General features: G+C 37.9%; 1 protein-coding gene across 1 annotated transcript; it reads left to right on the top strand.

Moving 5' to 3' along the window:
* The first annotated feature begins 46,088 nt into the window (after positions 1 to 46,088).
* DKK2 (dickkopf Wnt signaling pathway inhibitor 2) lies at positions 46,089 to 100,338 on the top strand. Its single transcript, XM_087724184.1, has 4 exons — positions 46,089 to 46,926; positions 95,641 to 95,791; positions 97,475 to 97,624; positions 99,727 to 100,338. The coding sequence occupies exons 1-4, from the start codon at positions 46,678 to 46,680 to the stop codon at positions 99,975 to 99,977; spliced, it is 801 nt and encodes a 266-aa protein (XP_087580310.1). The 5' UTR covers positions 46,089 to 46,677; the 3' UTR covers positions 99,978 to 100,338.
* Positions 100,339 to 144,179: the final 43,841 nt, after the last annotated feature.

The raw sequence follows: 144,179 nt of genomic DNA, 5'->3' as shown, positions 1-144,179 counted from the left end.
TGTGGGATGCTTAGATCTGGCCCGCTGGGCCTCCCTGGAAACAGCAAAGGGCCGGCCCATGGTGCCTCTGCCTGAGAAAATGGAGCTCATGACAGCCTTCTGCAGCCCTTTGCCAGTGAAAACAGAGCTTGGGTAGGGTGCGCACAACGCGCCCGGGCTCCATTATCGCTGCTACAGGGCTGCAGGAGGCTGTCATGGCTGAAAACAGAGCCTTGATGAGTGAAATTGAGCTGGCCATGCCCACCCCAGCCATGCCCATCCCAGCCATGTATCCCCTTGGTCCCCTGAGCTCAAACACAACTCTGAAGTGGCTCTCAATGAAATTGATTTTGACACCCATGTGCTTTGGAGGATATCAATATTGTTGTTCAATCTATATTTTACCTTCTGCAGCCACAGTCCACAGCCACAGTCCACAGTCCACAGCCACAGTTTTATTGTCAGCCAGTGTAAGTTGATCTTAATTAAGACCTGAGTTAAAAAATAAAAAATGAATTAAAAATAGAAAATAAATGTCTGCACATGTATCACAAGTTCTGCATATTTAGGTATGCCTTCAATATCATGATGTGTTTAGAAAAAAGCCAAAACTTTTTGTATCAGTCTGATCTTAGAGCCGAGGTGGCGCAGTGGTTAGAGGGGAGTACTGCAGGCCACTTCAGCTGACTGTTATCTGCAGTTCAGCGGTTCTAATCTCACCGGCTCAAGGTTGACTCAGTCTTCCATCCTTCCGAGGTGGGTGAAATGAGGACCCAGACTGTGGGGGCGATATGCGGACTCTGTAAACTGCTTAGAGAGGGCTGAAAGCCCTATGAAGCGGTATATAAGTCTAACTGCTATTGCTATTGCTATCTTCTTTGTTCCCCCACTGCAGTCCCAGATACCACTGAGTAACAACTTTAAATGTCGAATGATTCACCCCAGTTTATTATTTTTGGCTGAATAAAGCATTTTTGAGAAATATTTCTAAAAATAATAAATAATAACTTTTTAGGGAAATGATGAGAATCAGCATGCAAGTGATCATAAATTCATGGGTATGAAGAATAAAGTTAGGGCTGAATAGAGACAAAGATTCTGTGTTTTCATAATACTTTTAGTTTACCTGGAAGCTTTACAGATTTACCAATGTGTACTTTTTACAATTAGAGATTTGGTTGAGTGTTGAGTGCAGTACCGTACTATTCTGACATTTTTATAAAACGTTTTCTATCTTTTACTCATGCTGTTATTGAGTCTGCTTTGTGAAAGGCAGTCAATATAACCCAGTAGTGGGTTTCAAATTTTTTAAGAATCTCTTCTGTAGGTGTGGCCTGCTTTGTGGGAGTGGCTTGCCAGCCATGTGACTGGGTGGGCGTGGCCAACTTGTAAAATGGGGTGAAACTCACTTAACAACTCTATTGCTTAGCAACCAGAAACTCAGAAACTCTGAAGCACGCAAGTCTTAAAGCTGTCAAGTTACAAGACCCTTGCACCCCTAACCCTTTAGAAAAAAAAAACCCAGGGGTGTTCAAACTTGACAGCTTTAAGACTTGTGGACTTCAACTCCCAGAATTCCTCCTCAAGTCATGTTGGCTTAGGAACTCTGGCATTGAAGTGTGCAAGTCTTAAAGCTGTCAAGTTACAAGACCCTTGCACCCCTAACCCTTTAGAAAAAAACCTCCAGGGTGTTCAAACTTGACAACTTTAAGACTTGTGGATTTCAACTCCCAGAATTCCTCCTCTTGCTCTTCATCCTGATGACGTGTGGACGGACGGGGGAGGGAGCTAGAACTGGTTCTAAACAGCACTATAGATTTATGGAACCTCTTATATAGAACAGGTTAGAACTGGCAGGAACCCACCCCTGGTATAATCTTTCCCCATACCTATTATCCTTTCTCAACATGTCATTGTATTAGTATCATTAATATATATCTGTGGAATGTGGATTCTGAGAGGCTGTTCAAAATCTGGTTTTTGCAAAAAGACTCCAGGAAGATGGAATTCTGATCTCTACAGGAGGTAGGAGTGGAATTTTATTTGTACCACTTTTCATTCTGTCAATCGTATCCCATCTGCTATCATTTTGTCACCCAATATTAAATCATTTGTTTCCTAACCACAGGCCAGCGGGAATATTTTTCTTGAATGACCTTGGAGGTGAAATAGTATCGGAAAAATGAAATCAGCCATAGAGTTTGTTTTGTTCCTGGGGAGTTAGAAAAGACAGTCAGAGAGGGTATCATTCAAAGGAACTGCTTGAAATTCTTTGAAAATGTTGAGCTTCTGCTGCTAGCTGCTAACATTTAAAACAATTGAAATTGTTGAAATGTAGGTAGAACAAACTTTTTCTGTCTTTTAATTGGTATTAAATACATATGTAGGTTTGTTTGCTGTGTTCATGCAAGCCAAGTAAAGAGTATGCAAATTATTTACAGATAATTTTTTTTTTTACTAAATCTTAAATTAAATTAAATAAACAGTGGGTGAATTATAGAAATACAATATTTGTATTCAGGTTATTTTGAAACTGTAAATATTTAAACTACAATTTTGAAGCACATACTTCTGGTTGGAAGGTTCCTACAACAGCCTCAAAAGCATCCATCGATCCATAATCTCAACAACAGTATTTCTGTTTATAACAAGGAAATAGTTTTTTAAAAAACAAGAAGAGCAAAATAAAGTTCTGGTAGCTCTTTTAAAAAGCAAAACGCACAAAAAACTCTGATATTCAAGGCATAAGCAGGTGTGGGAGGTGGTGGCTCAGCAGCTAAGATACTGAACTTGTTGATCAGAAGGGTCAGCAGTTCGGCAATTAGAATCCCTAGCATCGCGTACCAGAGTGCGCTCCCATTACTTGTCCCAGCTTCTGCCAACCTAGCAGTTCAAAAGCACGTAAAAAATGCAAGTAGAAAAATAGGGGCCACCTTTGGTCAGAAGGTAACAGCGTTCTGTGCGCCTTCAGAGTTTAGTCATGCCAGCCACATGACGGAGACGTCTTTATACAGCACTGGCTCTTTGGCTTTGAAACAGAGATGAGCATCACCCCCTAGAGTTGGGAACGACTAGCACAGATGTGCGAGGGGAATCTTTACCTTTACGCAGGTGTAGCAAGAGAATGAAAAGTTCCTTCCTCCTTCCAATCTTGCTTCACCCAGTCCATTGTGCAGAAGACACTTTGGCTTCTGCCGCTCGGATATGGTTCTTGCTTCCTCATTGAAATGTTTGATTAAGAACAAGCAGTCTGAATTTACCTGTGACAAATGAACTGGGCAAGTAAACAGTTATAAGAAGAGGAAACGAGCATTGGAAGGGAGAGTGACTCAGAAACTGAGCATGTAGCATTCTTTCCTTATTTTATTTGTTTAGGTTAGAAAATTTAGATGGCTGCCCATCTTACATATTGAACTCTGAGAGGCTAACACCAATCAACAGCAACAACAATACATTAAAATCAAGCACCCACACAAATTAAAATAAGCATAATACAAATTAAAACACTGTGTATCAAGGCCAACTATACAAACCATGGGGCTAATCCAGAGGAGGGTTCCTACCTATTCGGTCTGCTTTGGCTGAATAGGTAGTAACTCCTGTGAACACTTGACCATACCGGTTCTATGATTGGTGGCACCATCTTGATTTTCTGTTCTGCATATGCACAGAACAATCTTCATTTTAAAAATGTAATTTTTATTCATTTTTGTGCGCATGAGCAGATCTTTTAAAATGAAAATGTGCACATGCACAGAGTGCATGTCTGGCTCGCATGCAAATAAAAATTAACTACTGAATTGATAGTAATGGTGGCTGGAACCCAGTGGTGGGTTTCAAATTTTTTTAGAACCTCTTCTGTAGGTCTGGCCTGCTTTGTGGGAGTGGCTTGCTGTCCATGTGACCGGATGGGTGTGGCTTGCCAGCCATGTGATTGAGTGGGAGTGACTTGACAGTCATGTGGCTGGGTGGGCGTGGCCAACTTGTAAAATGTGGTGAAACTCACTTAACAGTGCTCTTGCTTAGCAACCAAAATGTTGGCTCAGAAACTCTGGCATTTGCAGCACGCAAGTCTTAAAGCTGTCAAGTTACAAGACCCATGCACTCCTAACCCTTTAGAAAAAAACCCCAGGGGTGTTCAAACTTGACAGCTTTAAGACTTGTGGACTTCAACTCCCAGAATTCCTCTTCTCACTCTTCATCTTGATGATGTGCGGATGGGCGGGGGGAGGGAGCTGGAACCAGTTCTAAACAGCACTGTAGATTTGTGGAACCTCTTCTATAGAAGAGGTTAGAACTGGCAGGTACCCACCCCTGCTACAACCCACCCCTGGGCTAATCTAACATTTTGAACCAGTACTTGGAAAAAAGCTAGCTCTTCCCAGCCTTCTGGAGACCTGAGAGGATCTAGAAAACCAGGACAATCTTTGTCAACTTTTATCTTAATCTACTCTGACTAAAATTACAGAAGCATATTGAAGAGAAAGGCATTTACAACATCAACTCCAAAATTGTTCAGTATAAGAATCCAAAAATAGAAAATGTCTATTCAGCTTCTGGTGTAAAACAATCAGCAAAAATGAAACCATTATTAGAAAGGTAATTTGTTCCAGTCTCGAATTGCTCTTATTCTTCAAGGTCATGCTTCCAAACATTCAACAGGAACCTGCCTTCCTGAAACTAAAACCCTAATTCCCTGCCCTGCACTTCTGGATGATATAAAACAGGTCTTGATCTTCTTTTGACAACTCTTCAAAATGTTTCAACCATTATCATATCCCCTCCCAGTCATAGTCGTTTCTTCAGCTAAGCATATACACCTTCTTCTTGAAGGACTTAATTCCCAGTCCTGCACTTATCTTTTTTTGCTCTTCCTTGGAGTTCTTCCAGTTTGTCTGAGAAGGAATTTAAATTTATCATTTATCTAAAATGTGCATTAAGGTTTACTTGATTTTCAATTACAATTATAGAGGGGACCATTATGCAATTTTTTTTATCTGAGGGCTGCACTTGGCACTTGAGTGACCTGCCAGTCTATGCTAAAAAAAACCAAACTAACTTTCATGCAGCTTAACTCAATTCACTATTAAATCACTAAGCTTAAGAGATTGATATAGTTAGTCACAAATTAAGACTTTACCTTTCTATCACAGTAAAAAAATAGGGCGGCTAGCATGAATGTGGGCAAGAAGAAGAATGCTAACTGGTTGAGTACCAGAAAAGCTAGAATAAAAAAAAATCAAATTGAGAAAAGACAAAAAAGAAGCACCATGTTTTCCTGAAAATAAGACAGGGTCTTATCTTCTTTTGACCCCCGAAATAAGCACTTGGTCTTATTTTTTGGGAGGTCTTATTATTTTTGAGGCGCAGGAGGTGATGAACATGGTCACCTCATGGCTGTTGTGTTGCAATATTTTCAGGGAGGGCTTATTTTCAGGAGAGGGCTTATTTTAGCACATGTGTTCAAAAACCAGATTGGCCTTATTATCTGGGGAGGTCTTATTTTCAGGGAAACAAGGTATTTTACCAAGAACTGTCTGATAACAAGATCTAGAAAAGATGTAATGGTTTGTTGATAACTTTGGGAGACCAAGAGAGAGGTGCTGCCTAGGAAATGGCCAAATAAGGTGGTGCATAGCCACAGCTACCTAGTGGGCAGAGCAAGAATCTCGGGAAGGGCCATGCCTCATATAAGTGATTGTAAAAATGATGGTGGGAGAATTGTATTTTCAGATTTGTAAAATTCTGTTAATGTAGTTTTACAGTAAAGTAGAACCATATTATCTGGTCATCTTTCCTGTCTGTTTACATAATAAGGCTGGCAGAAGCTCAAGGGAATTTCTATTGGGAATCTCCTAGTTTCTTATTCTGATATTCAACAATTCTTTCAAATATACTAGGCACAAAGTATCAGTTTTCCTATGTTGGTGCTAGTGCTAACATAGCAAAAATGAATATAATTTACGGGCACCACTGACGTGATCAGAATTGAAATCTGGTGAAATAGAGAGAAGCAGTGCAAGACAGATTTATCTGAAATTAAACACAAAAACAAGACTAAGGGAGGGCATATTAGAAGAGCACAAATATACTAACTTGAAACAAATCTTTTCTTTAGGGTGTTATGGCGATAGCACTATTTAAAAGTGTTATGCACTAGAATTTCTTTGTTCCTCTGGACAATTGACCATTGTGGTGTAACAACTTTTGACTCTTTTGAATATACAAGATGACTTTACGTTGCTGGTTACGGAAAAGTGTATGCAGCAAAATAAGTGAATATGTGACTTAGCAGAAGTATGCACAGTTACAGCTTTATCTAATAAAGACATTGTCTGGATATAATTTGAACGATACAATTTGTGCATTTGTGATTTTAGCCTCCCAATATTCTGACCCACAAAGGCACATTTGAACCCAAACTTTATGAAGTGTCAGCCACCTTGACTTAGTATATTGTGCAAACACAACAATCTAATTATCATATGAGGATGATAATTATGTGCTGAGAGTCAGTTTGGTCTAGTGGTTAAGACACCCGGATAGAAACCAGGAAACTGTGAGTTCTAGCTCTGCCTTAGACATGAAAGCCAGCTGGGTAACTTTAGAAAGGTTGCAGTTCGGCGGTTTGAATCCCTAGTGCAGCATAATGGAGTGAGTTCCTGTTACTTGTCCCAGCTTCTGCCAACCTAGCAGTTTGAAAGCATGTAAAAATCCAAGTAGAAAAATAGGAACCACCTTTGGTGGGAAGGTAACAGGCATTTAGTCATGCTGGCCACATGACAACAGAGACGTCTTTGGACAGCTGGCTCTTCAGCTTTGAAACGAAGATGAGCACCGCCTTCTAGAGTCGGGAACGATTAGCACACATGTGTGAGGGGAACCTTTACCTTAATAGAGGCAGGATAAAAAATTAATAAGTAATAATGATCATGATAATAATTTGGGTTGTATAGATACATACTGTATTGCCCTAGTGGTATTTTTTGGGGGGGGAGTGAACAAAACCCTGTTTCTATCAAGGCAAAGTGGGCACATTTCTGTGACAGGGGAATAGCAGTACTGAAGCATGAATAAAATAAAACAGATTCAGCTTTATTTTCTGGAGCTTGTCCTCATTGTAAATGTCAATGGCTTTTTGCCCAGTTTAACTTCTGAACTACTTCTCAGAGTTCTTCCTGAGACAGTTACTGACGTCAATAATATATTTAATTAGAAGTAGAAAAGAGGAAAGAATTAAAAATGACTGTTAATACTTTTTCTGTCAACCAGTAGTAAAAGTCTTGCCTGAATGCTATAGTTAGGTAAGTGAATGCATTATCATTAACAATTGCCATTTATTTGTCGCTGGCTATGTGCTTTAATTGTGACCTAACAGTTAGTGTTATTTATAAACACATCTAGTCTTACCATTTTATTACTGATCAGTTCCAGTTGCATCTAAATCCCAGGTTAGTCATTTTGGTGCCTGAGGAAACCAAAATGGACAAATCTAAATGTTTGGACCAACTGGAATTCCACTCACCCCCCCCCCCCAAAAAAAAAAGCTTAGAGAGTTGTTTAGCAACAAAGCATACATACCTGCCTAGAAAAAAAAACCAATCTGGGTGATAAACATTTTAGATCAGTGTTTCTCAACCTTGGCAACTTGAAGATGTCCGGACTTCCACTCCCAGAATTCCCCAGCCAGCATTCACTGGCTGGGGAATTCTGGGAGTTGAAGTCCAGTCATCTTCAAGTTGCTAAGGTTGAGAAACACTGTTTTAGATGATTAAACAGGTATCAGGAAATAATTTCTTCAGGTTTTTCCTGACTAAATGAGTAGCTATATCCATCATGGCAGGAATGTAACAATATGATCTCAAAATTATAAAAATGCTAACTGGTCCATAATAATGTTGCTCACTATTGTGTATTTGCTGTATGATACTTTGATTAATACAAACGATCAATCATGAAAGCTAAGTAGGCTTTAGTTCAGCGCCTTGGTAATGTCAGCAAGTGAAACTTAACATTTGACAACATTTGACAATCAATGTCAGCAGGAAATTAAAATGTTTGTGTGTGTGTGTGTGTGTGTGTGTGTGTTTGTGCGCTGTAGCTTCTATAATGTTCAGTTACTAAGGACTTGCAGCAATCTACCTATGCATAGGATTAAAAACATCTTGTCCATTAGAAACTGATTATAATTAACATCCACTAAATGTACTACAAAATGGTGGCAGATCAATCTTTAGTGCCCAATTCCTGTCTATCAGAACCACGATTGCATGTCTCTTTGTAAAATGATAGGAATGGAGTGGGCCATATATCTTTCATGATAAGATTTTTTTTCTCACAAAAAAATACTTAATTGTGTCCTGTGAGTATATAGCATAATAATCCATTTCAGTTATGCAGTTAATAGAAGCCTACCAATTCTATACATACTGGACTAGATTGGATTCCTATTGGATGTGGCTATTATATTCATGTCTGAGCACATGGATGGACAATTTATAAGAGAATGAAGAGTTACTACAAGACAGCCAGAACACAAGTGAACAGCCAACTAGTTACTCTGAAATCTTTTGTTTTAATGTACATTGAAACACATTAACACACATACACTTTGCTACAGATAACTTCCTTAATAAAATCAAAATTGAAAGAAGATAATCTTTGCTGGATAGATTACCCACATCTGGTTTAATGTTTAAAGATAATAATTTCATAAGGGACTTTGAGGCTCTTGAAACAGCCCGAAAAGAATTAGTACTTGGATTTGCAGATACACACATCCTCATTTACCTCCAAATAATCATGAACTATATAGGACACCCATTAAAATAGCAACAGCAATAGCATTTAGGATTGTATATCTTCTCATAGAGCTTTATAGCATTCTCTGGGCAGCTTACAATGTATAGCATTACTTACATATTGCCCCTAATAATAATCTTGGTCCTCATTTTACTGACCTTGGAAAGTTGGAAACTTGGCTGAGTCAACTTTGAGCCCCCATCAAGATTAAACTCCAGGCTGTAGGCAATGTTCACCACTGCCCTGTCAGGGCTCCTGAACATAACTTTTATTTTCAGTCCTGCATCAGTTGTTGGCCGTCTGAATTTGGTTTCTTTCTGAAGCTACAGAAGTTCTTTCAAAGTTCTACAAGTTATGGATGTTTCTTTAGTTTTATTTCAGTGTTTAGCTATCTGTCATCCAGAAGTGCAATGTTTACTTAAACACTACAAGTTCAGTGTAGCAAATTAGCAAGCCCTGTTGTAAATTAGAAGCTTTGGCCTTAACTGGTTGTGTTGAATGTTATAATTGAAAACAGTTCCACAAATGTTTTGCTCTTTGGGACCAGATTTGCAGAAATATATGTTTTAAAAACATCACCGTCCCCAAAGAAATAGTCAATGTGAACTACATGAAACCATAAGATGTATTTCCAAAAAGAATATTATTATTAGACAAAGGCAAGAAATGAGGTAAAGCTTGATATGCTTAAAACAAAATTCTGAGATTTGTTATTTTGAATTCTCCTTGGATTTTTAAGAAATAGGGAAACTTGATTGTGTGATTAAGCAATTATTGGAAATGCTAAGCATGTGCTATAGTATTGAATTGTAGTGTTCAGTACTGCATAGTACCGTTGTAAGTAGCTGAACTCCATACTTGAACATATTTTCTGGTCTAGCTAGTTGGCATCTGTAGAGTAGCATAGAATACACTTTACTAGATTGTTTAAATGGGAATCCTTGTGAAGTATCAGATTTCCTAAAAACATAAGTCAAAATTCTCCTATCTTCTGGTTCAAGAGAATTTCTCAAATAGTTACAGAAAGTTCTTATGACATTTTTAAAGAGAAACAGATGGCTTACATTTGTAGAGGTAAAGGTAAAGGTTTCCTTCGCACATATATGCTAATCGTTCCTGATTCTAGGGGGCTAAGCTCAGTTTCAAAGCTGAAGAGCCAGCACTGTCCAAACACTTCTCCGTGGTCATGTGGCCAGCATGACTAAATGCCAAAGGCACATGGAAATCTATTACCTTCCCACCAAAGATGGTTCTTATTTTTCTACTTGCATTTTTACATGCTTTCGAACTGCTAAGTTGGCAGAAGCTGGGACAAGTAATAGAAACTCACTCTGTTACGTGGTACTAGGGATTTGAACCTTTCTGATCGACAAGCTCAGTGTTTTAGCCACAGAGCCACCACGTTCCTTTTACATTTGTAGTTACCCCTAATCATTCTGATGAAAAATGAAAGATTACTGTTCTTTGTCACTTCATCAGCTAACTATAATCAGTGGTGGGATTCAGCCAGTTCGGACCTGTTTTGGTGAACCGTTAGTGGTGACCACCTGCCCTGGCGCTATACTGTCCTATTTAGCCATGTTTTCTAAGCCACATGCATGAGCAAAGTCCATGTGCTCACATTTTTGGTGCATGGCAAGATTACGTAAAACCCACCTCTGACCATAATCTTCAATTGCTAAATTTCCAGTGCTGCTTCTCATCCCTGGTGATGGAGTCCCAATCTTTTGGGACATTCCACAAAATAGTTTCTCTCTGTATTGGATTACTATTAATAAAATAACTATTCCCATGAAGTGTGTTTGTTTGTTTGATTGATTAAGTGATTCTGGGTGCCTTACAATAAAATAGAAAAAACCAATAGCAACTATGCTTCATCAATAACCATTTACAAACTTGAGAGTCCAAGCCTGGATGCCATGAGATAAGACTGATGAGTATCTAGATGTTTTTTTTCTTTTGCTATCCCATAATACATTTCTAATAAATAATTTAATTTCAAGTTGATGTTTTGACCTTCAGTTTCTGAAATTGTTTGGCATAAAGAGTCTTCTTTTCTCTCCTGATGGCTGCATGGGTTCAACTTACACACACATACTCCAGAGAAATAAACAGAAAGTTTTTCTTCAAGTCATGAGGATCCTGCCTGATCTCTGTGTCTCCCATGTAGATTCCTTGGAGATCCATACAAGCTCCCTTTCTCAAGGCCAGAGTAGGAGAAATTGTTGGCAAAAACCTTCTAAACAGATGGAAAGATACGAAATACCAAGTAATCTGCCTTTTGAAAAAAAGTTGTGCCACGGTTACTGAAATGTTTACTTGTGATCAATGCACCACATCGATGAGGTCTACTGAGAACACTCCATAATAGCCCAGATAGTCTTCTTTAAGACTGTCATTTGAATTCTTTATTGGTCAAGTGTCATTGGATACACAAGGAATTTGTCTTTGGTGCATATGCTCTCAGTGTACATAAGGAGAATAAAATACATTAATCAAGAAAAAAAGATACAACACTTAGTGATAGTCAAGGTTACTAATAAGCTATCAAATCATACTAGGAAACAAAAACAATATAAATTGAAAGATACAAGCAACATGGTTATAGTCATAAGTGGGGAGAGATAGATACTAGGAAGGAAGAGAAGAATAATAGTAATTATTACTATTTATTAATAGTCTTAATAAATTATTGACAGTATTGTGGAAATTATTTGTTTAGCAGAGTGATGGCATTTGGGGAAAAACTGTCCTTATTGTCTAGTTGGTCTGGTATGCAATGCCCTATAGCGTCGTTTTGAGGGTAGAAGGTGAAACAATTTATGTCCAGGATGTGAAGGGTCTGTAGATATTTTCACAGCCCTCTTTTTGACTCATGCAGTATACAGATTCTCAATGGAAGGCAGATTGGCAGCAATTGTTTTTTCTGCAGTTCTGATTATCTTCTGAAGTCTGTGTCTGTCTTGTTTGGTTGCAGAGCCAAACCAGACAGTTATGGAGGTGCAGATGACAGACTCAATAATTCCTCTGTAGAACAGAATCAGCAGCTCCTTGGGCGGTTTGAGCTTTTGGCCACAACGGAATGGTACACAAGATGGCTCATCTTCATACACAATGAATATTAGCTTTGATGGGTTATATAGCCATTCCAGTGAAACATCTGTATTTGCAATGCAATGGCTTTGAGGGCTGCTCTAGGTTTGGAAGAGAAAAATGTAGCTATAGAGCTATATTTTCTCAAAATATAATGAAAATCTCTGCAGTTTGTGCACACGGTTGCCTTTTGATCATGTCCATTCTTATCATGTACATAAAGTACTATTAGGGTTAATAATCTATGCCGAAACTGAAATCCTGCAAATACAGTAATTAAGAGAGCAAACTGGGAACTTATAGCAAACTGTAATGACTTTCAATGACTACACTGGATTGGCACATGCCTGACTGTACGCAGACCTTCTATCCATTTATGAGTTCTGCTTCTACATAATGATTAAGACAGCTTTCTTCAACTTGGATGCCCTCCAAATGAACTCTGAGAATTCTCCAGCCAGTATGATCATTGTTGAGAGTTCTGGAAATTGAGGTCCACACATCTGGAAGATGCCCAGGTTCGGGAAGACTGGATTAAAATTTCATAACTATTTAATTCAGGGGCAGTAAGCCTGGTGCCCTCCAGATGTTTTGGATTTCAACTAATCAACCCTAGCAGCGTGGCCAATGGCAAGACTTTATTGATGTTGTAGTTTGAAACATCTGGAGGGCACTAGATTGCCTGCCCTTCATCCAATTAACATGATTAAATCATCAAATGTGGCTCACTGTAGGACAATGTGGAGTGATTTACAGTTGCTTCCACACATGGCAAATATCAGCTGTAGGCAGATCAGTATCACTACAAGCTAATATATAATGTCAGCTTTAAATATTGTGCATATTTCATTTAAAATTCCCTTCCATAGGGTGAGATCAGGCATTTGCCACGATAGATCAAAGCCATGTTTTCAGTATTTTAGTCTAGTGCTTTAGGTGTCAGCTCTTACATTTAAATGAAAGAGGTATGACATAACTTTACCTTTAAGGCATAATTCTGACTAATATCTCAATTGGGAGGAAAGGAGGATTAGCAGTGACGTTTAGCAAACATTTACAGTACAACCAAGAGCCAATTGCATATGATAGCCTTTTGCCAATGGTATTTTGTCTAACTAGTTGAAAAGTTCACACTAATGCACAAGAAGTAACTGGCATTAACATAGAAGAATAGATATTGAACAATAATGTTATAAAAATTACCTGTAAAATCTGATGAATGTCTTCAATACAAATTTACAGATTATGGGAATAATTGTGAATAAAGTGCACTTATGAAGCTTATATAAAATCACACAACTGTCCTTTATGATTATTTTCTAATTAAATTTCCCTGAGAGTATATCTGCTCATACTATTTGATCAGAGAGATGAGCATGCTCCAGGCCCTCCCACTTAAATGCTGCCATCTAGTGGGATCAAGGCAGCATATTTCTTGATAGTGATTCCTTTCTTTTGGAATATTACTTGCTCTGAGATTTGGTAGGGTCCTACATCCTAGCCCAGTGATGGCAAACTGTTTTCGCCTCAGGTGTCAAAAGCACGTGCATCCCCATAATTTAATGCCACCAACACCATGTCCCCTGCGCATGCATGCATGACCTCCCTGCTCCCCACACATATGCGCAGTTTTCTTGGAGCCTGGGGAGGGTGAAAACATCTCCACCGCCCTGCCAGGGCCCTCTGGGAGCTGGAAACGGCCCATTTTATGACTTCCAGTGGGCCCGGTAGGTCCATTTCCCCCCCTCCCTAGGCTCCAAAGGCTTTCCAGGATCCTGGGGAGGGCAAAAATGGCATCCCCACCCTCCAAAGGCCCTCCAGAGGCCAGAAATGGCCCATTTTCTGACTTACGGTGGGCCTGGTTGGTCTGTTTTTCACCCTTTCCAGGCTCCAGAGGCAGTTTGGCGGTTCGAATCCCTAGTGCCACATAACGGAGTGAGCTCCCGTTACTTGTCCCAGCTTCTGCCAACCTGGCAGTTTGAAAGCATGTAAAAATGCAAGTAGAAAAATAGGCAGCACCTTTGATGGGAAGGTAACAGCGTCCCTTGTGCCTTCGGTGTTTAGTCACGCTGGCCACATGACCATGGAGACGTCTTCAGACAATGCTGGCTCTTCAGCTTTGAAATGGAGATGAGCATCACGCCCTAGAGTCGGGAATGACTAGCACATATGTGCGAGGGGAACCTTTACATTTATTACCATATTAATATCCGCATATTAATAGTAGTTATGCTTGGTGGTGAGGGAAAACTTAATTGTACAATATGAACTTATTACATGATATTTTTTAAAAAATAATATCAATAAATGTATTAATATGTTGTTGCAAAGTTCAACAGTGTTTAATGATATGAAGGTAGTTTTAAATTATATACTAAAATTTGAAATGTATTTCTCTATATAAACAATTTTAGATTTATCTAGTATGGGAGACAACAATAAAAAAAATAATCCTTTTATGTTGGATAGATACTAAAATCCCAATTTTACAGCTTGGATGATGATATATGTCCAATTTCTGTTTAAGAACTGACTTTCTATTGTTCTAATGGAAAGATTAATTGATATTATTCTGTTTAATGAAATCTTTAAAATTAATGTGAATTATATTATTATATTTAATCTATTAACCTTGTATTGTTTCCTTTTCTGTATTGTTTCTTTCCTACTTTTTTCTATTTCTCCCTCTCTTTTGTACATTACAATAATGTACAATTAAGTCTGAAGTCCACTAGACAATGTTTTTCTCTGAGCTAGGGCCGCTGTAAGTACCTCTGGATTCAAAAGTTAAACTTGGTTGAAAAAAATAGTGGACTAATTATTTTGCTTATGTTTCTTTTCTATCTTGGCATGAGCCTGCACAGAATATTTTATGTATTGATTGATTTAATTTATATCTCCCTGATAAGGTAACTCTCGGCACTTCAAGTATTGATATTTAATATCAATAGCAAATGAAATATTAGCCATTGTTTAATAGTCAAGATAACTACTTTATTTTTTTAGTTGTTTTTAATGTATTATTTTTATTTACTGTTCCAATGTCTTTTAAAAATACATTTTCCAACAGTTTATTCATTTGTTATTTTTTTTAGTTTGTTTCCTTCCTTTCTTCCTTCTTTCCTCCCTCCCTCTCTACTTACTTGCAGTACTTATTTCAGATCAGTGGTGGGATTCAAATTTTTTTACTACCGGTTCTGTGAGCTGGCTTGGGGAGCGTGGGAGGGGAAGGATATTGCAAAATTCCCATTTCCTCCCAATCAGCTGGGACTCGGGAGGTAGAGAATAGATCGAGGTGGGGCCCGTCCAGTGACGTGCGGTCAGCTTTAGGCCTGGTGAGGCACTTTTAAGACTTGTGGACTTCAACTCCCAGAATTCCACAACCAGGCATGCTCAGTTCGGATTTAAAGCGACAGCATTTTTCCCCCTTGCAAAATAAGTTTTCCCATTCTTTTTCTTCTCCCTCCCCCTCCTTCCTCCCTCTCTCCCTCCCTCCCCCCTCTCTCAAACAGACACACGCACACAGAGAACTTTGATCCCTCTCTAATTCACTCACTCTCAAACACAAACACAGAAGTTGGATTGGATATATTTTCCAAAGGCTTGAAAGCAGCTCCTCTGCCATACCCCCCCTTCCCCTGCTGCCTTCTGATCAAGCTTTTTGAATTCCTCCCCCCTCCCCCCACACGCACCTTTTCCAGCTGTTTCAGAGACGATTTCAACTCTGCTTCTCCCTGCCCTGCCCTGCCCTCATGAAAGGCCAGAACTCTGTCAGACTGAGCTAGTTGCTCCCAGAGAACTCTAAAAAGCCTCTAAAAATGCCCTCTACAGGAGGTGAGAGAATATGTGCCTCATTTGCATAAGGAATTTTTTGCTTGTTAACCCTTGCTTAACTCTTCAAAGGTGAAAAATTCCTTATGCAAAAGAGGCCCCTAGTTCTCTGGCCTCCTCCTATGGTTAACACAAAGCACTGTTCCAAGTCACTGTGAATCTGGCAGCAACTACCTTGGCTTTAATTATTTTTAAAAAATTCTTTAAAATTCTTTCCTTTTCCTCATGACTGGTGAGGCCACACCTCCCTTGCCTCTAGTGACTGCACGTCCCTGGGCCAGTCAGAGGTGGTATTTACTGGTTCTCCAAACTACTCAAAATTTCCACTATCGGTTCTCCAGAACTGGTCAGAACCTGCTGAATACAACCTCTGTTTCAGATACTGATCATATCTTTGGTCAACTGGGGTTTGCATATAATTTTTTAAAATAAAATAAAGTCTAACTTTGGTAACACATATCACAATCTCTGCTAATGATGTTAGTCAGTTTAGGCACATTTTGGACAACATACTCCAAGTGCAATGAAATTTTAGTTTTAGTCCAACAGGAACATGAGGGAAGAGGAGTAAAAACGAGAACAGGCCAATGACATCATCAATAATGGTTGAGGAAGGCAAGGAACGGAACAGAAGGCTTTGGGAAGATTATAGAGGCAGTTGATTTTATATGCCTTGCTGGGAGATGCTGAGGAAGGAAAGAATGAAGAAGGGAAGGCTACTATACATTCCAGGATTATCCTATTTGTCTTATTAAAATCATTCCAGGATCCATCCAAATCCCAGAGTAATCAGTGTTCTGGGTTTTGTTTCTGTTGATCTGTAACTGATCTGAAAATGTTTAGCAAAATTTCTGGAATACAATGGGTTGATCTGGATTTGAAATAAAACATATTTTCTGTTTTGTGAACATCCCTAGTCAGTACTTTAGAATTACAATTGTAATTGTATTACATCGTATTACAACCGTAAGCCACACAGAAACGCGATATAGGTTTCTGTTGATTCCATTTTCCTTACCTCTGGGAACAGTTCCTGTCAAAGCACATTATTCTCCTTAATGGCTGGAAGGGAATCTTCTGTTGTCCCAGTCTGGTGTTTGATACGCCTTATCATTTTTTCTAAACTTTCCCATTGTCTGCCACTCAGTGATTTCTGCATCAAAGAGAATGCTTCAAAATTTGCTATAGGTGAATTAATGCAGAGGAAAAAATAACAACAACCCATATAGATGCTCTGAATTTTTGAGAAGCACATTTATCCTACAAATTCTGTTGTATCATCTTTGTCAGTACATTCCAGAAAATGTTATCTAACAATCAGCTTTGCAGATTTTTTTTCTCCTAAGTTATTTTGTTCTTACAAAATGTATCAATGTAATAATTTGTTCCATAAGGATGATGCCAAATCTGCAGCTTCGAATATCTGACTTTATTTTCCCACAATTTTTCTGCCAACAACTTCATCTTCTCATTTGAACTATTTTCCAAGATGGCACTTAAGTATAATTCTCTTGGGTGGTAACTATTGTTAGATGCTTCTGGATAGTGCATTAAGCTATTAGTGCTAACTTTTAAAGGAAATTTTTAATGTTGGCACATAAAGCTGGTCTGAAGTGCCATGTACTAGTTTTGGGGGTAGCAAACATTTTCAAAATAGCAAAAAACTCTTTTTCAAAATCTTTTCCCACCATCTTTTCTATGGTTTTCTTTTCACTCAGTTGTATCTCAAGCTCTTTCACCTGCGATATCTGATTTTTTCTCTTATGGAATTCCAGATTCTAGCTTGAATTTTCCAGGTCTTTGTTGTTCTATAGCGAATGTAATTAGTTCATTAGATTGGAAGAATATAAGCTATTGCAGCAAAAACAATATACAGCAGTCTTGGGTTTGGGGCGTACAAACCACACACCTTCTTCCCTTCATAAACCTTTTGGATTTTATATTCATAATCTTTTTGGGTTTTATATCAAACTAGATGTTACCCCGGCATTGCCCAGGTATTTGTTTATCACAGTACTGTATTAGATATTCACAAATGTCTGGACCAAACGTAATTTCTAATGTTGGATTTTCCCCCTTACTAGAGGGAGCTCCCTTGTGGACTATTGTGAAGCCGTTACCATGGCAACTCCACTATGCTGTACAGTGAAAACCATTTTAAGGCAATACAGTAAAAGCCATTTTAAGGCAGTACAGTAGAAGCCATTTTAAGGCACAACAGGCTGTATCTTAACAGAACACCCCCCCCCCCAAGGGGTGTTAGGGGTGTCTTACCCCCCACAGTATTTGTTTCCAGAGAGTAAGTCATCTGTGTACCAAGTTTGGTTGAAATTGTTTGAGGCATTGCAGAGTTATGCTGGAACACACACACACACACACACACACACACACACACACACACACACAAAGCGATAAATAGATAAATTAGATAGATAGATTCGATAGAAAGAAAGAAAGAAAGAAAGAAAGAAAGAAGGAAGGAAGGAAGGAAGGAAGGAAGGAAAAAAGAGATAGATAGATAGATAGATAGATAGATAGATAGATAGATAGATAGATAGATAGATAGATAGATAGATAGATAGATAGATAGATGATAGAAAATTTATTTTCACTTTCTTTTGGGAACATGGAAAATCCTTCTGCTTACCATTCAAGTTAATGGTATTGAGAGACTTGTTTGAGATTATGTACCTGATGGATAGGACTATGCACATAAGGATTCCTGCTTGGTCAGGGGTTTGGACTAGAAGACCTCTAAGTTGAATAAAATCAAACCAAGGTCCCTTCCACCCCTATGATTCTACAATTCCGTGATGATTTTATGATGCCTAGACAGAAAAACTTTATTTCCCACCCCAAATGCCTTAGAGGAGCATTTTCTTCTTTCATTGAAGATGGCTGCTTTGCACATTTACAGTGACTCTTAAGACTCAGTTGAATGGGACAATGTATGCTGCCTGATAAGGCGGAACTGAAAAAAAATATAAGCATATTAAAAGTCTAACTGTGTACTATTAGCATCAAGTCCCCTCTCTCTGATAATTTGATTTCCTATTTTCCTTCAGGGATGGGGGATTAAGGGAAGCTGCAGAAAACAGAAACTTTCCAAGTTGGCATTAATATGTCCAGGCTCTAGAGCAGAAATGGGGGAATATGGCCCCTTTATGACTTGTGGACTTCACTCCCAGAATGGGTGGCTCAGGAATTCTGGGAGTTGAAGTCCACAAGTGATTTAAAAAAAGGTCATAGTTCCCCATCCCTGCTTTAGAAGATTCCAAATATGTGTGTGCGACGATCAAGTGGCATTTGTGTGTGTGGCAGTGCTGGAAACTGGAAGAGCTGGTCTTCCATTTTCCAGTGTGAGCATGCGCGCCGGCCAGCTGATCGTCATGGGTGCATACATGCCAGTAACCAGAAGACTAGCTGGCCAGCTCACATGCGTGCGCCAGAAACTGGAATTCATCAGCATGCTCCCTCTTCTGGGTTGCAGCCCAGACACATATGCATGCACTCACTTTTCAGCACTCGATGCTGAAAAGGTTCGCTATCACTGGTCTACACCCATAGTCTCGCACTAGAGCAGTGGTAGTCAACCTGGTTCCTACTGCCCACTAGTGGGCGTTCCATCTTTCATGGTGTGTGGTAGGGATTTGCTGTAACTCTGCTTTATAAATTTTATAAAGTAAAGTTACTTCCCTACTTTATAAATCACCATTACTGTGGAACCGATGGGCGGTTAGAAAATTTTACTACTAACAGAAATACAAAAGTGGGCGGTAGGTATAAAAAGGTTGAGTACCTCTGCACTAGAGGTACCTCCTTCAGTTTAATTCATAGTAAAACTAGTTCAGATGTAGCTCCTGAATGCAGATCATGCAATTGCAATCTGGAAAAAATCACAGCTACACAGGAGGCTGTTTTATTCACAGACACAACTTTATATCTTTGAAACTAAAGCTCTTTACTATTATTTATGCTATTCCTACTCTGAAGAAACTGTAGCAAGGCAGTGAATGACCCAGCTATAGAACTTCAAAAAATGTGCCAGACAACTTAACAAGGGCCAAGCAGATAAACTATTCATGTAAAAATGACCAGCAATGCATCACTGATTTTGCTTGTGCAAACCTATTTTTCGCCTCACGTTTTCAGTCATTTTCATGAAAGAGGCTGGGTTTCCACATATTTATTTTAAATTCAGTAAAATTTGCAGGGCATGGCATGCTATCCTTCCACATTTAATGACAAGATGGTCAAATGGCATTTTTGTTCACAGTACATTTATGGAGAGCAGCTGTACAAACCTGGCAGAAAATGTAGCTGCTATAAAGAACTAAAGACCAATTAAATATCCTTTTGCCTTTGAATCCAAAGCACTGTTCAGGCCTACTCATCCTTTTGATATAACTCATCATGAAGTCCCCCTCGCTAGAGAAAAACTGATGAAAGAAGACAGAGAAAAATTAATTGTGTCTATTATAGAGCATGTCCCTTATGCTTATCAATACCAGGCTGATTGAAGACACTCAACAAACGAGAAACATGCTTGCTATGTTGTGATGCAAATTAAAATGTCACCCTTTGTGACTTCAAAGATAACAATCTATTTCCACCCCACAAAAGACTTCTTAGAAAGCAGAAGTGATATATTAGGCAGCCATTTTCTTGCTTCACAGGCCAAAACCATGGCATATAACATGGCTGCTATAAAAAAAAGGCTTCTCTGCTTCTGATCTTTTGTTCACAAGTCAGTTTCAAATGACTTGTGATCCTTTTGCCATTCAGGGTGGGGATTCAAAAACCTGAATGAAATTTTCACCCTAATAACCACACACAGATTTCTTGAGCCTCCCTTGGTGCTATGAATAAATTGGAAGTCTTCAATTAAACATAATTTTTGAATCAATAAACTATCAAAGCTGATTTTTGAAGCAGTTGAAGATATAAAAACCTAATTTGAAATGTTTGTTATATATCTGGTAACTATTAAAACTGAAAAAAGCTTGAAATATTGATTCAGTTTAAAGGAGATTTGATTGAATCACTCCTTTATTGAACTAAATCTTTGAATATAATCTCCAGGGTGATCTTGATTCACATTAGTTGCTTTCAGTTTGCTTTAGATTAATATGCCATTTTATTTATGGAAGGAGGAGGGAGGATGAGAGAGTCTTGAGAAACATTATGGGCTCTTTGATTACCAGTGTGATCATCATTTCCCAAATTCCACCTCCTGAAGGAGAGTTGCTCGGTCCTTGATTTCCCATTCTTCTGCTAGAATTGTTTAGGCAGATTATTTTGTAAATTGAGAGAGAAAGAACAACATTAAGATTGATTCTGATGCCCTTTTAAAATCCAGTTTGCCATTTCGTGTATGAACTTATACTTTTGCAATCAACCCATACTTCTTCTCTCTATTTCTATAATCTCTTGTGCAATTCTTAAGCTATCTCAACCTCCTTTTAATTTCTCTTTTTATCATCATTCCTCTAAAATTATTTATTTTATTTCTGTTACCTGTTTGTCTTTGTTTTATTTTCCTTGATTCTGCCTGTTTCTTTGTAAATATGCAAGGTGAAGTATAAATATAATTGAACAGTAAATATAACAATATGTACAATTTGTTATAGTCTGTTAAATGCAAAATAAGAATAACATATACACTTCATAGGCATTACATATATAGGTCTCTTGAGTTCTTTAAACTGGAGACCACTATACTTCACTGAACACAAATTGGTTTATTAATAGGTATTCAAGACGAACATAACCCTCCAGAAAAGAGGGTAATGGTATCTTTTTATACATTGATATAAATGTGTGTGTGTGTGTGTGTGTGTGTGTGTGTGTGTATAATTTTTAAGTTTATTCAGTGGAGAAAAGGATATAAATGTTAATGTTCAATAATAAAGTGAGGTAAATGGTCCGAATATAATGGCACCATTGACCTATATAAACCACACCTGAGACTATTATAGTCCTCTGGCCACTCTTGAAAAGTTTGGACTTAGTGCTTTGTATTATTCACCAAATGCCCTATTGCTTTTTACATGCTTGCAAGTTCTTTGTATGTGAGTATTTCTTTATCTAACTGATTAGAGTGGATCTTAATTTTGTTTCTCCAGATATATCTGCAGACTAGGTGCTTTTTAGCACTGTATTCCAAGGATGTTTATTGTATTCTAAGGCCATTTGTTTGGAGACTTTTTTAGAGCTAGGCTTCCACTGTATCTTGTTTATCTCTGAAGAACATGTAGATCAGGGGTGTCAAACTCAAGCCCTGGGGACCAGATCCAGCCTGCGGGGTGCTTAAATCTGCCATGCAGTTCTGGAAATATCAAAGGAGTGGCCTGCAGTGCCTCTGTCAGCTGAAAATAGCCCATTTTTGGCCAGTGCTACAGGAGGCCATGGAGGGTGAAAACAAAGTGCTGGGGAGCCCTGTGCACCCCCTGTGTGCCACTTCGGCCATGAGGGTGTTGCAGGAGGCGTCTGTCCCATCTCTCCCCCCTGCCAGCCAGTGGTGGGTTACGACCAGTACACCCCGGTATGGGCATACCAGTGCCTGCCAAGAGCACCAGGTACTGTTCCGGCAAGGTGCTCCAGAGGCCACACCCACCTGCACTCCTTACCAGTATTTGAAGTTTTCAGGGCTTCCGCGCATGCACATGTGGTGTACAGCGCCTGTGTGATGCACTGATGAGCAGCTGGAGCATCGCGGAGGCATCATGGAGCATTGCGGGTGGTAAGTACACATGTGCACGTTCATGTGGTGGATGCCTGGCCTCGTTGCACCATACCGGTTGCAACAGGATCTGGAACCCACCACTGCCGCCAGCCCACGGAGAACTGGGATGCTGATCCGGCCCTTGAAGAAATCCAGTTTGACCCGCCTGATGTAGATTATTTAAAATCTTTTGTGTCCAAATATCAAAAAAAATATTTAAAACTGGAAAATGAATAATCTATGTACAAAAAGAACAATGGATTTCTAGCAATTGCCAGACTATATTTAAGAGTGCAAATGTGCACATGTGTCTGTCTACCAACCTACCTATGAATAACTATTTGCCTCTGGAACTGAAATTAAAATTGAATAAATGGAGTATAGGATAACTGCTTTGAAAACAACTCTGGAAAAATTAGATCACAGAACTATCAGAGTTAAATAGCACTAGCAGAAGCACGTAATAAAGAGAGAACTTGTGTTCTCTTTTCAGAACTTGAACATGTGTGGCAGAGTACGGTTAGAGCTTTTAAGAAAAACAGAGAAGTGTTTCCAAGTAATCTTTCTTTCATGAAAGACAGTCACATGACATTGATTCTGAAGAAACCCAGACATGTTGGGGTCAAACTACATGTGATATTCAGCTGCATGTAGTTCCCAGCTTCAACTCATGTTAATGCACTTTCTCCCTCCCTCTCTCCCCCTTTTTCTCCAAAATGCATTTGCAAAGGCTTCAATCTGAAAAAAGAAGTAAATACTCTGTCTGTCTGTCTGTCTGTCTGTCTGCCTGCCTGCCTGCCTGCCTGCCTGCCTGCCTGCCTGCCTGCCTGCCTGCCTGCCTGCCTACCTACCTACCTACCTACCTACCTACCTACCTACCTACCTACCTACCTACCTACCTACCTATCTATCTATCTATCTATCTATCTATCTATCTATCTATCTATCTATCTATCTATTGATTTGAATATATACTGTATATATATGGAACTGATGTTGAAGGTCTTCTAGTCTAGCCAACTACTCAGGCAGAAAACCCTATACCATTTCAGACAAAGGTATGTCCAGCCTCTTCTTAAAGACTTCCTGTGTTGGAGTCCACAACTTCTGGAGGCAAGTCATTCCACTGATTAAGTGTTGTTATTGTTGTTGTTGTTGTTGTTGTTGTTTTGCTTTGATTTATTCTGACCATTTTTCTTGGATCTACTCTTTCTTAAAAAATATTTTTTTCCAAATAACATTGGAGCTATCAAATGGGTCAATTTCCTTTTTTTACTGAAAGCAATCAAACTTGTCATTCTGGAAAGCCATGAAACACTTCTTGTCTTTGAAGAATTATTGCTAGAAAACTGCCAGTACCATTGGATATGTTTTGTTCAGAAGAATAAAGAAATGTTTCAGAATTCCCCAGAACATTTTATTTCCAGAATGAATTTTTGCACATACTTGTTTTCCCACCATTCCCATCTTTTTCTGAACCATTGACTATAGTGGAAAGAAATGAAAAGACACAAAACTATTGTCCACACTGGATATAGTGAGAAGTAGTAATGGGAGTCTGACAGCAGTGGGTTTCACATTTTGTTACCATCGGTTCGCCCATCCGTACCCGGCCTTCCGCGTATGCAACTGGCCTCAAAAACGTGCCTAAATAGAATGGCATAGAGCGGGCCTGGGCCCACCCAAACCAACTGAATACCACCTCTCAGATCTGATGTGAAAAAGGAAAAATAACAGCAGGAGTACTTTTATTTTCCTCTGTCAGGATGAAAAAATAAAATAAAAACTGTTTCCTCAATTTGTACTTCTGGACATCTTCCATGTAAGACAAACCAGCGAAAAGTCAATTAGGAATATCTCATACCCTGAACAGATAACTTTATAAGGAAACTCTAATTCAACAATGCCAATAATATCTAGATCAGATATTTCACATATTAAAAGACATATTTGTTTGTTGATTCTATTCATTTTTTACAGCCGCCCATCGCAATCAATGATTCTGGGAAGCTTACAATTTTACTGTGACCTATATATCGTAAACGTAATGTTCATTATGTCGGGTAACTCATGATTTCAACATTAGCTTAGTGCTTCATAGCATTTTTTTTTTGGCTATAATTCCTGTGAACCCAGGAAAACATCCAGTTTCTAATCCAATATTAGGGCCAAAAGAGGGAAGAGGAGAATTTTTAGATGGTGCCAGTGACACTTAATGCAAATCTTCAAACAGCCATAAATAAGAAGATTGCAAAAAGATGTTCTTAGAGATAGTGCCAGCATCAGGCAGCCAACAGAGCAAATGAATGCAATAAGTTTGACACAAGAGCTACTCGATCGTGATTCACCAATCAAGGAAAAGGAAGGCTAGGAAACTTCTGCAAGTTTTTGGAGATGTTCAGCGTAGAGTCTGGGAACCTCACACTACTGACACGTCCATGACTCTTTGTTCACACATATGGTGATGCTGAGCCTTAAAGGAAGTCTGTGCATTGCCATTAATCTGGCTTCTGGTAAATAAACTAACAGTGATTCTTATAGTTTAATCCCTTTGCTGTGGTCCATGGAGGCAGGGTCAATCTAACCAACTTTTATTGGTTCAGTAATAAATGTGTGGTTTCCCCCAAACATGCTGAGCTATAAACAAGAAAACCACATTGAGGCTTACCACTTCACTTTTAACATGGTGCTGGGGACTTCCACCTCTTCAATTCCTGACCTAAGGGGATTTAGTAAAATTGGCCCCCATATATTAAGAAATATATATTTCCAATTGGCCCCCATATATTTTAGAATTGAGGTCTTTGAACTATGGTGCTGGAGAAGACTCTTGCAAGTCCCTTGGACTGCATGGCAATCAAAGCAGTCAGTCCTAGAGGAGATCTAAAGAGCCTTCTAAAGAGCAACTCGAAGTGCTCTTTAGAAGGCCAGGTCCTAAAGATGAAACTCAAATATTTTGGCCACCTAATTAGAAGGAAGGACTCACTGGAGAAGAATCTAATGCTGGGAAAGATTGAGGGCAAAAGAAGAAGGGGATGACAGAGAATGAGGGGGCTGGATGGAGTCACCAAAGCAATAGACGTGAGCTTAAATGGAATCCAGGGGATGGTAGAGGACAGGAAGGCCTGGAGGAACATTGTCCATGGGATTGCGATGGGTTGGACACGACTTCATAACTAACAACAACATATTTGAAAAGCAGTAGATTGGGGAAGAGCAGCAAAATGTCTTACGTTAGTCTTCCTCTCTCACACACCGGGAAAATTTTATTCTTCAGATTAAACCTTTTCCCAAGAATTATGCCTACTTGGAGAGCAGCATAAAAAGATAAACTGACTTATTTTTTAAATTATTAAGGGATGTTGGCTAAAATTGCCAGCTCTCTGGCTTGCCGGGTCAGGAAAAAGATGTCATTGTGGCTATTGGAATTGTACTTTATTGCTGTGGAGAAATATGACAAAATATTGAACGAGTGTCAAAACTTCTCTTTCCCCTGTCTTGTCTGAGAGAGCAATGCAATCTTGAGTTCAGTTGCTCTCCTTCCCTTTCAAAGGCTAAGCTGCAATTTACATAACGGCTATTGAATATCTTCTTCAAGGCCATCTGTGTACAGAATGAGCAAGGAACATTTCCAAAGGTGAAATAACAATGTTAATTTAGTTCATTCATAAATTGTTTCAAAAATACAGCTATGTAGGGGGTTCTATTGTATAGTGCAATATTAATGCAATATCGGTTTTCAATTCAATTGTATAGAATGTGAAAGATGTGTGTTTGTGTTTTATTTTTATAATTATAATGTACAACGAAGATGGCATTTAATTTCATTGTACAAGGTGCAATTACAATAAAGTAAAGTAAACCAAACTTTTTCTTTAAATTCTACCTTTGAAAGTACTTTTTTTAAACAATGGGAATATTTGATACCTGGCTTATAACTGCAGCATTTTTTTTTCAAATGTGTGGTGAAAAGGAGGTTTAAATAAGTGAACATAAGAAATGCCTTATAAGTACCATGATTTGTGGATAATTGTAGATAATTATAATCGTAGGTTGTTGGAAAAGTTGGAAAAGTCAAGGTTGCCAGGTTTTCATATAATACTAAACTGCAATAAGGACTTACAAACTACAACATAGTAACTACAACTTCATAAGTTATGTTAAATTACTTACTTAAATTAGTAACAATACAGTGGCTTGGACTGAATTCTGTTGCCATTTTTAAAAAATCATTCTTTAAAACATCATTACAAAACATTCCATATCAGCATATTGGACAGAAATGAATGAATAGAAGAGACATTATAAAACTTCATAAAACAATTGTGAACCATGGTTTTAAAAATGTTGCTAGACATTAATTGTTTCATTCTAGAAAAGCCTTCCTACATGTAATTTATCCCTAAGGCAGTTAAATCCTCTAGAAATGACATAAAGTACAAGATAAAACTGTACCACTGCAGACATGCACTCTCTTGGGATACCAAGATGAACAAACTGTTTCCACAGTGCATTCTTTATTTCTTTTAGTGGTTCCCTAAGGACCAAAATCCACCCAAAAAGATTGCTTCTTCTAACAAGTCCTTGCTTCTTGAAACCTACCGCATTCTGCTGTAAATTTGGCCAGAAAGACTTCAGAAGAAGCAACTTCAGATTTTTTTTCCCCCCTGGCTAGATCTCACATATTTTGCATTCAGTGGTTTTGTCTTCCTCTTATTCCCCTAATACTTCTATTGACCAGCATACCATCCAGTGTGGTATCAGCCGGTTTGGACCAGTTTGGAAAAACCGGTAGTGGCAACCTAAAGGTGGGTTGGCCCACCCACCCCGGCTCTATGTCATCCTATTTAGCCACATTTTCTAAGCCATGCACATGTGTGCAAGCCGTGCATGTGAGCAAAGGCACATATGTGGAAGGCCGCATGTGCAAGCAAAGATGCATGCACGGAAAGCCACACACGTGTGTACAAGCTGCATGCACGAGCAAAGCACATGTGCAGAAGGCTCATGTGCTCAGGAAGCAAGCATGCATGCACGTGTGCTCACAGTTTCAGTGCATGGCGAACCGATGGTAAAATTATGTGAAACCCACTTCTGATACCATCGTATTCAAACTTCCTACTAATCTGAAACTGTGAACAATGTCTTGTAAATTCAGTATCTGCAAGCTCATTTGCCTATAAAGGAGAAAGGAAAAAAGTTATACTAGACATACCAAAATTTGTTTTTTTTAAAAAAAAAACCACTTTAAAATACGAATCTGTAAAAGAAAAGATACTTTTGTTAATGATAATAGTAGTTTTACTAATGACTGATAGACTACTACAAAATACTTTCATCAGAGTAACTTCAGTTAGAATATGACCTATTCACTTAGTACTTTATTAATCTTAGAACTGCATTTTCAAAAACTTCTAACATGAAATCCAGTTAGATACTCTTCAAGCCCCTGAATAGTCCAAATGTATTAAAGGATCTTTGTTATTTTTATACATTTATATAAATGTACATGTATCAATTTGGACTTCTAGTGGAATATCAAGCTCTCAAGAAAAAAATATTTCCTGATCCTATAATTTCAAGTCCTTTTATCAAATTAACTTTAGATCTTCAGGGTACAAATGCAGTCCTCTATAGTTGAAATATGGAACAAGATGATAATTGAACCACTATCTAGATTTTTACTATTCTACTGACAATTTGTGAGTCAAGATATACACCAGAGGCCAAGATCTTGACTGAACTTAGAAAGCTAAATAGAGTTAATGCTTGCTTGATTGGTAGAAATTAATCTGATGAGTGCTTATATGGGGGAAAAATTAGGGTGGTAGATTAGTCTGGGAATTTGAAAAACTTTCTGGAAGAAGGTGAGAACATATTACGAAAACCATCAGGAGCTGGCTGCATGTGAGCCAGAAGCTATCTTTATATACAACAAAGCCATAGATGCAAACAATAGATGAAATCTCAAATGTAGCTCAGAGCTCTTTGAGGAGCATTAAAATATATAGATTTAAATTTTGTTTACTAAAAAAATTACTTTTAGGTACCTTCCTTATTGAGAAATTAGTTTACAGTAGCATGGGAAATTTGAGTCTAGGAAACTTGTATTTTCTGCTGGAAATGTGATGTTTGACATGTAAAAGAAATGCACATGGAAAGCAAATGTTCAAAGCCCAGACATATGCAATACTGATTATTATCATATTGGAATAGTCATCTACAGTTTGTTTGTTTTAGGGGGAAGGTACAGGGATTCAGTCACATGTTATTGTTGCATAGGGAAGCCAGAGCAGAATAAATTCAATGTGTCTAAAATTGAGTGAAAACCACATTAGCCAACAATAACAGCAGAAAAGAATTAAAAATGAGCTGGGGAAGCAGGCGAATGGAACAAATGGCTTTGCAAATATACCTTAATTGTGACTTCATAATTAGGGCACAGAGATTCTAAAGGGAAAACATTAATCCATATAAATACAGAGGTTGGAGTGCAGTGTATAAAGTTTCTATTTTAATATTAATAAAATTTGTATTCTGCCTGACTCCCAACAACTCTTAGCGGCTTGCAGTAACAAAAAGAAGAACAGTACAATAATAACCAAATAGTAATAATATTTCTTTGCAGAGATGGCTTGCTACCTGTTGCCATCTTCTCAATTCTGATTTTATTTAGGTAGTGCGCCATTGATCATTTAGCAATCATTCAAAGTTATGATGGATTCATAACTTGTACAGCACTTCCAGCAATCATAAAGCCATCTGGCCTACAGTCATGTATTCACAATATGGATGTATCGCAGCCTGCTTGCACTTACAACCTGCGATTGAGTGATTACCATTTGCAATCTTTCCTGCTGACTTCCCCAGATAATCAATGGGGAAACCAACAGGAAAAGATGTAATTTGCTGTCGCCTGCTGAGAGGACTCCCTCTCATCTCTGGGGCTTGCTGAAAGGGCTGCCTGCCACTTCTGTATGGAGGAGATATTCCCGTCTGGTGGAGAAATTGTTTGAGAACAACAGGATTGTCTGCCAGGAGGGAATTTCAGGTCCATGTGGAGCTGAGTTCATCTCCCCAGAGGGGAAATTTCCAGCCTGATAAAGAATTTCCAGTCCCCTCCATCTACTGGGGAGGAAAAGCCTTTATTGTGCTGAAAAAACAGAGTTAAATTACTGAAGATTTAGCTGCATTCCTGCAGTTGAATGAAGGATTTTCCCCAAGTGAGAGGCTTCCTCTTTTCTCCAGCTGATCGTTCATTAGGCACACATGGGCACTAGAACCCAGATGCTCAGCTTTTCCAGAGCGTGGCCCTGACAAGTGTGTGTGCGCATGATGTTTCTGCCCAACCTTTTTTGCACTTGGTGCCGAAAAGGTTCGCCATCACTGTGATAGACAGATAAAAATACCAAATGCAAACTCATCATCTGGACTACTGGCAACTTGTCATAATAATAATTTTGCAAAGATGGTGCAAAGAAGCAGAAGAGACAATAAAAGATATTCAGTTCATGTAGAAAAATTGCACAATCTGATGATTTAAAAAAAACACAATGTAACAATCACCGAAATGATTCACTGGAATATCCATAAAAATAATCATGTGTCAGTAATGAAAAATTGCTGGGAACATATGGTTGAAAAAGTAGTAAAAAATGAGCAGTAAAAATATTGTGGGATTTCCAAATTTTGGGATCATTTCAAATCTTGGATCATAAGCACTAGATATAACTGGTTGAAAAGAAGAAAGTGTAGATAACTGATGTTTCACCCGGGGGCCGGGAGAGGCCATTTTTGCCCTTCCCAGGCTCCAGAAAAGTCTCTGGAGCCTGGGGAGTTGGAAAAACAGGGCCAACAAACCTACTGGAAGTTTGGAAATGGCCTTCACCCACCCGCCGGAAGACCAAAAATCAGCTGGCCAGCGCACACATGTGTGCTGGAGTTGACAGCTCACATGCCAGCAGATATGGCTCTGGGTGCCACCTGTGGCATGCATGCCATAGGTTTGCCATCACAGCACTAGGGGGAAAATCATGAGTAGTTTGCCATTGCTGACAGCAATGGTTGCAGGAACTGGGTATGTCTACTTTAATGAAAAGAAGGACTAGTAGTGCTCATTGGAACACTAAGGGGTTGCCACAAAGAAGAGGGATTCAAACTATTCTCTAAAGCACCTGAGGGCAGGAGAAGAAGCAATGGGTGGAAACTAATCAAGGGGAGAAGCAACTTAGAACTGAGGAGAAATTTCCTGACAGTTAGAACAATTAATCAGTGGAACAGCTTGCCTCCAGAAGTTGTGAGTGCCCCAACACTGGAAGTCTTTAAGAAGATGTTGGATAGGCATTTGTCTGAAATGGTATAGGGTTTCCTGCCTAGGCAGGGGGTTGGACTAGAAGACCTCCAAGGTCCCTTCTAACTCTGCTATTGTATCGTACTGTATTAATACCAGGAAATATCAAAATAGACAAAGAATTGGAGAAGATCACAGAGAATCAAGATCTAAAAACTGAAATTGAAATATTGTGGCATAAACCATAGCTGTTCCCAGTGGCTATTGGCACACTGTGTGCCATACCCAAAAATCTTGGATGGAACTTAAAAAAGGTACGCATTGATAAAATTCCCATCTGTCATTTTCTAAAGGCCGCAATGCTTGGTCCACACAGATATTATGATGATGCATTATTATTTCCTGGGTTTTTGAGAAGAAATTGATGCATATGAAGGCCAACAATAGTTTAAAAAGTGGCAGCTGTGGTTTCACATTGTTGTGAGATAGGAATGAAAAAATAAAATATGGCGAATACAACAGACTTCATAAGGACAAAACGAAGGGTCTTCTGCTCTTCCTCACCAAAGTTCTAGGTGAAGATCCAGATCTTCAAAGGCCCTTCTACACAACAGCAGGGTCGGAGCATCCAGATCATGAAGCAAACCTCATTCCAAAGGTTATGCACTGCTAAATAGCCTGGGCTGTGTTGTGGTTGCAAATCTCCATAAAGATATCCTTTCCTAGAAAAATGCAATATTTTTCTCTAATCATCCTGACTTTAGAAGAACAATAAATGAATGGCCTGCCATCTTCTCATGTTCCTGAAGAATATCCAAACATTTTGAATGTCAGGAAACAGCTGGATTAGCTTTACCTGGAATTTTTTCAATTTTTTGTGTGTGCTAAAAATGAAATAAAAATGATTCAGAAAAAAAATATTCCCTTGTGAAGAGGGCTGTGAGCAGTTAACATGCTGGGCTTGTTGACTGTGAGGTTGGCAGTTTGAGACCCAAGTACTGCATGACGAAGTGAGCTTCTGTTACTTGCCCCTGCGGCTCCTATACCAACCAAGCAGTTCGAAAGCATGTCAGTGGAAGTAGATAAATAGGTACCACCTTGGTGGGAAAGTAAGAATGTTTCATGGACCTTTAGTGTATAGTCATGCTGGCCAGACGATTGCCAGAGTGTCTTCAGATAAAGTTGGCTCTTCAGCTGTGAATTGGAGATGAGCACTGCTGTCTAGACTCAGACAAAACTAGCAGGAGAAACCTGTACCTTTTTTGCCTTTATTTCTTTGTTAAGACATTGAATTGCTTGATCAATTAGAGAAAGGGCTTTGAGGAAGAAAACTATAGAATGTTTCCCATTACTATGGATAAACTTTCCATAGCTCCTTATGGTTTATTGACACTGTCTCTATGTTTTATATGGAAACTCAACTCTCCTGCTCCCCAAGATGAGGACAAACTTATATTTATTCACAAGGTACTACTGATATTCATTTACTCTAATATAAACCTATGTCACAGAAATGTCACCAGTGTTCAATAATATCTTAGGAAACTGATAGTTGGATAAGCATCAACACCATAGAAATTTGTACTGCTTAAGAAGTAGTATCAGAGGTGGGTTGCTCCCGGTTTGGCCCGGATTGGAAGAACCAGTAGTAGTGGTGGCGAGGGGCTCCACCCACCTGTCCTGAAGCTACTGCGCGTGCGTAGAAGCGTTGTGCATGTAGAGGAGCGCGCTCAAACCAGTAGTAGAAAAATTGGCAACCCACCTCTGTATACTGTATACTGTATGTATATAGTAGCAATATTCTAATAAGCATATAAATGCTATTGTTTGCTTGCTTGATTAATTGATTAGTACAATGGCAGTTATTTCTATTTCATTATATGTTTAATTCCTTTCTATGATGTGCACTTCTCAGGGTTAAATTTAGTTGGAATAAATTTGGCAAAGATAGCTAGTTTGGTGTAGTGGTTATTTCACCAGGCTAAAAATTGGAAAACTGTGAGTTATAATCCTTGCTTAGACACAAAGCCAGCTGTGTGACCTTGGGCCAATCAGTCCAAGGAAGAAGGGAAGGAGAACCACTTTCCAAATTTTGCCACAAATCTGTGAGACTTGTCCAGGCAGAACTGACTCAAAGACACCCCCAAAATATACTGATAATACCTTTATGATTAATATCTCATAGCACAAAATTATTGCTATTGTATCAATGAAAGGATATGGCTTTTTTTTGTAGAATGTTTTTGTAATCTTCTTAACAGCAAGAAAGCACTTAGTTTTCAGGATGATATAGAGATAAGCCAATTCTTCAGGCCAAATGAAAAAGTCTCCTAAATGTGGTAGGGCTAACTTGAAGTAAAGCTATTTGTATTGCTTAATAGGGATTAAAACAATTAATGCCAATTAAAAGGATTAGTCCAAAGTTTAAAGCTATCTAAGTGAATCACTTCTTTTCCAAACCACAATTCTCCATCCCCTCTCCCGCACTTTCATTGTGTTTCACACTGGCCCACACATCATCATTCATGACATCATTTCACAAAAAGCAAACGAAGCTAAAATTCCAGGATATCAGCGTGGAAACATATATAATTATTGGGTTTATTATTGTGGTTTTATTATTTTTATTTTTGGGCCATCTTACTCTTCCTCCTTCCTGATCTTCTTCATGATACACCTTTAAAAATAATATAAACACCTAATGCATCAGAATATCAAGGAGAACAAGCAGGTAAAATTTATAATTTAAGCAACAAGAAAATTACAAAAGCATAACAACCTAATAAGAACAGCAACACCATGTAACAGAAAAACCAATTAAACATGTAATCTTATACACTATTATTTATTTGTTTATCAAATTTTAAAACCATCCATCTCCCTCAATAAAATTACGAATAAGAGATTGCAATTAAAAAAATAATCCACAAAAAAACCACAATGTAATTGCTGCCAAGTTACCGTCCTACAAATGAGAATTTGCAGTATTGACTAGTCTGTAGTCAATTTTTGGATTATATTGCTGATTGTTTACGTGCCATCAAGTCATTGTCAACTCATACTAACAGATTATCTCCATGAAGATCTGTCCATAGCCTGATCTTTCATGTCCTCTAACATTCATCATAATTGTAATGGAGTCCATCTACCTTGCTATATATCAGGGATGTCAAACTCAATTTCACTGAGGGCCTCATCAGGGTTGTGTTTGACCTCAGGGGGCTGAGGGTGAGCCTGGTCAGGGTGGGTGTGGCTGGGATGCATAGATGGGGGGGTGTAACCAGCTTGACGTCACTCATTGAGGCTTCATTTTCAGCTGAGACGGTCTCCTGTAGCCCTCTGCCAGCCAATGGGCTCCATTTTCAGCCACTACAGCCTCCTGTAGACCTCTGCAATGGAAAATGGAGCCCAGGGGAGCAACATGCAGCCCACCCTGGCTCTGCTTTTGGCTGAGACAGCCTCCTGCAGCCCTCTGCCAGCAAAAACGGAGTTCCGGGGGCCATGTGCAGCCTACCCAGGTCTATTTTCACTGGCACAGGGCTGTAACAAAAAATGTCCTGTTTCCAGGACAGCCCTGTGGCTGTTATCCAGATCTAAGCACCCCATGAGCCACATCCGGCCCACGGGCCTTGAGTTTGACACCCCTGTTATAGATCCTCTTCTCTTTTCTTCCCTCTTTTCTAGCATTTTAACTTTCTCGAGGCAGCTAGGTCTTTGCATAAGGTGTTCAAAGCAGGATAAATTGACCCAAGTCATTTGTACCTCTAGTGAGAATTCTAGATTGATTTTTCAATGATCCAATTGTCTCTTTTTTTAGCTGTCCATGATGTTTTCAGAACCCTCCTCCAAAATATTAATACTCTTTCTGTCCTCTATTCTGTTTCATGCTTCTCCAACACCCCAGCTGAATTAAATCCTTCTTAAATAAGTTTTAAAAGAGAGGTTAATCCATAGCCTAAGGATCATAATGCTAAAAAAAAGCTTTAAACACAAAGACATTGAGGGAGAAGGTGCTACTAGAAGTGAACATGATGCTGCATGGGTCATCTGAAAGAGTATGCCAAAAACGAAGAGAGGAAAGATAGGGTAGAGATTGAACTCCAAATCCCCACAGATTAAAATCAAGCATTTCTGTTAAAGTATAGGGAGCCAGTAAAGGATCCTGCACGAAGAGCCTCTTCTGGACTAGATTAAAGAGAAAATTATCATCAAATGAAGACATGCCAGATGAAGAAACTTTTCAAGATGTTGAAAGAAAGGGAAGAAGTGCTGCTTTTTATTTTATCACTTTATTGTTCCATTTTAAATTTAATATTCTATTTATTATTCTTATTTCTGGTTCTTCTGGAGAATTGTGTTTATTAAATGCCTAAAACACAAGCACATGTAAACCTTTATTAGTTTTACATTTTCATTAAACTTTATTCATTTATTGCATTTATATACCACCATGTTTCCAAGAGCTGAAAGCACTTTATAAAAGGATCTCACATTTTATCCCCAGAGAAAAACCCTCTGAGATAGGTTGAGCTGAAAGGGAGCAATTGAACCAAAGATAATTTGCAGAGCTGAGATTCACCATTAAGACTCCATAGTCTTAATTCAAGGTCTTACTACTTCACCACACTGACTCAGAAAATAGGTGCTAACTTTTCTTCACCATGGTTTTTGATGTGATGATTTGTTTGTTTCCATAGTTGTATACTGTTACAGAAATAGAATGAGCAAATCATAATATTAGACACCGATAAATCCTTCTATCCTTATGAGCAGCTGAACTAGTGTTACAGGTTTATTGCAGAATGTAAAGAGGCTGGATGATTTTCAGTTACATGATTTCAGGTACTTTTAATTATTTATTAATGAAAGATTCTAATACTTTCTGTCTGGCATGTTCTGTTTTCCGGTAAATGACTTCAAACTTTTAAGCTTAACTTCAATCTATAAATGAATACATTTGACAAGTATATTATCCAATCCAAATCAAGTATGGCCATCTAGTGGTCAATGGGTCATATATGTCTCCTTAAAATGATTTTCACGTGGACCGTGAAGAGCCTGAGGTGTTCCTCTGAGCACGGTTATAATGTTGTGGTATGAAAATCATTTCTATTTTCTATTCTATAAGAGCTTTTTACAATCTGGTAACATCCAAGGTTATGGACTTCAGTTTCTATAATTCACATCTAATATAGCTAAGTGCTTTGGGTAACTATTTCCTAATTGGATTATCAACATTAAAAAGGAACTATCTATGCTGTAGTTGTCACTTATTTGAGCTTTAAAGCTGAAGGCACTTGAAATAGAGTGTTAGGGAGCAGGCAGTCATAACTGTAAAGAGTTTCTAACTGCCAATCATAAACAGCATATTACATTATGATATTATCACCAAGAGAAAAAAGGAAGCAATAAAGATTCTTCAATATTGAGAAGTGATTGCCCATCAGCGCAAGGATACTTCCAGACTACCACTGCTCCTAATTGTCTTTATTTCTTCCATCTTGAAATGCTTAAAAGAAATTGTGAGGAAACTCTAGCTGTCTGTGGTATTGCTGGAGCAAAAATCTCTTAAATCCTACCCAACATAAAAGGAAAGAAAGAAAGGTTGGGATGGAAGGAACCAAGCATCTCCTTTCAGGTTTAAGAGAACCAGGACACATATCAAACTCTGAGAATGGAAATGCCAGCCTGGAAAAGCTTTGCAGACCTATTGAGAAGTCCAGGTAGGAGAAGCAAATTGACAACAACATTGCTTCTCCTACTGGGACTTCTCAACAGATTGCAACGCTGTCAAAGCTAGTATTTCCATTACTGGTCATGAAGATCAAAGCCTGAAGGAGTGAGATTCACTATAATATTGTCAATGTTGTCAGCACAGAGGCCAAGAACAGCTTTTAGACTATTGCAGTCATGCTGTGAAGTGTCAGAGACTGATATGGATGTTCCATGTTGTGCAATATTGACGTGGAAGCTGCAGTGTTGTGTGAAGAACACTGAAAACTTGCCTAGAGATTATCCAGGCCAATTCAAGGATATGAAATATCAAATGTTCCCATTGTAGTATTTGTGGACATTTTCTTTTTGGTCTTGTCTTGTAATCCAGTTTTATGTTTTGGTTTATCTTCCAGTGCTGATTGCTTTTTAGGCTTACCTTTATGATTTCTGTTTGACTGGAACTGTGGCTTAGTACACCTGGAGAATATAGATTGGGGAAACTGTTTCTTCTCACAACCTCACTGCACCTCAATCCTCGTTTATGTAATGCTGTATGAGAAAACCTTTGGGAAATTGGATGAAGAGATGCCACTTTGAGAATGGTCAAATAAATATATAAATACATAAACCTAGAGTTTTTAGATTTAAATCACCACAATGTTGGATGAGATCAGATAGTTGATATACCTCTACCATACAGCACATTGGTATATATGCTTTGATGTAGGTGGAGGGCAGCAGTACAGACCTCTGTTGTATTTTGGGTGAAAAACTTAACATATCTCTTTATAGGCTTAAAAATATTTAATGGATGTGACTGTGGCCCATTAATAATCCCCCACTTAAATATTCTTTGACCAGTTGTTCTATCAACAGCAATCCTTAAAAAAAATCAAACGAATACACAAACAATGTGTTATTTGATGGATGCACATTTTGCCTATAAAGATGAATTAAATGAAGGTGAAAAAGTATTCTGATAGTTTTCCCCTTTTCTGTCTCCACTCCTCAACAGATTATCTTACTAAATGGTTTTGCTTAAAAGCTGAAGAATCATGAAATTTGTTTAGAAGATTTCCAGAAGCATATCTATGTTAGTCTGTAGTAGCAAAAGCTACTGTCTCCCTTTAAAAACTACAAATTCCTTGAGGCATCTGGTTTTGTGGACTAAAACTTTGCTGGTCAGATACTATAGAATTCTTGGTTTAAAACATTTGATGGTAACCATTAAACATTTGTGTTTATGGTGCATCTTTCTTAAAGTTGGAAATAAATGCTTTAAAAATATTGATGAATATTGTTGTTTCAAGGAAATTGTTAGCTTCTTTTCAGTTTCTGAAATATTTATCTAAGAAGCTAATGTATCAACAAAAACACACAGCAAGGGTAATACACATTTAGAGATAAAATCTGTCCTGATTAACTTTATTATAGATTTCTTTTTTCCTCATTCAACTTGCTATGGTTTCTGTTTCATTCAGTTTTATTTAACTTCCAGCTTTGGGGAGAAAATGCTATAAAACTAGTGACATTTCAATTTGCTTCTAAACTCTAGACTAATGTAAATTGGTCCCTCTTTCTCTTTTCATTTCTCCAATTAGGCAATTGAGCCAGCCTTCCCTGGTGCTCCATTCATTTTTATTTTGAGAAAACTAGGAATATTAGGAAGAAAGAAAACATGAAGAAGATATATTACAAAAGCCCCAGACAAATGAAGAAAAGGCAAGTCAGCTTTTAACGGAAAGGCAAGTGAGATATTTCAATAATATTGATCTTCTTGGTTCCAAATTATTTCTACTTTTCAATCTTTATTTTATTGATGAAATGTTAGAACATCAACATGTTGGTTTTACATATGGTGGATGCTGAAGTAGATCATGGGTCCATATTTCATCTACCATTTTCTCTTAACCTGAAATATGAATTTGTTCCTCTGTGCATAAATTTTGTATAATTGTAACTTAATAGAACTTACCCATATCTGTCTTGAAATTTTTCAGAGATCTTCTGAAAAAGAGGCTTTTATTCTGGTATGTTATTCATCTTCTATACTTATTGGTGGTGTATAGTTAATCCCTAGTGCCGCGTAACGGAGTGAGCTCCCGTAACTTGTCCCAGCTTCTGCCAACCTAGCAGTTCGAAAGCACGTAAAAATGCAAGTAGAAAAATAGGAACCACCTTTGGTGGGAAGATAAACAGTGTTCTGTGCGCCTTTGGTGTTAGTCATGCCGGCCACATGACCACAGAGACATCTTTGGACAGCGCTGGCTCCTCAGCTTAGAAATGGAGATGAGCACTGCCCCTAGAGCTGGAAATGACTAGCATGCATGTGCGGGGGAACCTTTACCTTTATCTTATAGTTAATGTCAGGGTGCATCTTTCCATCACTTCACTTGTCCTCTCTTCCTTTTGAAAAGGATGCCTCCCATTGGGATTTAATGGAAGTGTGGAAAACCAGGGAGGTTGCAGAAACTGGAGAAAAGGTTATGCAGTGAGACCTGGAACAAAATACATCCTTTGGCCATCTATCAGATGCTAAGCAAAAGCCAGTATGTTGAATCAGTGCCTGTTGGTTGTATTGAAACAGGAGAGTAAAGAATAACACCATATGTCAGTACATTCAACAGAATTTAAAACTGACTCTATATTGGAAGATGATTTAATCAAAATAGTTGAATAACAACTATAGGATAGACCACTCACTTCAATGATACTAGCATATTCGTCTTGGATGAGTTACAAATACTTTCACATTAAAATTTAGAAGTTAGATATAATCATGATTAGCTAGCTTGTCAACAAAACTATTCACATCTTAAACTCTTTAACAATGGCATTGTACTAAGTTGTGATGCATTAGTCAGTAGATTACTCCTTTCAGCAGAACAACATCTTGAAGTCTGTTTTTAAATCTTTGAATTGAGGTAGCCACTATATTATCTTCAGTGTATTTGATGCATGGAATTCCTTCTTTCAATTGTATTCCTTTGCACACAAGCCAGAAATTCTTGGATTCTGTGCATGAATGCCTTATTTTTATATGTCTTTCATTCTGTCACTGTCTACAAAAGTTTGTGTAGAATTAGGAACACATTTTATTTTAAGTACAGATAATATTGAAGAGGGAGGATGTCGAGCAACTCAAAATGACTTTTTGCAGCTTTTGAAGTATAAACAGTTGGCTTAAAACCTTTGGAAATAGAGAGGTCAACTAAAGATGGAAGACAATTAAAATGCAACTAATCGACACATGTGGAATAGTAGAATCCCGAGAGTGTCTATTTGTGTATTCTACATTAGATCACATAGGAAATGTGTTTCTCATGGAAAATGGGAAAACGAGTCCTTGAAAGCAGAAATCTAGCATATTAAAGTGAACAGCTTGCTGGTAATATCATGCATAAATATGATTTGCACATTATGGCTGGTCGTTCTTTGCATAGAATTGAGAAAAAATAATAAAAACCTTATTGCATAATTGGAGGCCACAGTTGTTTGGCCACATATAGTGTATACAGTGCTTACCAGCACATTTATGTGTTTTAAGTCTACGATTTGATGAAAAAAATTGTCTCTTAGTATTCGTATCTGTTCCTCTATGTGAATCCTATTGCCATCTTCACCTTTACCTTCTAGTTTTGAAATCATTGGCTAATTGTCTTGAAATACAAGTAGCCTCACAGACTTTTCAGGAGCAAAACATGATAAAACAATTCAATTTGCATCAGATTTCAAAAACATTATCCAGATTATACCTGTGGATTATTCTTGAAACCCTCACTCATATTTTGGTATGATTTAAGCTTTACAGATATCTAAAATCATTGAATTTATTTATTATAAATCCTTTTTTCACATTTTCAACCTTGTTACTCGAAGACGAGGCTTTTGAATTGATTTGCAAATCTCTGAACAAAATAATTACAAAACATACTTTTAAATCACTCTGCTCTGTTCTAAGATGGTTGTCTAATATAAACAACAGCAGAAGGGAGGCCAATGAATACCATATGTGAAATATTATTTTGGATAAGATAGAAATATATTTTGTTCTTTCTGACTTCTCTTATCCTGTTTTTCGACCATCTACTATTTATGTTTGAAGTTACATTTCCTCAATTTAAGGAAAGGGAAGATTTTATTGAGTGACTTGTGAACATCCCAGATATGCATTTTATAACACAGGAGCCGCCCATGTAAGAGGGACAAGAAACGTGACTCATGATTCATTTAACTTCTGGACTTCAACCATATTTTAAAAAATATTAAAATCCTACATCTGTGTTAGCTAATACTTCTATTACTTCAACTCAAGTTCACCAAAAAGTGTGCAAGCTTTTTACCCTACATCAGAGAAGATGATAAATAATTAAAAGGGAAGAAAAGGAAAAACACTTACATAATTTTCAAATTAGGGCTTATCCATAATTATCAAGTTAGGGATATAATCTTTTTTTAAATAAAGTTTTATTAATTTTCTACTATTACATTTATTTAGTGCTTAATAAACATCATCTTGTCTGTGTTATTTTGTTTGCTTAACAATACAAATTATATTCCTAATCTTTACCTCTTTTTTCCAGACATTAATAAAATAAATTCCATGCTTGATAGTATTCTGTATCTTCTTTCTGTTTGATCTTCGGTGTAAGTCTGTCCATTTCTGCACAGTCCAATATCTTCTTAATTATCTCTTCATCTAGTAGTATTTCTTCATTTTTCCAATGCTGAGCAAATACAATCTTAACTGATGTTAATACATGCAATATTAAATATACATTTTGTTTATCATTTTTTTCTGATACTATACCTAATAAAAATAGTTCAGGTTTAAAAATCTATATATTTTCCTAGAAACTTTTTTAACCACATGCATTTCCCCCCTAAAACCTTTTCGCTTTAACAAAATTCTACCACATGCCAGATTTTTGGTTACATTTCCAATATTTACCAGACATATTTTTGAACATTTGTTTGAACTATATAATCTTTTATGATTAGTAGACATGCACATTAATTTTCTTCTGTAAAGAATGGTAGATTCTTGTAGAGAATCCTAAACTTGAAAAAACACTAGATTATATTCTTTGTTAATTGTGTGTGATCAGTACTTTTATGTAATGAGATACAGTAAAAGATCAGTTCTTCACATCAATTGGTAGGATTGAAAAGCTTTTTCCAGATGCTCTGAATTGCTGCTAAAATTAATATTCACAATAAGGGATGAAAAGGACTAGTGTTTTATCTCAATTTAAAGTTATTTTCCCAATGAATTACTATACCTAGCTTTCAAGTTAAAGTTATATTGCTAGATTCTAAGAGATGACTCCAACTCCTTTGAGTGGAGGAATCAAAATTGAAGGATGAAATATGAAGGACATATGAGAAACGCGGTATTTGTCAGTGGTGGGATCTGGATCCCGTTGCAACTGGTACGCTGCAACGGGGCCCAGCGTCCACCATATGAACGTGCGCAGTGCACGCATGCATACTTACCAGTCACGACACTCCAGCTGTTTGGCAGAGCATCGTGCAGGTGCTGTATACTCCATGCGCGTATGTGAAAGCCCAGTTCGGCTCAAATAGTGGTAAGGAGAGCGAACGGGCAGGTGGGCCCTCCAGAGCACCATACCAGAACGGTACCTGGCGCTCCCAGCAGGCACCGGTACACCTGTACCTGGACATACGGGTCATATCCCACCACTGGTATGTGTAGTCTAATAAAGAAAACGATTAGGGATGATATGATCGCTGTCTTTGAGGACAGTCACAAACAAAAGAGGGTTGACTTATTCTCCAAAGCACATGAGGACAGGACATGAAGCAATGGTTCACTAAAGACAGATCGAGTCAGGAACTAAGGAGAACAGTAACAACAATGAATCAATGGAATAACTTAACTCCCAGCGTTATAGGTGCACTACCGCAGGAGGTATTCCAGAAAAGATTGAACACTTATTTGTCTGGGATGCAATAAGATCTCCTGCCCTGGCAGGAGGATGGGCTAGAAGACTCCCAAAGTACCTTTCAGCCCTAGGACTCTATGAAATATTCCAAACATAACATTATTTCATGTATATACCATACAAGTGCATGTGGCCAGACACAATTCTGGATTAATATTCTAGCCTCCTATTATGAAATCTATGCCTTAAAAGCTTGCAGCATGTTTGGCTACCATCATACCCATGACTTTGCTAGATAGAGAGGATCAGAGTTGTGGGCCCTTATATCTAAGTGTGAAAAAGAAACATCTGTCTAGAGGCACCAGTGCTTGCTGTGCTCATTTTGATTAGCCCAGTATAAGATGGCAAGAACTTGTATTTATTAATTATTTACTTCATCTAAGGCAGTGTTTATCAACCTTGGCAACTTGAAGATGTCTGGACTTCAACTTCCAGAATTCCCCAGCCAGCATTCGCATTCGCTGGCTGGGGAATTCTGGGAGTTGAAGTCCGGACATCTTCAAGTTGCCAAGGTTGAGAAACACTGATCTAAGGTGTATGCATGTGCTATGCTACATACATATATCCAAAGCTTTCCTTCATTTTCTCTTAAATTCCATACATATAAAATTGTTGTAAAGACATGACTTATGGCCAGCTTAGTTATCACTGAATATTCAGGGTTTTTTCCCCCACTCTTCTTTTATTTTAAAAAAAAACACCCCAAACCCTTCAAAACACAGGAAAAAAATGGAGAACACAATGAAGGAAAAATATTTAATGACAGGCTTTCATTATTTGCTCAATGAAGTTAATTTAGCATCCTAACCTGGTTTAAACAATCCAAAGTAAAGGAACATTTTAAGTACAAGCATACTGTCAAAAAGAACATGACAAGGACAAAGAAGTAGCATTACTTTTTTAGCAATATAACTAAAGTTGAAAGCTAGGTATAGAAGTAGTATTAAGCTCCTGCTTCTTCTTGAGAACTAATAAAAATCATTTAGAGGAGAATTGTGATCCTCTAATAGAAGATTTTAAAGGAAAGCATGGCCTCTGATCAAGTATTTGTAGTTACATTTGACAGAATCCTTGGAACGGACAGAGTTTAGATATACATAATTTCTTACTTTGTTTTCAATTATTCAGTTCCTGAATATTCAGGTTCCAGATACCAAAACCTAATGTGAATGAAATCAAATATCACTACAAATGTGTTAGGAACCCAGAAATCTATTCTGAGCTGCAAACTGAATACAAGGAAGTCACAATTCTTTCTTTTAAAAAAAACCTGCATTCAAAGATATTTCCAGCAATACAGTTCTTTTTTCCCCTCCTAGTTCTATTCTTGTTCAGTTTTGAGAGTTTACAGTTGATCTACTGCAAATCATCATATAGTCAGCCAGTCCATTTTTCGTGACCCGTCAAAAGCACGTTCCACAAAAGCGCGGTCGACGAAATCGCGTATGTGACGTCATCACAACACGACGAAAAAGATTGAAAAATTGAAATAAAAATTAAATTACAGCAAGCCAATTCACATAAAGGTAAGGGTTAGGTTAAGGGTTAGGGTTAGGGTTAGGGTTAGGTTAAGGGTTAGGGTTAGGGTTAGAGCGTTAGCGTTACGTTTAGCGTTAGGTTAAGGGTTAGCGTTAGGTTTTTCGTTACGTTAAGGGTTAGGGTTAGGGTTAGGGTTAGGGTTAGGTTAAGGGTTAGGTTTAGGGTTAGGTTTGGGGGGTTAGGGGAAGGTTTTAGCTTTATTTTTACATTTTTCGATCTTTTTCGATCTTTTTTGTCGCGCTGTGATGACGTCACATACGCGCTTTCGTCAACCGCGATTTTGTCGTCCGCGGTTTTGTGGTAGAACCCCAATTTTTGTCTCCTCCAGCTTCACAATATATTCCAATACAGAACAAGAGGTAAGTGGCAACTGAAAAGTTTTCTAACCAATAGTACACTTGGCTAATAGCAAATAGGTCTTCTTAATCATAATGAGCAAACAACTGAATTGTACTAGCTGCCTTATATAATTAGCTGTGATGGTAGCCAACATACTTTATGGTCACCACTGGATGCACTGCTGCAAATGATCTTCTCCCTTTGTCCTTTTTATATATATTTAAAAGAGCCAGTTTGGTGCAGTGGTTAAAGTGTCAGGTTAAAAACTGGGAAACAATTGCAGTCCATCTTAGGGATGAAGCCAGCTGAGTGATCTTGGGCAAGATACTCTTTCTCAATATTGGGAAGGAATAGAATAGAATAGAATAACAGAGTTGGAAGGCACCTTGGAGATCTTCTAGTCCAACCCCCTACTCAGGCAGGAAACCCTACACTACTTCAGACAGATGGCTATCCAACATCTTCTTAAAGACTTCCAGTGTTGGGGCATTCACAACTTCTGGAGGCAAGCTGTTCCATTGATTAATTGTTCTAACTGTCAGGAAATTTCTCCTTAGTTCTAAGTTGCTTGTCTCTTTGATTAGTTTCCACCCATTGCTTCTTGTTCTATCCTCAGGTGCTTTGAAGAATAGTTTGACTCCCTCTTCTTTGTGGCAGCCCCAGAGATATTGGAATACTGCTATCATGTCTCCCCTAGTCCTTCTTTTCATTAAAGACATACCCAGTTCCTGCAACCGTTCTTCATATATTTTAGCCTCCAGTAACCTAATCATCTTTGTTGCTCTTCTCTGCACTCTTTCTAGAATCTCCACATCTTTTTTACATCGTGGCGACCAAAACTGAATGCAGTATTCCAAGTATTCTTGGCCTTACCAAGGCATTATAAAGTGGTATTAACCCTTCACGTGATCTTGATTCTATCTCTCTGTTTATGCAGCCTAGAACTGTGTTGGATTTTTTGGCAGCTGCTGCACACTGCTGGCTCATATTTAAATGGTTGTCTACTAGGACTCCAAGATCCCTCTCACAATTACTACTATGGAAGGCAGTGGCAAACTCCTTCTGAAAAACTTTGCCAAGAAAACTTCAGGGATTACTAGTATTCCAGGCAGGACACCCAAATTTGATCAGATTAAGTATAGCACCCTGTCTGTTTGGTTGCAGACAATGGACAAACACAGGAATGGATCCCACCAGTCCGTTGACATTTTCCAGAATTAATTTAAATGGAAACAAATGCTTTTTATTAACTTCAATGGGATTTCATCTGATAGCAAATATTTGAAGTTCCAGTGAAACCTGAGCAACACATGTGTGTTTACATGTGTGAGTGACAGAGGGAGGGGGGGAGAGAGGCTGCTTCCTCCTAATTTCTCTTCTTCCTCTTCCTGATCTATAGGGTCAAAACTTTCCAGACTTTTTGTTGGGCAGAGCCCTGGACCAGGTTGAGACAATGTGCTGGGATAACCAAGTCTAACCATCCTGGATTAATTAAACCAATAGTGGGATCACAGTTATTCACCCTCCGTCGTCATCCTTCAGGGTTTACCAGAAGTCCTTAACTTAACGGAAGGCACTCCTTGCGCAAAGGCGCAAGAAAACTTTTCCCAAGAAACCTTCAAGAGTTCGGAGAGCGAGGAGGAGGAAGGAGGGAAGGAAGGAAGAAAGGAAGGAAGGTGACGAGTGGGACGGGAGGATGGTGAGGAGTGGGCTCCAGGAATGAGTCAGCTCCCCTCCCTGTCACTCTGCGGCTCCGGGGGGCGGAGGAAACGAGAACTCCGCCGGTGAAGCTATAAAAGCGAAGGGGGCAGAAGGCGAACAGAGGAGGCGGCTGCTGGGGACGGGCGGACGGACGAAAGCGGGACGGGAGGGCGGACTCAACGCCTGAACAAGTTGAGCGCCCGATCTTACGTCCAAGCCTGGTGTCGGGATGCCCCGGACCAGCCAGCGGAAGGTGGAAGGCTGCCTGGATTCTTAGCCAGCGAGCTGTCAGCCGTCGCTCTCCAAGCCAGTCCTCGCTCAGAGCAGATCTGGGTTTGGTTTAATCCTACGGTAAAAGGCGGCGTGGACGCGGGAACGGATCCAGAGCTCTTTCCTGAGCCCTTAGACGTCCCAGCCGAGCTTCGCTGGTGGGAGGCTGCTCCCTCCTCGGGTTCAGCCACCGCCTCCCGCCCGGGACCAGGTCTCCGTCTCCTTCTCTTCCTCCGCGACTGGCTCTCCTGCTGAGAAGGAGGGGGGCGCCCCACCATGCCGCCCCGGAGACCTTGATCGGGAGCTCCCCCCACCCACCTTTGCTCGCGCTGCTCCGACGGCCGGGGTTGTTGTTGTTTTTGCAGCAACTGCGCTCCCCCAGCCCAACCCCGGGAAGGAAGACGTCTAGGAAGAGGGTAGAGACGATCATGCAGAGCTGGACTAAGTTCTCCTCCCGCCCTCTCCTCTTCCTAGCCGCGCTCTTGGTGGTGGAGGGTTCCCAGCTCGACGGCACCAAGGCCAACGCGATCAAGGCCACCCTGATGGGCGAGACGCCGACCCAGGCGGCCAACAGGTCGGCCCCCTTCCACCCGGGACTCTCTCTGGGGAGCGGCAAGAAAGGCAAACTCTTCGGCCAGGGAGGGAAGGCACTCAAGCATTATCACCGGCAAGGCGAGGTAAGGTGCATCCGCGTCGCCCCTTTGGCTCCCCCCCCCCCCCCCACGCTCCTCTCGCTTCTTTCTAGACGGTCTTTCTCGCGAGGACCGGATCGCAGGGGCGCGGATCCAGGGCTCCACGCTTTGGGGACGGGCAGGAATCGCATCTGGATGGTTAACTGTGGAGAGGGGGCAAGCAAGAAGGGAAGATAGGGGTACCTCACCCAGGGTCCCCTCAAAGTAATTATGCCCCCCCCTCTTCTTCTTGTAGTTGAACTATCAATAACCTTGGATATGTATAAATTCCCCAAGAAAGTAACCGTAGCCTGTTTGGTGATTTAAGATTTGTCTCTCCCTACCATTTGGAGATAGGCTAAAGAGGGTTTAGTTCTGAAATACTTCTTGGACACTAATAATAAAGGCAGCACGAATGGAAGAGTGAAGACCCAAGTTCTCAAGTTTTTAGTACCCTTTGGGCGCATAGTTTCAGCAGTAATTGACAATGATGATTGTATTGCTGTGATGACCACCAAAAGGTTGTTTTTGGTGTTTGTTTTGTTTGTTTGTATCGTAAATGCGCCAAGATTTAAAAGAAAGTGCAAAAATTGCAATATTTTCAAATGAAACCATAACCTGGAAACAGCAGGTTAGTTCTGAGAAAATCACAGCCAGGACTTTTCAATATAGTTTTTAAAGGGGGGGGGGGATGAGGTTGGTGTTAGAATTCCTGATGCTATTCCCATTATGGATGTGTGTGGAAGTAGTAAATTTAAAATTAAGAGACCAGTAAGCCTTGTTCCCCAAGGAGTAGGACATTCCTCCGTTCCCATGAGGAATTATTAAACGGAGTGAGATGGAACTTTTTCAATCTCTTCTAGTAATGCTAGTTCCTAACCAGAATTTTAGCAATAGAACAGATGTAACTCCAGAGACCCTGTGGCCAGATCTCCCCACAAAAACTTAGAAGCAGCTGTAAAAATGAGAAAGAGGAAAAAAGCGTTTTCTATTTTTTTCCCCTGTTGCTAGCCTGATTATAGAAATAAAAATACGACCAATGTCATTTTCATAGGATAGCCAAATTTATCTCCTCCAACAAAGAGACTTGTGGCACTTTAAAAGGCAAGACCTTTAAAATAGCATTAAAATATCAGCTGTGACTTTATGGAATAAGGAAGTTATTAATCCTCAGCATGTCTCAATAATTTCTGCTGTTTCTTTAATGCAGAAGATGTCCTGAACTTTGGTGATAACTGCTAATAGGTCTTGCAACCTGAAACATCTGGAGAGCCATAAAAGTTCTTTTCCTGATGGCCCAACACTGCTAAATAGCTTTAATGGATTTTTAAAGGTTTTTTTTCCCAAGCAGGTTAAATTACATCACCTTCAGCTTGGTGCAGTCTGAGTTCAAAATCCCTCATTCCCCTACATCTACTTTAAAAAAAAATGCATTATTTTACATTGTTCTTTTCTTTACTTATAATTTAGTGCCTCTGAGATAAGAAAGCAGAAAATAGAAAATGGTAACTTGATAACTTATTAAGTATGGTGGTCAGAAAACTGATAGGGGCAAAGACTGCTTTAAGAATAATTCCATATTTTATATAGGTGAGTAACTGTAGAAGGTTGCTTCAAGGTCACAAAATAGGTATCACAAATTGTCATAGGGTCTTTCACCTTCTCCCCCTCCCTTCTTTTCTTCTTCATTTGGATTTCTCAGAAGTTGGTTAGAACCATTGTATCCTTCATTATCTTGACTTGAATGACTGAAGGATACTGATTTCATAGGCGGTAAAAAGTTCTCATGCCTCTTTTTCTTTATTTTGAAACAGAGTGGAAAGCCCACATGATTGACGTGTATGCCAATAGCCTTACAGTATTCTGTCACAAGTTCTTAGAACAAACAACCAAAAACACAGTGACAATCAAATAGCCTAGAATCAGTCAGTGCTCCAAAGGTATCAATTCTGTTCTTAACAGACATCTTTCAGAAGTTGATATGGGAAATGTGACTGATAAGATCCTCATTTTTTAAAATTTTTTTTTTAAAAAGTCTAAATAATAGATTCTTAGATGTATTTTAAAGACTGTTGTGTAGTAAACATTTCCCAGTGTATTTTTCTGGAAGAGGTATTGCATCCATCAACCGCTTCATTTTTGGACTGTTTCCCAGTCAGTTGATCTCAAATCCATTCACTAAATGAAAAGACATTCCTTGACTTCCTGCAAAGATAGAGTAACTGATGTCTGTTTTAATAGGAAGCTATCCAATATATATATACACATTCAAAATACGTTTCCCATTAACAAGGTAAACAGCATAGAGTCCTCAAACAAGGAAATGCAGAATTCTTCATTTTGAATATTCAGTTTGAATATAGGTAGCATTAACCTGAAGATTTACTGTATAGTGGTGATAAAATATCAAGAGTCAGTGGGTTTTTTCCCACTGTGCAACTAAAGGATTACTAGAAATTGGAGTAGAAGAATTTACAATTGAAAACAGCAATCAGTGGAATGACTGTCGGGTCTGAGATTTGCTGTCCTTTATTTGTTCCATAATCTTAAATTGGTAGGCTGTTAAAAAAGATAACAGAAAATATTAATCTAGTTTCCTCACAACTTGTTTTATTATGAAATACTATAACCCATTTATATTGTACAGGCATGTTTTTTTTAATGAAAACCTAGGTTTAATTTCTCTGCAATGAAAAAGGAATTTCTTTATTTTCTTGTTTCTCACCCAAGAAGCTTCTTCGGCTGAACATAAGTTGAACTCAACTGGATCAAAGAAGCTTCTTGGATGGCAAGTAAAACACTTTCAAGCAAAACAAAGAAAGTCCAGTGCTCTTTTGAAAAAGCACCTTTGGGACAACCATGACTGGGATGACTGAGAATCTCCATAGACATGATGATGGCTTTATTTATTTTTTCTCTCTCACAAATCCATGCCTTATGCCAAGCTGCCCAACAACGTTGAAGCAAGCACTGCTATAGTCATCAAAATAAGTTGACTTAGTCAGCAAATCTTAGACCATGGTCCATCTAGACTAATAGCATCTAGTAAGATCTGGTGCACAACCATGTTCTAAGTGGAAATTTTATTCATTAGTAAATCTGTCTCTTCTGTTTTGTCTTCTAAGTGTTGCTTATATCAAGCAACACTTAGATGTTCTTAGAAAGTTAACGAGAACCCTACATCTCCCTGCAATCTTCTCTAATAGTTTAGTCTTTGCTTCCTAATAAACAGTGGACTTTTTCTAACTTCTGATGTCTATGTGGTAAAGATTATAAACCTTCTGGGCATGTTGAACATCAATTTTTGTACCGTATGTTCTGTACACAATGTACTCCATGCTAATTATCTTGTCATTATTAGAAAACTGTCCCCTGTTTCCACTCAGATACAGTGGACTTTCTCTGTGCACTAAGAGAAAAGAAATAATAATTGCTCTGTACTTTCTCCTGCCCAGAAAAAGGCAAATGATTATTCCCCTTTCTCTTCTTCGACGAAGCATATTTTTCTGTACAGGAGAATGCTTCATCCTACTTTCTTCTGAAGGGAATAGAATGGTCCATGTGGGATGTGACAAGGAATTATTGCTCATTAATTCCTCTTATTTGGAGTGATTTCTGGTTGAGAGACTGTAGAATGGAGAGGAAAGACTTCTGCCAAAATGCTATGGGCCAGTTGGGGAGTACTCACAGGATGCCTCTCAACCAAAACTTTCCAAATTCTGTTTTAGAGTTTGCAGTGCAGAGAGAAAACAACATAGCAAATGAGTTCTTTTTATGCCTGTTTACTCCCACTGTCCATATTGGTGTGTATGTGCTTGTGTTTTTCTTTGTGTGCACACCCCAAGTGTCAAAGGTTCCATGAAAAATATTCAGCATGAAGTTATGCTTTGCAAAACTTGACCAAATTCTGTAATAGTACTTGAAAACTTGGTCCTCCAGAGAGATGACAAGAGTTCTTCATCTGAATAATAATTATTTCTTTAAAAATGGAATTTTATGTTGGAGTGAAGACAAACAAATAGGCATTAAAAAGATGGGGAAATGAAACATTTGACCTACCATTATCAAGAGATATTTCAAGTATTTCTATGGCTGGATTTAACTTTTAGAAATTATATTTCTTTAGATAAAGGTAAGACAGAACAAAACCATCTAGTCCATCAGGAGGGTTGTAGAGAAATGTGATTTTTGAGAGAATTTGATTGTTTAAATTATGTAGCTGAGTTATTGTTCATAAATAGTTATTAACAGTTTATGAATAGTTATCTATGAACAGTTATTGTTCATAAAAATATCTCATCTATAGGTAAATGGAATGCAACTAAACAAAGAAATGATCATAATTTTTCCGTTACTTGCTGCTGCTGCAGCTTGCTTACTATACCTAGCAATGGAAGGATGTGTAGCAAAAAATAAGAATATAGGGAGTAGCACTCCTCTCCAAGTAATAAAGTCAACTGAAAAATGCCTAGGGAAATTTGAGAGAAATTTTCAAGCGCCCCGTGAATGAAGTAGAAAAACAGAAGCCTCAATAGAAGAGAACTTTTGAAGAATTGCAGAACAGATTTTATCACCAGATAAAGCATGTGGGGAAACAAAAGAAATGTGCACTAGTGAATCAGAACTCATTTCTTTTGTGCCGTTATTGACTTCTGGATATTGTGATTGAAAAGTAGACAGATGACCCTATAACTTTTTAGATTCAGTACTAAAAGGAAAACATTAGTTTTTGGTTTTTCAGCCATGGCTCATACATTTAAGGCTGCAGGGCCAGCAATATCAGTGATGGCTGTTACAGAATCTTTTTATTTTGTTATTTATTTAAAAAAAGAGCTGCTGAAATGAAATTTCTAGTGTCAGACCATGAAATCTGCTGCATTTAAAAATAATGGTTACATGAATTCCAGTTAATTAGTATATAACCATTTTGTTTAAAAGAAACCATTATTAGATTAGTAGTTCTTAAGTTGTTTAGACTATTGGAATTTGTTTTGAGGGATACAAGAAATTGTTTGAAAAATATCAAAGCTTTCTTTTCTCTCGCTTCCATTCTATCCATTTTTTAAATCCTCAATCTTTATGGCAATGACATGAATGTTTGTGGGTGGCAGTGATTTATAGTGACTAAGACAATGATTCCCAAACCTGGGCAAAATTACGCAGTCTAATTACCCAAAATTAAATCAAAGTGTTCTTTTTAATTTTTGGATAGCAACACATTTCCCAATCTTTGCAGGGACATTCTGATAAATGGTTTTGCACACAGTGAAGGAAAGTTTGGGACCATTGCTTTCAGCATTGGAAGCCAGAGAATGAGGCTCAGAATACATTGCATGAATTTGGGGTAATCGTGCTATCTTCAACCCAGCCCACCACACCAGATTATAGTTTTATAGTTGAAATATATAAATAACTATGGGCATTCAATGTAATGTTTCTTACCATCAAAGACCAAAATAAAAGATTTTATCTGTATAGATAAAATCTCTTTTTTTTAAATGAGAGAACAGAAGTTGGGGAAAAAAGTGTGGGCCATTAAATGATGCTTAGAAACAAAAGAAACTATAAATAGTATCGTTTTAATTGGCATTACCAAGTTCCAGACTTGATTTCCTTTTATGTTAATAAAAATGCAGTTGGCATAATTCTGGCCTACATGTTAAAAATGAATACGTGAACAGAAGAAAAGCCAGCATTTACTGGGATGAATGGATTTGTCTACAAAACATTTAATACTTGCTTTAAAAATGCCATTATAAAGCCACAAGGAGTGGACGGTATCTATAGAGCATTCTGTTATCTCTTATACTTTGTAGTCATATTTTGAATATGTGGATTCATTTTGCATCCCAGCTAGTGACATACAGAGATTTTCTACCAAACATGTTTCTCCAGCTAATCTTGACATGCTAGTAACTGTATTATTTTTAACTTTTAAGTAAACAGTTAAGTATCTTTTTAAATACAGAACTAAAAGATAATATTATTTACTCTTGTAGAATTTTTTTAAAAAGCCTAGAATATGTGCAGATTTCTTTTGCATTTCCATTTTGAAGCTAGAATTCTACTCATCATCGTCATGAATAGGTCTTTTTTCATATTGGAAAGATTATGCAATGAACTTGCTTATTTTTTCATAATTTGACCCCCATTTCTTTTAGCAGCTGTTACACTTGGCTCTTCTCTAACTTTATGCATTCTTTTTTAATAGTAATTTTATCAAAAAATACCAGTACAGTGATTAAAAAACTGCTAATACAATTGAACAGAACAGAAAAATAGAAATAATAAAAGACAAAAAATATGAACATAACAAGAAAAAATAAATGAATGACTTCCACCTTCATCAAAAGTATAAACAATTTTACTAAAATTCTGTTAAAATCCAAGAAATGATCTGTTCTTGGATTTTCTATATCCATCTCTTATCTATAAATAAATTGTTAAAAATCTCATTATTTCATTATGAACAGGAATAGTTCATTAAGTTCATTATTCAAGATAACAACATATCTATGTATTTTAAAACTAATCAAATAAACCAACTTTATATTCCTTCGCTTTACTTTTAACAATCTTGGTCTTTATTCCCTTCAAATAATGTTCTAAAACTTGATTACATTATTCTCACAAAATTCTTCAAAGATTGAACAATCCGCTTTTGAAAATCCATATAGGGAGATCATCTAGGTAGCTCTCTTGCTCCTTATTTAAATATCCTTTTTAATAATTAAAAAAGTAGCCAATTTATTTTGTATGTCCAGTATAACATTTTTCCCCATATCATTTTTGTGGCTTGTCAATTTTAATTCCACTTTCAGAACAGTCTCAGCCTTGCCCAGTAAAACTTGTTCCGTTTCCATAGTATAACAGTTTATCAATAGGTACAAAGTTACAATTAACTTCTGGGTCCATTGTTCAAGAATATCCTTCCTTATCAAATGTTAAAATACTTTGCACCATTCTGTGTTAGTTAGTCAAATATAAGTGTTCTTTTCATGTAATTGTAATGTTTAGTGTTTTCTAGTTCCTTCCTGCAGATTCCATCCTATATTTTTTAAAGAATTCAAAATAACATATTTTACAATGTTAAGGATTTTAAAATTCATTTCAAAATTATATTTCAAATTTATCTGTATCCTTAGTCCATTGGTAACTTTTAAAAATCAGAGTTATAATCACAATTTTTCTGCTTATTATTCTTCTCTCACCAAATTGTTTAAATGCTCTAACTTGTAATTAAAACTATTTCACAAAGGATTGAAGAAAACTTACTTGGCACTGTCAAACTTGTCAATCCAAAGTTTTTAATAACTGGAAAGCAGTTAACAAGCAATTTCTAAAAGTGATTAGAAAAATAAGTATGCCTTTCAAAGATGTTAAGCACATTTTGAATAAGAGGGTTATTCCATCTCCTAAATCTGTAAACCTGATGGAGTCTGCTAATTTGTAATCTCCTCACCAATAGCAACTGCTTGGAGTATTTATAGGTAATCTCAAGTCTTCTCCTTGTCCAGAGTGATTTCAAAGAGTCAGTCTCACCAGCTCTTCATTTTGCTCCGCTTTTTGTGGAACCCTCTTCAATTTGCCATTTCTTCCATAGAAACCAACTTTAAGCATTCTTTACATGCATGTCACATTAGATATTTTTAGATATATCTAAGTGCAAAGAGGCATGCAAAGAACTATATAAAAGTATTCCTAATGCTACCCATAACATGAAACAAAAATCATTAGACCTGGGAAAGGTCAAAAGAGAACATGTACCAAAATTAGTGAATTTTCTCTGACCATGTCTGAACCATGTTTAGAAAATTTGTGTTTAAATAGGATTATAACAACAGGATGCTGTGGCTAAGATGCTGAGCTTGTTCGATCAGAAAGGTCAGCAGTTCAGCAGTTCGAATCCTTAGCACCGCATAACGGAGTGAGCTCCCGTTACTTAGCAGTTCAAAAGCACATAAAAATGCAAGTAGAAAAATAGGGAACACCTTTGGTGGGAAGGTAACAGCGTTCCGTGCACCTTCAGCATTTAGTCATGCGGGCCACATGACCACGGAGACATCTTTGGACAGCACTGGTTCTTTGGCTTTGAAAGGGAGATGAGCACCGACCCCTAGAGTCAGGAATGACTAGCACATATGTGCGAGAGGAACCTTTACCTTTATGATTGTAATAAAAGACCTTTCTACTCAGAGTAAGAGGGAATATCAAGTATTTTAGCTCAGACTGTTGTTCAAGTCATTTAAGCCAATTCCTTTCACTCCCTTAAAATATTTGGAAGTGAAAACATACATTAAAAAACTTAAATGGCACAGAATAAATTCTGATCATCAAAACAAGAACCTATTTTTCTTTTGTCACGTTTATTTAGAGGACTCTCACCAGTGTAAGCAGTGAGATTACCTATGCCTCAAATAACTTAGTTTTCCGAGTCTGACTAATTATACATTAGCGGCCTCTAACCTTTTGGACATCAGGGACCAGGTTCAAGGAAAGAGTGTGCTATTTGCATCCCATGGATGGGGCTTCACTTGTTTGCATGGCCCAATTTCTGGCATGCCGCAGACTAATGCTGGTCCATGGACCAGGGGTTGGGGGACCCCTGCTATAGATGATTTGTCTATCTGAGCTTGAATTCATTCTCTTTGTTCTCTACTGCACTGTACAATGACATAGGAAACATATGGAATCCTCCGGCTTATGTGAACATTTATCATATTTAGTCATGTCCAACTCGAGGGGGCAGTGATCATCTCTGCTTCTTAGCCAAGGGAGCCAGCATTGTCTGAAGACATTTCTTTGTTCATGTGGCAAGCATGACTATATGACTACACAGAACGCTGTTACCTTCCCACCAAGGTGGTACCTATTTATCTACTCACATTTGCATACTTTCGAACTGCTGAGCTGAGACAGGAATGAGAGCTCATCCCATCATACGGCACTTGGGTCTCGAACCTGGCCTGTCAGCTTTCCAGCTGAGAAGCTTGGTGTCTTTAACCGGCTGAGCCATCATGCCCCCCTAGTTTAGTGTTATATGAATGCAAAGTGACTCATTTAATGGAGAGCCTTCCATACATTCTTCTAAATAATGTATTTAAATATGCAATTGGTGTCCTCCATGAGTGGATTTGAACTCAAGCAATGATATTTGGTATTTGTATTATTGGAATAATAACAACAAAAATAATTTAATTAAAAACAGATGAGTACATATCAGTATATCATACATCAAGCTTCACAGCCTAAAGGCTGTCTAGTTCTCTTTTCTGACAATAACAGCCATGACAAACCATTTGCCTTTTGGATACGCCTGGATTACAGCTCCCAGCAGTGACAGCAATTGTGAGAATGGTGAAGGCTAGATCTGTTGTAATGTGTGTGTGTGAAAGGGAAACATCCTATATGTTTCTTTTTCTCATCTTTCTATAGACCTTCCTGAAGAAATGAATAGGAAGATGTGTTAACATTGGGCTTTAGATATCTTTGGCTACACATCTCTCCTCCGGTTTCTTTCTCCATCCTGTCAAGGAGTAGATGCTACTCTGTATTGTAGCAGCAGCCGCAGCCGCCGCAATAACAGCTTGAGGCCGGCAGCGAGGGATTTGGATAACAAACAGAAAAGGCATGTAAAAGACCAGGCAGAAGTTTCCACAGCTGCAGACTTAATCTTTGTGCTAACAGTTCTCTGGATGCAAACTGGCAATCAAGTAAGGAAAAGAATACCTTCAGCATCCTTGGCCAGGAAATAAGAATTTAGCTTATCCCACCTTAGGGTTGCTAGTGGCAGATGTCTAAAGAAGGATCCATCCTACTAGCAAAATCTCTATTTTTCACTGATCTGCTTTTCAATAGACCTTCCAAAATATATAAGTGGGCTGTTGCTAGTCACTTAGGATGTGTACCAGGATAATATTGTCTGTGTTCAGAAACTGGACACAGCTGGTTAGTATTTTGGATGGGATATTACCAGGCTATAGGTGAAAGTGAAGTTGAGATTCATTCAATTTCTATGAGTCTGCCAAGAAAACTGAGTTTGACTCAGAAGAGACTTTTCTTTTAATGATGATCTAGATTGTATAGGTTGATTATCAATACTCATTTGTAAAGGTAAAGGTTCCCCCCACATGCATGCTAGTCCCATTAACAAGGTAAACAGCATAGAGTCCTCAAACAAGGAAATGCAGGCTCTAGGGGTGGCACTCATTTCTAAGCCAAACAGCCATTGCTATCTGAAGATATCTCCGTGGTCATGTGGCTGGCATGACTAAATACTAAAGGCGCTGTTATCTTCCCACCAAAGGGGTCCCTATTTTTCTACTTGCATTTTTACATGCTTCCGAACTGCTGGGTTGGCAGAAGCTGGGACAAGTAACTGGAGATCACCCATTTACACAGTGCTAGGGATTCGAATCACTGAACTGCCGACCTTTCTGATCGACAAACTCGGTGTCTTAGGCACTGAGCCACTGCATCCTTATTTGTAGAGCCCCTTAAATTGTCCTTCCGTATGACTCTGGAAGACTTTTGCCATGGAATGGTTAGTTATCCCCTGGTCCAAGTTGACATAAGTAAATATATCAAAGGTTGTGCCCAGAAGGTGGGTACAAGACAAACTTCATTCCATATATATATATAGGCCTCCCAAAAGATTTTATTAAATTGAGGGAGATTTGTATTTGTGCCCAAATCTATAGTGAGGAATAATGGCTATTTCTTTTTATTTAAAAGCTTTTTTAAAAAACATGTGTTTAAGGAAAAGGTTAAACAAGAATATCCACCTTCTGCTGCAACTTTTAATAAGTATTTGGAACTATTACTGTGTGCTTTTAAACTAGATCATACCTGTATTTTTCCTCACAATTGGCAGAAATATAAATTAGTATTATAGGGTTATTATATTTTTTTTATTTCTGTACTTTATCCTTTTTTACTCTTGTTATAATTTATTAATGTATTTGAGTGAGTTGTGAAATACTTAGTTAATTGGTCTAATGTTGCAATGATACCAAGATAGACAATGATTTCCATTGCCTCCATTCATGAAACCTTTCCATATTGTTGCTACTTCCAATGAGAATTCAATTCATTTATTAATTATATATGTTTATTCCACATGATATTTCTTAAGTGATTACATAATGTATGAATGAAATATAGAAATAAGTTTCTGTGGATATTCATAGATGGGATCGTCAGCTTGGGTAGGAAAAGATCTCTCAGATGATTTTTGTATTGAATCCCTGCAAAAACAGTTTTATAAAGTCAGTACATTGTCCCATTAATTTCTGCGCAATTATTCATTTTCATAGCTATTCTTGAAAAACTGCAGTTGTCAATTAAAAAAAGGGATGAATTTCCAAATTTGAATTACACTCTTGATTATTTCTAAATAATAGATGATACCATGTGGTATAAATTCTCCTTTCAAGGCACTTTTGAGATACTCACATATAGCATCTTTATTTAGCTGGACGGCTTTGGGTTAAAAATATATGACATTAGATATGTCTTAATAGATTTGAAAATTCTGATACATTTTGTTGAAAATTGCAGTTTGATGATAATGTCCTGGCAAAAACTTTTCTTTAAAAAAACTTTTTGGTGGATACTAGGATATTTATTTTAGATCAATTATAGAATGATAACAATACATTTCATTATATTCATTTATGATAAAGGATAAAATATCACTTGTTTTCTCATGCCCAGTGGTTATAACTATAATTGCTAACATCTACTGATATCTTAATTTGGGCTATTGACATTTTCAGCTTCAGAGATAAATTAATAAAATTAGTCAGAGACTCCTATTATAATTAACAAAACTTATAAAACTAAAAATCATGCAATTGGTTTTTAAATGGGTTTGTTGCTAAATCAATTTGACACAGTAATAATTCAATTTATTGAATTCCATTGTGTTGTTTTTTTAAAAAGGAATAAGTAAATCATGTTCTAGGCGACAAAGTGACAAGAATGCTTCTCAAACACACATTTTTGCAACATCCCAAAATTGTGTTATATTCTGCTAAGAAGTTTTTCTACATATTAATTTAACTTGAACAAGAGTTTTAATATTTGTTAGTGTCCCTATTCTTTTGAATTCCATTTATCCTATGAGGAAATTGATAGCTGCAAAATGTTAATGGATTCATTTTGCCATTCTTTTGCCAATAGATTTGCTTTTCAACCCTTGGAAGATAGACTTATGGCTCAAATTATCGAGTCCTGATGCTATTTGCAACTAATGAACTTCTTGCTTACAAGCATAACTTTTTATGGATGATTGTACTGAAACATAGTAATCCTTTAATAAAATTTGTATAAAACTGTCATGTACACATTTAGGAATTCTGTTTTAAATTTATTAAAAAAAGTTTTTTCATTTATAGCTTTATAATTGAGTGGAACAGTGTTCTAAGTATTGTAGTAATCAGGATTTCCAAGTATAAATATATTTGTCTTGTGACAAAACAGCTGTCAGGGTTCTGACCAATGTCCCAATAAAATCAGAAGCTTGAAGCCATTGTGCAAGAAAGATCCAGTTGTTTATTAGGAGAGCCATGTTGGCACGACCGAGGAGAAGCCAGCTCTTATAAAGCTAGAAATGAAAAACTTTTCATTTTCAGTTTGTGCCTTGCCTCTGACCCTGTTGCCTCCCCTTACACCCCAAGGTGTGTCACAGTGGTGGATTTCTACCGGTTTGGCACAGTGGTGGGTTTCTACCGGTTTGGCACGGTAGTGGTTTAGTGGCCTGGGTAAGTGGAACTGGCAGTGTCCCAGGCCTGTCACGCCCCTGAACTGGTTCCCTGGTCGTCGCCATCTTGTTTTTCAGTCCTGCACATGCGCAGAACAATTTCGTTTGCATTGTACATGCAGGCACAGCATGCATGAAGCGTGTGCATGCACACAAAGTGTGCACACAAGCATACTGGCAGAAATGCCAGCCAGAACCCACCCCTGTTGGGTCACCAGTCACATTCCCCAACGAAGCAATTTTGTGGGTCATAGAAGTCACTCCCTTTGGCTGTTGCAGGTGTCCGTGGAGATGGCCTTGATTTTGGCTGGCTAGGATGTGTTTTGTTTTGAGTGAGATGTGAATTCTGTGCAGCTGCGAGGCATGATTTCCCATCCACGGGGCTATGGCAACTTGGGGACAGGTGAGGAAAGCTTTGCGAGTTGACAGCATTGTAAAAAGATTCTGCCTACTCTTAAGATATATCAATCCATAAATCATATTGATATAAAAAAAATCAACCATTTCTTTTTTGGTATTTTTGGTGAGCACATATTACGGTCTCTAGGAATTGCTGTGCACCAAACCTGTTGCTGTGGAATTATTTATTTTTTAATTGTTATTTAACATTGTTACTTAAAATCATGATTTTTTTTCCAAAAGGATTAATCAAAATACAAAATTGCTGAGAACGGAAAAGTCAATTCCAGAGGGGTAGATAACGTGAAAATACAGTATGGAATAATAGTATAAAAATCTTCTGCCAAATGATTCAGTTCTTTGTTTGTTATATAGCTTGAAGTTTTCCTAATTTATTCTCTTTATTTTTTTTTTTTAAAAAGTCACTCAACTGGAAAGGTTCTAAGAAAGTTGCGAGGGAGAGAATGTAAATCCAATTAAAATGCTTTTGCTGTTAAAGGATTTTTTGGACTATTTGCATATTGCATATATTAGAGGTTGCCATTAAAATGGAGATGGAAGCATTTTCAGAAAATAGCTAGTTGTTAGCTATTTTCTGAAAATAGCTAGTTGTTAGCTATTTTCTGAAAATAGCTTTCTAAGAAAATTTCTATGACTCAAGTTTGATAGCTAATGTCTTCATGGACATATTCATGTCACTTTCTTGACAACTGTTGGACAGTGTCAAGTTGGCATTGTCTTCTAGTCTAGCATACAGACTTGGAATTTCCTGCTGCTGTTCAAACCTAATTAGTTTCTAAAATCAACTAGGGATGGCTAACTGCTACCATCTAACTGAGGTAAAATGCTTAATAACCAATGAGCAATTATAATTGCTGTAACACGGGTAATTGTTCTTAGAAGACAGACAGAACAAGTCTTCACAAATGCGCTAAAAGAAGAGGTTGCCAAATCATTGTTTAATTGGTATCCCTTTTGTTTCCTTGTTCCCTCCTCTTCTCCATTAGCCCTGGTCATATAAAGTCCCCTTTGATTTTCTACATTTTAATATGCTAACATAAAAAGGGGGTAGAGAAATACCATACGTACCATATTTTATTATCTCCACTGTAATAAGGACCAGCTTCAAGGCTGAGCCCTGTACAAAATGCGTTAGCTTAAGATGATCCTTGATTGGATATTGTTGCACGGTAATTCAAACCAGAATTGCTGCAAAACAATCAAAAGTTTAGTATGATAATATTTTCCCTCTTTGACTGGCACTGCATTTTTAGAAAAAAATGCCATAGTAAGAAAACATACCATGGTTCTGAGCTTGATTGCACAAAGTGGTTTTTCTGGAACATCTTTAACCTCCAAGTAGGAGTGATATTTTAAATATTTAAATCAGTCTTGAATATAAACTTAGTGGTAAATTTATGCTTTTTACAAAGGCAATTCTAGGACTTTTGTAATTTTTTAAAAAAAAATATAAAATATTTTTTTAAAATGTTCTCTTCAATAAGCAAAGCAGAAGTGTCACAATTGAAAAGGGCAAATCGGTGTCATAAACCTGGTAGGAAGCTTTTCCCCAATTTACTTTAAGGGGTTAGTGAGATGGGCAGCGTAAAAATTTAATAAATGCATAAAAATAAAAACATAGAAAAAGTCCTTCAATATATTGAAACTGCAGATGTTTGCAATGATAACATAAAAGAACTGAGAAACATTTCCCCCCCCACAACTATTTAGTGTATTAGAAGTTTGTCAACCAGCAAGGAGATAGTTTCATTAACCCTTCTGAAATCCTAGGTTTTAAGCAGGGGTGGGTTTCTCGCCCTGTTCCAACCGGTTCGGTTGGAACGGGGCCGGCGACGTCCTGTGCACGCGCGCAGCGCACGCATGCGTACTAGCATCTGTGCGATGTTCCAGTTGCTCCTGGAGGATCGCGCAGGTGCTGTATGCATCCTGCGCATGCGTGGAAGCGCAGAACTCATCAAAACCGGGTAAGGAACGCGGGCGGGCAGGTGGGCCCTTTGCCGTTCCCGGAAGTTACTTACTTCCGGGTTCGCCGACCAACCGGTTCGCGGGGACCGCCGCAAACCGGTTGAAACCCACCCCTGGTTTTATACCATAAACAGAAATGTATAGAAATGTTTGTTATTCATTTATATGCTGATTCCCCCCACCCCTGTATGATATAAAAATGAATTCACAATTTTATCATGAAGAACCAAATCAGTCCAACTGCAGCAAATTTAATTTCTAGAGGATAAATTCACCATACCTAAATATCCATAGGTAGTCAGATTGTGCAAAGCTTCAGAAAGCCATTTCATTTAAATGAAAGTTCACACAAAGAACCCCTTTGAATTTACAACCTGTGTCTTCCCCTCCTTCTAAATGCAAAATGAAGTTGCCATATTGCTTTGCTCTACAAATTATTTTTGAGCCCTTCATCTGGTAGTTCCTAGGAGAACAACTGGAAAAGCTACCAAACACATAAACAACTACCTGGGAACAATTGAAAAGACTTCAATGAATGCAGATCAATAGGAAAAGAATTCCTGAAATTGCTGGATGCATCAAATAATGTGAGGCCCCACAGAGAAGACATGTCACATCTGCTTTAGATGTGTAGAAGTTCTATCATTTGCTTAAGCTGAAGCACAACTTGCCTTCACAGATCTAATAATTAGTAAGTATGTAGATACTGATCTACTAACCCCTGAAAGGAGCAACAAAGGAACTGGCCAGATTTCTCCTTTTTATGGTTCCCAGGGTGAAATCTAGTGATGCTTTTCATTGCATGTGCATCTTGTTAAGGATAACGTGTTCCCTGAAGTACAGCAGCTGTCTGTCAAGAATTGGGATAAAAATTCACTCTATATTAAACGTTTCATGGAATGGACTACTCTTTGAGACAGTAAAAAGAGTTTTTTGCAAATTGTTAGTTAGTACAGCATTTCCAAAATGCTTTTTAGTATTGCTTGTAAAATTCTAGAGTCATTTTTTCTCCTTCACTTTTGCTGTCTTCCACAACTTCCCATGTAAGGAAATGGCTTTTAAAGAGCAGAATCCTCTTAAAATTATTTTTTTTCCAAGGGGTTAATACAGCAGCTGCAATAAATTGAAACTGAACTTTAGCCTCAATTAGAGCTTTAGATATGGATTGCCAAGTAAATAACGTTGTTGTAACCTTGTGGTAACTTCTTAGGCAACTGGACATTAAGGTTTTATGAACAAAACAGAACAGGTGGGATTATTTTGTAAAACTGTTCATTATCTCTCATATTTCAAAGAAAGTTATAAAACTATCCCAACACATTTAAATATGGATCACATTTGTAATTTGTCTGTTGGGCCAGAGATACAGATGAAAACTTAGCAAACCCTTGTCTTTATTACTTTGGATTTTGAGTACATTTAGTCCTCATTTACCAATTGCCTCGTTCAGTAACTGTTTGAAGTTGCAATGTACTCATTGTGCTATGCCTGGTCTGTTTGGTTTTTTAATATATTTTACTTTACCCTTTGTGCAGTAGAGAAATTGGAAAGGAAGGCATTGCAAGATTTTGCCTACTCATTCTCTTGTAATCTCTTCTTCTCCAGTTAATGTAAATAAAAACGTTAATTCTCTTCTTGCTAATTATTTGGTGAGCATACCAATGGGTGAGGAGAGTGGATGAAAGGAAAGCACAGTTGCAGTTCCCTCTTAGCAACCACTTTGCTTGGCGAAAGGGTGGTTGTTCTCAATTGTGGTCATTGAAGAGGGGATTATCTTTATGTAGATGACATTTTGGAAGAGTTAAGTTCTACCATTTGTTTGTGGCTTGAGTTTCCTGAAAAAGGCATGTCAAAGTAATAAGTGCCGGATGAAGGTGAACATGCGGAAGTTAAAGTCAAGAAAAATGGAAATAGACAACCAAATTTTGATATTAATTTTAGACTCTTTTGGATAAGATTGTATTTTGCCCTAAAGAACAGATCCACTGAGTGGAATTCTGCCTGGTTCTTATTTGTGTCTGAACTATTAGCAATAGCAAATTTCAAATTTCTACAATTACATCAATTAGAACCTTTTTTTAATTGCCTTAGTTTCATCATGATTAAACTGCTACACAGCACCTATCTTTTGGAAGTTGATACAGAATGGCAGCAAGGTAGCCAAGGAAGCATGGCACCAAGATAAATTCCTGCTAGAAGAGCAGAAATAATTACAGTCATTCCATAGTCCTTCTGTGAGGGACGCAGTGGCTCAGTGGCTAAGACCCTGAGCTTGTCGATCAGAAAGGTCGGCAGTTTGGTGGTTCGAATCCTTAGGACCGCGTAATGGACTGAGCTCCCATTATTTGTCCCAGCTTCTGCCAACCTAGCAGTTCGAAAGCACATAAAAAATGCAAGTAGAAAAATAGTGACCACTTTGGTGGGAAGGTAACAGCGCTCCGTGCACCTTCGGCATTTAGTCATGCCAGACACATGATCACGGAGACGTCTTTGGACAGTGTTGGCTCTTTGGCTTTGAAATGAAGATATGCACCACCCCCTAGGGTCAGGAATGACAAGCACATATGTGTAGGAGAACCTTTACCGTTACCTTTAATTCTTCTGTAGAGGAGGAAAATATTTGTTTTAGAGAAGGCGTAAAGTGTATCCATTACTAGAGACTTCCCATGGTTGAGAACATTCTGACAAGACTTTTGCCACCAGTAATCATAAATCTTCTAATGAAATTCTATAATTAAAACAAACAAAGAAAACTCATAGGTATAGCATAAGTTCTGCATTTTGTTTTACAAAGAAATGTACATTTTTTTTTCTATACTCAAGTCAATTTTCAGTAGCTACCCAATTTACAGCAATCTTGGATTGATTGATTATGTGCCATGAAGTCAGAATTGACTCTTAGCCACTACATAGATAGATTTGGTCCATGATGACTTATCCATAACCTATCCCTAAAACCTCGCAATGCCAGGCTTGGAAGCCATCGGGGGATAGGGCCTGAAGCCTGCCACATATTCAAGATAGCTACTATGGGAAACTGGGAGGAGGGATGGGATGGAGCTTGGGAGATGTGTAGCCATAATAACATTCCTTCTCAGAAAGTCAAGGTCGCCTTATCCCTGCACCTGGACGGATGTGGATGGGAGGAATCTTCATCCATGGCAGTAACTGATTGGACCATTTGATGGATTTGTGGGTGTTGGGGCAGGATCTTGAACTTTCAACTGGGTGGGGAAAACCTGGAAGCTTTCAGATTTGGGTTTTCCCAGATATGCCAACATGGGTCTTCTAATAAATTGGTGTTTTGAGGAACTTCTTGCCTTGAGCTATTATTTCATAGAGGATGCTATTTTGAATCCTGACAGGCCATTTGTACCTTGAATGACAACTATGTATTGATTTGTTTGATGATTCATTAGTTTGTTTTCTTGGCTGTCCGTTATATTCCCAGCAATCTTCTCCAACAACAAAGTTCAAAAGTGTCAGCCAAAGGTGGCATTCAGCTGGTTCAGACCAGTTCGCTCGAACCGGTAGCAGAAATCATGAGGGAGCCACCCACTCAAGCTCTATGCTGTCCTATTTAGGCACATTTTTGAGGCCAGGCATATGCTCGGAAGGCGCACACACGAGCAAAGCACATGCATGAAAGGCTGGACACATGCACAGAAGTGCAGGTGTGCAAAGCAAGCGTACAAAATGTGAAACCCACCGCTGGTGTCAGTACTCTTCTGGCTAGCTGTATTCTGATCTTTGTAGTTATGGCGAAATCACAGCATCTGAATATGTTTTCCAAATGCTAGTATGTGATTTATTTATTGAACAGAACATGGGTAAGCTGAAGGATAATAGCTGCGTAGGATGCATTTCATCAGCTTGAAGCATCCCTTCTATGCATAATCCTTATTCTCTACTGATCTAATGTTTGCTATATAAAACTGGACAGGGATGTAAGGATGTTAGAAGCCAAGTTGTGGCTTTCAGTTCTTTAATGAATCCCTTCCTGGCCTTGCTAATGTTAAGAAGACGAACTGGTGCCTCATGTGTTCTGCAGCTGGGAGACTGGTGCCAATTCAGGCAGGCAACTCTCTGGGTCTGTTTTGACTTTAGCTTTCCAGAAGCTCCGGCACCGTGTTGTTCTCCAGAGAAGCATCTAAGTGGTTTCCCATTGACCAGGGATATGATGCTGGTTAATGGAAGCAGCATGTGAGGTGGGACTCCCCTCATACAGAATATTTTAAATCTGTTGGCTGAAGGTTTATGCAGCCCATATTCCTGGTTTCCCTTTTTGTATTTCATTGCAAACCGTCTTTATGGCTCACCTTTTAGCAGTGTTTTGGCTTGTGAACAGAGGAGCACTGGGTTAGCAAGAAAACGCAGAGTTCCCTGCATCACTTCCATAGAAAACCACTATTGTTAGCTTAATGGATCAACATTTTTGCCGCAACTTTTATTGATGATTCATGATTATAAGTATTTATCCTTTATTTAGCTGATATATATGGGTACCCAATTTATGGATTACAAGTCTAGGTGGCTGACATAGGATTAAAAACAAAACCAGCAATGGAAAAGAAAACATAGTGTAACCTAATGCCATCCCGCAACCATTCAGCATTCCAAACAGGCCCATTCAGTGCTGTGGACTAGTGCCTGGGGAAACACAGATCTTATTTGTATGTTGGAGTGGGAAAGTGGTATGCTATGCCAAAGGCTAGTGCATCAGAGAATATGTGCTCCCTGGGTCCTGCCAGATGACACAAATTTAGAGAAAGGGTGGGAAGAAACAATTGGATATGGGCAGTCCTACAAATAACCTATGCTGTGTCATTCAGAAATTCATAAATGCTCATCATTATCTTGCAAGACGGGGCTTCTGAAATAAGCTTTACTGGGAATAAGGATGCAGAATTCTTGACTGCTGTTTTCCTCATTGTTGCCAGGGCATTGCTGAGTTCTTCACCCTATCTCTTGGCATGAATATAAGTCCCTACCCTTTTCTTGGTGAACTTCACAGCTCTCTTTCCTTTGAAGACTTTAAGCAACTCCATTGCTCGTCTCTTATATGGCACACAACTGCACATTTCTCAGATCATGTCTCATACAAATTTGGTGTTTTGGTTCAGCCACCCATAGTGTCAACACAGTCTTATGGTTTTTACACATTCTTGGTCACTTTATGGTCTTTGCTTAGGACAGGGCCCTTGTATATTGGATTGGCATGACTTCAAGAGTTCTGTTGCAAAAGGCCACACCAGAAGATAGCATGTACTGTAGGATATGGAGTGAGATCCATATCTGGAACCAGAAAGTTATTTTCACAGGTCAGCTCAGTGCTATCCTAAATAATTACTGTTTGGGTTGAGTTTGCTCTCAATGGCATATAGTCTGGCTAATTTCCATAAGGAAATGGGATGATTCAATAATATTGATTGGCTTGTTGGAACCGCAAAGGGACGAAAAGACACTTTCTGCTTGTTCAGAAAGTCTTAAAAGATACACAGCAGTAGTGTAATGAATGAACTGGTCTAATCATCTGCTTTATGTACAGTTCAGTAGATGCAGTGTACAATGTTCATTTTTTAACTGAATGTTTTCGCAAAAAGGGGGGTAGACATAAATTTTCTACTTGCAAACCCTACCATTTCTGCATCTTTAGATGTCACCAGTTCATTTATTTTCTTCTAAACTAAGCAGTTTCCCAAGTTCTGATTTCAGAATTCAGTTTGATTACTCAGAGAAACTCTTCGGACAGTTTTTCATGCATTGCATCTCACATTAGATTAGAGTTAGATATGCCAAGATGTAACAATGCCACTTTGAAAAGATTATAGATAATGACTTTTAGGACACATTATACTAATTAATTCCCATTGTAGGACACACTATACTAATTAATACCAGCTGTTAAGGAGGTCCAGCCCCAAGGGAGGACCTAGCAGGAAAAATGTACTTACTTGTAAATTTCTTGGAGGTGTTTGGTTTGCAACTCTGGGAAGTGGCTGTTGGATTAGATGGATCTTTAGCTTAGTTCAGCATTACTTTTTGGTGCAAAACATTACAGTTTTTCCTTCTCGTTTATTCTCTAGAGCAGTGTTTCTCAACCTTGGCAACTTTAAGATGTGTGGATTTCAATTCCCAGAATTCTCCAGTCAGCATATTGAAGTCCACACAACTTAAAAATTGCCAAGGTTGAGAAACACTGCTCTGGATGACCCACATTGAATGGAAGATACCCGGAGGAAGTTGCATAGTAATTTTGCTATGAACCAATACCTTCACTGGATGGCTGGAATCCTCTTCCAAGATTATGATTGCATCTTGTTTAATTGTTCTTAATACAGTTGTTATAAACAATTTTACTTAAAGCAAGCATGCAGGAAGTTTAATAATGCTGAGTGTGTATGTATGTATGTATGTATGTATGTATGTATGTATGTATGTATGTATGTATTTATTTATTTATTTATTTATTTATTTTCTATAATCAAACATCTTAATCAGTGTCCTTGGATGGCATATATCAGTGATGGCGAACATTTTTAGCCTCGGGTGCCAAAAGCACGTGGATGCATGCTATTGTACACGCTGGCATGCCCACCCCCATAATTTAATGCCCCCTGTGCCCACTGTGCATGCATGCATGACACGCCCCCCACTGCCCTGCACATGCATGCATGGCTTTCTTGGAGCCAGGGGAGGGCGAAAACGGCCTCCCCTGTCCCCCAAAGGCCCTCCAGAGGCTGGAAATGGCCCATTTTCTGACTTCCTCTGGCCAGATTCTGGGCCAGAGTTCCCAGATTGATGCATTGGGAACCCAGCTGCACATGTCTCAGAGAGAGGAATCCAACCTCCCATCCCAGACAGGTCTCAGCAATGCATGCCCGGTCAGCCATCACTGCTCTGATCTAGGCTTCACAGAATTATGAAACAGACTCCTTGTCCCACAAAAACCCCTTCTTATTTGGTTGATGTGAATTCCTAGCATCCACATCCAGAAAAGTTCCTGCAATAAGTCTTTCAAGGTTTAATCATAACAACCGACCTTATCAGTCCTTGGATAGTTGCCAGGCCAAGAGCATCTAGTTGCAACTCTGTACAATGAAATACTTGGCAAAGGGTCACTGTAACGCACAAACTCAGATAATCAAATCTTCACAATAATAAGCGAACTAATTGTCTCCTGCAAACACTATTCCCCTTTTGAGCCTATTTATTCCCTATGGGCAGGGCCATTCAGTGTCCACTTGTGCCCTTACTCCCGAGTCGACCCCTATTCCTTAATTGTTCCCTTTTCTTGACAATTCTGTGCATGTGTGCATCGGGAACAGGCACCAGCTGTTCTTCTGCCCCACTTATCTCCTACTCTGATGGTAGCTGATAACTGTCAGATGGCCCTGGCCCCATGTCTGCTTCCGATGCAGAGCACTCATCAGAGCCTTCCCCAGACTCCAGGACTGGCCCAAGTTCCTCCCCAACCTTCTCCTCATCCACCACCAGCTCCGCTGGCAGCTAGCAGCCCACAACAGTTACTTCAGCAATGAAGTCATGGATAAGTGTGGTCCTTATTACAAACTGACCTGCCATTCACCAGCAGCAGCTGACAAGCCATGGCCTGATGGATGGTTACTATGGATCTAAAGGGGAGCCTTGTCTACTTTGATGTTGAATCAGGAAGGTCTGGCTTCTTATGCCGATTGAAAGCAAATGCTTGCACATGGTCTGAAAAAATAAAACATTCTTTTCATTCCCTCCCACAGCTGCAGTTTCCTGTTACAAGCTGTGGTTTAATAAATATATTAAATAATAAAAAAAATAATTTGCTTGTATGCCCTTCTCCTTCCAGCTGGGGCCATGATACATGCGTGTGCTAATGTAAATTCTTTTTCCCCCTTAAAAAAAAAAGAAAATAATAATAGCTGTTCCCTCTAGAATCCCTCTACACCCCCTCAACCACCCAGCTGCAGACTTGAACCCAATGGCACATTTCTTTCCAGCTTTTATTTACCAGGAAACTTCATTGCAAAACCCCAAACGCTACAAGGATCGCTTCCCAAGCAGAGATTCCCCGGGGTGCTGCTAGTAAGAGCTTCCCAAAAGGTCTGGATGTTGAGCAAGCAATAAGAGGAACACCCCAGAACGAGTCCTTAAGGGACGCATTTTAAAGTCGGCAGGAGACTGAGAAATGGTCCCCTGGTGAAAAAGACAACAATACTGTTGCAAATAGTAACAAATGTGGCAAAACCCACATCTTCAACTGCCTTTGATTATGCTAATTTACGGTCTGGATTGCTCACATAAACACCTCCCTCCTGCATTGCTTGGAATGATTTGAACTTAAGATCCCTCTCTTTCTTTTCAGCCAATCGTAACGTTCAGCTCTTTAATTGAAGCCAGAAGTTCCAAAGGCCACTTTCTTTTGTCATGAGCCACTTGACAACTGCAGAAAGAGCTTGGGTAGACCACTTCATCAACTTTTCCTGTTGTTGCTTAATACAGCATGAACATAATGTGCTTATAATAACTATATTTTTTGCCTTTTTACATGTTGAGCAATCTTCTTTTTTACAAATATATATTTTAAGAGATTGTACTATTGTATGAAAATAGTGGTCCATCAGCCTCCATTTGAAATTCTCTGTTTTAACTATTCAGTGATTAAAAATGGTAGTCCTATCACAGATATGACAATGTAATTCCTAAACAATGAACAAAGGGGATTTTAAAAACTTGGCTGAATAACAAGTTAGATCATGCAACTTTTATAAAATTTCTCCCTGGAGAACCTTTTTTTTTTCTTGTTAAAAAGGCTGTTTCTGCAATAGTAATAATTCTCTGGAAAGTTATTTCCCTTTGTTCTTTCTAGCAAGTGTCGATATTGGTGTCAGTGCAAAATCAATTTATTGAAAGAAATTTTTATATCTTGATTATTCTGTATCTTCATATTGAATGCTTTCTGTTCACAGTTCTAGAATGTTTTCAATAAATCAGGTGTAAGAAATCATTTTTTTTACTCAGTGGTTGCATCTGATATAATGAGCATCCAGAAATTTAAAAAAATGCCTAAAAATAAAATACAAAAAAATAGCCAAATCTCACAAAATCTTAGTGATTATACAAAAATTATGTGAGATTTAAATAAATAGCTTCCTGGATTCTATTGTACCAAATTATGCTCATACCAGAAATCTTTGTGAATAAGGTAGGTAATTTAAGGAGTGATTTTCTGCTTGCAAAGAAGAAAATTGTAAAAACCAACTGGTTCCTTTCCCCAAAGGTAAATATCAATTCCTAAGAATAGATAGTCCTGTTCAAGGTGTTGATACCATGTTTCCCTGAAAATAAGACAGGGTCTTATTTTCTTTTGACCCCCCCCCCAATAAGCATTGGGAAGTTGTATTATTTTTGAGGTGCAGGAGGTGGTGAGTGTAGTCACCTCATGGCTGCTGTGGAGAGGGCTTATTTTAGCGCATGTACTCAAAAGCCCAATTGGGCTTATTATCCGGGGAGGTCTTATTTTCAGGGAAACAGGGTAAATATCTGGATATCAATAGGTGGTCAATAAATAATAAAGGTTTGATTGGAATCAGTTAATCATTGATTAGTTGCCAGTCACAACTCTAAAGTTAAGGTGGCTAATGGAGAGATTAGTTGGATGGCCAACTGCCAGAAGGAGTAGCCTTGAGTTATAATTGCTGTTGTCATAATATTATTAGTTAAATTAGTATTTGTTAAATAATTTTCATGTAATAAAAATACGTAATAAATGTTTAGAGGTGAATGAACAGTCTGAAACTTTCGGAGGGATTGATGAGGTGAAATGTCTGGGAGCTCTTGTTCCAAAGAAGCTCTATCAACTTTCAATATTATCTGTAAATTCAGAGTCCTCTTTTGAAAAAAATAAAAATAAAATAAAATTCTGGATCCAAATTACAGTTCCGACCGTGTATGCTTTAACTTATATATTCCTATTTTGTGCCTCTAAGTTAAAAAAAAAGGATGAATTAGGATTTGTGATTATACAGTTTTTGAAACTGACAGCTGCATTTTTTTAAATAATAGGACATTTTTCATGCAAAAAGCCCTTTCAACTTGTCTACTCATAAATGAAGATACATTTAAAATGAGTTTGTGTCATGTTTTAAGATGAACTACCATATTTTTCGGAGCATAAGACACACCTTTTTTCCTCAAAAAAAGAAGCTGATAATCTGGATGGGTTTTATACACTGAATACAGCATTTTTTGCCTCCCAAAACCCTGCCTCCTATACCAAAATGGTGGTGGCATAGCCTTTAGGAGGCTTTCAGAGTGGTCCTGGGGGTTGGGGAGGGCAGAAATGAGTGAAAAATGGTCTGGTTTTGCTCAATTTTGCCCCTTCCCAGTCCCCAGGAGCACTCTATAAGCCTCCTAAAGGCTATGCATGCCCCCCCCCTTTTTTTTACAAAAATGGGCCCATTTTCATAAGAAATGGGCTGTTTCTTGCTTGTTTTTGGCCCTACCCCACATCCAGGAGCGGTCAATAAATAATAAAGGTTACAAGCCTCCTAAAGGCTATTCATGCTCCTTTTAAGAAAAAAACAGACCCATTTTTCATGAAGTCCACAAGCTTTAAGGCTTGTGAACTTCAACTCCGAGAATTCCTCCTCCAGTCATGTTGGCTCAGGAACTCTGGCATTGAAGTGTGCAAGTCTTAAAACTGTCAAGTTACAAGATCCTTGTACCCCTAACCCTTTAGAAAAAAAAACCCAAGGGTGTTCAAACTTGGCAGCTTTAAGACTTGTGGACTTCAACTCCCAGAATTCCTCCTCCAGTCATGTTGGCTCAGGAACTCTGGCATTTGAAGCATGCAAGTCTTAAAGCTGTCAAGTTACAAGACGCTTGCACCCCTAACCCTTTAGGAAAAAAAAACCCAGGCATGTTCAAACTTGACCGCTTTAAGACTTGTGGACTTCAACTCCCAGAATTACTCCTCTCACTCTTCATCTTGATGATGTGCGGATGGGCAGGGGGAGGGAGCTGGAACTGGTTCTAAATGGCACTGTAGATTTGTGAAACCTCTTCTATAAAAGAGGTTAGAACTGGCAGGAACCCACCCCTGCTTCAGACCTTCCTGTCCTCTACCATCCTCTGGAGTCCATTTAAGCTCATGGCTACTGCTTCAGTGACTCCATCCAGCCACCTCATTCTCTGTTGTCCCCTTATTATTTTGCCCTCAATCTTTCCCAGCATTAGGCTCGTCTCCAGTGAGTCCTTCGTTCTCATTAGGTGGCCAAAGTATTTGAGTTTTTTCTTCAGGATCTGGCCTTCTAAAGAGCAGTCAGGGTTGATCTCCTCTAGGATTGACTCGTTTGATCACCTTGGAGTCCAAAGGACTTGCAGGAGTCTTCTCCAGATCATAGTTCAAAGGCTTCAATTCTTTGGCACTCCGCGTTTCTTATGGTAAAGTATAATAGGTATAATAATAATGATAATAATGAAGTTTAATAAAACTAACAATGTCTTACTTAAGTTAAAACAAACACACGTTTAGACTTCATGGGATGGCATGTGACATGGGGTGGGAACCATTCCATAGGCTGCCGGACATCACCCAAAGTCACCATCTTGGAGCACCCACTGACCTCATTTCACCTCTCATCACTCATTTTACCTCACCTCACATGGTCTGCATAAAAGTTCCGCTTGAACTGAGGAGATTAGATGGATTGGTTCTGCCTCAGAAAGCAGCATCAAAGGTCTTTAGGAGCCAAACCTTCAGGGCTTCAATATTTTTGGCATCACTTTTGTGAATTCTTGTAAATGTCCTGTTAAACGTCAACAAAATATTTTCCAAATTTTCCAAATTTTGAAAGATCTTCCATGACTCTGAGAAGTTCTCTTTGATGGACGTGGAAAATTACTAGTCCCCCACCCTTTTTTTTTTTTAGATAACTGCAGTCAACTTGTTTAATTCTACGGCAACCAATAATTCAGAATTCCTTTTTGCCTTTTGCAAATTTTCTTAGTGTCCGCTAGATGGTGTACATGTTGAGATTAATGTGAACTGCAGTAGAGGGAATGCAATCTGCAAAGAAACAGTAATCATGTTACTAAAGGGAATAAGGGTTTTGTTAAAAGAGGACAGAAAAATTCAACAGGTTTTTTTTAAAGGTTTCTACTAGATAGCAACATTTCCCTTATTGAAAGTCACTATAATTTGTACTTAAACTTAATATTAGTTTTTTTGGATGACATCAAAGAATTTGCAGGAATTATTACATGCTATCAACAATGCATTAATGACAAAGAAGGATAAGAATCCAGGAAGGGATATGGAAAGAAAACCTTATAGATTTAGAGGCGTTATACCTTTGCTTTCCATCTTAAGAAAACAATTAGTTTCAGCTAACAACAGAAAAAGATTAAAAAGAAAAACAAAAATGGCACAATAATTAAAATAATTAAATAAATTAAAATAAATTTAATCCATAAAACATGCAAGCAATACTCGATGTCGTCTTTCATAAAGGCAGAGAGAGTGAGCCGAGGTGGCGCAGTGGTTAAATGCAACACTGCAGGCTACTTCAGCTGACTGCAGTTCTGCAGTTCGGCTGTTCAAATCTCACCGGCTCAGGGTTGACTCAGCCTTCCATCCTTCCGAGGTGGGTAAAATGAGGACCCGGATTGTTGTTGGGGGCAATATGCTGATTCTGTAAACCGCTTAGAGAGGGCTGAAAGCCCAATGAAGCAGTATATAAGTCTAACTGCTATTGCTATTGCTATAGAATGGCAGTAAAGAGCTTTTCCTGGAGGAGCATATTTCATAGGTTGGGAGCCGACCAAAGTAATTAAAAATAAATCAGTTATGATTGCTTCTAACCTCACCGTAATTTCTTATCAACCATTTCTTGAAAGTGTTTGCAGGGTCCAAGCTTGACTGCCCAATGACATCAGTTGAGTAGGGCTTCAACTTGGAGGGCTTCAGTTGATTACAGTCATTGTCATCAAATGTCTGTTTTTCTGTTACCGCAAGAATTTTTTTCTGCTTTCAGAAGATTGAATTGTAAAGAAAAAAAAACCCACTTAGAAGGAATCACATTGGAAACAAATGCTATTAATCACAAGCTTCTAATTTAAAAGATATTACATTTGTAAAAGGAAACATAACTAAAAGATAAAAGCAAAATCAAACATAACATTCCCAGAAAAAATCAATTTGTACTGTTTCTTTCCTTGTGTCTTCATCCTATTTTCTTTGTTTCCATTTATGCTTCAAGTTCATTTCATAACAAGCAGAGTTTCCCCCAGAAATAAAAAAATACCCCATGCATAATAATAATAATAATAATAATAATAATAATAATAATAATAATTGCGATAAATTATTATTTATAAATAAATTTTATTTATAATGCAATAAATTGCGACACAATTCAGTAGCACAAATGATCCATTGGAATTTGTGCAAAAATTATAATATTAAAACAGCAACAAACTGGTGGGAACATCAGCCTGAAAAAGTCACCGAAAATCAGATGGTCAAGATCTTGTGGGATTTCCGTATACAAACCGACAAAATACTGGCGCATAATACACCAGACATCACACTGGTTGAGAAAAATAAGGTCACAATCATAGACATCGCAATACCAGGTGATAGCAGGGTTGCCGAGAAGGAACATGAAAAAATCGCAAGATACCAGGACTTAAAAATCGAAATTCAACGACTATGGCACAAACCAGCAGTGATAATTCCAGTGGTAATTGGCACACTGGGTGCTATTCCAAAAGCACTGGAATTACATTTAAAACAGTTAAAAATTGACAAAATCACCATCAGTCAAATGCAAAAGGCCGCACTGCTTGGATCTGCACGCATATTACGAAAATACGTTACGACGTCCTAGGCCCCTGGGTGGGGCCCGACTAGTAACCAATGCCAAATCCGGCGAAACAACTGGCCGCTGTGATACAATTGTATAATAATAATAATAATAATAATAATAATAATAATAATAATAATAATAATAATAATAAGAAGAAGAAGAAGAAGAAGAAGAAGAAGAAGAAGAAGAAGAAGAAGAAGAAGAAGAAGAAGAAGAAGAAGAAGAAGAAGAAGAAGAAGAAGAAGAAGGAACATGAAAAAATCGCAAAATACCAGGACTTAAAAATTGAAATTCAATGACTATGGCACAAACCAGCAGTGGTAATTCCAGTGGTAATTGGCACACTGGGTGCTATTCCAAAAGCACTGTAATTACATTTGAAACAGTTAAAAATTGACAAAATCACCATCAGTCAAATGCAAAAAGCTGCACTGCTTGGATCTGCACGCATATTACGATAATACGTTATGACGTCCTAGGCCCCTGGGTGGGACCCAACTAGTAACCAATGCCAAATCCGGCGAAACAACTGGCTGCTGTGATACAATTGTATCATAATCATCATCATCATCATCATCATCATCATCATCATCATTTGGTGAGATTCACAGCCTTTGGGGCTGGTTGGTAACTCAATAGCTTGAGTTGTAACCAAGGACCTAGGAACTGTTAAGGTAACGTCGGAGGATATAAGCTGTTCCAAGTAGGGTGATTTTTTGTAGAATCAGAATCTTCAAGTCCGATAAATTTAGAATTTCCAAATAACAAGGTATCCCTTTAGGTATTGCTCCAAGAGCTCCAATACCTATATTATGCTACTGATCATATAAAGGCATGCTTGAAAATATCAGAGCAATTTACAAAATAAGTCATTCTTTTTTCTCTCCACAAATTTGCTTAAGTCTCAATAGATATTTCCATTCAAATTGTTTCATTTCATTTCATTTCATTTCATTTCATTTCATTTCATTTTGGGGGGAATCAACTTGTGTCCAATGTGGTTGGAGTGTTAAACCACAGACACACGCACACGTGCGCGCGTGAGCACGCACACACACACACACACACACACACACACAGACATATAATGTGCATAAAATGTGTGGATTTTCATGCAATTTGTTTTTGACCATATTTGTAAAATGATACAGAAATGGGGCCAATCAGAATGTATAATTAAGATAGTCATCCTTTCCTCAGGCTAGATAGATCTATATTAGATAATTATATTTTATAATGAGTTTTTCAACATCCATCTTTCCCTCTTTTCAATCTGCTAACTTGGCTAACCCTGATTTTGTAATGACTATGGAATTCTAAAGGCTGGGTATTAGCCAGAACAAATAAGGATGTCCTAGAGGACAGGGTGGATATTTCAGTGATAATAAATATGGAACATAAATATGTAAAGGACATTATTTGCAGACATATTGTTAGTTCAAAATCAGGCCTTGATTTCTCTGTACACCATAGCTTATATGAGGAGAAGAAGCAATTGGACCTGTTATATATATATAAACTTCCATGAATATGCAAGCAAGCTGGAATAATGAAAATCAGAAAAAAAGGTAAAAGGTTCAAACTGGAAGACATATTATCCTGTTTTCCCGAAAATAAGACCTCCACAGAAAATAAGCCCAATAAGGCTTTTGAGCGCATGCGCTAAAATAAACACTGTCCCGAAAATAAGTCCTCCCCAAAAATACTGCAACACAGCAGCAGCCATGAGGTGACCATGCTTGCCGCCTCCTGCACCCAAAAATAATAAGACCTTCCTGAAAATAAGGCCAAGCGCTTATTTCGGGGGTCAAAAGAAAATAAGAAATTGCATTGGAGCCTGAGGAAAGCTACTGTGAAATCCATGTGCTTAGAATTGGTCACCTTGTAGGAGAGATGGGCAGCACAAAATTAAATAAATAAATGACCAGACCTAAAGCAAAGTTCTGCTTTTATTGATAGTAAAATTTGCCAAGTGTTCTTTTTCTTAGAACAGTAAGTGAGTGTTTTCTTTGCAATATAGGACAACTCATTTAATATCTCTTCCTGATTTTGTTGGTATCAAATGGGGATCAAGGAGAGAAGGATATCTTCTAATCTAGGGGTGTCAAACTCGATTTCATTGAGGGCCACATCAGGGCTGTGTTTCACCTTGGAGGGTTGGGTGGGTGTGGCCAGGGTGGGTGTGGCCAGGGTGGGTGTGGCCAGCATGAGATCGCTTGTATCGGTGGGGGGGTTGTGGTGGCATGAGTGTTCTGCCAAAGAAAACGGTCTCCCAAGCTCTGTTTTTGGATGTGATGGCCTCCTGCAACCTCTACCAAGTGAAAATGGAGCTTGGGAGGGCTGTACAGGGCGATCCTTCGCTGTTTCCAAGGCGACCCTGTGGGCCAAATCTAAGCACCCTGCAGGCTGAATCCGGGCCCTGGGCCTTGAATTTGACACCTCTGTTCTTGTCCATGATATGACTCAGCCTTCCATTCTTCCGAGGTGAGCAAAATGAGAACCCAGATTATTGGGTGTAATATGCTGAATCTGTAAACACTTAGAGAGGGCTCTAAAGCACTGTGAAGTGATATATAAGTTTAAGTGTTATTGCTAATTAGCGCTTTCTGAACAATAGCCATGTATTGAAAATCACCTTTGTCAGTTGCAATCTTTTGCACTTCTCTAATGTTTTCTTTCATAAACTCCTGAATATTTGATTTATTACTATGTGTCCATTGGCAAAACAAATTTATAGCAGAGTACAGGTAGGAAATTACCATTTCACCCTATTTCTTAAAAAAGTTAAATCAATTTGTACCACTACTAGTGAGTTTTGCGGCTGCTGCTGATTTCTCTTCTTCCTCCTTAGAGGCCAATAGAAAGTAGGAGATGAAACCAGATGTCAGAATCTACTTTTCAGGGCCAAAGTCTAGGGAAATTGCAAAAAGAAAGACTGCTGTGGAATATAATATGAAGATTTGATCTTCAGAAATCTAGGATACAATCAAATAAATAAGTAATAATTGCAATATGTAAAATAAAGAATTTTATAGCCTTTTGTAAAAATCCTAAATGCTGATGCCTTTTTAAAAAAATAATATGACATATTGAACTAAGCTAACAGAATTGTTTATGAAAAACAATTAGGCCAGCAAATTATATTCATTCCAATGTCTATATGTACATGGATATTCGCTATCCACTTTTAACGACGATAATTTGTAGATTGACATCAGGACTATAATTTAACCTAATCTTTTCTTTACTAACCTTCAAATATTTGTTGAAATTGTGGGCTTGAAGTTTATAACACTTGACTTAGAAAAATATCCATTTGATATTGTACTATAAACTGAAAAACAGGGGACACAAACTATTTTGACAGTCTGGATTTTGTTTCGCTCCACAAAACATAACCCACAGACATTCCAATTAACATTGGATGGACAAAAGGGTTTTTGGAGTTCGGTGCTTCAGAGAAAGATTTACCTTAGTGACAAAATGTCTGCCCTGAACATGGAATTTATCCTGTTAAAATAAACAGATAGACAGTAAAAGGGAGCAACCTTTGTGAAAACTCTCCAGGACTATTCAGTTCAGGGGAGACAAAATTTCTCCAGCCTGTGACTCAGATCATACCAGATCTTACAAGCTGTGCATGATGGAGAAAGTTATTTAATTAGGTAATGCTTAAATAGATCACATGGATCTAGATATGAAAATAGCATGTCTATGTTCTTCATTTAGCTTTCTATGTTAACGTTAAATGATATGGGACAGAGAACCAGAATATGAATGCATCTTCAGCATAGAATTGTTCTGACTCATCACGGGGATTTTGGAACATCATGGCCACATAGCTCTAGCACAGTGATGGCAAATCTTTTTGGCACCAAGTGCCGAAAAGGAAGCACATGAAGGCGCTTGTCAGGGACACTCCCTGGAAAAGAAGCTGCATGCACATGCTGGGAAATAAACTTCTGGTTTCTGGTGCACACATGCGCACCGGACAGCTTGTCTTCCGATTAGTGGCACACATGCATGTTTGATGATCAGCTGGCCAGTGTGCACAAAAGAAACCAGAAGACTAGTTCTTCCGGTTTTCAACACTGCCGCACATGCAAAAATCAGCTGTTCATTGCATGCACATGCATGCCAGAAACCCGGAAGAGGAACGGGCAATACCCTATGTGCCAGCCGACATGGCCTTGCATGCCACTTCAGGCACGCATGCCATAGGTTTGCCTTCACGGCTCTAGCATAATAGCAATAGCAATATCCTTGTTACACTATGTGGTACAGTGCTAAATATTATATGGGAGTCCATGATATAGTTCGAGAGGGAAATAAAACTGGGAATGATCTATTAATATGGTTCTTAAATTAAAATCAACCTCACGAAATTAGCAAAAGTGCTAGGCTGCTGTATGCTTACATTGTTTCAAGTAGTTCACTTAATGTATATTTTATTTGCTGAGGTAAGGAATTATTTTAGTTTAGTTTTTTTTAATCCTATTCTGAAGATATTTGTTTTAAAATAGCCTATGCATTTTGAGAAAAAAAACTAATACTACAATTGCTTTCTTCAGTGTAGAGTATTTCAAATGAATAATTCCAGATGTTGTAATAGCAACAGCACATAGGCTTATATATACCACTTTATAGCCCTCTCTAAGCAGTTTACAGAGTCAGCATATTGCCCCCAACAATCTGGGCCCTCATTTTACCCATCTTGGAAGAATGGGAGGCTGAGTCAATCTTGAGCCTGGTGAGATTTGAACTGCCAAACTGCTGGCAGCCAGTGATCAGCATAAGTAGCCTGCAGTACTGCACTCCAACCACTGCACCACCGTGGTTCTTCCAAAATATTGTGGCCAATTTTTAGAAAGATTGCATAAAAGAATCTTGAAATGATAGTGATAATACTATTGATGAAGAAGCCTAAATGTTGATGAAGAAGCCTAAATGATGTGCCATAAAATCTAAGAGGAACAAAAGGAGAAGAAATATTGCTAGCTTTTGTTACTGGATTTCTCTACTTGTAAGAAGAGGCAAATATGTAGAAAAATGTAAGAGGGAAGGACATCAGACTGGAATATTGAGAGAGGAGAATGGAATGGCCACTTACAAACTCCAATCAAGAGAAAAAAGTATATGCTAGGGATAATTGCAAAATTAGAAAGGGTTAGTGCTAGTCATAACTTATAAAGCCCTTCATGGTATTAGACCTGGGTACTTGAGAGACCGCCTGGGTACTTGAGAGACCGCCTGCTGCCAATTACCTCCCAAAGACCCGTTAGATCACACAGAGTCGGCCTCCTACGGGTTCCGTCCACCAGCCAATGCCACCTGGCTACCACCCGTGGGAGGGCCTTCTCTGTGGCAGCTCCAGCCCTTTGGAATGAACTCCCTGCGGAGATTCGGACCCTCACCTTTCTCCAGGCCTTCCGGAAAGCCGTCAAAACCTGGCTGTGCCGGCAGGCCTGGGGTTGATGAGTTCCCCTCCCCTCTTGACCTGTATGGCTGTATGATTCTTGTTTATTTTAACCATGTGTAGTGTGTTTTATGTTCCCTTTCCCCCTCTGAGTTGTTTGCCACCCTGAGTCCCTCCCGGAGAAGGGCAGCATACAAATAAACTAAATCTAAATCTAAATCTTTAGTGTAATTTCAATACAAAAGTAATACTTCAATATAGTGATGAAGCCTGGGGACTGGTACCTGTCTGTTAAACTTGTTGAAGAAAATAGTTATTTGTCAATATTTTCCCTTAGGTGTCTTTGCCTTGAAGTTGATTTGGATCGGACAATTCTTCAAATAAATAATATATTTAAATATAATTTAAACAGAAATAATTAACCCTATACTGGGACAGATCATAATATAAAGAAGTTTGTTGCTGAGAGAGCAAGAAAACTAGGAGAGAGAAGGTTTGTTTGGTTGGATCATGCCCTAAATCCTTACTTGTAACTAGATTGGGAATCAATAATTTTTCAGGTTCTGAATGTCATTTCCGAAGTTGCAGACACCAAAACCTTAAATGAAAAATGATTGAAACTTTACAAAATCATAGTCTCAAATGGGGAATGCGAAACTCTCACCTGATTTTACATGAGAACATTGGGCTAAGATCAAAGTGATTGGGAGGTGGATGACATAGATCAGGGAGTCAAACTGGTGGCTTGTGGGCCAGATGCCTTGCTGTGCAGCCCATGCCCACCTCAGCTCCACGAAGGGGAAAAAATGTCACAAGACATCATGTGATGGTAACGTGACGCAGCAAGTTTTACACCCATGACATAGTTTTAATCACAATCAACATCTTGTCCTTAATTTAAGATCAAACACTAGTTCTATTATAGTGTATATCATAGTTTTAGGGGATTCTCGGCAAAAAAATCCCCTTTTGTAATAGGCTGGTTCCTGTATTAGTTGGTCTCTGGCCATTGACTTGCCTGCAGCTGTAGTAGCGGATGAATTCAAGCTATCATCTTACCTTCCATTTCCCACAGAACTTTAGATGCTTTGCCAAAGGCTTTGGAGAAAGTTTTTTTTAAAAAAAAACAAACAGTCAAATACTCAAATACCCGGCCACCCATTATGGCGATTCCATAGCACATATTCATATTAATAGTCTTGTGCATGAAATAGTATCTTTTTTAAAGCTGTCTTCTTCTCATGGGCAACAGAGCATGTGTAGACATTTTATGCTAAAGGAAAAGGTTCCCTTCACACATATATGCTAGTCATTCCCGACTCTAGGGGGCGGTGCTCATATCCATTTCAAGGCCGAAGAGCCAGTGCTGTCCGAAGATGTCTCCATGGTCATGTGGCCAGCATGACTAAACTCCAAAGGTGCACGGAAAGTTGTTACCTTCCCACCAAAGGTGGTCCCTATTTTTCTACTTGCATTTTTATGTGCTTTCAAACTGCTAGGGGGCAGAAGGAGGGACGAGTAACACTCATGTGGCACTAGGGATTTGAACCACTGAACTGCCGACCTTTCTGATCAGCAAGCTCAACGTCTTAGCCACTGAGCCACCATGTCCCCTTTTTTAATGCTAGATTGATTAATGATAATATTTGAACTTCCCTATCCCCAAATGCCTGTCCCAAAGCTCTTCTCTTGATAAATGTCAGATTCCCCATCTCCCTGAATAGTTAAAAACTGGCAGAATTGGCAGGTTAGCATTCTGCAAAGTATCAGGCTTCTGTATTCAACTCATTATTTCACCTTCCAAGAATTTGGCCAAAAATAACATTTCAAAAATCAATATTCCATCATTTGGAAGATCGACCCAACGTCTACCTTGAATGCTGATTATCGGGTGTAAATGTCTTTTATTTTAAACACACTAATTTTCCTATTGGTAAAGAGGCAGTTTGGGGTCCCATCATTGTCCTTGTAATAATAATTTTGGGGATGGAGTTCTTAATCATTTTGTGAAAACAATCATGAAGCAAACTTGGAATTTCAAAGGTATTAACGTCTCTGGGAGAAGGTTAGGATTTGGAGAGATTTGATTTGTTTGCAATTTTTTACTTTTTTTTTTTTTTTTGAATCACATAGCTCAACTTTCTTAGAGGCCATCTATTTAATTCGCTTTCCTATAAGCAGTGGGGATTTTTCTGAGAATATGAAAGTTCAGCACTGGAAGAAGCTAAAATACGTGTTTGAGTAATTCCACTCTGAGAGGTTAGTAGCCTGATTCTTCTGCATACCTAAAGCCAAGTTAATTTGGGGTATAGAAGGAAGCCCTGACCTTTAACAGGATGGCTTTAAACTCCTTTTTACCAGTCAACTAGCTTTTTGCTCTTTCACCTGATTTTTTTATGAAGGGTTTTGTGTATGGAATGTGTTCTGGAACATACTTGGTCCTGAGCTCTTCTGACAGCTTTTAGAAATTGCTGGCAAGTCCCAAAAGATATGTAATTTTAGAAACAGCAGCCTGATGCTAAACATCTCCACCTGTTCTCCATTATCTCCCTTCAAACGAAAACAATGTTTGGCTAAAGTTACAAACTAATGGAACCCATTTTCACTAAATAGGTACATTTGGTCATATGTAATTTGGTAGCTCATAAAAGGCAATTTTTTTTTCAGAAAATGGCTTCGAACAGAGAGAAGGAAATGAAGTGAATTCCCCCCACCCCACAGCTGTGATTCTCACCCCACTTATAAGCAAGAACAATACCCATTGAAGTCAATGGGAATCTCTTGCAAATACATATGTTTTGGATGATGATGAAATCAAGCCTAATCTCTATTTAATATAGAGAGAGCAAGAATGGAAAAAGGATTTATCCAGAGGTCATGTGGCTTTTAAAGCCGTCAATAATTGCATGTTCCCCAATTCTCTTTTACATGAGCTCTTTCTAATGCAAGAACCACCATGACCTCTTCTTTGCTTGAAAACTTGAAAAAAGTATGCTGCAATGAAGAATGGAAGGGATATTTCCTTGTTTCCTACGAACCTGTCCTAGGAAAGTTAAATCCTTGTTGGGCAACAAGACTACAGCCTAAGTGTTACAACCAAAATAAAAATAAATTAGCTATTGTAATGCTGCACTAAATATAACCACTAAATACTCATTTTGTAGCAGTTGAAACGTTCAAGACCAGATGCTAAAATTTAGTGGCTCCATCCATCCATCCATCCATCCATCCATCCATCCATCCATTTTTAAAATTTGATGCAATCCCACTTTAATTTAAAAAAATGGATAGCTAATATGTTAAGAAAAGAATAACATAAAATCAAGAAAACCACCAGGCCATGACATGATTTTACTCCATTTTGGAATGTGGAAAATTTGCTGTAAAAGGGCCAATTTACAGCTTGACTGGGGGCATTTTAACAATAAAATCAATTATTTAAAAAGATCTTTTTCTTGGATATGTACAAGCAGAGGCATCTGTGCTTTAAGGTAGATTCCTGTGTTCAGAATTTTGAGCTCACTGGTGCTTTCAAATCTACAGTATGATTCAAATTAAAAAGCAAATATATAGAAGAGATTAAAATCAGGAAGCTTCAAGGGTTTAAGTAAAGGTTGAATATGGGATGGGCTTTATTATTAGACAGAATGCCATTGTCTCAAGGTATAGATGCTCAAAGGGGGCAGAAAAGTTTTATGGACCACTGTACTTGCCCTGCAGTCCTTGATCTAGTTTACTGCCATAGGGGATGCTGTCCCATTGCCAATGTAAAGAAAGAGTCATTTGCCAGCTGCTAGACAGCCCTTGTACACAAAAGAGGAAATAATAGCATCTTATTTTAGTTTCAGATGGGTTGTATCAGAGATAACACGGATAGTATTTGCAGAATGGTCATAATAAAACAAGACTGCATTCTTTAACAAGTCAGATAAGCAGCCAAATGGAGCCTCAAGTCTAATTACAAAGCTGTCTTGAATGAAAAGAGTTTAGTACTCTATCTTCTTCTAGCACCAAAGAAGAGAAGGTAAAGGATAATAATTAGAAAAAGAAAGAATAAGAGGCCAATTTTTGTTCTGCTGACCTCCCCAATGTTTGGTTTAGTTCTAGGCATCATTGATATATGCCTAGTGTATATAGTACCGTGATGCTTTCCTGTGAGGATGTTGTCCTCAAAAATAAATAATAAAAGATTGCCTTTTTACCTCACTGTTTAAGGTCTTCTTCCATGTCTATCCTGTACCAGAGGACATCTGAAGTGGAAAACTGGCAATCTGCCCTCCAAGCGCTTTCTACTTCTGCCCTCCATATTTGCAATCCAGTAGGAACTTGCAGATTTCTTTTATACAAACAGGATACTCAGTGTCATGGACTCCTCAAGCAGAAAAAATGTTCATTGTTCCATAGGGACAATGTGTCCCTAGGGGTCCATTTCAAAGTGTGCTTTTTATTCTTGACCAGTAGCTCAGAAAACTCTGACATATAAAACAACTTAAAAATAGACGTTGTATTGTAGTGTGACGAAAGCTTCAAAGAAGATGCCTAATGTTAGCACTGTTGATGGTATTGTCTGATATAGTTTGTATTCCATTAAAATTTCCTTGCAAGCCTCACATGTGAATGGAATTACAGCACAATGAACCCCTTTCCCCCCAAAGTTTTAAAGACAACAGCAAAGAAACGTGCTGCCAAATTCTGGAGGCATCTTTGAGGGTCGAACACACAATGAGCTGTATGGACAATAGGGCCACCCGCTTGACAAGAAGGAAAGGATGACCAGTGTGAAAAAAAACCTTTAAGGAATATTTATTCTTCAAAGAAGCAGCTTTTAGTCTGATGTTATGCCAAACCCAGAGGATTTAGTGTTTTAAAACAAAAGGAACAAAAAAGGGAAAATTTAACTATTGACTATTATTTTAAGACATCCAAGTGGAAAGATGAGGTTCCTACATGAATTTTTTTTTAAAAAAATCAAGAAAGTCAGGTTATTGAATAAGATCAAGGGACTATTTTAAATAAGACAAGGCAGATGCTAAAGTGTATTGAAAAGGCCATTGCAGTGGAGGTCATAATATCTCATCTATTATGAGCAAGCATTTTTTGCTTCTAATTTTATTGAATGGATTTGAACTGTCTACCCTAAAACATCTTAAGAAGTAGTAATAAAAACCCTAAAACAATAGCATAATAAAATCTGCTTATTTGAATGAAATTCTTTACTGTAATAATTTCATAATAATTATGCCTTCTTTTAATTAATGCAATTATATTTCATAATGGTAAGAAAGCTCATGATATCCCTGAGGCAACCATTTATGGAAAGCTATGGAAGATTGTACTTTAATTCCAAACATCTTTACCCTGTTTCCCCAAAAATAAGACCTCCCCTGAAAATAAGCCCTTCCCGAAAATATTGCAACACAGCAGCAGCCATGAGATGACCACACTCGTTGCCTCCTGCACCTCAGAAATAACAAGACCTCCCCAAAAATAAGACCAAGTGCTTATTTTGGGGGTCAAAAGAAAATAAGACCCTGTCTTATTTTCTGGGAAACACGGTAGATGTTTGGACAGTAGAAGGCTACTGCTTGTAACTCTGGGGCACAATTAAATGGAACAAGAAATTGACATTATAAACAAGAAATTGTTAAGCCTAAAGCCCAGGAGTCTGAACTTAGATCTGGTTTGCAATATTCAGTCATTAGGGTCAGTTAAATGCCATCAAATTTGGTTTTATTTCTGATAAATATATGAATATAGGGTACTGTAACTTGTAGATCTTCTGGGGATTTTTAAATAGCCTTTTGATCCCCTCTATTCATCTTATCCACTCCCTTTCCCTTCAATTTGCACTGGGCTATTGTTTTTTCTCATATGCTATCATCATAGGTCCAAAGTATGTGATTTTATTTCTTTCTAGGAATCAATCAATCTGTTTGGTCCAGGTTGATCAAAAGATAGATGGATCTAAATGTTCATATATTGATTATAGTTATATTTGAGTAATAGAACAAAATTTTCCACATTGTACATAACTCCTGAGAAAGTAGATGAATTTATGTACCTTGGTGTGATATGATAAAAATTAGAAAGAATGTTGTACAAATGCTAGGTAGAAACAGTGTATGGAGAATATAGTCTATTACGAAGAAAATTGCTGTGTGCAAGTTTGTGCTTCTACGCACTATTATATAGAAAAGAGGTTGGTATGGTCAGAGCATTGTTTCTTGATCTTGGCAACTTTAAGATATGTGGATTTCAACATGCTGGCTGAGGAATTCTTGGAATTGGAGTCCATGTATCTTAAAGTTGTCAATATTGACAAACACTGCTCTGTAGAAACATAGAATTAGAACTGAATACAGTGGAAATGGAATATCTAAGAATTGGTAAACCAAGAAAAGAAAAGAAAAGAAAAGAAAAGAAAAGGTTAAGTAAATGTAGAATGAATATAAACATGATTTTTCCCCCTTTAATGACCCTGCAATCCTTTTTATCAAGGTAGTATTGGGGCGACTGAATGAGCTGAACATTTACTGGCTGGATGCCCTTCCTAATGCCTTTGTTGAGTTCACAGCATATATTTTCTCTTTGTACTCTGGTAGAGAAACATTTGTCATTGCCTAAGATTGAACTCTCAACCTTCTGATTGGGAAGTGAGCATCTTTACTTCTAGGCCACTGCACCATTAGAATGCAAACATAAATGACCAGTACAAAAAGAATTATGTTGCAGTGAATTGGTTATACAGAATGACTGAATGCAGAGTAAACTGCAAGAATGAGTGACTGGATGGTCAAGGATAGTGGGAAGACTGAGCCGAGGTGGCGCAGTGGTTAGAGTGCAGCACTGAAGCTACTTCAGCTGACTGCAGTTCTGCAGTTCGGCTGTTCAAATCTCACCGGCTCAAGGTTGACTCAGCCTTCCATCCTTCCGAGGTGGGTAAAATGAGGACCCGGATTGTTGTTGTGGGCGATATGCTGACTCTGTAAACCGCTTAGAGAGAGCTGAAAGCCCTATGAAGCGGTATATAACTGCTATTGCTATTGCTATTGAGAAAGTGATGCTTGAACAAAGGTCCTTCTTGGGATAAACCAAAGCTAGGTAGGAAAGAACATGAATTGCAACTAAGCTTTTAATGTAATGAAGGAGAGAAAGTCCTTACAATAAAATGATAGGCTCAGAGTGAATAAGAAAGATGGTGTCAAATTTGTATTCAATTTATTTTCAGATCACTGGGACTTTTTCTGCATTCCTTTTTCTCTGTACAGATAGATTGGGCTCCCTGTTTGCATGTTCACTCAACCCATTCACAGAAGTCAGTTGCATATTTACATTTTCTGCATTTTAGCAGTAATTTTATGCTGTAGTTGGAACTCCGACAGTATAGCGAGTAATATTGATGTAAACTTCATATACAGTAGTTGGGCTTTCTTTTCTTTTATCTTTCTCTTGCCTCTAATTTTTGGCTTATTACTTCTTATCTTTTTCTGTATAAAAATGTGTTTGTTTGAAAATGCACACAGTTATTTTTTTTCCTGCACAGGGAATAAGTACAAACATTGTGCAATCTTCCAAGTCAGATAAGATCAGCAACTTATGAGCAGGTGCAAAAATTCAGAGTGATAGTCTTAATTACATAGAGATAATGCAATTCTTTCCTCAATAGGGAAGTAGGGATATTCTTTCCACTAAAAAATAATAGGAAGCCATTAGATGGATACCAAATGTTCTGGAGTGGGAAGAGATTTTGTGAGCAAAGAAAAATACATGCTTGTATTAAGAAGGCACCAGTAAAGTGCAACAGAGTGCTTTGGATAGTAAGCATGAGCACACTATCAGTGCCTCCTCAAAGGGGATTTTTCTGGAAACCTGCAGGGGAAAGGCAGCTTCTTAAGGAGGTAGAGTGCAAGCTATATCCATTCTGAATAACGTTTCAGTTTCAAATCTGAAGTGCTATTACCATATAAAGAAAACACCATTGTTTTCTTCCACCAGACCTTATACTATGAAACTACACATTTTCTGCACAAGCCCCTGATTGAAAACAACTTGTGCCCACAAGAAGTTGATTGTTCCCATTTAATTGTGACTCATTCCCAGAATTAACCATAGATGGTCTGTGACTTCTATATGAAAAGAAACAAAGAAGTATTGGTTGACCCTTTGACCAATTAAGTTTTTTTGAGTGGGGGAGGGCTAGAAGCTCATTTAAGAAAAAAGGACTTCATAGCCTTTCAATATGATCTTTCCTTACTGCTGAGTTAAAATGCTCTCCATTTGAATCATCAGAAATCTATATCAACATAAAGTTTGCTGCCCCCATGACTAACCCTGTTCTGCTCTGTTTCAAGTCAGTGACTTCCTTTAAGATTTTCTATACTTTGTAACTATCACTCCAGACCTAAGCACTGAGCAATGGGATGAACTCCTGTTAATTGCTACAGCTCCTGCCCACCTAGCAGTTTGAAAGCATGCAAATGTGAGTAGATAAATAGGCAACACTTCAGTGAAAAGGTATCAGAACTCTGTGTGCTATGGCACATAATCATGCTGGCTTAGAACCATGGAAAGATCTTTGGATGATCCTGTTTCCCTCAGCTAAGAAATGGAGATGAGCACACACACCCCCCCCAAGAGTCAGATGTAACTCTTTAACACCCCTACGGTTGTGGGGGTGGGCTTTACTCACTGTCTGTAGATATCTGTATACTGAAGGCAATATAATGAAGATATTTGAGAGAATAGTAATTCTCAAAAACATTGGCCAAGTGAAAAGATCTAGTTACATCTGGTTGAATTGAGCAATGATCAGGACCTTGGATAGATCCCAATGGGTTGTGCTAGCTTAAACAATACAAGGTTGTCTCATTGAAGAACTAAAATCCTCTTAAGGGTTGAAAAAGGCCAACGGGGATTGACTTGCCACTGGCTCCACCCCTGTCTTAAAAACTATCTATGGCAAATTTATATTTTAGAAGAAAAGATGCTACAGGAAATACTACTAATCATAAGACAGCCATGCCTTCAGTCTATAAAAAGAAGTTCAATAGATTTTGACAATCTGTAAATTATCTGAAGTTACAAGAGCTGGACAGGAGCTGAATACAAAGAATATGAGTTTTAGTTTGCTAATTTTTGATATCCTGTTGAATATAGTAATCTCTCATTTGCTTTTTCTCTTGTTTTTGTTTTGTTTGTCCTTTGGAATTACATTTTGAAAACACATAAGGGCAAAATAATTTTCACATACTGCTAACAGAGTTAAGTGAACCATAATAGTTTCCATTCAGTACTGTTTCACAAAAAAATGTTATTTCCATATAATAAAAGCAGGAAATAACTGCAGATCATCAGGAGGAGCAATGAAATCTTATTACTGGAATAGATATCCACTAGGGGCAAAACTGAGATCATCAGGATCATTTTCAATGAATTAATATATTAACTTATGTCCCTAGCGGCCTTCACATTTTACAATGTACTAGTTCTTTGTGATTATTTCCTATCTTATAAAACGAATTAACTGTTCACTTGTATATAACACAATAGTGTAAAGATTTGAATAAAGATATGCAGAAGGACTACTTTGAATTGGGATGAAGTATTATCTATTGAAGATAAATAGCAGAACCTCCAAAGCTCTTTCTCATTGATTATAATAAAGATTAAAATATTTCTATGAGGCTTTAAAGCAGAATTTAGCAATTTGGAATCAATTACACCAACTGAACTAACATACATATTTGTTTACTCTTATGTCATTTTGCTTTCATTCATTGTGGAGAAGAATTAAATACCATGAAAACCAGTCTTCTATGAACTACAAATTCCTTCTACATATAATAGAAATACTTAAAAGCATCCATATACTATCATTTTCACAATGCCATTATATGTTGCATTTTAATACTTGCCATTTAAATGGGGAAAGTAACAGTGTCCCTGTTTGCATTCTTACATTCTCTGCATAGATATTTTACAAATATTTATCTAATTTAGTAGCACCTCAAAATAGCCTTATTTTCTACATATTATAATTGTAAGTAATAATGCATATTTTATTACCATATTATTTATTTAATACATATTTATTAACATTCCTTTTTGGTTGTGAAATATATGTTATATACAAATATGTTGTAGGTTGCAACTTATGGACCCAATAAATTGCAAACATTATGCCAATTATGTGAAGAGGGTCTGAAGATAGTATTTTAAAAAGCCACAAATTTAATTAATAGCAGCATTCTTAGCGAGGATAACTGGTAAATTAATCAGAATAATATAATAATGAGTGTAGTACATTGATGCTGGAACTGGTACCATTTTAAGGCTTAACATCAAATATAGATTCACGTATCTACTTTACTTACTTCAGTATAACTTTTAAATCCTGTTCATGGTTATAAAATTTTAAGCTCAGAGGAGGCACAGAAATGCACACATCACTTTTATACCTCCATGATTATTTTTTCTGGGAGATATGGGAGTAAGGTCCAAGTGTCTCTACAAAGCTATTTCATTTCCTGACAGTCCCAGTGGAAATGTATATACATGTATTCTTACTTCATACTTAAGTGGTCAGTAGAGGAGGCATGCGTAAGTGCACTAACGTGCCTATCATCCCTGTCATTGTATTTTTATTCTCTTATTCTTGTTCTCCTTTTTGTTTGACAAATTCCAATAAATAAATAAATAAATGTACAAACATGCTGAGAAAGTGCCAGGACAGTCATATGAAGCTAACAAAAGAGCATGGCTGCTTTCATGTTTGAAAAAAAAAACAGTTGCTTCATTTCTACTAATTTGTAAAGCATCTCTTTTGAATGTTTTGCACAGTTCTGTTAGAAGTTTATGTTTCTGTCTTTTTACCTTGCAGTAGTAGAGGAGATATTAGTATGAGTTCACTGTTTAATAAATGTGACAGAGTTGAACGAAAGAAACAGAAATCTGGGATGCAAACAACAGCTTGTTTAGTTTAGTTTATCACTTTGAAATGCTAGTAATAACAAAATGTACTTCATTGAAAAAGAGTTTTCTGGGGCTCAAAAGCTTATGTGTTCCCACCAAGAGAACATGTTACAGAATTGGCTCACGAACCCTCCTTGTATAGAAAAATATTTTTACCATTAGAACTCTGTCTTTCTATAATTATTTTCAAAATTGTACTGTCAAATAGAAGGTGGCGGGGGGCGGGAGAAAAATCTAACAAGCGTGCTTCCTGTTTGATTATATAATACTGTTGCCATGTCAACCTACTTTTAACTTCCATATATTAAGCATTTTTTTTTAGAATTATGGAATCACGTAATATATATGCATGGTAAATTTCCTGCCAAAAAGTATATCAATAATAATAAAATCACCATTGGTCAATTGCAAAAGGCAGCTTTTGCAACTTATAATAGCTTATATATTGTGATGATATCTTTAGCGCTATCAAATAACAATATGAACCTGCCTATAACAGGTCTTTGGGAACGACTCAATAGGTGGATAAAAATACCAAATCTAGTCTAAACATCTGGCTGACTATGTGATCAACCATAATATATGACAATTGCCCACTCCAGAAGATTCTAATAATATAATAGATTCTATATTCTTAGACTTAATAGTTTCTTTGATGTAACATGTCCAACAGTGATGTGCTTGAAAATTGCAATGTTGATTTTAATATGTCAAAGATACACAGGGGAGGGAGAAGAAAACATCAGTCGGGCAGATATGAAATGGGGGGAAAAAAACCTTACTAATACTGTCAATTTCAAAGCTAGTTTGACCTGAGAAATGAAATTGCTTTAAATGAAGTTATCCTTGTTCAATATTTTTTCAATTGTTTAATTCAACATATAGAATAGAATAGAATAACAGAGTTGGAAGGGACCTTGGAGATCTTCTAGTCCAACCCCCTGCTCAGGCAGGAAACCTTATACCATATAAGACAAATTGTTATCCAGTCTTTTCTTTAAAATATCCAGTGTTGGATCATTCACAACTTCTGGGGGCAAGTTGTTCCACTGGTTAATTATTCTAGCTGTTGAGAAATTTCTTCTTAGTTCTGGGTTGCTTTTCTCCTTGATTAGTTTCCATCCATTGCTTCTTGTCCTACCCTCAGGTGGTTTGGAGAATAGGTTGATTCCCTCTTCTTTGTGACAGCCCCTTAGATATTGGAAGACTGATATTATGTCTCCCCTAGTCCTTCTTTTCATTAAACTAGACATACCTAATTCCAGCAACTATTCTTTATATGTTTTAGCCTCCAGTCCCCATATCACATATTTAGGATAGGTTCATTCATGGAGTTATGAATTATGAGACTTTACTAGCTCTTAGGTTTGTATAAACACAATTCTTGAATCTTAAAATGCTTTTGTGAAAATATTATTCACAGAAGGCAAAATTATCACATTTCTCTATTCACCTTCCATGGCAGACTTTCTTGGGTCCAATCCTACGTCACTCCAGAAAGGCCCTTCAAGCCCAAGAAGGTATCTTATAAAAGAATCAAGTTAAAATGTCTAGGATTTTGTTTTTTACAAACTAGATTTCTTTCTTTGTTTTTTGACATCGACCCTGGTTGATCAATGGGCTCTTGGCATTTTAAAATGTAGTTTGCACTTCCCCATAGTGAAAAGGAGTCCCCACTGTTCCCATAGAACAGAATAGAATAGAACAGAACAGAACAGAACAGAATAGAATAGAATGATACAGTTGGAAGGTATCTTGGAGGTCTTCTAGTCCAACCCCCGGTTAGGCAGAAAACCGTATGCCACATAATCCATTGCTTCTTGTCCTACCCTCAGGTGCTTTCAGTTCACTGTAAAGGATTTGGAGAGTTAACATGATACTTTTGGGTGATTTGACATTTCATGAAAATGCAGTGGATTTACCATGATTTACCATGAGAGTGGCACCATACTGAGAAAATGAAGTATAACAGAAAATATAACTCTTGACGCCATTAGGGCATCCTCTCAACAATTTTCCTAAGAAAGGGGACATTGGAGAGAGGTGCTTCCTTATCAAATAATTTATGGTCTGTACTTAAAGATACAAAAAAAGTCTCAGAAATTAATTTATTCAAAGAAGTTTAAAACAGCCCCAAATAACAGTTGATTCAATTAAATTCAGCATCAATGGACAGATTTTTGGAACACAGACAAAATCCACCCCGTCTAAGATAAGGCACATAAATTTTTTAGAGTTAAAAGATAATATTTTTCTTGATGCTTTATTTTTGTCTCATAACAGATTTTCTAAAAAAGAAACTAATCTACAGACAAATATGCCTATTTATCTGCAATATTTCTATCTTTTACACTCCCTAGTAATTTTTCTGTTGTCTTACATTAAGAAGGGCCCTAGTGGGATTCTGAAAGTACAATGGCTCTTGTGCCAAATTTTGATCAAAAATCAAAGGAAGTGCAATAAATTTCCTTGACTGTTTTAACTGTAGAGATTTTTTTTGGCAAATTATGCCTTCTTAGAGAAGGAAAGGTTTATGGGGGAGTATTGATATGCATTTTTCTCTTCAGATACCAAAGAAGATAAATCCTTTAATTTAATTGATGATGAATATAGAGATTCACTTTTAACCAAAGGAACCACTTGTGCAGTAGTGAAATTCATTATTTTTTTTTTTACTATCGGTTCTGTGGACATGGCTTGGTGGGCATGGCAGGGGAAAGATATTGCAAAATCTCCATTTCCACCCCACTCTGGTGCCAACCAGAGGTGGTATTTGCCAGTTCTCCGAACTACTCAAAATTTCCCCTACCAGTTCTCCAGAACCTGTCAGAACCTGCTGAATTTCACCACTGTGCACATGAATATAGTATCATGTCAATTTCTCCTATTTTGCTATGGGAAAAAATGACTTTTGATTTATTTGTTTGATTGATTGTTTCAGTTGCAGAAACTATTATCAATATCTCAATATTATTCCTGTACATTTCAATAATCTGCTCTTCTAAATCTTAAAAGGAAAGATTCACATGATGCCTATTATTAGCATCATATAGAAAATGATCCATCTAAACTTACTTCTTGATCTTATCTGTGTGGTAGTCCTTAATACACAAGACAATCTAATTTATGTGCTATCAGTTATGGCAAATAATGTTTGGAAAACCATAAATTTGGGTGTTTTAGTATCACTGAATAATGAAAGTATGAAAAACATTTATGATAAATTGGTATCTGAAAAATATGTTTCCATTATGACTTGTTTTGACTTTTACAGTGTTGTTGACTCATTATGACTTTTTAAAATTTATACCTACCCACAGGCTTATCCTTGCACTAATGATAAAGAATGTGAAGTTGGGAAGTACTGCCATAGTCCCCATCAAACTACATCTGCCTGCATGGTTTGTAGAAGGAAGAAGAAACGTTGCCACAGAGATGGCATGTGCTGTCCTGGAAACCGCTGTAACAATGGTATTTGCATGACTCTTATTTTTTTTAAAAAAAACATGAATAAAGTATTTTAGTGCTTGAGTCTCATATTTATTCTTCAAGATTTGCCTAAAATGTTATCATTACCACTAACATTCAGTAATTTAAAAGTGGAGTGAGAATTCCACATTTGCAAATTTTGAGAGGAGATGCCTTAAATATTCTGACCCCCCCTCCATACGCCAACACAAGATTACTGCTACACAATTTATTCACAGTAAATTAACACACCAATAAGACTTTGGCAGCAACCCAGACTTCCAAGATAAGAAGTACACACAAGAGCTTCTCCAGCATTAGTATATTAGTTGAATCCTGCAAACAGCCTCCTCCCAAAGTCTCTCCTTATATACTCTCTTGGGAGGGGCCTAATCACAACCACCTGGGGCCTAATCACAACCACCTGGCCTATCTCCTTTGTCTCCTTAATTGCTGCAAGCATTTATCCACCCGTCTCTGCCGGGTGTCTGGGACCAATTCCCTCTGAAACTCATCACTGCTCAAAGGCCTGACATCTTCACCACTGCTCCAGGGCCTGATGTCATGGGCACACTCCCTTTGGCTTTCACCTCTGCTCCATGCCTCAGGCACCTCCTGATGGCCAACCAGCCACTCTGGTCCCTACTCAGAGTGTGAACCCTGTCCAGAGTCCTCCACATCTTCCAGAGCTGACCCATAGGCCCCTCGCTGTTGGAGTCTGTTTGCAGCTCCAACGGCTCCTGCTGGGCCACAACACTTAGGCATTAAAAAAATCAAGAACTGTTGCACATGAACAGGTCACACCTGTAGACTATCTAGAAAGAGAAAGGAGAAAGGGACGGGATCCAATTTGTAATAGCATATTACCTTCTCAAACATATTTGTGAATTGGGCTTCATAGTTTGAAACATCTTGATATTGGCATATACACAGTATGCACAGTATACATATACATACTATGTATATGTACACATATGCATACATACATACATATACACACACATACATGCATACATATAAAATCAGATGAGAAGAATAGCAAAGTATATATAGTTAATATATTAACTATTGTCAGTTATTCATATTTAGCGATATTTAATTTGCTACGGAATGGTTTCTACTGAAATTTGGATTTAATGTAATTACATATATTGTGATAAGCCAGAATTGCTTTTAAAAGTACTACTGGCAGGCCTTAAACTGGTGTCTTGAGATATGGGTAGGACTTTCATTTTATTATGGGTAGGACTTTCATTTCATTTTGCGTTCCAAACCAACGTTTGGGCTCAACGTTGCAATTATACCAGTTGCATGAGTACTCTGGGGATCTCAGAATGAGACTGGATGCATACATGCGCTCCACTGCCTGCAGGTTGTCAAATCTTACTTTCAAATTGTACTTTCTCAACTTAATGACTGATGGACATATTAAATCCAAACACTATACTGTTTGGGAAGTGAAGTCCTGCTAATTACCAGCCTCTCAGCCTCAGTACCCCAACTGTAGTTTGCTGATAATAAAATTAACCAATGTTGTATGAGGCAGCTATGGAAGACATCCAACATGCATAAATTTGAGTATTCACTTTCTATATGAACATAGTTTCTTTGTTTGTGGCATTCCAGTTATGTTATCAACTGTGGTATTACATTACCAGTTCTGACTTGTTTTATTCCTTGATTTAGGTATCTGTATACCAGTGACTGAGAGCATTCTCACACCCCATATTCCAGCTCTAGAAGTGCCTCGCAATAAAAAAAATAATCACTATCCCACCAAGGATTTGGGCTGGCAAAATCTTGGGAAAGGGCAGTCTAAGCTGACACATGCCAAAGGTAGGGTGGCTTGATTTATAAATGGTCTGTAATGGTTTCCTGAGAAGGGAAGAACTCCTTAACATCAATTTATGGGGAGTGCATTCTACCAAGGTACATAAATTGATTTAGAGCTGAGGTGGCATAGTGGTTAGAGTGCAGTACTGCAGGCTACTTCAGCTGATTGCTAGCTGCAGTTCAGCAGTTCAAATCTCAGCAGGCTCAAGGTTGACTCAGCTTTCCATCCTTCTGAGGTGGGTAAAATGAGGGCCCAGATTGTTGGGACCAATATGCTGACTCTGTAAACCACTTAGAGAGGGCTGTAAAAAACACTATGAAGTGGTTATATAAGTCTAAATGCTTTCACTATTGCTATTTTTGAAAAAGCAGTAAATTCATGTATTAACATTTTGATTCTTTTCAATGGCAGGCTTCTTTGGGGGTGAGGAGCAGGAGACCCTTAGAAAAATGGCATCTCTTTGAATGCTGATGATGCCTATTTCTATATCTAAGGTGGTCCTGTGCCCCAATATATATAAGATCATCTTTGAAGGCATCCTTCCATCTTTAATATCTTTAAATATTGAGGAACTTAAGTACCATATTCCTCAGGAATAATTAATTTGAGCTTTGTGTGTTAAAAGTTCTAAACTGATGATTATTTCAGATTGGAGCTTCATAGTCTTAAACACACTTATTTCATAGTTCTTATATACATGTTTATAATTGAGCTACATACGGAATAAATTATTTGCTGGTTCATTTATTTGATAGTTTTTACTCACCATAATGTAGATTTGTGGGCTATACAAGAGATTTCACATTTCTTCCTGTTACAGAATATACAGGAGTTCATTATGTATAGGATGAACTAATTCCTGCTTATAAAAATGTGTGCTGGAAGTTCCCAAGGCCCTGAAACAGATCTGAGGGGGTGTACAAAGTATGAGAGATGTATTAAGAATGGCATCATTGGATACTTCTCTTAATATGTAACTAGTGGCTAATAGTTACATCAATGAGCCCAAAGAAGTTAGTCAACATTGTCTTACTATTTCCCATCTAATAGCTGACTTGGATAAAACCCAAAAATGAAAAAGAAAATGGAAGACTTTTCTACATGTTTAGTAGATTTTAGGTCTAGGTGGCAGTGAAATCTGTAATGACCTTCCTGCATAATTCATAGTTTGTAAAAGCTGGAATCTTGTGTAGTAATAGATCTCATTAACAGGAAATCTTTCCCATCGGCCACTCTGGTTTGGGCTGCTGAGTTTAGCAACATCTGGAAGGTCATGTGTCCTCTGCTCTTACCTTACAGATTATTGTATGTTGGAAAAAGACATGATTAGTTTATAAAAGTCTTATATGGGAATAGAACATATTCTGTTAAAGGAAAAGGATTTTTGCCATTCAATCTAACTTCTCTAACCATGAATAAATGGATGTTCCCCTTAAATCAGTGGTGGGATTCAGCCAGTTCTCACCACTTCGGGAGAACCGGTTGTTAACTTTCTGAGCAGTTTAGCCAACTGGTTGTTGAAAGAAATCATTAGGGCAGAGAAACAGTTGTTAAATTACTTGAATCCTACCACTACCTTAAATGGTCTGAAAGATCATGCAGATACATTTAAATAAATGTATGTTTATCAGAATATATTTGGAAAATAGCCCAATTGCTTTAGTTGCCCATCCTTGGATTACTAACTTGACCTGGGTACCTGAGAGACTGCCTCCTGCCGATCACCTCCCATAGGCCGATTAGATCACACAGGTTAGGTCTCCTCCAGATTCCATCTGCCAGCCAATGTCGGCTGGCGACTCCCCGGGGGAGAGCCTTCTCTGTTGCAGCTCCAGCCCTCTGGAAGGATCTCCCCGTGGAGATCCGGACCCTTACTACCCTCTCGGCCTTCCGCAAAGCCGTTAAGTCCTGGCTGCTCCAGCAGGCCGGGGGGCTCTCGAAATATCCAGCCCCTCAGAAATTGTGACTGTTGTATATTTTAATATGTTGTTTGTGTATTATCCCCCCTCCCTTGTTTTATTGTAAGCCGCCCAGAGTCCTTCGGGAGTGGGCGGCATACAAATCAATAAAACTCTAACTCTAACCAATGAAGTTTCTTTTTTAGGTCATGAAGGAGACCCTTGCTTAAGGTCCTCTGATTGCACAGAAGGGTTTTGTTGTGCTCGTCATTTTTGGACCAAAATTTGCAAGCCTGTGCTACACCAAGGAGAAGTGTGCACCAAACAGCGGAAGAAAGGTTCCCATGGCTTGGAGATTTTCCAGCGATGTGACTGTGCCAAAGGCTTATCATGTAAAATCTGGAAAGATGCTACTTATTCTTCAAAAGCAAGACTTCATATGTGCCAGAAGATCTGATGCGGGATTTGAAAAATTGTCACCAGCAGGCCTTGACAAGTGTCTACTGCATAGACTATGGTGGAAAAAAATTAATTGTAAATAAGAAATGACTGGCCCAAGTATCCTTTGGGGCAAGGAAAAGCATCATCTCCACATGTGTTATAATTCTGCTTGGAAGTACAGTTGACAGCAGATGGATGTTCTTTTTAAGTGTGATACCATACTACAGTGGAGCCAAAGATTTGCATCAAAGCTCTATTGATAGCCTTGTGACTTCTCCATATTAGTTGTAGGTAGTTTATCCCACTCTGATGATAAAATAGGATATATTTACAATACAGAGCAGGACTTTGCCAAAATATATTTCTATCAACACATACTTATGACTACAAAAATTTCCCAGCAAACTAAAAGTGTTAGAAATAAAGGAGGAAGTTACTGCATATGTAATTATGGAATTTATTGTGTTGCAATCCAAGGCCCTCACTTGCATAGGGATTTGTAATCTCTGTCAAGATATATGAATAGAGGCAGTTACGCTAGGGTAACAATCTAGATTCATATTTCTTAAGCTTAGCAATTTAGCTATACTGCCTGGGGAATTCTGGGTTTTGAAGTCCAGATATCTTAAATTGCCAACAGTAAAAAACACTGATCTAGCTTCAAATAAATGACATAAACAGTTAGACTTCATAACTCAAACTGATACTTCTTCATTTATTGTAGCTAATGACTCCCATTAACTTGGCTTACTGGTTTATTGATAGCCACCTGACTTACATTGAAAACAGACTATTCATTACTACGTCCAAAATGTAATGCTACACTAAGATGCTGGTTGTAAATACTAGGGAATGGAGGTTTGCATTATGAATTATTCTTCATTTTTGCCCTTAAAATGGGCATTACGGATCATTAAATCTGTTTTGCTAAATAATGTGTCATAAAGGTTTTCGATCAGAACGTAAACCATAATATATCAGTGACAAAACAAAAAAAGATGATAACATCGAAAGTGCTGAGATTAATATGTGTCATAAGAATATGGTGGATATGTTCTAAATGCACCTTAAGAATGTGTTTGGCATTGGCACTACTGGATTGTTGTATGTATATCAATGGATGCCAGTGGAGTTCATTCAGCAGTATTAATGGCCTAGTAAAATGGACACCAATTTCTGTTCTTTGCTTCCCCATTCAGCAACCTTATTTGTTCTTTCACAATGCTGATATCCCCATGGTATGAACTGGGTTAAGTTTAGGAGACTGATTTCTCTTTGCTTAAAAGGAGGAAAGAATTGTGTGTGTGTGTGTGTGTGTGTGTGTGTGTGTGTGTGTGTTTCTAATTCTGTTCATTTTGTTTTATTTGGGGGACTCCTTCATGTGAGTTTAATATGCTGAGGCAATATGCCATTTGTAATATCCTTTAAAAATGGAGCAATCAAAGGTAACCAACAACAATAGCAACAATGTTTTTTGTAGCTAGCAAGCTTTTTTCCTGACTTTCTGAAGCCATGAAACGACTGTTTTGCAAAAATTAAAGTTTATCTGTAATTAATTTATATTTCAAAACCCATGAATAAATATCAGCCAAATGCTACATGTTTTTCATGTCTATTAAAAAATACTTGCAAACCATTTTCCATTTCAGTGCCAAACTGCAACTTCAGAAAATACCTAAATTATCTAAACGCATATGGTAGTGGTAAACTAATTTGCAGCCTGCCCTTCATTGTTTATACACAAAAAAAGCAAGAAAGTGGATTTTGGCAGAGGTGTTTATAATTCTCTAAGTTTTTGCTTTAGAATCAGAATTCTATAAACCTTTGATGGGAATTCAGAGTAAGCCATGAGACTCTGCTAGCAGTGCAGTTGGTAGATGCCTTAATCCAGTATTAATAGGCTATTATATGTTCTAATTCCCTCCCATACTATTCATGTAGTTTATTTTAATGTACATGATCTAGGAGGAAAAATGGATATTACATCCAAATTTGTTTTATGAATTTTAGACAGTATTGCTTAAAATAAAAAATAGCCTTGGCAGATAGTAGAGAGACAATGCAGATTTTGCTTTCTTTGGCGTAATGGTTCTGCTTAAAATATCCCAAGACATTGCCCCATCCATTTATGTTTCAGATATGTATTTCCTTTGGCAAACTTCTCACTTCATTTAAGGAAAGTAGTTTGAGGAAGAAATTTTTTAAAAAATGTTTTTTACGCCAATTTGTTCCTGCTACCAACAGATTATTAGCGCTGAAGCACCAGATTGAATATTTAAATTTTTTTGTCATTAATAAGATACTTATATAGAAGCTTATTTAAAGTTTAGGAAGTTCAAATTATTTGGGAGTTTAATACAGGAAACTCTATTCAGTTTACTTCAATACAATGGAAAACGTATGGAGATGGACAAAGTGTATCGCTTCCTTTGCTTAAATAATGGAAGCAGGTAACTGATATCCTTTTGCATTAACAAAATTACAGGAAAGAGTCAGTGGTGGGATTCAGCCAGTTCATACTACTTCAGGAGAACCGGTTATTAACTTTCTGAGCAGTTTTGTGAACTGATTGTTGGAAGAAATCATGAGGGCAGAGAACCGGTTGTTAAATTATTTGAATCCCACTACTGGAAAGCATCCTTACCCTCTCAGCACAGCTAACAGTATCAAAGTTACATCCCTGATTTGTTGAAATGTTATCTGCATGCCCTTTCCCACTTTATCTAGTGTTTGAAATAATTTATTTACAGGAAATGTTTAATGAGATGTATTTTCTTATAGAAGAGATTTCCTAAAGAAAGCCTTGTAGCAAAACTATACTTGGAATTTGTTGACATTGTAATTTAGAAAGAAATGTATAATAAGATTAAATATATTAAAGTGTTTTTTTTCACACTTTGCCATTGTATTCTTTCTCCATCTCTGAAAGGGGAGTGCAGAAAAGAAAGCTCCTTAAGAAAGGTAACACATCACATTCAGAATTCATTAGAATTAGTAAGCAATATTCTAGGGTTGGTCAAAGTCACCTGGGTTTCTCTTTCTGTTTCCATGGCACCATTTCACATATTGAGATAGTTATCGTGCCTATCTTTGATTTATGTTCTTCAGACTAAATATACCTGACTGAGTGCTGTGGTAGCCTAGAGGTGGAGCTCTCGCCTCACAATCAGAAGCCTGTGAGTTCGATCTTAGGTAGAGGCAGATATTTCTGTCTCTGGGCATAATTAGAATATATCTGCTAAACAAAACTCCACACTGGCAACAGGAAGAGCAATCAGCCAGTAAACACTCTGCTAGCTCCATTCAGTTACCCAGTCTCTACCCTGCAAGGGATTATGGGGTCGTTAAAAGGAGACGATGATACTAAATATACCTGACCCTAAGTTATCATCTACTTAGCGTTAGAGAAAACATTAAGAAATTAAGAGATTAAGAGTTTCTCTTTTCTTTCAACAATTAACTGGCCTTAAAGTCTTCCTGGATCCCTCGTTTGGCATTTGGTATGCTGCCCAAAACCATTACGTTTTGCTTAGTATTACACTCCCTCAGCAGTTTATGATCGGAACCTCTGAAAGATGACTAATTCTTCAGTTTTTTTAATGTAACAGGTTATGTATTTTTTTTTTACAGAATTTATGGGAAGGGCCCACTTTTATAAATGCTGGAAAATGAGCCGAGGTGGCGCAGTGGTTAAATGCAGCACTACAGGCTACTTCAGCTGACTGCAGTTCAGCAGTTTGGCTGTTCAAATCTCACCAGCTCAGGGTTGACTCAGCCTTCCATCCTTCTGAGGTGGGTAAAATGAGGACCCGGATTGTTGGGGGCAATATGCTGACTCTGTAAACCGCTTAGAGAGGGCTGAAAGCCCTATGAAGCGGTATATAAGTCTAACTGCTATTGCTATTGCTAAAATAGTTCATATTTTTATAGGACTACCAGGTGATAATGCAGCGTTGCCCCCGGTATTTATTTATAGGGGGAAAATGTTTATTTATAGGGGGAAATTACCAAACGTAATTTCTAATGGTGGATTTTCCACTCTTAACAGAGGGAGCCCCTTTGTGGAGTACTGTGAAGCTGTTACCATGGCAATGCCACTGAGAACAGTAGAAGCCATTTTACAGCAGCACAGTAGAATCCATTTTAAGGCACAACAGGCTGTATCTTAACAGAATATGTGTTGTTGTTTTTTAATGCTGTACGCCGCCCTGAGTCCATGGGAGAAGGGCGGCATATAAATCCAATAAACCAAACCAAACCAAACAGAATACACACCCAGAGGGGTGTTAGGGGTATCTTACCTCCAAAGTATTTTTTTCCCAGAGAGTAAGTTATCTGTGTACCAAGTTTGGTTGAAATTGCATTCCAGAATTATGCTGGAACATATACCTCCCTCCCTCCCTCCCACCCTCCCTCTCTCCCCCCCTCTCTCTCACACATACAGAAATAGAGAACTCAGCTATTGTGAGTTCTTTATTTATCCCTACAGATCATTGTCGGAATCTCTCTTCACTTCTCTAAACAACCAGATTCCTTATCCATATTAAACCTTCAGCTCTCTGATTTCATATAATCTTATCTGATTGATGAGATCAGAAGCTTGTTCACATTCTTTATTCCTATGGCCTTGCTGTGCATTTTAGAATTTGCATACAGACCAATATAAGTTAAGTTGTTTTGCTTTTAAAATAAGCTCATGTTAAGATAAACATCTGAACTTTTAGCCTAATTGTAGAGAAAACTGAATGTTGCATTCCTATAATAATTTCACAATGATTTGAAACCTCATTGGCTATGATACTGCCACTGTGCAAAGCTTACCTGTCAGGGGAGACACCATGATCACTTCTCAACTTCTAAATTGGTGAATTTAATATTCTAGTCTAACTGGAAAATTGAACCTAGGAAATAACAATGAAGCCAGGTTATACAGATAGGATGTGCAAGCTTTTGGTTAAAGACAAGGCCCAATGTTAGAAAGAATTCTATGTACTCATCTAGATTTCATTTCTTCCTAAACTGCTTGAAGTTTGCTAATGCAGGAGAAGCACTCTGAATTGTTTTGTTAATAAACAAATATATAAATGAATTTACTTTGACATCCGCATACATGCAAAAAAGCATAAACAAAGGAGCTTGGATTAAAAAACAAAAAAACCAAACATAAAACACAAAAGCATACATAGATAAACATCATAATCTCTTTGTAGTTTTCACTCATGGAAAGAACACAAGCCTTTTGAGCAAACTCATATTCTGCTAAAATCTGGATTTGCTTCAGCAGGAACCAATTTTAGTTTCATTGACTCTTGCCGCTTTCATCCCTCAAGTTCTCTTCCAATGTAATAACTACAGCTTCCATCAACATAGCCTATCATAATGCTGCTTCCCAGTTCTGTACTTACATCTCTTACATCTTACATATGCATAATTTCTTTCTCCTCTGTTTATTTGTACGATTTATACTCCACAAGGTGCTCAAAAAGACACACATATTACTCTGTCTTACAATTTTTGCACAACAGTCCTATGTGGCAAGTTGGAGAGAAAGAAAGGACGACTTCTATAAAATAGTAAGTTTCTGTGGCGGAAGGTAGACACGTATCTAGGTCTCTCTGACGCCGAGTTCAACAGCTTCACCAGACGGAGTTTATCCAGGAAATATGAATGTAGCATATTCCTCCCTCCCTCCTGATTTTTTCTAGAAAAGAAACATTTTGCCAAGAGACATTATAGCGTCTAGCATTTGGTGGTGCAACACTTTGTGCCACAAAGGCCACAGTTAGCCTTTCAATGACTTCGTAAGGGACATGCTTTTTAAAATATTAAATTTGAATAATATTAACAGAAATCAAGGCATTACATTTAGTTAGTTTCTCTTCTCTGAAAGGGTCATTTGGCAGAAATCTTTGGAAGAGTTCCTGTGACTGCACTCTAATTTGATCAACCACATGGACTTTGAGCCTATGATCCAACATAATCATGTAATTTAGTCCCATGTTATGAAGTGCAAGTCAAATACAGTGTAAATTGGTCTGGGGACCTGAGTTAGAGAAACTGGACAGGATTTTGTGAAAAGGGAGCATTTTTTATTGGAAATGTATCACAGACCGAGACATTAGGAAAGTGTTCCTCAGAATGACTGCTCTGTACCACAGTAAATCCCTTCCCTCTGCCACACTAATAAGCTGAAGAATGGAATGTAGGAATGCTTGTGAAGGGTTTACTCGTGAACTAGAAATGATTATCTTCCTCAAACTGCAAAGCAGAGACTGACATCCACATACAATTCTTTTTCTGTCCACCAGGTAAAAGAAATTAATTTGAACAATACAGCAACTTAGGCATTTTCCTTCCTCACTGTTCAATTTTGCATAAAGATGTAATATTAATTCTGTAAGAAAGAGAAGCTGACAGTAATAGAATTTGGAATGCCATTGGGATCCAAAAGATTGAATTCAAACACACTGTTTTCTGAAATCTGTTTACATGGATATATTGTTTGTTTGTTTGTTTTTCATACCACCTTGCATTCATAAGGGAAAAGGAATCGCTTCTCTTCCAAACAAGCTTGTTTTTCAGAGTACAGTAGAGGTGATGGTGTTTTCTATTCTTCTATTTTCACACACAGAAAAAATAATGATGAGAGGCCTTTGTGTGCATAACATCCAGAGCCATGAATTATTTTTATCCACGGTTCTTTTATTTCACTGCACTTTGGAGTTTTTCATTCAAGCCAGAACTGTAGAACTGCCAGAAGAGCTCTGGGAAAGCTTGTCTCTTCATAGCATTTCCATTTGGACAGAAAGACCATTTTCAGTGTAAAGGTGAATCGTAGGAAAAATCACCAAGGGTTGCTACGATCTGGGATAGACAGAGATATCAATCTTTCTCCAGTTTGTGTTTGTTCATAAATCTATTCCATTCAGATTTCACATTAATCAATGTTTTTTTTTTAAAAAAATAGCATGAAAACTCTCATACAACATGATCAATCAATTGGTATTTTTTAAAAGATGATTTTGCATATGGAAACTGAGCTGACTGAAAGATTTAGCTTGGGTCAGATTTGGATTTTCAGAAAATAAACGAACTTAACTTGGACCAAAACCAACTTGGGTCCTAACGTGAAAATCATACCTCTGGTTGACAAGTATGGAAAAATTATAGATACATTCCTGTTTTCTTTTTAATGTTTAACAGAATGGGATTAACTTTTTCAGAGCCAGCAAGTTCCAGTACCACAGAAATAAATACAGAGGCTTTGCAACTAACTTTCTTTAGATTATGTAGGCTGAAGGGATAATGGTAACTGTACGTCAACTTATAAAACGTTGGTCTTGAACCCCATTTCAACATTAATTTATCAGTTCCTATCATCACTCGGTCTCAGAAGATGGTAGCCTTGTCTGGTTAGTATTTGGAAGAATGACCACATGGAGTATTTATTTATTTATTCGCCTTCTCACGCATGGCGACTCAAGGGAGCTTACAGGACATAAAAGTGCAATATAAAAGAAATAATAATAATAAATAATAAAATAATAACCATGTTGTCACCCTGGCGACAACATACATTCATAACAGTCATTTAATGGGCTCTATCCTGCTCTGGGTTCCCCAAGCCTGCTGGCAGAACCACATCTTCAGGGCATTCCAAAAGAGTGTTAGAGTGGGGGCCAGTCTAATTTCTGGAGGAGTGATGTTCCTGAAGCAGAGAACCACCATGGAGAATAGCTAATAGCTTAGGCCAGACTTTGAAGTAGTTTTTAAGCCTCAGAAAAAGAAAATAGAATGAGTAATGGTATGTGGGAATGACCTTGGGAGACAGAAGGAATACCCACAGTTTAGACCAGGGGTCTCAGACTCGTGGTCTAGAGGCCAGATGCGTCACATGTTGGCTCAGTCCCCCCTGGTTTAGCAAAGGGGGGGGGAAGTCCCAATACGTCATGTGATGCCGCCATGATGATGTGAGTTTGACACCCCTGGTTTAGACAATGGCATGCTAAAGAAAATTTAAGTCCAAAGAAGAAAGAGTGGAAAAACCAACTCAGAAGGGATTTTCCCTAGTTTTTGAAATGTAAAAGTGGGGGATGGGAAAGATATTTCAGACTTACAAAATTTTATTGATGTAATTTTACAAAAAAAATAGACTTAGTATTCATTGCCATGCTTTTTGTCTGGACTGTATCAAAGAGCTAACACCACCTCTTTACAAAGTGTTGCTACGTAGACATCTAGAATCAAAGTCAATTCAAAAGTGGCTTTGTTCTCACATAAAGCTATTGTTAAATATAACGTTTTCTGTCATTTTTCAAATGAATACGAGCCAAGAATTTGCATTGAGCTTAAACCATGAGAAAACCAGGGTGGTAAGGAAAACTCACTGCAAAAGTTCTATATGCAGAAAAGAAAACTGGAAATGATACGATGTTCTCTGTTTTCTCCATAAAATTTCAAACTGCCTTTGAATCATCATAATCCATTTCATTTTGCATCAAATTAAAGAGTGAATAATACGGTTTTATCTTCCTGTTTTCATTCACCCTCTGCTTTTAATTCTCCTTCATTTTTGTTCAAAGTGAGTTGAACTGGACAATTCAAATACCATTAATCACAATTTTATTCAGAGAAACAACTCAAAAATGGGTTTTCAATATAATCGACTACATTTCCAAGTCCTAAATCAGATTCATTTCTAGTTATTTGCTTTGTAAGACATTCCCCTCAATGCATGGCTGGGTTCCATCTTCTTCTGCTGCCAATTTGCTCAGGGAAGTGCTTCGGGCGTGTGTGCTTGATTAGTAAAAATAATTATTTAAAAAATTGCTTCTGCACATGCATAGAAACAAAAAACAAGATGGCAGCATCTACTGCACAGCTGAAGGAACTGGTTTGGGGGTGTGGCGGGCCAAGTTACTATCTACTCAGCCGCACTGGTCCAAACCAGTAGGAATCCACCTCTGCCACAATGGCAAGGAACAACATATTGCCTGATCAAAATCCTAATAGTGCTGTACCAAAACATTAAAGGGCCAGATGCTCTTTTAGCTTATTAACTATATACTATTTGGCCTACATTTTTAATATTGTTTTTACATTGGCCACAATCTAGGGAGAAGAGATCAGTGTCTGAAAACCAGCTTCTATGTAGAGAACCTATCGGAATATTTGACTGCAATTCATTTTGGGAAAAATATGAATCTTTTCATCTTGATTATATACATCATTTTGAAAGTACTTGGGAGCATTTAAATGGCTCATCTGAACAAAATCATTTTTTTCTCCATCTTTTTAAATATTTCATCATTCTAATACATGGTGTTGGTACACCACTAATCAACCTGCTTGAAAGTTTATTTCCACTGTACTTTTTCTTCATCTTTAGAATGATTTTCTTTTTGACAATTTTCTTTTTTCTCTCTTCAGGGGCAAAGCATAAGTGGATTGTGGTTTCAGAACAAGGATGTTGATATTAATTTTCAACTCATCCTTTTGCTCCATAGTTACAGTCTGAGGAGGTATGAAAGAAAGAACAAAGATGGAAATAATTAATCTACCGGTTTTGCACTTTTCCATATGGTTGGTTTATTTATTTTCTTTATTTTCAATCCATGTTTCTATTCTTTTCAAGAAGGGATGCAGATAGTTATATAAAGTGAAAGTCTTGCCCATTCTTTGCCAAGAAAAATAGAAATATCTAAAGCACCTTTCTAGGCCAGTGGACACATCTGGCCTTTTGAATATATGCCATGGTTGTTTCCAAAAGATACCATAAATGCCAACCATAAAATACACATTAATTTAGCTGGTATTCCTGGCTATTTCACTAGCTGTCCTCCCATCCCATCCCATCCCATCCCATCTTACTCTACCACACCCTGATGTGCTTTCCATCATTCTAATAATAATATAAAATGTTGGCAGGTGTCATTCTCTCCCTACCACCTCCAGCCATAGGACATAGTGGAAAACAGTACTAAAAATGTGCAAATATTATATATCCCATATCATATTTGAGTGTATAGCCAGAACACTTAATCTCATGAGTTTTCTATTGTGACTTTCAGTGGTCTGGCAATCAGCCTACTGAGCCTTTGGCAAAAATCAAAATGTGTGGTTAGCCACCCAGTAGATCCCCCAAAGTATCTTTTCTAATCATGTGCCATCAACTGGCTTCACTCACTGGAGAACTTTGGGAACAAAACTGATGCTGAATCCAGGAACAACTGCCATTCCCACCATATGACATCACATGAATTTAATGTCGTTGGGATTCCAAAACCTTCCTAAAGTGCTGCCATGGTTTAAATTATATTTTGCTGATGTACACGATGAGGTTGAGATACTGTAGATGGAACTTGCAGCTCACATATTTTACGAGAAATTATGCATGACAGTTATGTGCTAACGCTGGTTTGGAATATCACTTTTAAAGCCAGGGCCTGGAAAATATAAGCAAGATGACTGAAAACTGAATGAAGACCAAGCAGTTGTGAATTAAATGACTGTCAGTTGTGAAAGGGTGAAGACAGGTGTAATCTTGAGTTGCCAGATGCAAAAGGAAGAAAAGATGTCCTTGCAAATCACATTATTATTATCATCCATTAACAAAATGAAAGTAATGGAGTGGTTTATGAAAAAAAGGTGGGTGGCTTTTACCTCAAACTGTTCTGGTTTGAAGCCAACCAAGGGAAATAGAGATATTTCTGAGGACGTGATGGCAAAAAAATATCTGCCCATATTACTTTCAGTAGTCTGGATTAGATTTCCAAGGGAAAACATACAGTTTTTCATAAGAAAAACATGAGTCAGCGTTGTTAAATCATTCCGCAGACACATCTGAATTAAAATATTAGTCTAATTGAAAAGTTAAAAAGTCATTAGTTAATTAATGTAGCAAGAAGCAAAGTATGTGCCATATTTAGTAACTCCTTGCTGTAAATTTCACATATATTCCATAGATATTCCGTGTACTTAACGATAGATGTATTTTGGCTGTAATTCAATGCTATATTTGAAAATGTGTCCATCAGGGGTGGGTTCCAGCAGTCACTACTGCCAGTTTGGTCGTGGCCGTGCGCAGGCACTTGATGCACATTGTGCACGCATGCGCAATGCAATAAAATTGCTCTGAGCAAGCGCAGAAACAAAAAAAGAAACGGTTCGGGGGCATGGCAGGCCTGGGTCACTGCCTGTTCCAACAGCCCAGGCCACCAAACCACTACCAGTCCAGCCAAACCGGGCTGAACCGGTAGGAACCCACCTCTGGTGTCCATATGACCAGAAGCCTTACCCACAAAAGCAAGCTGAGATGATCAAGCATCCTGGAGTGTCTTGAAGGACTGAAGAGGATTGTGGGAAGCAACTTTATCAGTTTTCCTCTTATGACTGACCATAACCACCATGACCACATTTGGAAAAGAACTTGCCTGTCTAAAAGGAAAGTCAAAGATAAAATGGGATTACCAGCACTGGAGTCTCAGTGAGACAGAGAATTGAATGGGAGCTTTTCTGGCAAATGAATGATGTGTCCCTGACAGCAGTTTCATGAGTGCACCCACAGTGCCCCAAAACAGAAATAGAGTGCTTACATCCTTTATACAGATTTCACAGGAATTTTAATAGTTAAAATAAATACATTCTAAAATATACAGTACTTGTGCTCCATCGGGAGATCATTTCAGAGATATTTCCTTATCTAAACAGAGAAACGGAATGACCGTGAATGGGCAAAAAGCAGCAGGAGCAGGAGTCACTTCCTGCTGACTTCCCCTTTGAGTTTCCTTGTGAACATTGGAAATCTTCCTTCCTTCCTTCCTTCCTTCCTTCCTTCCTTCCTTCCTTCCTTCCTTCCTTCCTTCCTTCCCTCCCTCCCTCCCTCCCTCCCTCTCTCCTCCCTCCCTCCCTTCGTCCTGCTGTCCTCCCTTCCTTTGTCCTGCCCTCCCCCCTTCCTTCTTCAAAATTCACCCATTACCACAATGTTTAATACTGTATATGAGGTAGAGTAGCAGCTATTGTAGATTACCAGCTGTCATACATACATACATACATACATCATACATACATACATACATACATACATTTTTGTAGATTTTCACAGGTGTAGGTATGATTGTTTCATTTTTAGCTTATTATTTGTCTGTTTTTATGTGCATAAATGTGTTTTATCTTTATGTGTCTATGCCTATATAAACTATACATATCTATATCTCTTTATATGTGTCTGTAATATTATAATATATGAATGTGCCTAGATACCAGTTTAACAGTTAAGGTACCAGTCTAGAAAACCAGAAAACTATTGGTCCACCCTGCCTTTAGCATGAAAGGCAGCTGGGTGACTTTGAGCTAGTCAGTCTCTCTCTGTCTAACTCATTTTACAGGTTGTTATTTTATACATACGTACGTACGTACTTACATACGTACATACATACATACATACATTTTCGTAGATTTTCATGGGTGTAGGTATGCTGGTCTTGTTGTATTCGGGTCTTTTACACGGGAAAAGACCCAAATACAACAAGACCAGCATACACACACACACACACACACACAGACACACAGACACAGACACACACACACAAATATGTATTATAAAAAAGGATTAACACAAAGCAAAGAATCAGGAAGGCACACTCGGACTTTTAGTACATTTTTTTCTGGTCCAGAACCTTATTGTACGGATGTGTAAAATACCAGAAATATCTTACAGAAATTGCATCTATACAGCCATTGGGTCCTACATTCGGACTTCTTTATTTATTCTTGAACTGTATCTCCTCCTCCCAGAGGGATATATTTACTTTGTTAGTACCTACAACAGCTTCAGATCTGGTGGGTTTTCATTTTTCAAGCCAAACTTCAAATTGCAGTCCTTGCTTTGGGCCCTTTGCAGCCCTTGATCAGGAGTTCCCCTGTGGATTTGAATCTAGATGCCTGTTTAACTGAAATGTCCACAGCGTTTCAAAGTCATTAGTCAAGACCTGGATGGTGGCCATTAGAATATTAATTTTTCAAAATGTATGGTTCCTCCCATATTTTCCTCACCCTCCACATCTGGAAGATAGATAATATCTCCCCCAGAGCCTTGCTTCTGCTTATTCTATTTAAATTTCATTTGGAAGGTTATGTTAATAGCTTATTTTTGATTGGTGAGTTGAAGAAAGCTAAAAGAGATTTAGTGACTCACTGTGTGGCACATGCTTATATAATTATACTTTTATATACTTCTATGAATTTATATAAGCACAAACAAGGGGAATAAATTAAATCATACACATGAATCAAAAAGAACATCCTGTGATTAAGTGACCACCAAATAACTTCTGGGTGGCATATTTTGTAACTGTTCAAATAATAGTATATTGCAGGCAAGCCATTAACCATTCCTTGAATTTCTTTTATGTTAAATAGCTTTGACCTTTTCCAATCAAATAAGTCAGACATGTGGCAGTTTGAATTACCTGAGAGATAATTGTTGGCTAATTTTTTGTCAGTGCATAGTTCCATAACTAAAGCCTACAAAATCCCTAGCTTTTATAGTCTCCAGCTACATTGCCATAAATAAGACTTGTGCACTCCTGAGGAGTTAAACTGTTAAACTCATCTATAGGTGAACTCTGCCTTCAAGTCATCATTACTGTATCAGCAAGAGTCCATCCTATCTTCATTTCACATCATCTCAAGTTTTTTTCTCCCAGGAGACACGTAACATTTCCATCTCTCACTCTCAGTAGAAGGAGGTTGTAAAAGTCATGAACACAACCAGTGAAAATTTCTGACCAATCTGTGCCTTTTCCTTAGTAGCAGCTTTGAGATATTGATTTGGTCAAAATGTTTTTTAATGTTCTCATAGCAGCAAACTTTCCCAAAGGTTTGGAAATCACATTTTCAGGCTATAAATCCTATAAAATTGACGTATAGTTTTATAGGCCTTCCTTAAAGAAATTATCTTTCACTCAGTGAAATGGATCACTCTGTGACACAATTTACAGCGACTCTGCTTTCATGCTCTAAATCATATTTTCTAATTTTACCTGAAAGTAAAAACTTATTGATCATCATTATCCATTAATTTTTAAGATATAGTGCTTAAACTTCAATCTTTAATGTTGGAATAGATAGCCAAGGGCATATCCCATCACATCATCATGGAGATATTAAGACAGATCTCACAATTATTTAATCTGAAGTATTTAAAAAAATACTTTTAATAGTTAATATTTAATAGTTATATACTAAAGAGTGGCATTTTAATAAGTTGTGATATTATTTAAACATTAACAAAGTATTATGAGATTTTCAGATCATATTAATTATGTAGAGTATTTATTCAGAATCTATAAGCATTCTCAGTCAAAATTTAATTATTGTAAGCAAAAGCAAGACAGATGAAGCAGAGGATACATCAGAAATGGCTTAAACATCTTTAAGTGGCCACTGTTGCTTAAACTGATTCTATAAACTATAAGCAAATGTGATCTCAGCATGATGTAAAGACCCTTGAAGCTTATGATAGGCTAACATAGCTATTGCTCTTTCAATAAATACCCATCTTATGATTCTGCAGTCTAAGTGTTTTCTAGAGCAGGGAAAAAGAAGGATCATTTGGGGTACAAAGAATGGTGGAATAAGCCACTATTCTTCTGGTCTCTTCTGATTAAAAGTGAAATGAAAAATGAGGAATGCCAAATGCCTCGAAATCTCTCACTACCCACACTGAAAAGTCCAAGGCATGAAGACATGACATCTACCTGAGCTAAATATCTGATTCCACAGTTGTGGAAAAGATGAATTAATATCTTATTATTGTAACATAGTATATGAGTGTAGCAGGGGGGAGGAGGGAATAAAAGGAGGGTTTGGGAGGAAGAGGAGGAGACAGGAGGAGTGCAAGAGAAGGAAGAAGGGGTTTTGGCTGAGGGGAAGAGGAGGAAAGAAAAAAAGACCGGGAAGAAGGGAGAGAGAAGGTGAGATCAAGGGGGAAAAGGGCAGGTTCCACCACAAATGCGCGAACGACAAAAGCACTCCTGACTAAACCACAGTGACAAAACCGCAGTGACAAAACCGCGCCGACGAATGAGCGCTGAAGCGCGCCGACAACAGCGCGCCGACAGAAGCGCGCTGTAACCCTAACCCTAAACCTAAACCTAACCCTAAACCTAACCCTAAACCTTACCTTAACTTAAATCGTGCTTCTGTCGGCGCGCTGTTGTCGGCGCGCTTTTGACATCGCGGTTTTAGCGCCGCGGTTTTGTTGGCGCGGTTTTGTCGTTCGCGCATTTGTCGGGTCACGAAAAGGGCATAAGGGGATAGGATAGAAGAGGCTTCTGTGGGCCAAGCCTGAGAGTCATAAGAGGATAGGATAGCAGAGGCTTCTGTGAGGCAAACCTCAGGAAGAGAATAGTTTTGAGTGAAAGGAGGCAAGCAGAGAAAACAACGAAGGAGCAGAGGCAGTGGAAGGAGAGCCCAGCAGGCAGTTCAAGAGAGAGTGAAGAGAAAGAAAGAGGAAGAAGCTCCAATCAGCCACCTGAATACCACCCCATCACATGACCTGCCTGCTGAGAGGAGGCTGACCACCACCCTACCACATGACCCTGGCAAGTAGAGGTGCATCAAAGAGAGACCAGGGTGGACTGGCAGCCTTACGAAGATGGCCAGGAGAACCCAGACTCCAGGGACCCTTACGAGGGTTAACACTGCATGATATATGAGCTCCAAAATGCAAAGAGACCACATTCGCTTAGTGTTCTCTCTCAAAAACAAGGGAAGCAGAAAGCAGCAGTTTTGTCAATGAAAAATTTCTATCATACACTACATTTTGAGCATAGTGGAAGTCTATACAGCCTATACAGTAGTAATCACAAAGATTTATTTCCCTATAGTACTGAATTCTGACAAAGTGAACAGCACCCCATACTGAAAATCTAGTCCTTTATCCTAAGATGGAAGAAACACGGACCAAGAGATTTGATTTTATTATGGATAAATTTTATGTTTTGCCTGATTTTGCCAATGTAAAAGGAAAATAAATGAAAAATTAACAGATTTTCATGGACTATTGCAATGGATAATTAGTTATTAGAGTTATAACTAAAATAAGGTTCGGAGAAAACACTTTTTATTGATTTGGGACGGAAACAAAGAGATAAAAAGATTAAACAATTGAAAGGAAAGCACCTAACAAATGACAAAGAAGAAGGTATGACATGTGGTGAAGAAATGCAGGAAAGATAAAATGCATTTGAATAATCAGCTCTTGTGAAATAGTATAACAAGTGAACTATTTTTATTCCATGTGAATCTAGAAATCTACAGCGATGTATATTTGAGGAAATACTCATAAAATCATATGGGTAAAGTGCTAGGAGACACCTATTTTGTTTCATGTATGTCATGTCATTAATCTTTAAAAAAGTTTGACAAAGAACCATCATTCATAAAATTATTGCCTGTAGCTTCTTGTTATTTTTGAAAATGATTTAAAAGATAATTAATTAAGAGATCATTCTGTCAGGTCCAAAGAATCAAGACCTTGTACTAAGTTCTGGTTAAGAAGATTTATTGCTCAAGTCTGTGCACAAGAATCTAGTCAACTAATGGTCAGCACTAAATAGATGCTAAATAAGAGTCAACAGAATTCAAAAGGAGCTGAACTTGGATCACTTGTGAGAATGTAATGATGCCAGTTAACAGTGTTCCAGTAAAAAAAAAAAGTATAGTATTCCCAATGAACAGACTTAGTTATTCCTGATTCATCATAAATCCAATATTTATTTGCCTTTTTTCTGTTTATTGAAAACACACAAGCACACACATACATGTATTGGGCACAGAGATAATTCTTTTATTATCCAATAGAAATGATCTGGACAAATTTGATCTGCCTTCATAGACACAAATTAGCAGAGTTTTTCCCCCCCAATAATTAACATTGGCACCCAACCTCTTATCAATGCAGAATGCAATTTTAAACTTAACATTCTATTTTCCTTCTCCACATAAATAGGATGTATTTCCTATCTACTGAATACTATCCCTATTTGACTAGATTTTTTACTTACTCCCAAGAGCTATTACTAGTAGCTGTCCCCTAGAAACAGACTTAATCAGTTAGTCAGTTAGTCAGTTGCGTTTATTTATAGGCCGCCCTTTTCCCTGAGGGGACTCAGGGCGGCTAACAACTTATGGGAGGGGAAGACATACAATAACATAAAAATACAATATATAGTTAAGATCAAACAACATTCATTCAACATTCGGGCGGGGGCAAACTATAGTCTTTACCCCCAGGCCTGACGGGCGAGCCGGCTCTTCAAGGCTATGCGGAAGGCTTGGACGGTGGAGAGGGTACGAATCTCCACGGGGAGATCGTTCCAGAGGGTCGGAGCTGCTACAGAAAAGGCTCTCCTCCGCGTAGTTGCCAGCCGACACTGGCTGGCAGATGGCACTCGGAGGAGGCCTAATCTGTGGGATCTTATGGGTCGGGAGGAGGTAATTGGCAGAAGGCGGTCTCCCAAGTACGCAGATCCACTACCATGAAGGGCTTTATAGGTAGTAAGAAGCACCTTGAAGTGCACACGGAGGCCAACAGGTAGCCAGTGCAGCTCGCGGAGGATAGGTGTTATGTGGGCGAACCGAGGTGCACCCACAATCACTCGCGCGGCCGCATTCTGGACTAGCTGAAGCCGCCGAATGCTCTTCAAGGGCAGCCCCATGTAGAGCACGTTGCAGTATTCAAGCAGTTTATTGCTTGCATTTAAAATATATTTACTATAATTTTAAAACTCATGATTGCTTTTATTACCTGTAAATCCTTCCTGTTTTATTCTGAAAGTCAGGAAATTAAATATAACTACTATAAATTGTTTATTTATTCACTAGATTTCTAGAAGCTATTGGTAACTGTAACATTTTAGACGTCTTCAGATTTAAGAAACTGACTTCACTGTAATTTGATTATTTTAAAACATCCTATTTAAGTGACATAAATCATTTTGAATTGCTTTAATGTTCCTTTTAAACTTTAGCAAGTATTTCATCTCCATGTTTAATTCAAAGATAAACATATAAAGAAAAATGTAAGTATGTTGGGTGTAGAATGATGTAATGCATGAATGAAATCCCATTGAATTAAAGGGACACTTCAGTGCAGAGTTAATAATTACCATTCTGCCTAGTAGGAAAACAAGTTAGTTGCAATGCAATTGTTAAATGATGCAAAGTTAATTGGATGATTTAGTTTGGCACCATTTTGGAGTTCCTGCTCTAATGAGCACATTTCTTATTCTTCCCAAATGGATGTAATCAACTACTAGAAATAAGTCAACCATCCAATGCCAGAAAACACAGATGTGCTGGGCTCAATGCTGTTGACACAGAATGCCAAGTCCATTGAAAACTCCAGTCAGGGACTGGTACCACACCCAAAAAAGCCACAAGAATTAGATCATGACTGTAGCTCTTCCTCAGCCTGTATGCAACACTGTAATTCAGGGAACTTTCTGAACACTGGGATGGCATGCACAGCCAAGCCAACTAATTGGATGGAGAATCAATTGGAAGTATGAACCCAATGAATACAAAAAAAATCAGGATATCTAGCTTCAGTGTTTTAGAAAAAGCAACTGTTCAAGTGCCACGGGCTCACTATTGATATTCCTCCGATGATTCCCCTTTAGTTGTATGGATGCTTTAAGGGGTGGAAAGTTGAAAGACTTCAAACACTGAAATGCATTAATCAAGCCCCTTTTAACTCTGCAGTCTTAGATAATTTGTTTTTGAGACTATGCCCATTGATATGAACTAATAGGATCTGGATGGGTGGACCAAACAATAGGCATGCTTATGGATGTAAATAACGAAGGAAGTGTGCATCCTTGGCTTTTCTGTTTGGAAAAGGATGCTAGAACTACATACCTCCCATTCATTGTCTGTATCTATATGACTTGGAACTGCTGAATGTTCTTTGCTGTCCAGTTAAAAAATCAATCTGAAGTTCTGTAGCTTATTTATTATCTGGCAAAACATGCTGGGTTTTTTCCTAACAAAATCAGAGAACTGAATGGTCTGAAAGGAGCTACAATGACAGACATTGTCAGAAACTGTTTCTGTGTTTCCTAGGACAACTAGGACAACAGTTTGTGTGCTTCTATGGCAACAAAATTTATACCATAATGCAAAATACTGTTTACAAGTTTTTGAAAAATGACAACACATGAGTCAGAATCACCATTGCCATCTATTGCATACAGTTCTTACAGTTAATACTTTAACAACTTCTGACAAGGTGAACCCATTTTTGGTTCTACATAATTTGAATACAATACCAAATTGCTCTGCCTAATAATAATGCAATAAAGTCTTTTTATTTTTCATTTGCCTCTCTTGACATAGACCCTAGCATGCATTTTCATCAGCCATGACAGTGTTTAACCCAAATATCTGTTGCTATCATTTGGAGAAAGATGATAAAATTATAGATGATAAAATTATATCTGTGCTTCAGTGTTGGGATACAATTTTTTTTTTTACTAATGGTTATGTTGGCAAGGCTTTGTGGGCATGGCATGGCTTTGTGGGTTTGGCATTGTGGGTGTGGCATTGTGGGTGTGGCTTTGTGGGTGTGGCTTTGTGGGCATGGCAGGGGAAGGATACTACAAAATCCCCATTCCCTCGCCACCCCACTAACCTGCTTTCCAGCTCCATTCTCCTGTTCAGGGCAACAAAAGAAGATCAGCTGGAGGGCAGTGGGAGTCTTTTTGCCGGTTCTCAAAATTTCAAAATTTTACTCAAAATTTCCGCTACCGGTTCTCCAGAACCTGTCAGAACCGGCTGAATACCACCTCTGCTGTGCTTGTACCACATTATTGACTCAGAGTTTTAAAGGTATAGTCTAAGAACAATGCAATGCCGACTGAAGTTTGTTTCTGAAAAGTAATGTGAACTTCTCTGGAAATGTGATTAAGTTTGATTCCCTTACCTCTGTTAACACAACTGGAATATAATCCAAAATGGCACTTGTTCTTCAACAAAAAGGTGTTATTCTTTATCATAAGACTCTGTCTTGATCATCTCAGGATTACAATGTTTAAATTTAATGTTCATTTGTCTTTACTGATTTCCACTGGTAAATCTCTGAACTAACTTAAAGGAAAGTTCCTGTACATTTCTCTCATGGAGGTAACCCTAATATCAAGATGAAAAAAACTGGAGTTGATTTGGGTTGTGGTTATAACTTAACAAATGAATTAATATTTCACTATGAAAATATACTTTATAGTATCCAAACATAATAGCTGGAATCACTTTCCATTTCTCTGAACTATCTTACCCGGATTAGTTATATAAAAGCATTTAAGACATTTTACTAAAGATATTAGTTTCTCTAAAAAGATGTTATTAATTAAACTCATTTTGCACAAACATATATCAATATGAATTTCTCATTTTTTAAACTTTGATTATGGTATACAAATAATGAAAGATTCAATCACAGATCACATGGTTGCAAGTCAAAGGGAAGGTGTTACTGTTGAAAGCAACAGTGGTGGTCAAAAGAGAGAGAGAGAGGGAGAGAGGAAGAGAGAATAGATGATGGATGGATGGATGGATGGATGGATGGATGGATGGATGGAAGGATGGAGGGAGAGAGGGAGGGGGAAGAGAGGGAGGCAGGGATGGACGGACAGATAGAGTCGCCATTTCATTTCTGTTCCTTTTAGGATGCAACTTATGTAATTCCTTTTTTTTTTGCTTCATGTATATCTTGCTGCAAGCCTTTCTAAAAATAATTCAGTATTTTACAGCAAATAACCATTTAGCAGTGGTAAAAGTCATGGAAAATATTAAGCTAAAATTATTTTTACATATTATGACAGCAACAAGAAACATTTGTTGTTTACTAAATATGTGAGTGACATCATAATTTATCCTTTCTAGGGAGAAGAATAAACAGTTGGAGTTAAATTTATTTTCATAACAGCCAGATGTGAATAGTAATTGCAGAATACCAGCACAGGAACTAATACCATCAGTGATTGATGTTTATTAATACACAATAATGTTTTAGTGTTTATTAAAATAGAAAAAAAAGATTGTAAGTAAATAACATTATTCAAACATTGTACTGCCAAATTTTATATATATTTATATATTTTGTATTCTATTGGTGTCTTAAAGTTTAAAAACTTTTGAGAGGCGGGGCTGACATTGCTACAACACGACATGCAATCTTGGGGCTCCAGGATTGCTGTTGGTATCTCTGTTGCTGGATGGTCCTTTTGGACCTAAACCGTCCCGAAGAGACAGTGATAGCGAAGGGCACGTCCTGCTGATCTCAGGGGCATCACAAAGCCTCTAATTGATCCAGGAGAAGCTCTTTCCTCCGGCTACAAGAGAAGCAGCCATTGAAGCTGCACAACATTGGGACAGACCTCTGATATGGAAGCAGAGCAGGAGAGAGAGAGAGTGTCAAAATTGGTGAGATAAATTTTACTACTTGGAGAATAGAAAACCCAAAAAGACTTAGAGCAAAATTAAAATTGAAGACAGAAGAGAGCAAGCGGCGTATTAACCCTGTATTAAAATTAATGTGTTATCTTTCTTTCCTTAACTTTCTTTTCTTTTTTTGGATGGAATTCTTACAAATGCCTCTTATTTTTTAAATTGGAGTGGTCTCTTTTTCCTTCTTCTTCTATTTTTCCCCATTTTTTTGTTTTTGTGGAAAGAATCTCTTTCTTTTTGTAATGTTTGGGTGGATTTCACCTTTTAAAATTTTTTCCTCCCAAACTCTGAACAAAGAAAGGGCTAAAAGTAAAAGAAAAAGAAGTAACACTGCCACCTAGAGGCTGGAGGTTTGGAAACACTAATTCCTATGAACACTTGACTTATATTTTATATCTCAAAGTCCTTGACTTGGTTTACTAGAAAGAATAGTGGGAAGAGCATGATTTGTTTATACAGGTGCTCTTTCGGAGTATTATCAGTAGCTGGACTGAAGTAAAGAGAAAGCCTGGACTTGAAAGATTATAGTGAATTTGTTTGAAATTTAGCAATAAGCTTTGGATGATTTAGTGGCAATGTTTACAACCTGGAAAAATGGTGCAACATGAAGAAGAAAATGGGTTAACATTGCAAATAATTATGTTAGAAATTCAAAAAGCTCTAATAATCACAGAGAGAATTGACAAGAGATTTGTAATTATAGAACAAAACATAGAAAGAGTGGAGAGAAGAGTTGAGACTATTTACAACACAACGATGAAATTTGAGGACAGAGTTCAAAAAACTAAATTACTAAAGAACTAAATTACATTTGGCCTGTTCATTTTTGGCACAGCTGCATTAAACAAGAGGGATAGGGTCTTTAGAGACATGTAAATTGGCCAAGTTCCTATTAGCTAGCTTTAAGAGTTTACTAACAATTTTGAAATATTCCTCCAGACTTCTTTAGAGCAAAGATGGCAAACATGAGGATGGGGCAACAGCTTTCAAACTGTTTAATGAATAGCCTCCTGAAACCTGATGGACCCAAGGCAGACTTTTAAAATCTGCTTTTAAAAATAATCTTTCACCCTTCTATTCACCTTTCTGGGGTTCCGGTTTTGGCATGACACTGAACTGGACGTACTAACTTCCCCTTGCAGTATGGAGCAGCACTTGGCTGCTTCTGATCATCATATGTTTTTTCCTGATGCCAGGAGGGAAATCATAATTTATGTTGGCAAATATGCCTTCCTTAGTAAGAATGCCCTTACCATTGGCTAGACTCAATTGTATCAGGACTACTGCTTGTTCCCCATACTCGTATGTTACTTAACACAATTAGCATGTTAAAATGATAAAATATAGTGCTTCAGAGATAAATACAGGTATACCTAAACTTACAACCATTACTGAGCCCAAATTTATGTTGCTAAGCAAGACATTTGTTAAGTGAGTTTTGCTCCATTTTACAACCTTTCTTTCTACAGTTGTTAAGTGAATCATTGCAGTTGTTAAGTTAGTAAGTTAGTTGTTAAGTGAATCTGGCTTGCCCATTGATTTTGCTTGTCACAAGGTTGCTAAAGTTGATTACATGACCCCGGGACACTGCGACGGTCATAAATATGATTTAGTTGCCAAGCATTTGTAAGTGTGAAAAACAGTCATAAGTCACTTTTTTTCAGGACTGTAGTAACTTCAAACAGTCACTAAATGAATGGTTGCAAGTTGAGAACTACCTATAGCTCACAGAAAAAGACAGGGTATAGATCAGGGGTGTCAAACTCAAGGCCCAGGGGCCAGATCCGGCCCATGGGATGCTTAGATCTAGCCCATGGGGCCATACTGGAAACAGCAAAGGACCAGCCCACAGTGCCTCTGACAACAAAAATGGAGCTTGTGGGGGCCGCGAGGGGCCCTCCTGAGTTCCATTTTCACTGGCAGATGATTGCAGGAAGCCGTCACAGCCAAAAATGGAGCTTGGCAGTCCGTTTTCATGGCAGAGTGCTCAGGTCACCACAGGCACCCTGACATGAGTGACGTCGAGCTGGCCATGCCCACCCTGGCCATACCCACCCTGAAATTGAGTTTGACACCTCTGATATACAATGAACACTGAGAAAATGAATGAAGCCCAAAATAATGAATGTTTATCTTGTCATCCCAAAAGGGGAATGGACAGTGAGTATAACAGCAATAGGGCTTAGGTTTAATATATAATGCTTTATAGTTTTTTTCAGCCCTTTCTAAGTGGTTTATAGTATCATTATATTGCCCCAACAATCTGGGTCTCATTTGACTGACCTCAGAAGGTGTTCCATGGATGAACATGTCCTGAGAGCAGCAACTTCCACTGTTGCCAAGACTGCCTACCAACTGGAAATCAATGGCCAGCGACCTCATGGGTGCCCAAAACAGAGATGGCAAGACACCGTCAACAAAGATATGGAAGCCACAGGCCTGTGCCCTGGATATGCAGCTGACCATGCAAAGTCATGCTCAATGGGGAGAAGGAGGAGGAGGAGGAAGAAGAAGAAGAAGAAGAAGAAGAAGAAGAAGAAGAAGAAGAAGAAGAAGAAGAAGAATAGGAAGATGAGGAGGAGGAGGAAAAAGGAAGATGGAGAAGAAGAAGGGGAAGAGGAAGAAGAAGGGGAAGGAAAGGGGAAGAAGATGGAAAAGGAGAAGAGGAAGGGGAAGAGGAAGAAGAAGAAAAAAGAAGATGGAGAAGGGGAAGAGGTAGGGGAAGGGAAGGGGAAGAAGAAGAAGAAAGAAGATGGAGAAGAGGAAGAGGAAGAGGAAGGAGACGGGGAAGGGGAAGAAGGAGAAGAAGAAAAAAGAAGAAGAAGAAGAAGAAGAAGAAGAAGAAGAAGAAGAAGAAGAAGAAGAAGCAGCAGCAGCAGCAGCAGCAGCAGTAGTAGTAGTAGTAGTAGTCTGAGTCAACCTTGAACAGTCAGGATTGAACTCCTGGTAGTGGGCAGAGTCAGTCAGCATTCTAACCATTGTGCCACCACCACCTTTAAACTTTAAACTGATGGGTCACCTTCTTTGATGGTTATGTCAAGAAGCCTATTATTCGCCAGCAATCTCTGGGCATATCTGTTTCAAAAGAGAGATTCAGGCCTTCTAAATCTATATCCGCACTAAACACAGCTTCTTGTTTTCTCCTGTGAACTAAGAGAATGTATTGAAATGTATCCAACACTCTTTTGTACCCATAAATCCCACCTTGTTGATCCTGCTTGACAGAAAAGTGTAACATAGGGTTTAAATAAATATTTAGACAGAACTGCAGAAGAAGAGTCACAAAAGTCAGAACACAGATCAAGCTTTCTTCTGATCTATCCACTCTTAGTGATTTCTCATGAAGGAATATCTGGCTAATTTTCAAGAAACTCTCAAGAACTTTAGGAACCCAATGTGGAAATCACAGCAGTAAAACATAATAAAATAATATGTGCATCGTGATTGAATAACGAGGATTGAGAATTGCTTCAAAATGATCCAAAACAAATATAACTCTGTTCAATATTGAATCATCATTTTGCTATGAGTATAACTGATGTGGTGTTGTACAGATTTTGCTTGCTTTATGCAACTTTACTTTATTGCAACTTTATTATTTTATATTCTTTTCTGCACTGGGAGGTCTTGTTCATGGTCACTTATCATTTGGATTACTGCAATGCACTCTACATGGGGCTGACGCTGAAGAACCATGGGAAATTACAACTGGTCGAGAATACAGCAGTGTGCAGTATTTGACCCAAGTTTGCCCATATTATGTTCCTGTTGCACAAGCTGCATTGGCTCTTAGTGTTGTGGCCTGCCAGTGGAGCTGGCAGCAGAGTCAGACAGTGAGGAGGTTGGGGAGGAACATGGGCCAGTCCTGGAGGCTGGAGAAGGCTGGGACGAGGTCTCTGCATTAGACGCAGAGATGAGGCTGAGGCCGTCTGGCAGGTGCTTACGGAGCTAGATAACAGTGAAGCAGAAAAACAGCTAAAGCCTGTTCCTAGTGTGCACATGTGCAGAGCTGCCAGAAGAAAAGAACAACTCAGAAATCAGGGTAGATTTAGGAGTGAAGTCACAGGTGGAAGGTGATTGGTGTCCCCCATAGGACATAAAAGAGGAAAGGGGAGTGGGCTTTTGCAGAAAACAATTTGTTCATTCGGTCGTTAGATTCCTTTCAGGAGTGGAAGATCTGTCCATGAATCTCAGAGATTCTGTGCCCAGTCTTTCCTTGCACAGCACCTTATTTGGAAAATATTTACATGGCACCTTTCCAAGAGGGATAAGGTCTGTAGCCATAAATATTCCTTTGAAAGACAGGCCTTGCTGAATGTGAATGAGAATTCACATTCATTTAATAAAAGGGGTTTTGTCGGGACCAGGACTCTCCCATGTGCTTTTTGGGGAAGCCTAGGTCATTTAGTTTCTTCCTAGGTAAAACTCAAGGCACCATTTTTCATCTTTAAAGCCCTACAGGACCAAAATATCGGTGGCATTTCCTGAAGATATCTGCCCATCCCACCAGAGCATAGAAAGTAGACATGCCCCAGGTATCTTCCCTTAAATATTGCCACCTTGTGGATCCTTGGAAGTTGTCTTTTCTGTTGCAGCCCTTGTTCTGTGGAACATCAATATTGCTGGAGAGCTGATTGGCCTCACCTTTGAGAACACTCAATATCTGGCTCTTCTCATAGGTGTTGGAATATGATAAGATCAGAACAGGATAAGTGTGTGATGGGCTCCACAAATGAAATTTTGGCTTTACTGTCTTTTTTGCTATTATTGTTTGTACTCTTGAATTGTAAGCCTCCAAGAGTGAAGTTTAGAAATGGGTAGCTATACAAATGTTTAAATAAATAAATAAATAAATAATGAATTTCAAACCTTTTAAAAAAATCTGCTTACCCAAAATGAGAAGGAAAAATACGCCTCCAGCATTCAAAAACAAAATTGTGCTTATTACCTTGTGTCAAACCTAGTGAAGGATCCACACTTAGGACAGGCTTTTAACCTGGGTAAATCTACTGATTGTAACATAGCAAAGAATATTAATAAATTTGGTACTGCCATGATATATTTTACAACTGTAAAGAATAAAGAGAATGACAGAGAGAAGATCCCGTGCCAAGACAATACATATGCAGAAGGCCAGATGAGGAAGGAAGGGTACAAAACTGTTTCAGATAGACAAGCCCTGAATTCAAATGAAGATAAAGGAGACTAGAGAAGCACATTAGACTTATGAGATTCTCTTACTACAGTCAATCTGAAATGACACTAGTTTTAGGCATAAGTGGCACCTTTTTTTTGCTCTACTCTATCTTCTACAATTCACATCAAGCTTTAAATGATTGTAACTAACCTTTACTTAATATTCTCTAAACACTTGAATTAAACCTTTTCTTGTTGTTGAATTAATATCTCATAGGAAATTCATTTCACATTCTTTAATATAAGTCTCCATTGGTGTGGGTGAGTGTGTCCCTTCAAGTCAGTACTGACTCCTGGCCACTTCCTGGACAATTCCTTGCAATTCCTTGTTATTTTTGTTTCATCAATGTTTTGCCACTGTTTTCTTCCTCTGGCTGAAAGAGAATCATTGGTCTAAAGTCAGTCAGATAACTTCATACCTAAGGTGAGACTAGAACTCAGTCTCCCAGATTTTTGCCTTTAGTTTACCAGCATAAATTTATTCATTCAAAACCCAGAAGTATAGTATGTAAAAATAGCAGTATAAGTAGATAAAGTCTGGCTGTGTTAAATCAGCTGATTTCAATCAACTATAACTCATGAAATGAAGGAACACCTAGCAAAGCAAAAGACACTGAGACATAACTGAAAACCTACATATTTGCTTCAACCATGATATTCTTCTCCAAATAAATTAACATTCTCTCATAATGGAATGTACATTGACTTGTTCTATTTTGTTCTTTCTTAAGTGTCTCCCTCCCTCCCAAAATGTTTCTTCTTATGAACATGTTAGGTTTCTGTTAAGCCTCCCTCTTAAGCTACCCACACACTAATTAAATGTCCCCCGTTTTGTGCCCACTTGCGCAGGCACACGGAACCCCCCCTGCTGCCCCCACGGGTGTGTGCATGGCTTTCTTGGAGCCTGGGGAGGGCAAAAACAACCTCCCCCGCCCCCCAGACCCTCTGGAATCAGGAAACAGCATGTTTCCTGACTTCCGTTGGGCCCATTTTTCACCCTCCCCAGGCCTCAGAGGCTTTCTTAGAGCTGGGGAGGGTGAAAACGGCCTCCCCCTTCCCCCGGAGGCCCTCCGGAAGCTGGAAATGGCACAGTTTCTGACTTTTGGTGGGCCTGGTAGGTCCATTTTTCATGCTACGCAGGCTCCATGAAAGCCTCCTGAATTCCATTGGGCCCATTTTTCTCCATCCACAGGCTTCAGGAGGCTTTCCTGAAGCATGGGGAGGGCGAAAATGGCCTCACCATGCCCTACAGAAGACCGAAAATGAGCTGGCTAGTGCACACATGTGCACTGGAGCTGACATAGGGTAACGCCTCGCATGCCCTCAGACATGGCTCCACATGCCACCTGTGGCACGCATGCCATAGGTTCGCCATCATGGGTCTATAATTTCTCAAATATCATAGAAATAAATGAATGTTGATCTGTTAGTCATGGACATTGGGATCCTTCAGCTATTCTTTCAGGAACAACATACAGCACAGCTTGAGAATTTGCCCATGTCTGAAAGCCTATTTCAATGCCACTGCTGCTTTAAGTAAACTTGTCCACCTTAACACTGTTTCTTATTGGATTGACTTCGTAATATTAGAATTCCAAGACAATTTCAAATTAAGGTGGATTTTTTTGCCTTTCATATAAATAGCTCATGCTTGTCCAAGTATCTACTTTGGCTTGCATCATTTTAACAAGCCTCAGGTGTATTAAATCAGATTATATAGCACATATTAAGGTTCATGTTTAATATCAAATTAAGTATTGGGATGATTTATGGAGAAGGTTTCATCTCCCATTCCCCCACATGAGGCTTAAGACTAATTTCAACAAGATCTTCGAACACTTTCTGAATTCAAATCTTCTCCACTCATAACTGTCCGTGTTGTTTTTAATTTCACATGAGACGGATACCCAGCCTCGCATCTGTTGTTATTCCCTTGATTTCTCTCTCTGAGAGAATATAGGATCCTAGCATATATCAGTGTGATTACTGGAGGTTGCTAAATTCCTAAAGTTTAAAAGAAGAAGAAAAATGATGTTTCCATCTCTCATAGCAGGATTTAATTACAGTATTATTGCTTACATTAATGTGCTATTTGGCTATACAGGGAATTGTTAAATGTATTAAAATCTTAATACATTCCTTGCATATATGAAGACCCCTGATTAGCCTTGCCCGCTCCCCTGAAAAATAAGCAATAAAATCTCACTATCAGCAGCAAAAACTCCATAGGATTTGCTTTTGTTGACAAAGGTATAATTTGCACAAACATGCTTAATTCTTAAGCAAAGTTATTTTAGTGAAAGAAGTCTCACTGTATTACACTCAGCCTATTACTGTATGTGTGTGTGTTTGTGTGTGTGTGTGAGAGAGAGAAAGAGAGAGAGAGAGAGAGACAGACAGACAGAGACAGAGACAGTGACAGAGACAGAGACAGAGACAGAGACAGAGACAGAGACAGAGACAGAGACAGAGACAGAGACAGAGACAGAGACAGAGACAGAGGTGGGTTTCAACAGAAGGGCTGGAAGTGTGTCCATGTGCACAGGCTGTGGGTTTTAAAAACGTCTTGTGTGTGCACAGGCTGTGAGTTTTTAAAACTTTGAGTGAATCCAGGAAGAGGGAAGATGCAGAGGGGCTGGAAGTCTGTCCGTGTATGCAGGCCAGGGGTGGGTTTCTCGCCCCGTTCCAACCGGATCGGTTGGAACGAGGCCAGCGGCGTCCTCGTGCATGCACGCGGCATCCTCGCGCACACATGTGACGCGTGCATGCACACACGCGGCGCGCGCATGCATACTAGCGTCTGCGCGATGCTCCAGCTGCTCCTGGAGGATCGCGCACCCGTTCTGCGCATGCGTGGAAAGCGCAAAATTTGAAAAAACCGGGTAAGGAGCAGGCGCGGGTGTGCGGGCGCGCGCGGGCGCGGGGGGGGGGGCTTCGCCGTTCCCGGAAGTTACTTACTTCCGGGTTCGGCGACCAACCGGATTGCAGGGACCGGTGCGAACTGGTCGAAACCCACCCCTGATGCAGGCTGTGGGTTTTCAAAATGTCTGAGTGAATCCAGAAAGAGGGAAGAGGCTGGAAGTGTGTGCTGTGCACAGGCTGTGAGTTTTTAAAACTTTGAGTGAATCCAGGAAGAGGGAAGATGCAGAGGGGCTGGAAGTGTGTCCGTGTGCACAGGCTGTGGGTTTTAAAAACTTCGAGTGAATCCAGGAAGAGGGAAGATGCAGAGGGGCTGGAAGTGTGTCCGTGTGTGCAGGCTGTGGGTTTTAAAAATGTCTTGTGTGTGCACAGGCTGTGAGTTTTAAAAATGTCTGAGTGAATCCAGGAAGAGGGAAGAAGCAGATGGGCTGGAAGTGTATGTGTGTGCACAGGCTGTGGGTTTTAAAAATGTCTGAATGAATCCAGGAAGAGGGAAGAGGCAGAGGAACTAGAAGAGTGTATGCTGTGCACAGGCTGTGCATTTTTAAAACTTTGAGTGAATCCAAGAAGAGGGAAGAGACAGAGGGGCTGGAAGTGTGTGTGTAAGGTGGTCAATAATGTTGAAGGCCAGCAAGGATAGCCATATTTCTTCTGTAAGTAGCTGTTTTATTGTTTTGTGTACTTATTTTATTCTTATTTAATTAGTAAGTACACAAAATAATAAATTTCCTTTTTTATATTTTCTTTTTATAGATCATTCTCTGATCATTCATTCAGTGACATCGACTTGGCACTCCCACCAGTCACATGACTGCCAAGCTACTCCCACCTGGTCACATGACCACCAAGCCATTCCCACAAAACAGGCCACACCTACAGAATAGTTTCTAAAAATATTTGAAACCCACCACTGAGACAGTGACACAGAAACAGAGAGAGACAGAGAGAGAGAAACAGAGAGACAGAGAGGCAGAGAAGGATACAGAGAGAAAGAAACAGGGAAAGAGAGAGAAAGAAAGAAAGAAAGAAAGAAAGAAAGAAAGAAAGAAAGAAAGAAAGAAAGAAAGAAAGAAAGAAAGAAAGTGTTTGTGAGAGAGCGTGTTTGCTATTTTCTAAAAGACATTTTGGAAAATTTACTTTTTGAATATTCCACTTTTCAGCATTCTTGGTAATTGCTACTTCTTTCAAATGTTGTTTTCTAACTTTTTGTATTTTAATGCCATTTCCCTAATAAACAGAAACAAGTGTCAAATTTTCATTTCATCAATCCAGGGATTACTTTATGCAGAACTTTTTGGGACTTGATTTTTTTAAAAAAAATACTACTTTATTAACTTCAAAGATAGATAAAATACAAAATAACAGAAAAGGAGAAATTGGGGATGCAGGGAATCAAAAAGGGGGAATAACAAAAGTAACAAAAAGAAAAAAGTCAACTCGACTTTCTGCAGATAAGATATGTAATATCTTACCCAAAGTTTAAAAAGAAAAAGAAACACCATATAAAATACAAATTAAACAATTAAACAATTAATATAACACTAGATTCATAAAACAACAGAATCTCTTAGTTAAGTTTATAAACAAAAAAGAATATATAGTATATTTCTCTTTTAGCCAATTTTATTAGCTATTGAATAGCATGATGATAAAAGAATGTAGAAATAGTTCACACTTTTTCAAATTTGTCAGTCAGAGTTCAAGTGCAACTGTGATTGACAATCCTATTCATAGCCTTCAAAGATGTTATGCCATGCATCATCTTTGTCATCTTGGGACAATATTGGTGTTTCCCTATTTCTTAATATATCCTGGCAGAATAAAGAACAATTATAAGACTTTGCCCAGATAATATTCTCTTCTATTTTTAACATACTGTACAAAACAAATTTTAACATACCCTTCTTTCATTAATTCTTACAATAATGACACTGTTAATAGTGCCATGTACAGTAATTTCATTCCAAGTAGAAATAAAAGTTATGCTTCTAGGAAAACAGGAAGAAACATTCATATTTCCTGATTTTTTTTAATGTCAAAAATATCAGTCTACCAAAGTTTATTAGTTTCTAAAATTAAACAGATACGGGGGGAAATGTAAATCTAGAGGTCATCAGTAAACTATGCCCTTTACTCATTTGAATATTCATATTAATATTGGATTATAAATTGATTTTTCTAATGTATAGTATAATAAAGTAGAATATTATTTAATATACCTTATTCTCTAGCTAAAGATAACAAATGTTGGTAAAACCTTTCAGCCAAGGATCTAATTTTAGAAATTCCATGCATTTATTCACCATATGTGCTTTCTAGATTAAGGTTGATCTGTTCAATATTTTCATTGTATTAGTTTAAAAGGTGATGAAACATTACAGATCATCAACGCAAGATTTTTTTTAAAAATAGTTTCATTTGGCACTAATCCTGTGCAGACAAGAAGTCTGGAAGCTGTAAATACAAAAGCCAATCTCACTGCATTTAAACCAGTGTTAAATAAAATCTGAGGTTTATTGAGCTTTTAGAGATTGCAAAGTAGTTTATAACAATAGCATTATGTCAATGGATATTCTCAATCATCCAGGTCATGCTTGTCCCAAAGGTGTTTTTCAAAAGACAACTGGAGTAACTTGGGGTTGTTGTTTTTTTCCTTGAAAATATTTCATTTCTCCTCCAAGAAGCTTCTTCAGCCAAAACTGAAAAACTTGTTGGAAGAGGAGTGAAACATTTTCAAGGAAAAAACAATCTTGAAGATCCAGTTGCCTTTTGAAAAGCACCTTTGGAACAATAGTAATAGCACTTAGACTTATAAAAAGAGGACCCAGATTGTTGGGGGCAATATGCTGACTCTGTAAACCGCTTAGAGAGGCTGTAATGAACTGTGAAGTGGTACATAAGTCTAAGTGCTATAGCTATCTGTTGTGGCCCAGCAGGAGCCGTTGGAGCTGCCACCAGACTCTGACAGCGAGGGGCCCTATGAGTCGGCTCTGGAAGATGTGGAGGACCCTGGACAGGGTTCCGACTCTGAGCAGGGAGCAGAGAGGCTGGTTGGCTACCAGGCGGCACCTGAGGTCTGGAGCAGTGATGAGAGCCAAGGGGAGCATGCTCCCGAAGTCAAGCCTTGGAGCAGTGGGGAGGAGACAAGGGAGTGTGATTCTGATGTCATGCATTGGAGCAGGAGGGAGGAGACAAGGGAGTTGATCCTGGATGCCTGGCAACGGAGGGCTAATAGGTGTAAAGAACAGTTACGTAGTTACAGGAGATCAATTATCTCAGCTGGTGGTAATTAGGCTCCTCTCAAGACTATAAAAGGAATGGCTTTCCACAAGCTTGTTGCAGGAATCAACGTATTTACTAGAGCTGGAGAAGCTATTGTGGCTATCTTGGCAGGCTGCATTGCTGCCAAGGTCAGTCTGTGCTGGATTGCTGCCAAGGTCTAGTCTCTGTGTTAATAAATCCTTGAAGTATCTTTGTCTTGGCGTGCTTTGGTGTATGAAGAGTGGGGTCAGAACAGGTAGCTATTTGATTTAAGTTTTTTTTAACATTTATGTAAAATTTGCAATTTTTCACTTCTTTTTTCAGTCAGAATTCAAGCTCATGTATGGGGATTGAGACAACATTGTTAATTTCCTGGAGAACCTTTTGGATCTCGTTGGGAATATTGTAGTCCTACTTCTTTTACACCTTTTATTTTCGTTAATCTTTCAACATAATCGTTAATCAATTATTTTTTAATTTACTAATCTTTCAAACATTTACATATGTTAAAGATCACATATTTGAAACCAACATGTCTTTTTCTAAATACCTACCAGCCACATTCTCATTCCTTCTTGAGTCTCTGAGTATTCCAATATCTTTTTCTCTCCCCTCTCAGCTCATCCCCATTTATTTTATTTATTTCACCCAAAAAATATATCTCTATGGATTCCATCCATTTAGAACATTGCACATTTTTCCTCAGAGCTCATCCTTGGTTCTTATATTATAATACTTTCTGACATACATTTAGTCTTTTTATAATTAATGTGAGCATTTATGTATTATTATAGTCAAAAACTATACTAAACAGGATTATACCACAGTGCAAACTGTAGTATAACAATGATAAATAATTTTCTGAGACCACAAAGCTTCATCATCTCTATCTAGTAGAGTAAAACATAATCATTCTGCCTCTTCAGATGTCCTGTCCAAGGTGGAGTCACTTGTGCTAAAACAATGCCATACAGCTTACAAATAATACATACAAGGAGAAAGTATACAATTTTCATGTTTACATAGTGAAATAAGAGAAACACTACATGATTAATATAGTATCACAGAACATAAAATGTGATAAGTTTGTATATAAAACTTTGTCACTTTATAGGTTGCATTTTATCTTGTACATTGATACACACACACACACCACAGAATGTTAAGCACTACTAATATTATCCAAAGCTGTGCATAATATGCCTAGTTGCCAACTAAATTATTCATTTTTGACTTCATATTGAAGTTACCTCAAAAAAATCTATTCTCAGAAAGGAAAATGGTTTTGTAAGAATTAGTAATTTAGCTTGTTAAACAGTTATAATTATTTGGGATCTTCATAAAATGTATAAGAAGATGTATCAAATATTGGATCAATATTTATTTATTTATTATAAATCCATATTGTTAATTTTAAAATATAATTGCTATGTGTTCAATTGTCCTGATCATATTTCAGTTCTGTGGCAACTCTAACTCCACAGGCTGGAATGATAAAGGGCATATTTTTCATTTTTGCTAGCTGTTTTTGAAAATTAATCTGCAATCTGTCTGTCATGCTTGTCTAAATATTACATGAATGGAAGGTGTGGTGGAGGAGAAAAGATGGCTATTGCAATTCTTCAGAGCTTTCTTAATGGTTTAAAAATTCACCCAACATGTAAACAACATTCCAACATGAGGACAGACTAGATTAGGATTAGCTTTTGAACTGGCAGCCTTAACTTCACATTTTACAGGGCTGTTTAGTCCTAGGGTCTTCCAATGGGATAGTAGAGTGGGATTAGTATTAGTATTAGTAGTTGACTGAGTTAGTATGTTTCTATATGAGTGTAATGTCACACAGTGCCTTGCATATTACCTGAATATTGATTTGAGAATTTCTAAGGAAGTATAGGCCAGGTCCTTCAACTTTTGTTCAACAGCCATTTTATCTACTTTCTCTGATTGTGATGACAGGATAATGCCTTCTTCCTCTGTAAGGCAGAAAAGACCAAGTCTACATGTGAAAGTTTAATTAAACTGATTTACTGCTAAAAGCCAATTCACAGGAATCTTTTTAACTGAAGGTTGGCACCTGCTAGATTCAGATAAGTTTCAATGGCACCCAGGGGGGTTAAATTTAATTCTCTTGTGGCTGCATAGGGATTTGTAGAGTCACCTCGCAGCAAGATGGGTGGCAACAAATTTAATAAATAAAATAAAATTCTAGGCTGATCTCCCTTTTCACCATTTCACTGGTTCTGCCATCCTTCTCCTCTCTCCTTCTCTCCCCCCTCTCTCACACACACTTAAGCATATTTATATTCACTGAAATTTTATCTAGGTCTGTTAGATAAATCAGTTAGTAGTGTTTTCTAAGCTTGATGAAAATTGGCTCTCCATATTGAATAAGGCCATGGAAAAATCAGGCTTTGTTCCTGATCACCAAATCAAGATTGAGGCTCAATTATTGGTATAATTTATATACTATGGTGTGTATAGACAACACACCAGAAATGGCTATGGCAGGGTTAATGTGTTTCTATTGCATGTTTCCTGTCTCAATTGTGAGATCAGTTATAATTCCCTGGCCAAAGATAATAGCTAAAGTGTAACAGATGCTGGATGCTCCACAGCTGAGGTGAAGTATTTCCTTTCATCGTAACCAGTAACTGATAATGACCCCACAGTTGGAAACGGTAAGGACATGAGTAGATTTCTAATAATATTAAATAAATAAACTTCTCATTGTAAATTAAGAGCAACAGTTACTAGGTTCATCACTCCTTTTTGAAAAATATCAAAATTGAAGGTAAAATAAATCCAAGTACTGAGGTTTTAAAGTTTGGGGTTTTTATATCCAAATTTTTAAGCATTGGTTTGGATTCCCCCACCACTGTCAAACTAAGGCTGCATTACTATTACTATTAGTCTTCTCATCGTTCCTATCACTCATCTCCTCCCACTTATGACTGCATGACTGTAACTTGTTGCTTGTATCTGTACTATTTATATTGATTGTTTCCTGATTGCTTATTTTTACCATATGATACTAATTAAGTATTATACTTTATGATTCTTGATGAATGTATCTTGTCTTTTATGTGCACTGAGAGCATATGCACCAAAGACAAATTCCTTGTGTGTCCAATCACACTTGGTCAATAAAGAATTCTATTCTATTCTATTCTATTCTATTCTATTCTATTCTATTCTATTCAAGGAATGTTTACACTTGGGACATTAAACACAATTTTAAAACAATGAACAGGGGCATATCTGTGTAGAGATCTAGTTTGAAAGAGCAAGATGTGCCATGCCCACAGCCCCTGTTCATACTGCTCAAACAAATATGAGGTGTTCTTTTTTACCAGATATCATGTATCAGCTGCAGAGATCAGCCAGGTGAACTCAGAAAAGATATTATTGTTTAAAGGTATTCCTAGTAATTGCCAGTAGCACATCTGAGCACTGTCTGAATAAATATTTGCATTTCAAATCTGAAACTATGCACAGTCCACTTATCACCAAATTTCTACTAAAATAATAGCCACAGAAGTGCCCCCTGATAGAAAACATAGTTAATTAGAGAAGAAACAGAATTTTTGCACCAAGCACTATCAAAGCTGAGTTTAGAATGAAAAAGAGTTACAGTATAAGGGATTTTGGACTGATATATTGTAGGTTGTCTCAATTTATTCATATAAGTACCCAGATCTTCAGTCAGTTACATGGGAAAAAAAGCTATACCAAGGACACTTCTAAAAGGTCTGAGTTTTTTTCCCCTCTTTCAACTTTCAGATATAATAAATCAATTTTGTAATTCATGTGGGAAGTTGTCTAAGGTGAAAGCTATATAGAAGAACAGAATTTCTCTCTCAAGCTCAGGATTTCTCTCTTTTTCTCAGACCAACATGTGTTAAAGTTATTATTTCATAAAATATGTTTATTGTGCAGTTATCTCAGCCTGCAGGCTTATAATTCTCCAGTATGTATAAAACAGTGCATAACTATAATCCACAGAGGTTGCAGGTTTATTTAAATCCCCTGACTGTTAGGAAAATACCTAAACAGCAGAATGTAAATAGAAAGTTATGCTCTATGTAATGACCTCAAAACTATTCCTATAGCAAATAACAGCACTTTTGTCTAACGTTCAATTATGTATGTTATCACGACTGAAATTCTAGCAGAGTTATTGAATTCTCCAGCTTTCTAAAGCTGCAAACATACTTTTTGAATAAATCATGCAACTATATAAAGATGTTTTAATCACCAGATGTATTTTGGTTTCTCAGTAGTACAGATGATGTACTAAGGCACATCTGGTGAGTAACCTGTCCAGCGAAGAACAATTTCCCCCCAGTAACACACATGTGAGCAGAAAATTTTGTACAGTCTCAGAAGTCCATTCTCATTTTTCAAAACCCAGCCCTCACCTGTGGCTGATGGACCTATTTGTCTGGAAATAACATCATCATATTTCCTACTCCCATAAGCAAGTGTGTCTACTCTTCCAGTAACCAATATATTCTTCAAAAAAATTCTCTTGCTTTCTAATTTTTTTCTTAGTCTACTAAACCAACATTCCATCAAGTAACTAAAACAGATGTCAAGCATCCAAATCTTAGAAAGTGTCAGAAAACCTTGTAATAATTTAGTTTTATTCAGTACTGACAATGATACCAGTAGAAAGGTTAAAAAAAAAAAAACAACCAGCGATCAGTCACATTTTTTATCTTTTCTGCACAAATCATTAACACTTTTTTCTATCTTTGCTATTAAAAAAGTTACAAAAATGTATATTGGATATTCTGGGCAATAACAGGGAACTATTAAAATGGATTAGAATTTATTTGAATATTATATTTTTCTTGTAGTGTTAGTATTTTGGATTTTGTTTGTAAAATACTGCAGACGTTGGAGTTAAGATTGATTATATGAACTCTATGCTCTTTCAAAGCCTTATAAGGCATGAGTATCATGAATAACTCTAGGATTAGTCATAGCTATATAAACCTAAATATCACTTGTTATTTTCCACAGCTCCTGGAAGAGGTCCTTTGCTGGAAAGTGAGAAAATGTGGGGATGAATTGAAAATATGGGGATGAAGTGAAGCGAAATCTCATTGAGAATTGGATAAAATACTTTCCCCTGAGACCACTATGGTAGATGTTGTCAACAGTCACTACAGCTCCTAGAAGCATTTCAGTACATGTAGGTTCCACGTAACATATCTCATATGTAAGCCAATTACCTATTTTTCTTTTAATGATCCTGTAATTCTTTGCATAAGAGTGGAGTCGGGCGACTGATTGGATTTTGTGCTTGTGATGAAACAAATGGTTTTGCCGATTAGATAGATTTGTTGTTATAGAAATGGCTAGTTATATACCAATATGTAAAAGTAAAAAGTTGAGGTTGTAATGCTGTTATCTTGTACTGTGCTAAAAAGAGTCAGATGCCAACACATTTTTCTTTCTTCCCTTGGATCTCATATTTTCTTTCCTGCTTTCTTTTTTCTTCCCTTAATTTTTTTATTTTATTTTATAACTTGATAAAACAATAAAAATTATATAAGAGTGTTTACTTTACTGGCCAGATGCCCTTTCTGATGCCTACTCTGCGTTCTCAGCAGACAAAAGTCATTGCATCCAGAGAGAAAAATATCTGCTGCTACCTAGGATCGAACTCACAGCCTCCTGATTGTGAGGTGACAACAGCTCCACTTCTAGGCCACTGTGCAGCTCATGGAAGCCAACTACATTATTACAATAATATATGGCATTAGATAGTTTCTCCTTGACTGCCTTTTAGCAGAAAAATGCTTGATGGATGTGTCCCACAATAACACTAAGTGTGAAAGTCATAGGAACTGCTGAACATAAAGCAGTGTTGTATTTCCTGAAAAGATATCTGTATCCAAAAGTCAATTATATACTAATAAATAGGGTTCAGATTTCTAGCTGGGATACATCAGGATTTCTCTATTGACATTAGCATTAAAGATGCAAATTTCCAGCAGCTGACAGGCTAGTCTTATACTTTTTTTTCTAGAAGAACTCATCAGAATAGTTCCCAAGAGTTCTTAAAATTGCTAAGGCAGCTGTGTGGTTTACCTTAGGAAACAAAGGGGAAATCATTGATAGTCATGTAATAACATTCTTGTAGTAATGAAATGGGATAGTGTGAAGATGTTTACATGCAGGGGGAAAGGATTTGCTTTTTTTTAATGTGTGGTACTGCATTGCATTTTTCCCATTAGTGAAGCAAAAAGATTGGATAGATAATAACTATCTGTTCTGAGGCCTTTTCATATGAGGTTTGCGTAGAAGTCTTCAAAATGTAAGCATATTTCCTTGTTGCTATAATATTTTTAATTCTTGCGTTTCTCTTCAGGAGGGACATGTCTACACACTACTTGTAGATCAAGGTGAACAGATGCTGTCCGAGTTTAATATATAACAGGAACGTCAAACGGGCAGCCTGCAGGGCGCATGCATAATGTGCAGGCCACACCCATCCCCGGTTCTGCAAAAGCAAAAAACATCACAATACATCATCATGATGTGACACAGTCAACTTTGACACCTGTGTTCTATAACGAATCTTCAGTACTTTGGTTAGATTGCTAAAATGGTATCATTGTGATTGAGGGAACTGATTCATCATATTGTAGATTTCAGATATATAAAAACAAAGGCTATCCTGATACTTCCAGCTTCATCACCAATCTAAGTTTGATTGTGTAAAGGCATATTGATGCAACATCAGCCCAGGCTTTTTCATATAAATGTCTTGATGCTTGTCATGAAAGAAATACAGGTATAAGTTTATTCTATTACTGTACATGCTAATAGCAAATACTGTTATCAATGTGTCAGACCTGATGGACTTCCAAGACCAACTTCCATGGTCCAGCAATTCATCTGCAAAGTAGCAATTGAAATATCTGGAGAAAAACTAGAAATTTTGAATACAGGTTTATATAATTCCTCAGTCAGAACTTATTATATTTTAAATTACATTGAAATAATTACAATCTGATGGTAGTATATAACATACCAGAGAAGTAATATAGAAGAGTCATATAAGGAATTTATATATGCAATTTTTAGATGCAAGTCATATAATTTAAACTTTATATACAGTAGCCCCACAAAGTATATGGAGATAATAATTATCAAAGTTGCATGCAAACCCATTTCTCAATGGTGTAATGTGCATGAACATCTATGAGTAAACACAAATGAGCAGAATTCTCCGTATGAGAGTCATTCATTTATAGAGTTAAACACAGTGAAAACCTAAATTCGCCACATCCATGTTATAACCAAAAGTCTTTCTCAATGTTGTACATTTAATGCTGGAATTTAATAAATAAAATAAATCTGTTCTAGAAAGTCAATGTCCCAATTTAAATCTGAAACAAAAAGGTAGAAATGTTTGCAAGGAGACTTGTGCTGTACAATGAACAGCTGTGATGAATCTGTAAAATGACAGTGGTTTCCAGCTTCAATAAAAGTCCTAATATGGCAACAAATCAACACAACCCATTTCACTATTGTTTCCAAGCCAACAGAATGGAAGAAAGGCCTTAGCAAACAATAAAGGCAAATTAATTTTAAAAATTACATGACATTAACATTATAAAGGGGAAAATGATATTTTGCATGGACAAAAATAAAGTAGACAGTCTTGCCATGTCTCTATTTAGAATTAAAATTAACTTCGCTTGGACCTCACTTTTAGGATTGCTGTACTGTTTTTTTTTTTTAAGAATCTTATTTTATGTTTCAAATAATTGTCATAGCATGCATGTTTCTGTCTGTTTTTTAACTTGCAAGCTCTGGATGTATTTGACTTCACCTTTTTCAGGAATCCCCTTAAACAATCCACAGAGAACATAAAACACACCATTGAATGCCAAAATGGATTTTCCAATTTTCTAGATATTTTATATTCTTTTATTCTCTCCCCCCCACACACACATACACATACATTCATCTATATTATTTATAAATTAAAAGAAAAAAACTGACATTGGAAAATAATACATTGCCTCTTCCAGAGAACGAAGGCAGAAGTTTTATTTTATCTGTTCGTCACCAAATCCTTCTCATATTTTTTTCTCCGCTAGTTTTTTCCCCATCAAAGCTCAGCAAATGAGACTACATAGGGCAGCCAAAACATTTAAATAAAGTTATTGCCTCAAATGAAAAGCGCCAATCCAATATATAACACCACACATTTAAGATTGCCCATTCCACATGTGAGGTCTGTATTTCCATTCCTCATAAAAGGCCCGCCTCTCCACCAGGCCTTCAGTGGTGTAGAAATGTGTAATAATGGCTTTCCAGGAATAATAGGTTTTGCATCAAGCACTTCTCAGCTTGCCCTGGCAAGTAGCCTACTTAGTGACTTGATCTATGGCATGAGCCTGTTGGCTTTCTGAGATTCCTAATTGAACCCAGTCTTGTGGCTGGACACTTTTCATCCAATGTGTTGGCCACCTGTGCATGTGGTGGGAGAAATTCAAGGCATGCCGAAATCCTTCCCCCAAACCAAAATTGTATGTCAGACCCCATGGCCCTCTGAGGAGAAAATGAGTTTGACGGCATACAGCTAGATTCCATGGTATCCTTTCAGCAGGACATCACAGAGAAATAATACCACAAGGATACATAATGCATGAAACAGGAAAAGGAATAGAAAGAATAAACATGTCTTAAAATGCAGTTAATCAAGCCATCCAGTTACCAAAAACCAATAATTATTTTGGATTCTGTAATGTCTTCTTCAGAGAAAAAAAAGGGGGGGATGGTCCTACAGTATTTTGAGTGCACAGAAATGTCAAACATGAGAAAGTTGAAAGAACTCCTGCGGCATAAGTGAGGATTACATGGTTGGTGTTTTTTAAGATAATCCATAATTTTGCAAAGTAGATAAAGCTAAGAGGTGGAGATTTTATGATGATCACTCAATGGGTTTCCAGTTAAAGTCCAATGCTCAGTTATATAAGGATTTTTTTTCCTGAAAAGCTCATTTCAAGGCAGAACTGAATTCTAACATCCATTAGAATTCTGAATAATTCAGATGAAGCTAATAATAAAGCCTATAAAAGTTTGGAATAAGTCAAAGCAAAGAGACACCTGTCTCCATGCTGTTAGGCTTTGCATTTCCATATAGCAAATATTTTAGAGAGTTAACCAAGTAGCTTCTTAGCCTATTCCAGTATAATGCAATTTGTAGGAATATTAATCTTGATTTATTAAAAATTTGCTATTTGGAAAAATGATTAACAGGACAACCAGCAAGGTAATTAAAGTACCCATTGTCTTCTTTAAAAATCCAAAAACTGATTTTTGAAAGTCTGTTGAAAAAAATTGAATTTAAAATTTAACTTCTACTCCCTAGTTATTTATCTCCTGATTACCATTTCACATTTTTAAAAACATACACAGTGAGTGTTGGACTTTCACAATCATATGCACAAACACAAGGCACAATATTGTTTCTTAAATATAGGCTTCCCTGTCTGGAATTGAAACAAACACAACCTGCACTTTTTTTCTACCAACTACATCAATTAAATATACTAATCTTGAATTAATCTTAAACCAGTTTCATTTCTTAAATAAAAATGGTAGTGCTGTACACCTTCCCAATATCATTTATCTTATCCTTTGCTCCAATTTTGTTTTTGTTTCTTAAACTTTGACACTTGGCTTTGTTTGACCTTAGGTTTTTAGGTCTTTACAGAGAGGTTGCTCTCTGTTTGAACCTTCTTCACTACCACTAACTTTTTGGCCAAAAATTATTCTTCTGGCTAATTCTTCTCTCTCACTGGAATCTTGTCCCATTCTACTTTGAGCTTCAGCCCTTTAAGTTCCATACAAGCCTACTTCATAACTGTGTTTGCACAACACAAGGTATCTATCCATCTATTAATTCAGTTAATAAATTCAGTTTTTGTTGTTGGCAGGACATCCAGGGTCTATTACAGGTAGTCCTTGACTTATGACCACAATTGAGCCCAAAATTTATATTGTTAAGTGAAACATTTGTTAAGTGAGTTTTGCCCCATTTTATGACCTTTCTTGCCACTGTTGCTAAGTGAATCACTACAGTTGATATGTTAGTAACCTGGTTTTCTATGGAGATTCTCAGCCATCCAGGTCATGGTTGTCCCAAAGGTGCTTTTTTCAAGAGGCAAGTGGACTTTCTGTTTCTTCTTAGTAACCTGGTTGCTAAGTGAATCTGGCTTCCCCATTGACTTTGCTTATCAGAAGGTTGCAAAAGGTGATCACTTGACTAGTCATAAGTATGAACCAGTTGCCAGGCATCTGAATTTTGATTGCATGCTCATGGGGATGCTGCAAAGTCGGTAACCCTGAAAAATTGTCATAAGTCACATTTTCAGTGCCACTGTAACTTTGAACAATCACTAAACGAACCCTTGTAAGATGAGGACTATCTGAACATGACAACTACATATTAGTCCTACTAGTTGTCTTAAAGAAAGTAGGAAGGCGTCCTACTTTCCATCCAAAAGAAAAGTTTAGAGATTAATGAGACATTTGAGAGGGACAGAGTTTGAACTACTAATTTCTCAACTATGCTTTTGTTGTTGTTAGTTGCAAAGTCATGTCTCACCCATTGCGACCCCATGGACAGCGTTCCTCCAAGCCTTCCTGTCCTCTACCATCCTCTGGAGTCCATTTAAGCTCAAATCTACTGCTTCAGTGACTCCATCTAGCCACCTCATTCTCTGTCATCCCCTTCTTCTTCTTTTGCCCTCCATCGTTCCCAGCATCAGGCTCTTCTCCAGGGAGTCTTTCCTTCTCATTAGGTGGTCAAAGTATTTGAGTTTCATCTTCATGATCTGGTCCTCTAAAGTGCAGTCAGGGTTGATCTCCTCTAGGACTGACCGGTTTGATTGCCTTACTGTCCAAGAGACTCACAGGAATCTAGCAACTATTATTTTCTATGTGCCTATTGTTCACCAGCTGCTACTCAGCGGTTGTCTAGTAAGTTCCTTGTTAATTGACTAGAGAGTTCTCATTTCTAATCCATACCTGCTGAGTGTTCGAGTCAGTTTTGTCAGCGTAAAGATTCTTTTCCACAACAACTGTAACCAAGGCAGTTACAACTACCCAATGTACCATAAAGCGTAACAAAACTAGGCCACTGGCCTAGTCAGCTGCACTATCATCTAAGAGATGATTCTTAAAACATAAGCCTTTCAATTAGCAAATAAAAATAAAGCATTTCTCCATAGAGGGATCCGGATTTGTATGGAAACAGCTTGAGGCAGTAGGACATCTCGATGTTGTAGATGGGTACATG

The sequence above is a fragment of the Thamnophis sirtalis genome, unplaced genomic scaffold (assembly GCF_051295495.1).
Source record: "Thamnophis sirtalis isolate CommonGarterSnake01/CBP01778 unplaced genomic scaffold, rThaSir2_p1.2 scaffold_10, whole genome shotgun sequence".
Taxonomy (NCBI): domain Eukaryota; kingdom Metazoa; phylum Chordata; class Lepidosauria; order Squamata; family Natricidae; genus Thamnophis; species Thamnophis sirtalis.
The sequence above is the reverse complement of the archived record's forward strand: the minus strand, read 5'-3'. Positions and strand labels throughout refer to the sequence as shown.

Excerpts from the sequence above, each read along its gene's own strand:
- DKK2 (XM_087724184.1), top strand. The coding sequence starts at position 46,678 with ATGCAGAGCTGGACTAAGTTCTCCTCCCGCCCTCTCCTCTTCCTAGCC. Across the intron at positions 95,792-97,474 it reads TGGAAACCGCTGTAACAATG|GTATCTGTATACCAGTGACT; the intron begins GTATTTGCATGA and ends TCCTTGATTTAG. Across the intron at positions 97,625-99,726 it reads TAAGCTGACACATGCCAAAG|GTCATGAAGGAGACCCTTGC; the intron begins GTAGGGTGGCTT and ends TTTCTTTTTTAG.